The following is a 143,673-nucleotide window of genomic DNA, read 5'->3' as shown; positions in this document are numbered from 1 at the left end:
TCAGAGGAACATGTTGGGCCATCAAGCTGAAATGGAAATTGCCAGGCTTCTGAAAGCCAACCCTAAGCTGCTGAAGATGGGCTATCACTTTGAACTTCCAGGCCCCAGGATGGTTGTTACCAATCTGCTCAGCAGAAATCTTGACAGACAAAGACAAAAAAGGCAGGAGGAGCAAAAACAGCAGAAATTAAAAGAGCAGAGAGAGTTAATAGCTGTGTTAGAAAATGGACTGGGGTTGCCTCCTGGGATTTGGGAAATGCTAGGGGGACCAATGCCTGATTCAAGGATGTATAGCTCAATACAAGCCCCCAAGCCTCCACCTGTCCCTAAAACTATGTCCATGAGCAGGAAAAATGAACATGCAAGAAAGCCAGCCCCAGAAGAACAGAACAGTGAAGAACCTGCCTCCTTCAAAATGGTCAAACTCAAGAGAACTCAGCGCAAGCCCACTATACCAGAATACGTGGAACCAGCTGAAAAAACAAGTCTCAAAGATGTGATCAAGACTCTCAAACCAGTTCCAAAAAAACGACCACCTCCTCTTGTTGAGATAACCCCAAGAGAAAAGCTCTTAAATGACATTCGTCAGAGTAATGTCGCCTATCTTAAACCGGTAAGTGTATATGAAACAGAATGGTAGCAACAGGGAATTTAATGCAAATCAACTGTAATATTCTATTTTAAAGGCTTCCACAATAGCATCTTCAAAAACTGTGGGCATATTCATTTTCAGGCATATAAACATGTTTATTGTATGCAAGCTGGCATTTTTGTGAACAGATTCTGAGCATTAGTCTCGTGTTTCTATATGCACAAATGCAGAATTTTGCACAGGCAAATTAATACAACCACAAATTTTGCAATTATTAATGCCTGGTGAAGATTTGGCTGCTATGCTTTATAGATAGATTCATCATCATTTTAAAATTAAGTACATTTACATTATGGAATTTTGATAAAGGGTTTGTTAGTTGGCTTATGAGCCATTATGAGTTGTTAGATGAAGTCATACTTTAATTCACACCTTACATCTCAATCATGGCCAACCACAGTTGTACTTCAAATGTGGTGAATATTAAGCCCAACTTTCAGTGGGAGCTTTTCCTATATAAGGACGGCATGTTCTTTGAGCAAGGATGGCAAGACCCAAACCATTATTTCCCCCTAGAGTGAGATTTTTCATGCCTAATTTCATCTTATAACTAGACCAATCATAAGCCCCTCTAAATAGTAGTCGGTGAAATGGTACCACTGACGCAAAGTCCTAAAGGGAGATTTCAAACCTTTGTATGCCCACAATCTTAAAGGGTAAAAGAAAAGGATTCAACTCAAAAGATAAGCAAAAAAATTAGAAGAAAATTCGTGTGTGTGTGTGTAAAAATCTGTTTTTTTTAGGGTGCAAATAGTTGCAGGAATGATTTATTAGTAATCCTCCAAACATCATACAATGTAGGTATGATGAGGTTCTGAGCCCCATACTAATACTTACTAGCAATTTTCATCTACAGATCTCAAAGCCCCTTACAAGGGGAGTATCATTATACCCATTTCACAGATGGGGAAAGTGAGGCAGAGGGAGATGAAGTGACTTGCCCAAAGATTACCTAGCAAACCAGTGGCAGGGCTAGGAACTGAACCTACGTCTACTTAGTCCCCTGTTCAGTGCCCTAGCCTTAACATAAGAACGGCCATACTGGGTCAGACCAAAGGTCCATCTAGCAGAGTATCCTATCTTCCGACAGTGGCCAATGCCAGGTTCCCCAGAGGGAATGAATAGAACAGGTAATCATCAAATGATCCATCCCATCACCCATTCCCTACTTCTGGCAAACAAAGGCTAGGGACACTATCTCTCTCCATCCTGGCTAATAACCATTGGTGAACCTATCCTCCATGACTTTATCTAGTTCTTTTTTGAACGTTTCTAGTTCTGTTATATTCTTGGCCTTCACATCATCTTCTGGTAAGGAGTTCCACAGGTTGACTGTGCGTTGTGTGAAAAAATACTTCCTTTTAAACCTGCTGCCTATTAGTTTCATTTGGTGGCCCCTAGTTCTTGTGTTATGAGAAGGAGTAAATAACACTTCATTTACTTTCTCCACACCAGCCATGATTTCATAGACCTCTATCATATCCCCCCTTAGTCGTCTTTTTTCCAAGCTGAAAAGTCCCAATCTTATTAATCTCTCCTCATACAGCAGCCGTTCCATACCCCTAATCATTTTTGTTGCCCTTTTCTGAACTTTTTCCAAGTCCGATATATCTTTTTTGAGATGGGGTGACCACATCTGCACACAGTATTCAAGATGTGGGCGTACCATGGATTTATATAGAGGCAATATGATATTTTCTGTCTTATTATCTATCCCTTTCCTAATGACAGGTTTCAGAGTAGCAGCCGTGTTAGTCTGTATTCTCAAAAAGAAAAGGAGTACTTGTGCCACCTTAGAGATTAACAAATTTATTTGAGCATAAGCTTTCGAAAGTGAGCTGTAGCTCACCAAAGCTTATGCTCAAATAAATTTTAGTCGCTAAGGTGCCACAAGTACTCCTTTTCCTAATGATTCCCAACATTCTGTTTGCTTTTTTGACTGTCACTGCACGCTGAGCAGATGTTTTCAGAGAACTATCCACAGTGATTCCCAGATCTTTCTTGAGTAGTCACAGCTAATTTAGACCCATCATTTTATATGTAGAGTTGGGATTATGTTTTCCAATGTGCATTACTTTGCATTTATCAACATTGAATTTCATCTGCCATTTTGTTGCCCAGGCATCCAATTTTGAGAGATCCTTTTGTAGCTCTTCACAGTCTGCCTGTGACTTAACTATCTTGAGTAGTTTTTTATCATCTGCAAATTTTGCCACCTCACTATTTACCCCTTTTTCCAGGTCATTTATGAATATGTGGATATTCTAAAGTTCTTCTGAATGGTGAAAGCCCCATAAGATCTCATATGAGATTGTGTTCTTGTTTTAGTGGGTAGAAGAGTAAGTTTGTTTGTTTGTTTGTTTTACAGCAACTCTTCCTTACTTTGTCTGAGATTATCATGATGAAAATGCAAGTGGTGACACTGCCAATGCCCCTTAATCTATGTCTGTAGATTCAATAATGTTGAAGGTATATTTAGTGCATATGCCATGACTTTTAATTAATAATTTGCTAGACAGGCAGAAGTGGCTTTTCCTGAGCTGCTTTGGTCTATCTGGTCTAGGACACATTTTTAGAATTGCCCGAGTACAAAATCAAATGGCCTCCAACATGTTGTTTTGGTCTGCAGGGCACATATAATGCTTTCAATAATATATTAATTAAAAATAAAGTTTTTAATAAATAGACAAAACCAAACAAGAAAGACCATGGGTTAAATTCACTTCTGGCATGAGCAAGTGTAACTGGAATGAAATCAATGGAGATATGCCCTTTTACTTCAGTGGTGAATTTGGTTTTGTGTGAAATGTTAACAGTGAGCAAGCATTTAACAAAATAATATATCGGCCCTGGATCCGTGTATATCACCATAGTGACTGGACTCAGTCCTGTTCCCATTTAAGTCAAGGGCAAAATTCTTGGCAACAATATATGGAGCAAAATTATGAAAAGGACTAATTATTTTGGATGCTTCCATTTTTGTGTATCCAACTTGAAATACTTTAAGGAGGCTGATTTTCAGAAAGTGGTGAGCCCTCAATCTCCGAAAACCAGGCCACTTTCAGAAGTCTCAGGTTGGGCAGTCAAAATCACGGCCACTTTGTTTAACATTCTGTCCTTCTAGGAGCTAAAACTGACCCCTGTAGTCCTTATGTAAGCGATCAGGCCCATTAAATTCTGTGAAAATAATCATCCAAATGGAATTGCTTGTGTGATTAAGAAATACTCCCATGAGCAAGAGTGTGGAGGGTCCAGTCTAAAAAGTATATTGCCAAAAGATACCATTCCAATTTCTCAAGTAATTGACACATGCTTCATAACTTTCTCTGAATTTTTTTCAATGTATTAATTGAAAGGCCATATTTTGGTCTCATTTACATTTGTACAAACTCATGATATTCAATGGAATTACATAGGTGTAACCAAGACAAGAATTTGGCCTGAAATGTTAAAGAAGTTGAGAGGTCTTAAAATGACCCTTGCCTGTAAATTCAAAGTTAATGCTGCCCCTATGTCCCTAACTCGCATCACTGGGGTATTTTTATTATTACTACTACTACAGTGGCAAGGATTATTTAAAGACCGATTTAACTGTAAAGAAAGGCAGTCTTCAGGACTTCTGACCTTTTACATTGATGTATAAGTGTTGTATCTTGGATCCTGTCACGCTGTCTAGAATGGCTCACAACTAATTAGAAGTAAAATACCTGCAGTGGACAGCCCACTGGACTTAGATTCAAGGCACATAGGCTCTGTTCTCAACTCTGCCACTGACTCACTGTGTGATCTTGGCACATCACTTAAACCCTCTCCAGAGTCTCTTTCCCCATCTGTCATATGGGGGATAAGAATGCCTTCTCACCTTGTAGAGCACTCTGAGATCTATGGGAAAGTGCTGTATCTAGGCTAAATGGTGTTGTTGATTTAACAAGCAATAACCGTCAGCTCTGTGAATTCTAAGAAAGAACAATGTGCCAAGAATTTAACCATTATAGCCACAGAATTTCCTATTACATTTTCAGTACTTTGATGTTACTGTCCGATTCCAAGCAGCACACTTATTTTTGGAGAGAAGAGGGAAAAAGCCAGATTTTCCAGCTATTAACGTGTCTTCTTATTGGTCTTGTATAGGTGCCAGTGCCAAAAGAGCTAGAGTGAAACACCAGAGTCTCCTGAAGGAAACAACTTGAAATAAAGACTATTCAAGTTTCACTTACAATGGTTTCAAAGGATGCTTTCTTCAGAAGCCAAGGGGTAGATACGAACACGTGGGAACAATGCTTGTAATATGCAGTCTGTTGATACGACGACGAAAAAGGGTGGAATGGAACAAGTCAATGCGAAAAGGATTTCCATCAGCCATCAAGTAACCATGATGCCCTGGTATAATCTCTGTTTTCCAGTTGGATTCTAGTCTCCAGTTTGTCCAGAGGTATTTGCCCAGCAACAGCAATAACTTAACAAGTTTTACAGATTCAGTCAGTGAACTCTATTGCTTATGTGGTACTTTCTGCTGTTAAATTCTCCTGCAACAAATAGTGCCCTGTTGTGACTCTCCTTTTTCACATTGCTGTATGCCACTGCTTTTTTTTTTTAAAAACTAAGAACACATGATTTCTATCTACTTATATTTTCAGTCCAGAATTTTCATTTTTAGACTGAGGAAACATTTCACACACAAAAAGAGCAAAAATGCCCTGTCTAGGAGAGAGCACAGTGTGCATTTCTTCCATGACAAACTGCAGTAGTTCTGAGAACAAAATGGCTGCAAACAGGCAGAGTTCTTAGAAACTTAAAGGGACAGGACACCGGAAAAAAAAGCAAGTCGTAACAGTTTCAAACTTCATACTCCATAGAATGTGTTCTGGCAAGTATTCTGTCTGGTTAGCATTTAAAACATGAAGCCATGAGCTGTTTTGGGAGCTGTGCGATCATTATTCTCCTGGCAGATTCTCTCTGTCCTTGCTGTAACCCTGAACTGTTTCACCACCCCCATGCTTCAAGCCACACATTGCAGTCACCTTCTGAGAATAGAACCGGACTGTTTCAGATGTCCTTCAATACTCCTGATTTAACTGGCCACGGTTGCTGCTACTGAGTATTGTTGGGCCCTTGCCCTCTTCCCTCTGCTTGGGACTCAAACTGCCTGCCAGTTTGAGGAAGGAACTGAATGTCTCGCTTGCATGGCGATGCCAGTGCAGCGCTCTAGATGGAGGTAACTGTACCCGCCCATCCTTGCACAACTTAATGGTTTTAAAATATTCAGATGGGGAAAAATGCTTTAAATGGTCAAAGAGACTAAAGCATGTGAAATCCCCCTGAGTTTCTCTTATCTTTAAGGAATCTCTCTTTTCTGGATGCTTTCCCTTTGCTACCAGGCATGCTGTTGTATACCCCCTACTTCAGTCTGTTTGCACCAGCCTAGCCATTCTTTCTCTCTTGTTGGTTACTCTCTGCTTGATTCCCTATCTGCCAACTCTCCTCTTGCTCCCCACAAAACTTCACTCCATGCAAACAACCTCACCAAGTCCATTAACGACCTACTCTACCTCTCGTAGCTAAGACACAGGACTGGGTCTTGCTCTTTATTCCCTTCTTGGTCTTCCTACTGCTGCTACTCAAGTTCCTCCTCTTCTTGTCTGCATGTCCTTGGCTATTCAATAACCTGATTTCTTTCTGCCATTTTTTTGGTTTCTCCTCATCCTTCCCTTCTTGCTCAATATCACCAAAACTCTACAAAAATCTTCTGCCCTCCAGCTTCCATTTCTATTACACAATCCGTGCTCCCTTCCCAAACCGCTTTTCTCCTTCACAGCTTCATATCCTACTGCTTCCACATAGGGAACAGTTGCCTTCTTCATGCCATCAACCCTCTCCTTTCAAACCCACCCATCCAACTTTGTTCAATTCCCTTCCTCCTACTGTCTGATTCCCTTAAGGCTCTTGGGGGGGGGAAAGGCATATGCAGGTGGGGTGCTCGATTTATTGTCTATAAGGTACTGTATGAATTTACAAAGGGATTTTTTAAACTATGATTCAACATTGCATGTGCAATTGTTGAGAGGAAAACATAGTTTTACTTTATTTCTCATTTATAGCTGTCACATGAAGAGAATGTTCTAATTGGGATGTTTCAGAGTAGCAGCCGTGTTAGTCTGTATTCGCAAAAAGAAAAGGAGTACTTGTGGCACCTTAGAGACTAACAAATTTATTAGAGCATAAGCTTTCGTGAGCTACAGCTCACTTCATCGGATGCATTTCGATGCATCCGATGAAGTGAGCTGTAGCTCACGAAAGCTTATGCTCTAATAAATTTGTTAGTCTCTAAGGTGCCACAAGTACTCCTTTTCTTTTTGCTAATTGGGATGTGCCAGTGTTGTAGTCTCTTTCAATTGAATGACTAGCAGAAAAAGAAGCATGGTCAGGAAGAGGTGGGAAGAGCTAAAGTGGCTTTGAGCCACTCTTATTCAGCCCTGTTCCTAGAGCCCATTCAGGCCTCAGCCTAAGTTGAGCAGCTTTTCAAGGGTCTGTGATGGGAAGCATGTGCCTTCACTGTAACTCCTAGTGCTTAGGTACCATTGGCAGCAGAGAGGGTGTGAGGGATGATAGAGCTGCTGCAGTGCCCCTATGCCATCAGCTGATCCCTACATGAAGGGAATGCTCCCAGGGCCAGTTGAGGTGTTTTGATGGCTGATCATTCTAGTGAATCAGGTTCATCATGTTCATGTAAAATTTTTAGGGTGCTCCTAATGTCTACATTGTATAGTAACAAAGAGGGAAGCAAATGAGCAATAGGAGCTGCTCTGCACTCACACAACATGGAAGGGTGGCTAAGTGTTTGGAAGAATAGGGCAACCCCATCCCTTCCTTTGAGAAGGAAAAGCAAGCAAAAGCCTACCACTGCTTTGTGTAATCACAGGTGGGACCATATGCTAATATGGCATGCAGGCCACACTCAGGCAGGAATTGGCACCATAGATTAAAGATGCAGAAGGGACCTATATGCAGAAGAGACTGGATCATGCTATTCTCAGTGGCATCAACACAACCCTTGCTTGTGAGCGCAAGAGAGTTCAGAGGGGTGTGTGGCCAAAGGAAAGGTAGGTTGAGATTAGGAAAGTGCCACACAAAAATGGTGCCTTCTGAAAAGGCACTAACGCAGGCTGCTAAAACAAGTTGGCTGCTTTTCACCGCCATCAGCTCTTACTGTAAGAGGAATGTGCATCAGGAAAAGGTCCTATCTTTCACCCCCTCAGAAAGTATGCAAAAGCAAACACGTGGAGGCTTAAAGCACTACCCCCATTCAAGCCCTGCTCCACTGGAGGACTGGTTTGTTTCAGAGCAGACCCTCACTTACCACTGAAGTTTATCCACATTGGACTGAGCCTCAGGGTATGCAGATCATCTATTAGTGCCTTGTAGGTGTCTATAGTTAGTGCGGTCATGCCATTAACAGGGTTCAGGCCTGAAGGGTGTTTTGGGGGATGTGGATAACATCACAATCCTTTTCCTTCAGTGAGTTATATACATTACTACATCTGCTACTTGCAGTCTTCTACCTCAACCCTAACAGGATTGCACTACTTTTTCTACTGCTTATACTTCTGCAGACTCCTCACCTTCAATAGGATTGGAAAAAAGGTAACAGCCTACCTCCTACCCTTTTCTGATGGCCACTTATAGTTCCTGCCAAGCATATTTGGGTAGGGCATAGCTTCTTAAACAAAAAACCAATACATGTCCCACTCTTGCCTTCTGTACTTCAAGGGCCCAATGGATTCTGCTAAGGCCAGAAATAGGATCAAACTTCAAGGATAAGGGGTTGCTCTAGGCTGTGTGCCCCACCCCCCACAAAACCCAGTAGCAGATACTAACTGGGATTGTTATTATTGTAAAGGTACAATCTTACCTTGTACAGGAAGGTGTCCCCATTTGCTTCAATTTCCTTTGAAGACAGTTCACCTCTATTGTAGAAGTGTGTGCGTACACACAAATCAGGCTCCCCTGCTCCCCCACCCCGCCTGCTGCATATAGTGTACTGATTTACTCCCACTTGGTTTGGGATTTTGGAGAGGTGGTGTTTTTAACTTGGGAGGTGAAGGCAGAAATCTTCTCCCTTCAAGCCTTATCTAAAGTAGAAATTTAGTTAGGTGGGGCTGGAAACTGAAAATTATTCACAGAAGGTAGCTGTGCTCTATACAAGTACTTTGGAGTTTTTGTGCTATTTAGTATGCTATAAGGTTTTTTTTTTTTTAAAAAAATAAGTCACATCCTAACACTGGAAAATTTGGTTTAACAAAAACCAAAACACCAACTGTACACCACCCAGCTTGGTAAGCATACCATTTCTCAAAGTAGTCCAAAGAGGCAGCTCTCCCTACTCTCCTCCACCCATAAACCCACTCACCTTAAAGGATACAGATATTCTTAGGGCTCTACTGCGATGACTCACTATGGCATGTTCCAAATCCATTCCCTTTTTAAAAAGGAAAGGCAACCCACAGTGCATTGTGTTGTGCTTTTGTTATATATAAAGTAGTGACCATAGTTCAAAAACCAAAAAAGTTTGTCACAAACTGAATCATTATTGTAGAGTAGCATGATCTTGATTAAAGCTCACTTTTCTGCATTATGATTAGTTAAAAAATGAAATAAATGCACTGTTTTATCAATTGTTAAACTTTATTCTTCACAACTAATTTTTAAAATTCTACAATGTAACCATATATTCATGAAGTCATAGGCTAGTATCTCTTCTGTAAGTGTAGCAAGAACTACTCATCGAAAGCTAAGACAATGTACTATAATAAAGGAGCAGGTCATTGCTTCTTACCCTGGAATATACATGTAAAGAAGCTTCTAATAAATACTGATCATTCTGGAACATTTGCATGGAATGAGGTGTTCAGACTCCAAAACAATTAATTTGAAAGAGACCCCAGGTGTGTGTGCGCATGCACACGTGTCTATGTACACATGACCTTTGAAGAGGTTTTTGGGATATCTGCTGTACCTGCCATGTAAATCAAGTCAGTTACAGATAAAGACCTCAAAAAAAATGCAAGACTGATTGTTACACACTGTTAATCTGTATAGGTTTTTCCATGCATATGGTTTAGGTAGCACAGACTGCAGTCAAGCTGAAGTTTACTGAAGCTATTTGTAACAATAGCTCTTGAAAATAATTGCTTCCATGAATTTGGAAATGGTTCTCAGAATACGTAATTTGTTTTATTTACCAGTCTGAAATCTGGTCTTATTTCCCTTGAATAGACCCACAAGTGGAATAAATTAGCAAGATGTATGTTTTAGCCAGTGTCTTCTTTAAACTGGAAGAGTCAGAGCACAATTTGGACAACAAGGTAAGTCCTAAAATCTTAAGGGACAGTTTTAAAACAAAAAAACCAAAAAAGAACTCCAAATAAGATAGTGTCCTAGCTATTCTTACAGTCCACAGGTTTTTTTTTTTTTTTTAAGTATTAAAAGAAAGAAACCAGTTGCAAAAACCCACACCTTGTAAATGTGAAATTGTGGCTCTATTGAAGGCAATTGCAAAAAACTGTCATGAACCTCGAGAGTCAAAGATTTCACAGACATTTAAGGCTCATAACCTTCAGAGACATGTGCCTCTCCTACTGAATTCAGTCAAATTTGCATAGGTGTATTGTAGGCAGAGCTGGACAAGGGGGCTATATAGTTTACATATGTTGCCCATTTAGACTTGGATCTCCTGCTATAAGAAATATTACATTTCATGAACAGACTAGGAGCGTGCAAGGTGACTGGTTAATTTATTCTTTCCCTTTGCCACTTCAGATAAGATGGCTTGACTATAACCCACTTGAAAAAGTAAGTTGACCCTAGAGGTTATTTTTGGGGGGGGGGGGCGGGGGGAAGAAGAAGAGGAGAAGGAAGGAAGTGAAAAAAAAAATTGTATTGGCAAAGCTTTCAGCCAGTCCTGACTGCCAGATTTTTGTCTGGTGACATTTTTAGCCAACTGGTAGTGCACTAAACAGCCCCACCCCTATATCATCCCTCCAATGAAGTGCATTATAAATACTTAGACATGACACTGGCTACCAAGAACAGGTTCAGAAACTGCAATTCATGTTTGTTTCCCCTGCCAGAAAACAAGTGCTTTAAACAGTTAGTGCATATGTATGCAACACCAAGACATTTTTACTATACTATAGAAAGGTGACTCTCCTCCCTAGTCTTAGAGGAGCCATGCATAACTTTGTATACCTGAATCTTGCCATTTTCAATCTATACAATGTGTATCTCAGACAAATTTAAAGCAAGCTTTGACAAAAGTAAATAGCAACTAAATTCCTGCAACAGACAAGAATGCCATATTATGTACAACTTATTCCTTCACTTTAGCAATATAATCAGCCAGTTTGTTGATGTTCTCTTCCTGCTGTTCAAGGGCATCAAGTACTATGCCCATAGGGGTCTTCTTCAAACCTATTCCTTCCATTTTATTCTCCAGTTTGTTCTTTATGCTCCGAAGCCTCAGAGACGCATGGATAAATATCACTAAGAACAGAAATACATGTTTGTTAATTGACATGCCCCTATTGAATACTTAGCTCTTCAGTAGCTCTCAAAGCACTTTGAATGACTTTGTAAATGAGCTGACATCCAAAAGTAGGAAGCTGGAAGTCTAAAACGCATATGTACTGATATGGTCTGCTTAAGCAGTCATGCAAGTACATGTCTACCTCCAGTATAGTTTATTGTTCTTAAAAGGAAAATATTAGATTCCTTTAAGTTTCACTTGCTAGCAGCCTTGAAAGTCAATTGTATAAAATTTGTTTTGGCACAATTTTTAAAACCTCAAATTTCATATACCAAGCGAAGCCAAGGGTTAATGCAGAGTGAATAGAACTTGAGCTTTTAGTTTTAGTCATGGGGGGGGGGGGGGAAGGGAAGGGAGAAAAGCTATACTTACACAGTAGAGGAAATGTTATCCCAAATATGAACACCATGACACCTCCAAAATAGGATATCAAGAAGTAACTAGACAGCAGGATGGCTACCACAAACGCAGTTGGGTACTGCTTCTTGAACTTGCGAAGGATGTCTTTGTTGTGTGATGCCCACACAAAGCCTGTGAACACCAGCACCACTACTGTGCCACCAAGGATCATGTTCAGTGGGCTCAGAAATCTGGGGAGAAAGTTAGGGAAAGTGTTTGACCAACATCTTCATTTTTATAACATATGAGTTACGCATTCAGCTTGAGTGTCTCACTATTGCATGATTAAAAAGATGGAGACAGTTGACAAGGCTTATGCTTCAGTGCCTCAAAACCCTTATCAGCCAGCTTCTGACATTCACGTTGTGCTTTGTTAGCCACAACGTTGTCATGCAGAGACCATAAGCCATTGGTAAGTGATGTGCTGAATTAGTATTGATCTAATGTGTATTTAGACACACTATTCTCCTCCTGCCCTGGTTTTTGGAGGAGTTCAATGCTCATGAAAGCAAGGATCTCACATCTGCCTAAAAGGAGTCCTGAAGGCATCACTGTCAGCACATCTAAACACCACCCACCCATTTCACTCCTGGGCCTTTGCTGAGCAGCAGCAGACAGTCATGCCAGACAGCGTGGTGGCCTAGTACTTGCTGGGACTGGTCTCCATAAAACAAGATCTAACCTAGTCTTCAGGAGGTGATTACCTACTGTACTGCCTTGAGCTTCAGATAAGTTTAATTTACATTCCTCGTCCCCCGCACTATATTATGCGGAATGGTACTTTGACTTCTATTTGTATTCTAAATCTTCAGATATAGTTAAAGTCAAAGAGATGCAGAGATATCACGCGTGTCAAAAATCAGGACGGTGTGTATCCCTAGGTAGGGCAATTACTTTCATCAGCACACTGCAGGTAGCATGTGCATCTCAGGGTCAGAAGGAACTAGGGTCTAGGACAGAGGTCCTGCTGGGAAGTTCTAGAAACAGCCAAGTTCAGCAAGAAAGCCAAGAATGGAAACGGAACATTCAACTTCAGATCGTGTGATAGAGGAGACATACTGGACAGACCTTATGGAATTAACAACATTATTAAATTAAGTTCAATCCTTTGAAGCCCCATTGTAATTAAAATGCATTTGCTTGCATGTTATTGTGAGTCTGTATGCAACTTTGGGTACGTTCATGCACTCTCTCTGGTTACCAGCTCTTTGAAAAGCCCCCCCTGAGAGGTTTGTATATTGTTGTTCCAACTCGATTCTCCAGGACCAAACAGAATTTTTGGATAAATGGCCTGGTTTTAAACTGGCTCAGGGCCTTTTATCTGGTCCTGCAAACAGACAGGACCCCTGGTCCACAGAGAGCCCCAGTCCTTAGGGAAGGATTGGAAGAACTTTGGCCTACTGAGGCCCCATAAGACAGAGTTAGTTCTAAGGTGAGACTTAAGAACTTGTGACCACAAGAGACCCCTCAAGCCAGTGCCCATGTTAGAGACATTTGGTGGGCAGGGGAATTGCTGGTAAACTTATGAGCATGTGTGTAGGTTTTTGTATTGTTTACTATGTTTTCTCCATAATCTTACATCCCAAGAATCAATAGGCTTGCACAGTAAGTGCAATGGTAACATATCCTGAGCAATTACCCCACAACAGTGAGGAGAAAGACAAAGCAGGTATGCTTAGGCAGATTGTCTTTTGCTGGAACATAGTGAAGGCAGTGGGACTGTTTAGCCTGGGAATGCCCTGGTCAGGATGGAGAGAGACATTGGTCTCCACCAAAGAAAGGCAATGGCCAGGGAGCAAGAAGCCCGAGAGTGGATGTCCTTGCTGGGTTATAGAGGAAAAACAGATGCAGTTGTCCTGAATTATGACAACTAGACAACCAAAACCCCAGGATGGGAGTGAGTTTAGGAGTATCTGGAGTAGGGTGGGAACTCTACCTGCTCTCACCACTCTTCAAATAGGTGTAGGCCATTTTTTCTGCCCCTCCCCTAACCATAACTTGCTTAGCCTGCTATTAATTTTTGCTTATGAAGTGCAATCTCTTAGGTCTATTAATGACTAAGAATGACCATACTAGGTCAGACCAATGGACCATCTTGCCCAGTTCTTTAACAATGGCCAGTGCCAGATGCTTCAGAGGGAATGAATAGAATAGGGCAATCATCCAGTGATCCATCCCCCGACATCCAGTCTCAGCTTCTGTCAGTTGGAGGTTATGGGACACCTGGAATATTGGGTTGAATCCCTCCCTGACCATCTTGGCTAATAGATAAGCTTATGGAGGATAGGTCCATCTATGGCTAATTCTTTTTTGAGCCATTTGTACTTTTGGTCTTCACAACATCCCCTGGGAATGACTTCCACAGGTTGACTGTGCATTGTGTGAAGTACTTTGTTTGTTTTAAGCCCACAGTTACAAATAGAACAGTTCTTATGACCAAGATGATCCTGATTTGCCACTGTCAAATGGGGGTCATCCCTACTATAACTCCAGTATTTCAGGCCATAATTCATCTCAGACATAACCAGATGCAACACTAAAACTAAGTGACCTGCCCACACTTACATCAGTAAGCTTGGCTCATCCCATTGGACAACTGCTGTAGCATTTATAGTCTGACCTTAACGTCCAACAAAAATGAAGAGCCATTTTGTACACATCATCTAGTTACACTGGCAGTATTTGTATCCCACAGAATCCTTTGTCAGAGTAATGGAAAGGGGAAAACTAAATTGAGTTGTTTCAAACAACTCATCTCCAGTTTCCTCTGTAGGTCAGCTGTCCCAACAAGGATGGGACAACTGGATTGAAAAATAAAAAAAGCAAGTTAGCTGCCCACCTGCTTCTGTTATTCATGTCTGAGCTCCAGCATGGCACATAGGAATTCTGATAGGGCAGGCCTGGTTGCAACATTTGAGTCATTTGTCTTGCAGTCAACCACAGACTATATTTAGGTTAAAACGGTCTCTTAAGCTTCCAGGCTGGAAAAAGTGACCAGCGTTACTCCAGGCAGAAGTTATTTTAAATCTGTGCTCTGCTGCAGCAGCATTTCTGATCTGACAACACTAGTAATGCTAGTATACGTTTAAGAACCAAAGTGCTTTTGTGTGTGTGTGTGTGTGTGTGTGTGTGTGTGTGTGTGTGTGTTTATTTTATTAAGAAGTCTAAATACACCTCCTTTCCCCCTCCACAAGGTGGATTAACCTTGTTAACTTCTATGAGAAATGACCTAGTCTGTTTAACAGTTTGCCAGTAGCCGGTCACTAGATTTGGGGGCAGGGAGGTAAAGCCTTGTCCCAAGTTAAACATTTGTAGCAAAGTTGATTTGTTCCACTTCAACTTTCAGAGGCTTTTATTTTTCCAGTTTAGGAATTGGGTGTTTGTATAAATATCACTTCTGTCCAAACATTAAATGGAAGAATATTTTTCTCTATATTGACAGGTAGTTCATACCAAAAAACTCTACCAGTTTTTTTAAAGTTGTATTCTAGGGAGTTTGTGCAGTTGAACTTCCTCAGATGCAAAGACAGCTGCAAGTGATCCCAAAAGACAGTTTTCCCAAGGAAAGCGTTAATCTGAAGTACATGCTTTCTGAAGTGGGATGAATTGCAGAGTACAAAGAAGCAGTGAGTGCAAGTATCAAATGAGATCATTCAGAGCCACAAAGGCAGATTAGTAGTAACGGCTGTCCAAAGAACATGAATATTCATGTTGTGAGCCATGTGGTTCAGATTCCCCAACACTGTTGAATTCAATCTTGGATGTCTCTTTTATGCCATTTTCCCTGTAACATAGTTTCTGAAAGCCATCTGCATTACGCAGTACTGTTTCCTGCCCACACAATGCTACAACGGGATTGAGTTCCATGCTCACAATAAATAAATGCCATCAGAGAGGAGTCGTTAAATGCTGGCATATTTCACAAAGGCTGCCTTCTGCTACCTGAGAGTGCAAGTCAGACTTGTGATCACACTTTCTAGATGTCTGCTATATTTAATGCACCCCCTGATTTAATGGAAGATGGAACAAATGATCAGGACAATCCTAGTTTTCCAGGTAGAATATTTTGCTTGTGAACAGTCAGGTTTTCAACTTAGTCCAAAATATCAGAGTAAGTGACAGGAGGGTTCTGTTACAGATGCCAACGGTGTGCAGTGGAGCTGCCTCTCATTAGGTTAAACCTAGGTATTGCATTTTGGAGCATAGGTTTGAGTTCTTTGCAGCGTTTATCAAATACCAGTGATTGGTTAATAGGTCGTCTGAGACTACTTCCCCCCCATCCCAAAGTAGAACAATTAGTTCTGTAGACTGAGGTTCAGAATTGCTTTCCCAAGAGCCTGGTTTTTCTTTTACATCATTGTAAATCTGAAGCATCTCCTCTGATGTCACGGCTATCTTTAAGAAAATCATCAGAATCCGTCTCTGGGATGAGCTACACCAACCCACTGCTTGTCTGTAGAATGGCAGCAGCATGCTAAAGGAGTATCACACCCCAACACTCAGCAGAGCATGGGCTGCACAAGTGAATGATGATAGGCAGTTCATTATTAAGGTAATGAGGGAGAGACTACAGCACCAGGTAGTGCATGCTTTTGTGCTTGTATCTGAGAATAGGAGATATGCTGACCCATATGCAATCTCTTAAAGCCGTGTCCTGGAAGTTCCCCTTCAACAGCACAGTAAGTACTGTTGTGGCCTTGCTTATATCTTATCACAGTCTGACAGTGACTTCCCAGACCTCAAGTTTGAAGCCTAGATTGAAGTCTTTCAAACTTGCAGAGACTAGGTAACTTTCTAAATACAGTTCTCCTTTAAAAGGTTTATTAGGCATCTCAAACACTTTAAAAGGCATCTAATAAGACAGCAGCACTGTGGCAACAAGTTTTAGGTTGCTCAGACAACTTGAAAAACAAAAGCTTGGGAAGAAGGCAACAATTAGTTCTTGTTTTCCACAGAGAAATTAAGGCAGGAACAACAGTGTCAAGAGGAAGTATAAAGAGCCCAGAACCAACAGCATGCCAAGTGGATGCTGCATTGCTTTCTAGGGTGAAGGAGGAGTGAGCCAGAGGTCTGGGTCCAGCAGAGAATGGAACAACTCAGTAGGGAAAAGCCAGCCATTTAGAGATGGAATTTCTCTGTAGTCTCATAATTACAGGAAGTACCCCTCTGCCTTCTTTCTGAAGAAGAGTTTGCTTTCATAGAAGCTACAGTAAGAAATGCAAGAAAAACAGATATGGGAATTGACTTTATTTGAGCTGTCAGGCTGGTAGGCCTGATTGGGTGAAGGGCAAGGAAGGAAGTCTAGCACTATTGCGAGGGAGAGGGGATAGCTACTGAAAAAAAAAACCTAGCCAGCTGGGCTAAGAATTCAAATAGTCCTTTGGTAAGAAGACCCGGCACTAGGTATAAGCAGACTAAACAATTGCTTAGGGCCCCCATTCATTATTAGTATGTGTTGGGGGGCAAAAATATTCCTGCTGATGGCCCCCAGTGGGCTAGCACCAGCATGGTTTGTAAATTAAGGATGGCAGACAGCGCTCCCGTGAGTTTCCTCTTTTACATGAGTCTAGGCAGAGGACAGTTCAAGAGGTGGCCCTCTATCAAGCTTTTAGAGGGGGGATGCTTTAAGAACAGAGCTAGATTGAGCCTGTGCCTTACTTAGCAGCTGTCACACCTGTCAGCTTGTTTTGCTTTACATGCGACCTTACTTCAGGAAAGTCTCTATTAAAAACACTGGCAGAACCTGTGTTTCTTATTGTGTAGCAGAGCTTTTGCTAACTGCCTCATGACTGACTATGCTCACCCTCAACATAATACATTTGTTTAGAGGGAATACATATGAAAAAGATACACACCCTTTCTCTAGAGGCCCAAGAAAGTTATGCCTGTGTTCCCCCCCCCCCACATTCCAGTAAATGAGCAGGCATAATGCTGCTTTACTCACTTATGAGTTATTTCAAGACTGCACAGATCAAATTCTTCCCTCAGTTACATCTATGCAGTCTCACTGAAGCCAGTACAGTTTGCATAGGTTTAATGGATGGCAAAATCTGGTCCTGTACATTTAAGTAATTAGGGTTGCCAGGTGTCTAACCTGAATGCCTGGTCGAAAGGGACCCTGGCAGCTCTGGTCAGCACTGCTGACCGGGTTGTTAAAAGTCCGGTCGGTGGCGCAGCGGGGCTGGCAGGTTCCCTGCCTGCCTGACATCCATGTGGCTTCCAGAAGCAGTGGCATGTATCCCCTCTGGCTCCTAAGGTGTAGATTTCAGAGTAGCAGCCGTGTTAGTCTGTATTCGCAAAAAGAAAAGGAGTACTTGTGGCACCTTAGAGACTAACAAATTTATTAGAGCATAAGCTTTCGTGAGCTACAGCTCACTTCGAGGCAGCCAGGGATCTCCAAGCACTGCCCCCGCCCAAAGTGCCAGCTCTGCTGCTTCTTTGATCAGGAACCACGGATAATGAGAGCTACAGGGGTGGTGCATGTGACCAGGACAGCATGCAGAGCCACCAGGCCATGCCACAGTGTAGGAGCCAGAGAGGGGACACACCGCTGCTTCTAGGAGCTGCTTGTGGTAAGCGCTGCCCAGAACCTGCATCCCTGACCCCAGCCTCACACCCCAACCCCCTGCCCCAGCCCTGAACTCCCTCACCCTCTGAACCCCTCAGTCCCTGCCTTGAGCACCCTCCTGCACCCCAAATCCCCAGCCCCACCCCTGAGTCTGCACCCCCAGCCAGAGCTCTCATCTCTCCCTCCCTGCCCCAGTCTGGAGCCCCCTCCTAAACCCTGAACCCCTCATTTCTAGCCCCACCCTGGAACCCACACCCCCTGCCCAGAGCCTGTACCCCCTCCCTCACCCCAACCCTCTGCTTCAGACTCCCTCATACACTGAACCCTTTGGTTCCCCCAGCCTGGAGCCTCTCCTGCACCCCAAATCCCTGATCCCCAGCTGGAGCCCACACCCCAACACCCTCAGCTAGCCCAGTGAAAATGAGAGAGCAAGGGAGGGTGGGCAGCGAGTGACAGAGGGAGGTGGAGATGGAGTGGGGGGGGGGCAGGGCAGAGGTGTTTAGTTTTGTGCAAGTAGAAAGTTGGCAACCCTATAAGCAAGCATGAGAAGAGAGAAATACATTTCCAACCCTTACAAGTTACCACAGATGTGTTACTCCTGGGTGAACCAAGTCCATTTAGCATTTCAGTAACCACTAGCATCCTGAGATCTCAAAGAGCTTCACAAACATGAAATGCTACTGAAGCACCATCTAGGAATAGAATCCAGACCAGCTTCCAATATCCCTCTGCTAGGGCCATTAGACACCATTCCCTCCGATGCTTCCCAAATTTTGCTTTGTCATAGAGGAGGCTAACCCTATCCAATGCAGATTTATTTTTTAAAGCAACAAATTGGAAGTGTTGCTCACCCTCACTGTTTTTACCATTCCAGTTTTTTTATTTATTAATAGCTCAACTCCAAGCCATTAAAAATAAAGTCAGGTTTCAGAGTAGCAGCCATGTTAGTCTGTAGTCGCAAAAAGAAAAGGAGTACTCGTGGCACCTTAGAGACTAAAATTTATTTGAGCATAAGCTTTCGTGAGCTACAGCTCACTTCATCCAATGCATTCAGTGGAAAATACAGTAGGGAGATTTATATACACAGAGAACAAGAAACAATGGGTGCCACCACACACGCTGCAATGGGAGTGATCACCCAAGGTGAGCCATCACCAGCAGGAGAAAAAACCTTTTGCAGTGATAGTCAAGGTGGACCACCTCCAGCAGCTGACAAGAACACCCAAGGAACAGCTAGGGGGTGGAGGGGGGGAACAAACATGGGGAAATAGTTTCACTCTGCGCAATGACCCATCCACTCCCAGTCTCCATCCAAGCCCAAGTTAATTTTGCCACTTTGGAGTGATCTTCTTACATAGGGAATTATTCCAACTATAAATCAATCAACTAATGTGGGGCAGCAGGAGAGGAGAATAAAGCTGTTTGTCAACTGAAATGACTGTGCAGTAAGCCAACGGAAGAATCAAAGGACTGGAGGGTGGGGATGGTAAAATCACAACATGAGGCTGCAGGTAAGCAGATATTAAGCCATATCAGAACAGAGACCAGGTGGGTGAGGCAATATATTTTCTTGGACCAGCTTCTGTTGGTGAGCAAGACAAGTTTTCAAGCTACACAGAGCTCTTCGTCGGGTCTAGTATTTGGGAAATGAACTAAGATGAAAACAAATATTCTAGCTTCTTGTGCTAAAGTGTGTGCTGTTTGGTCTTGTACTAAGTGTCACAGGTAAATACATTTCCTAAATACATTGAAGAGCTCTACATAGCTGGAAAACTAGTCTCTCTCACACAAACAGAAGCTGGTCCACTAAAAAGATATTACCTTACCCACCTTGTCTAATGTTCTGGGACCCACACAGCTACAACAGAACAGAGACAGCTGTTGACTAACACAGGAGGGACTCTGGGATGCTTAACTCATTTTACACTATCAGATTTTATAACAATTTTTACAGTGGGAAGGCTCTATTAGCTAAAATTTACGTGTTTGATGTGCATGACAAACAAGTTCCAAAATACTGTGCAAGTTTAACTGAATATGCAGTGATTTGACTTTTAGTAAAGCAGCATCAGTAAGGCATAGAAATCTATTAGGTAAGACTCCATTCTCCTGCCAGAGTGGGAGTCCCCCACTAGGATGCAGGGATCGTCTAGGTATACTTGATCCTGCCTCAGTGCACAGGGATGGAATAAATGACCTCTGAGGTCTCTTTCAGTCCTATATTTCTATAACTCTGATCAGAATAAAACACACACTGTACAATCTTCATGATAGGACTGATCTATAGTTGAATGTTTTAGAAGGTCTTTAGATCTTTGGGATTATTTTTTGTCTGTTTGTAAAGCACCTAAAACAATGGGGCCCTGGAGCTCCTGCTGAAATACAAATTAAACAAAGGACAGTTAAGCATCCAATTCCTATTGATTTTGGAGCACTAATGGGATATTTAATATCTTGGAATAGCTACAGGGATTCAGTGGGAGAGATAGTCTTAATATGGAGTTATGTTGCTGTGTAAATCCAGCCTTGAAAAATCAAGTTACTGTCTACACAATGTGTTTTAACACAGAACAGACTGCGATTCATTCCCACTGGCACTTTTATTGTAAACGTAAGCAACTACAATAGCCAAGCAATGTTAGCTTCTAATTTCTGGATTCACAATTTTCTACTTAGTCCTGGGGGGGAGGAGGGGGGCTCATACATGAATGAATTTTTTGTTTTTAAATGCAGTGTTGTTGTAGCCATGTTGGTTGCAGGATTTTTCTTTTAAATGTCACACAGGAAGTGTGCACATAACAGGCCAATTACTTAGTGGCCTTTATACTTTGCCATCTGGGATTACTACACACTGATAGCTTTTATGGAATAAGATTAGTGTTCAGATGGTACAGTATCACATGAATTCTCTACTAAACTAGGGGAAGCTATATAGAGATAATACTGCAGTTTTACACAGTGTGCTCAGCATAAGGGATACAAATAGATACAGCTCCTTATCCCAAGTAGAAGTATCCTGTACTCACTTGATTTTTCAGAGGGGTAGCCGTGTTAGTCTGTATCAGCAAAAACCATGAGATGTCCTTGTGGCACCTTAGAGACTAACAAATTTATCTGGGCATAAGCTTTCATGGGCTATAAGCCACTTTGTTTTTCACTCCATGCATCTGATGCAGTAGGCAGGTATAAATATACAGCACATGAAAAGATGGGAATTGCCTTACCAAGTGGGGGGTCAGTGCTAACTAGGCCAATTCAATCTGGGTGGATGTGGCCCATTCCCAACAGTTGACAAGAAGGGGTGAATATCAGAGGGAAAATTACTTTTTGTAGTGACCCAGCCACTCCCAGTCTTTATTCAGGCCTAATTTGATGGCGTCAAGTTTGCAAATTAATTCCAGTTCTGCAGTTTCTCACTGAAGTCTGTTTTTTTTGTTGAAGAATGACCACTTAAGTCTGTTATTGAGTGTCCAGGGAGATTGAAAAGCTCTTCAACTTGTTTTTGAATGTTAATTCTTGATGTCCGATTTGTGTCCATTTATTCTTTTGCGTAGAGTGTCCGGTTTGGCCAATGTACATGGTAGAGGGGCATTGCTGGCACATGATCACATAGGTAGATGTGCAGGTGAATGAGCCCCTGATGGTGTGGCTGATGTGGTTAGGTCCTATGATGGTGTCCCTTGAATAGATATACGGACAGAGTTGGCAACAAGATTTGTTGCTGGGATTGGTTCCTTGGTTAGTGTTTCTGTTGTGTGGGGTGTAGTTGCTGGTGAATATTTGCTTCAGGTTGGGGGGCTGTCTGTAAGCGAGGACTGGCCTGTCTCCCAGGGTCTGTAAGAGTGAGGGATCATCCTCCAGGACAGGTGGTAGATTCCTGATGATGTGCTGAAGAGGTTTTAGTTGGGGGATACAGGCAATGGCTAGTGGCCTTCTGTTACTTTCTTCGTTGAGCCTATCCTGTAGTAGGTGACTTCTGGGTACCCTTCTGGCTCTGTCAATCTGTTTCTTCACTTCCCCAGGTGGGTACTGTAGTTCTAAGAATGCTTGATAGAGATCCTGTACGTGTTTGTTTCTGTCTGAGGGATTGGAGCAAATGCAGTTGTATCTTAGGGCTTGCTTGGCTTGTATGTCCAAATAAATAGTCTTTAAAGGTGTCACAAGGACTCCTCATTGTTTTCACTTGTGGTTGGATGTCTAATGTTAAATTCCATCTTGTCAGATTCAATTTACAACTATAAAAGAGGGTTTTTATGGTTTTACTATCTTACTAGCAATGCTTAAGACACACAATTCCTAAGTAATTAGGATCACGTTGCCCAACACCACCACAACTGCCAAACTATTACAGTGTGGAAATCAGACAGCCCAGGGTTACAAGACACCCAGCTTGAATGAGATGAGTTAGGCTACTCTAAAACAGAGTTGACCATGGGGCAAATTTAGCCCTGTTGAAAGAAAGAAAGAAAGGATTTGGTACACTGCAATGGCCTTTTTGCAGAATCTTGTCACTGCGGCCTTACACAAGTGTTTTTATAAGTTAAATCTCATCTTCGACAGGGTTTTCTAGAAGATGTAGAGCCATAATGCAGTACTGGATTGCTGCCCAGTGAACAGTTAAGCATGGAGAATTTAGACAAAATGACAGTCTATGATTTATCGGCAGAGCTTTCTTTACTTTCCCCACTCAGCACACTCAGTATTTGAATTGGTGAAATCTGCCACAGTCTGTCCCCCATTAAAAAGGGCAGCTTTATGTAATGCATACCCAGAAGTACGGACGTTTCCCCATTAGGGCTTGATCTTTGCTAAAATAAGCGAGTTTTGTATTCCGTTCAACGGCGGCAGGATCAGCACTCCTAGGATGCAAAGTCTTCACATAGTACGGATCATAACTCAGAAGCAAGAAGAGCTCAGACTCCAGATGTGCCTTATCCTGGTATTTTCACTTCAGGAATTATTTTTGAAAACTAAACATCCATAACATTAACTGTTCTGGATCTGTGCACCATGCATGCTGGGGGGTTTTAGTGGCAGATTCAACACACAGTGCCAGAAAGAGTAATCCCCCCCCTCCCCAGTTACATGTAGATCATCCTCATTCTAGAGGATTGAGGATTTGAGTATTGTACATCTGGTAGGGAAATGATTGAGGAGACCAAACAGGTTCAAGTTGAGGTGGCAACAACAGCTTATAGTGCTTTTGAGATCCTTGGCTGCAAAGTACATTCTGACTAATGTATTATCTGCCTTTCAGAACTGAACATTAGTTAGCAACCTGAGGTAGAGAAGAACTAACACCTGGCCAACACACAAAGTTGTACTGATTTACCTAACGGTGTGATGTTGCACCAGTCTAAACTAAAACTACTTGTCTATTATAGCTATGCAAGAATGTTGACAATAGTTAAGGGTAGACTAAAGTGAAGTAAGCCAGTGCAACTTTGTGTTTAAAGAAGCACCAAGTAGCTTGCTCAAGGTGACAGAGCTGGGAAGACAACCCAGGAGTCTTGCCTACCAGTCCCATGTTCTAATCTCTTGGCCATACAACACCCCTATACTCCCAGTTACCAGCAGCCTTCAAGCTTAGAGCAGGCAGAAGAAAAAGATATTCTATCCCATGGTGCCAGTTCATAGCTAGTATACAAAGTAAAAATATCACCCACTTAAGGAAAGTACTTCACCTCTCAAAGTCTGATCCAAAGTTCATTGATGTCAATTGAAAAAAAAAAAAAAGTATTGCCAGCTTTCAAGGGGCTTCAGATTAGGCCATGTGTGCTAATGGCCTCAAGGAGTCTGACTGGATGTAGGTTCTTTGCTTTAGCAAGTTTTCATTCTGGTTTAATGTTTTAAATGAACGATCTGGCATCTTTACAACATGCTATATAAATGAGATGGTGCCCTGGCTCATAGGCTTAAAGACAGACCTGATTCAGACAACAGATAATCCTCACCACCCCCAATTCACTATTTAAGTGCTCTGGATTCAGATAAGTGTTGCTGTTTTACCTGCCTGGACAGGATAATTGCAAATGGTTTGGTTGGTAGATTAAGCGGTCCCCACCCCCATCATCACTATTTTCTGCATCTGCTTTTAAAACACCCTAACACAAGTTTTACAGCAATACTCTAGAGGGAGCCACACCAGATCCCCATCAGAAAGGGGTAAAATGTTTAGTCTCCAGACTTTCTCCAGGAGCAGAAGGGCTCCATGGTGCAGTTGCGCTCAGAGAGTACACCAATACCCAAATGAGACCCCATGTGCAAAACAATCCTGCCCTTATCATTGGACTTCCAGCACTGACTGCTTCAGGGATTGATCCTGCTCCACCTCAACAGAGCTGGAGCCCTCTCCTGACCTCAGACACAACAGATGCAATACCATGACTGAACAAAATTGGCCCCTGAAGTTTGGGGGGGGGGGGGGGGGGGGGGAGGGAAGAAGAGAAGAGAAGAAAAAACACATACAAAAAGCCTAAACAGCCAACTACACTTTCTAAATTTCAACTTGTCTGATGCTGCCCTATGGCTGGTCACCCTTTAAGCAGAAAGCACATCACTGCAGAGGAAGTGGTTTTATTTTTAAAAGGAAAAGCAGACAGTTATGAAGAGAGAGCTACACAGCAGCCAGTTCCTAAACTCAGTGTTGTTGTTTTTTTTTTTTTTTGAGACTGAGCACATTAAAAAAAAAAAACACACAACTTAACGTAAAACAAAAAATGTAAACGATGTAGGTCTCCAAAACAAGCCTCTCGCTCTCTAGCCAGGTTTCAGAGTAGCAGCCGTGTTAGTCTGTATTCGCAAAAAGAAAAGGAGGACTTGTGGCACCTTAGAGACGAACACATTTATTAGAGCATAAGCTTTCGTGAGCTACAGCTCACTTCATCGGATGCAGCACACCCAGAAAGAGGGAGACTGGGGGGGGGGGCAGAGGGAGGCGCTGTTTTAGGACTCCTACCCCATCCCTGCGCTTTAAAAAGCGAGCCACACCTTCCACTGAATTACACCCTTTTTCTGGCCAGCTATTGCAGGTGACTAGACCCAACTCTTCCGGTTTTCAGTGTGAACCCCCAAGGATGTTTGCTGCCTCCCTTAATACCGCCAAGTTCTTGCCCAGTCCTTGGGGAAGGGATAGCTCAGTGGTTTGAGCATTGGCCTGCTAAACCCAGGGTTGTGAGTTCAATCCTTGAGGGGGCCATTTAGGGATCTGGGGCAAAAATTGGGGATGGGCCCTGCTTTGAGCAGGGGGTTGGACTAGATGATCTCCTGAGGTCCCTTCCAACCCTGATATTCTATGTCGCCTCCGCGGCTCGGGCGGCCGGAGGGACGCGAAGTAAGAGCCTGCTCCGGGAAGCCGCCGAGGCGGTGCCGGGGCGCGGACAACCCGAGCGGCCTCCTCTGCCGACCCTGCCCAGGCTCGAAGCCTCCGGCGCTGCGTGGGTGACACGCTGGCACGGCCGGACCCTACACCCCGCTTCGGGGCCGCGCCTGCTCCACACCGCAGCCCAGGCAAGAGGGGCCGCCATAGCCTCCGGCCCGCCCAAGCCCAGCCCTTTGCAAGTGCAGGAGGCCAAACCCGGAGCTCCGCTCCTAGCAGCGCAGGCGGAAGGGGGGCAGACCCCCGACTCACCCCACGACGGAGAGGACGGCGGCAGCCAGCAGCAGGTAGTTGGTCTGGTAGTAGAGCAGGTTGCTGACCACCCTGTTGTTCCACTTGGACACGTCTCTGAAATCCGGCCGGGCGAAGCGCTCGAGGCCGGGGAAGAAGTCGTCCCAGGCTCTGCGGGGGGCTACCTGCACCTCCATCGCGCTCCCAGCCGGCGGCGGCGGGGGCACCTCCGCTGGGCCGGGTTAAAGAGCTCCCGGCCGCGAATCAGCGCCGCGGGCCGGCTCAGCTGTGCGGGCCGCGGCGCCAATGCGAAGCCGCCGCCGCCGGGCGGGGTTTGTTTCCCCTTCTTCCCGTCTCCGCTTCCTCTCCTCGGCGGCTTGCCGCGGGGCGGGCTGCGGCAATGGGAACGAGACGCGATGCGGCCAGCGCCCCGAGAGCGGCGTTTTAAATGCCGCGTTTTCAGCCCGGGTTCTTCCCCCTCCGGGCCTGTGCCGCCGCCGCCGCCGCTGTTTGTTGCAAAGCTGTCTTTCGAGTTAACCCCAAACGAGCCCTGCCGCTCGAGGGGTGAGATCGTAGCAGCTGGGCGAATCTCGTCACGGGCAGAGCCGCTCAATAATTTAACAAAATGACCTGAATGAGCCTATTGGAGAATTACAGGTTTCAGAGTAGCTGTAGCTCACGAAAGCTTATGCTCTAATAAATTTGTTAGTCTCTAAGGTGCCACAAGTCCTCCTTTTCTTATTGGAGAATTGTTGCAGGTCTTTTGACGGCTCATCAACCCCAGGAGAAATCTACAATCAGGTCAGATGATTAAGAGTCTAGGGCTTATTGTAAAAAGAAAAGCAGGACTCGTGGCACCTTAGAGACTAACAAATTTATTAGAGCATAAGCTTTCGTCAGCTACAGCTCACTTCATCGGCTGCATTTGGTGGAAAAAACCTTATTTTTTATTTATTTTTATATTATTTTATAATTATTATATTTATTTATATTTTTATTTATTTATTTATTTATTTTTAAGGGCTTATTGTGTACATTATTGTACTTACCACATGGGGAGTATAGTATATACTAGTGTGTGTGTGTGTATATATATATATATATATATATATATATAATTTAAATTGACACAAAATTTTTACAAAGGATCAGATACATACATATAAAGCAAATGTGGAATCAAATTAATGTAAGATGTGAAATGCTTATGATTTTTCATAAAATATTTTACACCCCTGCATCTGATGTTTTATAGCACATACAGGCCACTGCCACATGCTTGTTCCCTGTGTTCAATAAACTGTAGCCATCAACATTGAAATTAACATACTATTTTAATGGAAATCACTTCATGAATTCTAAACTAGTCGTAAAAAGAAAAGGAGTACTTGTGGCACTTTAGAGACTAACAAATTTATTTGAGCATAAGCTTTCGTGAGCTACGGCTCACTTCATCGGATGTTGCAGAAGTGTGTTTGAAGTCAATGTGACTCAGGTAATGATGATGGCCAATTCCAGCCATCAGTACATCAGCAAAGGCCGATTCCATCTGGTCTTGTTAGGAGAAATAATAAAGCATGCACTAAGGGCACAACCCACGGTTATTGCAAAATGAGTGCAAAATCCATGTATTAAATCAGAATAGTAGTGTAAGTAGCTACATAAAATGCAGAGCAGCAGTCAATCAATGTAATACCCAGCAAGAAATACAGATTAATCATTTTGAATGGGGAAGGGTATCTTAGAGTTATCTTGTTCTTTTTGAGCTTAATCCCACTTCCATTGACTTTAATGGGAGTTGGATCAGGCCTCACTTTAGCCCTGGTTTCAACAATAATGATGCCTACATTGTGTTCACTAATTCTTATTTTAAATTTATCAATGATCCGTGTGTGCTTCTACCTGGCAGGATGTAGTTGTCAAAGGGGATTGTGCAATGTCGCTCAGATTACTTTCCACATATGGTACATCCGATGAAGTGAGCTGTAGCTCACGAAAGCTTATGCTCAAATAAAGTTGTTAGTCTCTTTGGTGCCACAAGTACTCCTTTTCTTTTCACATATGTTGTGTTTGCAGTCTTTGGACCATATCATTCCCTCTCCTTTTTGCTGTGGGATGAAAGGAATGGAAAACTTCTCTCCATCACCCTAAATTCTAATGGACGGAAGTGAACTGCAAAAACATCCTATCATTCCCCATTCCATTTAACCTCACAGAAACCTCCCTATACCACCTAGGCATCAATATTACAAAAACTAATAGGAGTAAGTAACTTGACGCACATTGGATACAATGGGACTACTCATATATGTTGTTACTCAATCCATTAGTGTTTATGAGATTGTCCATACCAGCCTCTGTTCAGGCAGAAGGCCAATTACAGATAACACTGATAAGATAAAACATACATTTCTTCTTCTTCTTCTTCTTCTTCTCGCCTTAGTCCTATCTATATGGGGTTGGCTATTCAAGTCCTTCTTCATTCCAGCCTGTCTAGAAGCAGTGCTTCATAACTCCACAGCTAATCAAATTATTTTGTATGACATCAATCCATCTAGTTCTTTTCCAACACTTCTCTTACTCTCCTACTTCTAAATGAATACCAAAAAGAAAAGGAGTACTTGTGGCACCTTAGAGACTAACGAATTTATTAGAGCATAAGCTTTCGTGAGCTACAGCTCACTTCATCCGATGAAAAGCTTATGCTCTAATAAATTTGTTAGTCTCTAAGGTTCCACAAGTACTCCTTTTCTTTTTGCGAATCCAGACTAACACGGCTGCTACTCTGAAACCTAAATTAATACCGTTTCCCATATATTCTTCCAGTCTTCTTTTCACATGCCCAAGCCATCCTGGATTCCTCAGCTTTTCTAAAATTGGTACCACCTTCACACTTCTCCTAATAAAAAAAAAAGAAAAAGAAAAAAACTAAAACTAAAATACATAAATAAGATGTGCTGGCCAGATGGCTGTATGATTATTGCTCTGCAATAAATAGGCAAGAGGCCGTTTTGAAATCTGGTCTGTTACTCCATGAGGCTGTAGGAGTTCAAAGTGCAGTGAACACAGATTGTGAATCTCTCAGAGCATCCGATGAAGTGAGCTGTAGCTCACGAAAGCTTATGCTCAAATAAATTTGTTAGTCTCTAAGGTGCCACAAGTCCTCCTTTTCTTTTTGCAAATACAGACTAACACGGCTGCTACTCTGAAACCTCTCAGAGCTTGACAGTGATCCCTCAAGCCTGTATAGAAATGGTACATATGAATTTCAGAGGAAACTCCAGCTTTCATCAGCCTATGCTCTCCGTTGTTGTGACTGTAGGAGTGAGTTATAGACTCTTATACACTGCATTATTGATGTAAGGCTGAGTGATAGGGCCTCCTATGCATTATGGGCATAAATAGTGGCTTTCGGAAATCAGATCAGAGAACTGCCTATGTGTGAAGGGGAATTGTATAGGGCTACACCTTGTATTATGGAGTGAACTCTGCTTATACCTTAGAGACTAACAAATTTATTAGAGCATAAGCTTTCGTGAGCTACAGCTCACTGTAGCTCACGAAAGCTTATGCTCTAATAAATTTGTTAGTCTCTAAGGTGCCACAAGTCCTCCTTTTCTTTTTGCGAATACAGACTAACACGGCTGCTACTCTGAAATCTGCTTATACCCTTCATTTTGGCAAGGAGGGATGTTTTGCGGAGACCTATGCCCTACAGTTTGGCAATAAAGCGAGATGTGCAGTGGGCTTTGGCCCGGGATGCTGGCCCTGTGGTGACCTATAGGGGACTATCCCCTGCACTGTGGCTAGAGGGATGAGTTCTATAGGGGCAGGTTAAGGTTGTGGAGCCCCTTAGAGCAGGGCTACTCAAAGAGGCGGTCCGCGAGCCACCGGCTGCGGGTCTGCGCGCACATTGGGGAACAAAAAACACCTGCGGGTCCCGCCCATGAGATGGCTTGAGAAGCCCGGCCGGGGGGGGGGGGGGGTCCCTTGCCTACGTCATTGCTGGGGAGATTGCTTCTACGCTCGTCCTCTATTGGAACCACGTGTCGTGCGCGCGCCCCCCGCCCACGAAGCACGTCGCCTCGCCGGAGCACGCCGGGTGGGGCGCTCTCTCCTCCCAGCTGCTCTCTATGGCCTTCCCCCCCCCGTCTTGGCGCTCTAGCTGAGCTGCGCCCATAGAGGCGCTGCGCTGCCGTTGGCCGGCTCGGCCCGAAGGGCCGCGGCGGTTTGGCGGCGGGGCATTGTGGGAAGCAGAGGGAAATATGGCGGATGGCGAGGAGCCGTAAGTAGCTCTCGCTCTCTCTCTGTCTGTCTCTGTGTGTGTGTGTGGGGTCCCCCCTCCCCTCGGGGCTCGGTGGGCCCCGGCCTCCCTCCCCCCGGGCTCGGTAGCGCGAGACTGACCCTTCTTTTATTCTCTCTCTTTTAGGGAGAAGAAAAGAAGGAGGATAGAGGAGCTGCTGGCGGATGGGTTAGTGTGGGGCCGGGCGGCGGGGCCTAGTGCGGTGGTGGGGGCCTCGGCGGGGCGGGGCGGGGCGGGTAGGGCCGGGCTGCTGGGGTAGCGTCAGGCCTGCCTGGGAGGGAGGGGGCTAGTGCGGGGGCGGCGGGGCGGGTGGCTAGTGCGAGGCTGGGGAAAGGGGGGCCGGAGGAAGTTGCTGCGGGATGGGTTAGTGCGAGGGCAGGTCGGGTGGAGCTGGCGGGTGGGTTAGTGTGGGGCCTGAGGGGGGAGGGGTGGGGCCGTTACGAGCAGGTGGGTTATTGGGCGGGGTGTCGGGATTTGGATACTGGGGCTTTGGGAGCCTGCTGGGCCTGGTGTAGTGCGCTAGGGTTGAGGGGGCAGCAGGCACAAGTTGGCGTCTGTAGAATGGGGTGGGAGGAAGCTGCTGCGGGATGGGGCACTGCGAGGCAGGCTGGCAGGAGGTGGAGCTATGGGACTGGAGGAAGCTGCTATGGGATGGGTTAGTGGGGGCTCCTGGGTGTTAAAGGGCTTGGGCACTGGATTGGAGAAGAGGAATCTCCTGCGGAGAGGGGGCTGGTGCTTGGGGTGCTGGAAGCTTGGCATGAGTATGGCCTGGCAGTGCTGGGAGAGGCTGGGCAGAGGCCTGAGGTGGTGGCTGTTTTGGCTGCTGAGAGTTAAAGATCCAGGCTACAGAAGAGCTGCCTTTGCTTATTAAAACCCCAGACTCTCTGCACCTCCCCTCACTCCCCAAGAAGTAACATGTGGGAACCCTCAAGCTGTATCCTTCCCTCTGCTTGCAACCCTCTCCCTAAAGATCACAGAACAGATGTAGCTACTTAGCCTAGGAGGTAGGCTCACAGGCATTGCATGTATATGTTTGGGATGGGGTCACAGAGGTTCTTGGGCATATTGGGTGCATGCTGATGACAGGGCTCCTTAGAAGCATGGAGCTTTGGGAACTGGGAGGGAGAAGGAAAGTGTGTGGGACCTGGGACATCATAAGGACTGTGATACAGTGCTAATTAAAATGACATTGAAAATTAAAAATGAGAAATTGAAACAGTTCATTGAAATACATTTTAAGATCCTTAATAAAAATGTAATTACACAGAGAATTGCTAATGCCAGGGTGCTGCAAAAATGAAGACTTTAAAAAGGAATAAATAACACCTCACTTCAAACAATAGATTTGGCAGGTCTCCAAAATGTCTAACTCGAAACTAAATCTTGCTGCCTACAGTTAACTGTAAATTAAGAACAATATAGTCCTCTTCTCTCTCCTCCCCCCAAAGAAAAAAGTACAGTTGGATAATGGATACATTTTAGATTCTGTGTAAAAAAGCAAAAAAATCAGCTATTAATGCCACCAAGCACAGCTCTACACTTATTTCCAGCAGAACTTTTAAATTACAGTACAAAGGATACAGATTCATGTTTGTGGTGCAAATAAAATAAGTTAAAAACATCTATGCGATTTGCATTTCTGCAGTAGCCATACATGCTAAGAACCAATGTACAACAGGAGGATCCATAGATCCAAGAGCCAGCGGAGTGTGAATTGTACTTATGGCAGAAGAAAGTGAAGCAAGTTTCAATTACAAAAGAGATTTTTGTGCTGTAGTACTTATTATTAAGCCCTTCATAAATTAGTAACTGGTGTAACTCCATAGAATTGATAGTTACCCCCCAGGGATGATGTCTAAAAATAGTCAAAATATTGACAGCTTGTGAAATATTCAGACAAATCCAGTTTGAGGGTGGGTTTTTTTAACACCTTATTTACGACAAGTTTTTGTTTCCAAATTATAGAAAGTCTTTTGCAGGGTTATAGCTTATTTTAAAAAAATGCATCAAATAAAATTACAGTGGAGTTAACCCTAGTTGGCATTTTTGTTAATGCCTTTTTAAAATGCATGGAAGGGAAACTGTTAACTCTCCACCCCTGCTAAGTGCTGAGAGCACCTAATATGCCTATCTGACTCACCTAAGCAGTCCGACAAAGGAAAGAAATACAGGAATACTTTGACATTCCTGATATTTCTAAGGAAAAGAGCTGAGAAAAAACTCTTTCAGGCATTCTTTGTACATCAGAAACCAACAACAACAACAAGAGCGCACTCACTTTTTCTTTCCAGGTCACCTTTAGCTGATTATAGGTAATTAGCCAGATTATTTTTAAGGGTATATTTGTCTTTGACTTTGGTGTGTAGTTAACAGTATTACTCTGTAGTTTCAAAAATACTTTCTAGCTGCCACAGTCCTGCCAACATTTACACATGTGCTTAACCAGAACAGGAGTAAACTTAACAGATGTGGACATGTTTTCAGGATTAGACCATAGTTTGGTTTTCTTTTAGCACAACTGATGGAAAACAAGCTGTAGAGGTATGGCATTTTCTTTACTGATTTTTGCAGCTGAATTTACTATGTTCTGTGCAGAATGGCTGTTGATGGTGGGTGTGGGGACACTGGAGACTGGGAAGGTCGCTGGAACCATGTAAAGAAGTTCCTCGAGCGATCTGGACCATTCACACACCCTGATTTCGAGCCAGGCACTCAAGTGAGAAACGTTTATTTTAAATAAAAATGTTTGTAGTGTTGTGTTGAAAACTAATGTGAACACACATTTATTGGTGTACCATCCAGCAATGCAAGATAACTAAAAATGCATGTGTGTGTTTAAAGTGAATCAATTGAATTGTATGATTTTAGAATAAAGGACAGTGTTGTAAATAGACGTCTACATTTTCACACTTCTTTGACAGCTACAAGCTTTCTCAGTAATATATGCATAAATTGTACAGTGCATGTGGGCTATTTCCTGAAGTTTTAACTGGAAAATAGTAACTTTCTACTGGTTTTAAGTAATTTTGGGTGCAGTAAGAAATTATCTCCCAGATAAACAAGGAATTAAGCTAATCATAAGTAGTCATAGTACAGTTGAACCTCAGAGTTGCAAGCACCTCGGGAATGAAGGTTGTTTGTAACTCTGAACAAAACATTCTGGTTCTTTCAAAAGTTTACAGCTGAACATTGATTTAATACAGCTTTGAAACTTTAAAATTCAGAAGAAAAAGGCTGCTTTTAGCCATCTTAATTTAAATGAAACAAGCACAGAAACAGTTTCATTACCTTGTCAAATCTTTTTTTAAAGTTTCCCTTTATTTCTTTAGTAGTTTGTTTAACACAGTAGTGTATTGTATTTGTGGGGTTTTTTGTTGTTGTTGTCGCTGCTGCTGCCTGATTGAGTACCAAATGAGATGTGTGGTTGACTGGTCAGTTCGTAACTCTGGTGTTTGTAATTCCTGAGGTTCTACTGGTATTGGGAAGGGAGGAGATTTTTAATGGGAATGAACAAAATTCAATAATTGAAGGTGGGATAACTATTTGAACTGCTGATATGAGTCCATGTGTCACACTCATATCAATTCTGATATGTATAAGCTAGCCTTGGCAATTACAAAAAATTAAAAAGTAAATAGCAAAATAAGTGAGTACTTTTGATTTATTTTGCTTTTTTCCCCACTAATTTTTGTTCCCTCCTCTCTCTATTGCTCCCCCTTTTTTCTTTATGAACAGTTTCCTAGTTCCTTTTCACCTGATCATTTCTCATTGTTTTTCCTACATTGATTTTTCACTTTATAAAAATTCTTCTCTTACCTCTTTTCTTCCTTTTCATTTTATTCTGGATTGTCAGCCTGTGCTTTTGTCATCCCTATTTTTAATGCACTCTAGCTTTATGTTAAAAAACAAAACAAAAACTTTTCTCGAGGTGTTCTTTTTAAGAGGTTTTCTGTTTTTCATTTATTTTTGTTTTTCTCTCTCCTTTTTTCAGTGCATTTCACAGTTTATTCTTGTTTGTTATCAAGAATATTTGTTTTATTCCTTTTTCTCATTAGTGTTCTGTTCCATCAGTTTCCAGTTCAAGATAAATATCTGGTGGAATAGTCCATAGAGAGCAATTATCCAATACTGCAAGTATTTCACTACCCTTTAGGCCAAAAATATTTTCTGTCTCTGAGTTTACTTTCATTTTGTATTGTGTGGCAGCAAACCTTTTCAGCGGGAGAAAGGAACTGTAATATCTTCAAATTAATTATTTTGTGTCTGACAGAGAAGATGGCGGGCACATTGCTTATTTCACAAGCAAAATAAAATAGGAAAAATGAAGGAAATATTGAAATCAGCAGACATCTTTTACTAAAGTTAGTCAAAGTATAAGAATTGTGTGGACCAAACAACTGTTAAAGTTCAAGATCAAAGAAAAGTGTTTTAGGTGCTTAGAAGTTGTAAGTTAATCATATGTTTTGTGATGCAATAGGGAAATCTTAGTTTTCTCCTATTCAACGTATTAATATCCTTTTTCATTCTTTACAGCCTCTCGACTTTTTGTTAAACACATGTAAAGTTCTAGTTATTGGAGCAGGAGGATTAGGATGTGAACTCCTGAAAAATCTGGTAATTACTTTGATTTTCCTCTTTGTTTCTTGGAATTCTACTCCTTTCCTCAGGAGATTATTCATTCACTTTGACTGTTTTTTTTTTGCTCTGTCATCTTATTCTTGTGTGCAAGTGTTTGCAAGATGGTAGCTTAAGTGTTGTCCTGCCAGTTTCTTTGCTCTGGAAAGTGCTGTAGTTTCAAGTTAATCTCAAATCAAATTCACGGTAGCAAGTGAAATAGTCAGCTGATACAAAACACTGTTTAAGTATGTTAAATAAATATTCATGGTTCAATTTAAAATCTAACTTAATTTTCTTTAGACTTTTGGAGGAACTTAAAATGACAACTGAGCATCATCCAGTGAAACAAGATGAACATGCAGCACACAGATATCCACTGTTAAATTCTCACTAGCTACTGCTGCCTAAGAACACATGCTTTTACTTTAAAAAAAATAGATTTTGATTTCTGTTTAATTAATTAGTGCTTTGAATACAGTATTATTTGAGTTAATACTTGTAATATGGCTTCTTGGTGTTCATTTTTGGATGTCAAATAATAAGTGTTTCATATGTGTGAGAATATTGAATATTATTCCTATAAGAAATGGGAGGACAAGGTTCTTCATCAGATTCTTCAGATTTTACCTATTCTGCTTGATGGTTGCTTATTTTTGAGAGGCCATGTTGCGGCCCATTATCCTTGCTGGTTTATGGGACTGAACTGAAATCTTCTTGGAACCCATAATTATGTCAGGAGGGTTGCTGTCCAGTAACACAAGGCATTTTCTTCCTCTGAGGCAGTGTGCTTGTCTCCATAGCATTTCAATTCTTTTTACTGCAATTCAGACAAGTCTTCTGTGTGATAGTGTTCGGGCACTATCATTAAACTATTGGATCAGCCCCACAATAATTTTGTAGACATTTATTGTGCTGTAGTACTATTTGTCATTACTGAGAATGGGCTGGACTAGCAACAGGATTGGGCAGATCATCAGTGGCAGAGAGATTAAGCCTGCTGAGTTGTGTCAAATAATGAGGTGATTTTGCACTTCTGGTTGTACTTCAGTATTGACTATAAGTTCTTCATGGTTATTGTCAGCTGTGATTTGAGCACAGTTATGGAAAGTCCCAATCTGCATTTATCTTAACTCAGAAATGATTGTTAAAAGTATTTAAAATTGCATTGGAGTTAACTTTCTGCCTGAACATTTCTGAACCACATAGGCGAGGGATAAGTAGATTAAGATGGTACTGCAGAGTTTACTCTTTTGCAAAGTCTGACCTTATTTAAAAAAATTCTGTCCCCTGTGGTTGTGCAGGTACCATTCATACTGTAAATCAGCATATTACCATCTTCCTTGTATTGCAGTAAGATGGGCTAAAACAAAACAACACCAGCTAAGTGTGAATGTCTCCTTCATCTTAAGTGTCCTAAATTCAAAACTTAGTTCCACCATTTCTAATGTATTTAACCCAGTTTTTCCAAATACCAGCTTTTGTAATAAGTATTTTAACCAGAAAATGACTGCACTTAAATTCAAATTTATTACTTACATAAAATGCATGTAATATACATTATAATGTATATGTCTAGTCACTTATCACATAAGCATTACAATACTAATATTTCCGATACTTTCTCATCATACTCTTGCAAAACCAATTTTAAAATGAACTGTCCCTAAAGCGTGAAGTGTTAGGCTATGTCTACACTAAAGACCTTGCAGTGGCACAGTTGTACCGCTGCAGCTGAGCCACTGTAAGGTCTCCCATGTAACTGCTCTATGCCGATGGGAGACCTCTCTTCTGTCAGTATCATTAAACCACCCCCAACAAGTGGTGGTGACTATGTTGGCGCTTCTGTCAGTAAAACTTATGTTGGTCAGGGGGTATGTTTTTCACACCCCAGATTGACAAAAGTGCTAGTGTAGACATAGCCTTAGTACTACAGAATACACCGGCTACATCTGTGACATCTTGCACTTTTTTTTAGTTAGTTTAACATTAGAATGTTTATTGCAGGAAAAAAAGTCAACCGGTTGCATGTTATTTATGTCCATTTGCCAATCTGTGTATGGAGTTGAACACATTTAGAGATTCCTTCAGTTGCTGGCTTTTTATGAACCCTTTAGCACTTGGAATGTTTTATTGAAGAGCTATAAAGATCTCACTTCCTCTTATAAGCTTCACTTTATTTCCACAGGCATTGTCTGGTTTTAGACAAATCCATGTTATTGACATGGATACGATAGATGTTTCTAATCTGAATAGGCAATTTTTGTTTCGGTAAGTAATATTTTCATCATTTAAATATTCTTAGATTTGAAAGCAAAAGGCAAATGTTTAGATTGTGTATCTGTTTAGTCCAGTAGAATGTCATCAACATTGCTTACTAGCTTTTCATATCAAGAGAATGCTCATTCTTAACTAAACCGGGGGGCCTGATTCTGTACTGCCTTGCACCTTTTATAGTGTCTTGCACCTATGCAAAGTGAATCTAAAATTCTTACTGTTCTCATTTGGTAGTGTTTTACAGCCAGGTTGAACTCCGTTTTCACAGGTTTCAATGGCTAAAAAAGATGCAAGACAGTGAGTGGAGATTAGAGTCCCTCATCTCTTAAAAGATGTTGGGTAATATATGCAAGATGATAATTACTGTAAATATTAGCCTCTATAGCAAGCATCTTAATCTTGCCTATTCACAACTTTGAATGCTTTCTTAAATATCTTATTGCAGGCATGGATAAATGTTGAATACTATTTTAAAAAGTATAAAAGTTATTGTTGGGATTTTCTTGACAGCACACTTCCAAATATCCTCTATACATAAAAGTAAATTATTAGAGCATGTCCTGTAGAAAACAGTCTTGAATTGGTTGAGGGAGAGACTAGAGTATCTAGGTAGGAAAGTCTTCCATCTGTAATTTCTATGAGGAAATCTGGTGGCTTTCCAAGATTAAAAAATAAAATAAAATCTAATCAATTGTGGCCATAGCTGGCATGGTAGAAAATATAGAAAACATTAATGCGTATAGTGCCTAGAGACTTGTAGTGAGCTTCTCAAATTAACTGTACAATTTTCTGAACAAAGTTCTAATTGAAATATTGTTAGTTGTAGTCTTGATCAATGTCTACAGCAAATTAAATGTAACAAGTCAAGTTAGCTTTTCTAAATATCTCAGGACCAAGATCTAGCCTCATGTGTTCTGATTGTTCTAGAGAGCCCAGGTAGGTGAGGTAACATCTTCTATTGGTGAGAGAGACAAGCTTTCAAGCTTACACAGATGTCTTCTTCAGGTCTGGGAAATGTACTCGGACTGCCACAGCTAAATACAAGGTGGAACAGATTGTTTTGCATAAGTAGTGAACACTTCAAGGGACCATTCGAGGTGAAGTTGCCCATTAAGACCCCTCCAGTGATGGGGGGGAAATACATTTTATTAGTTCTGTCCTCAGTTGCTCTTGGTGGGAGTTGCACATGACTAATTGAGAGTAGACTTTGACCCCAGACTTCTGGTTTAATACCTTCTTAAATTAAGCATACAAAAAAGAGTTTTCTATTGGGTACAAGTATGGTGCTTTTCTTTTTCAATTAAGCAGAATAAAGCTGTTAACAAGTAATACATAAGTATCAATTAATTCACTGATGCCTAAGATAATGGAATAAGTAATACTATAGAAGAAATTATACATATTAAAGTATTAGCTTCACAAATACCACTTTCCTTCCTAATAAAATAAAATATCCACCAGTTTTTCAAAAATTTTGTATCAGCAGCTGTTATGAAGATCTTTAAATGTGTTTAGTCTCATATCTGAAGGTTATAAGTAAAAAACATTTAACAAATTACAGGAGTACTCCTTAATAGTATCTGTTATTAGATTCTCCTACAGTAATATTTAATCGTGTATAAATCATTTGTAAGACGTGAATTCTCAAAGGTTAATGATTGCTATTAGAATCAGAATTTTAAAAGCATTTTTTTTTTCAGACCCAAAGATGTTGGACGACCTAAAGCAGAGGTTGCAGCAGAATTTCTGAACAACCGAATTCCTAATTGTGCTGTTGTACCGTATCCTTTTAGAGAAGTAATAGCCATTGAAGTTAATTGTGTTTTTAAGATTGCTGTATGTGGTCAGGCTATTTAATTTTTAAATAATCTAACTTCACTTCTTTTCATTTGTTCAAAAAATAACTTACTAATTGGACTGATGGCTTAAGTTCTTGCTCACTGTGGCATTATCTTGCAGAACAGCGGAAGTGTACATGGGCATAGAAGTAATTTTTGGTGTATGTATTGTGTTATTCCTTACAGTATGTAGTAAGAATCTGTGATAAATATAAACGTCTTCATCAACTAGAATGAAATATATCTGAAAAATGTAAAAGGAGCGTGGCCAGCATGGAACCTCCTGGGCCCACCAGTTATTTATAGATAGATAGCCATATGTGTTGTAGTTAAACCTTCTGTGGTTATATCCTTCTGCACTCTGGTCAGGGTGTGTAAAGGGACACACCTCTACCCACCACTCAGTTTCTTCTGATCTTAATAGGCAGCAAGCTGAAACTTGGCAGAATCCATTGTTACTCCCACTGGCCCCCTTTTTGGCAAGCTTAATGTTTTTATTTATTATTATAGTTTTATTTTTTTTTATTTTTATTTTAGTTTTATTATTATTAAGGTAGTTGAGGCTCTGTGTTGCTGTGGACCTTTTTAGACTATGGCTGCTCTTGGCACTGTGACCAGCACTGCACCAGCATTGACTCTTGGACCTAAAGTGATGTCATTTCTGGTGTCCAGCCTGTCTCTTTGTGCCACCTTTTTATTCACCGGTCTGATTTGTCTCGTACAGACTCTTGTCTCCTCCTCTTTTTATCTTCTTCTTTGGTTTTCAACAGGGAATTCTCCCCTGCTCCCCTTTTCCATGTATCCCTAACTGTGATCCTGGATTGATCCTGGGATCAGGGAACTCCTAATTCAACTTCATTGCTGTCTGAGGTCTTCTCCAGATTCCCTTTCTTTCACAGCTCTTCTACGTACTTAAGCTCAGATCATGTTCCTCATCACCTTCAGAGTAATATGAGGGTGAAGAGACTAGACAGCACTCTCCGGAGGGGCTGCTACTGTTGTCTTCATAGCCGATGATTTCATAGTCCAAACTTTAGTCCAAAAATTTCCAGGAATTGTGAGGCTTCTGATCACTACTTTAATATAAATATTAATAGGGTGCTATATAAAATGATACTGATACATCATTGGGTCTTTTGATTTATTGATTTTGTATTTGTTAACCTAGATTTGGTTATAATACTATAAAAGTACTAATTACCATAATATTCCTTTACTGCATATACATTCAGACATTTTAAAAAAATTCAGGATATGGATGAAACTTTCTATCGACGTAAGTAGCATTTGCAAATATACAAATTCTCCACTTGTGCTTTGGGAAAGCACTGTAGTTGTTTGCCATTTTTTGGTTGAGTCAGTTGAGGGGTTCGCTTTTTAATTGTTTCTTTCAAGTGAGCAGAAAATACTATTCACTAAAAGCCAGAACTTTTAAAGTGAAACTTTCTTATAAACTACATAGCACAGTTAACTTAACTTTATTCCTGTTGCGTAAATAAAATATATTGATTATTTAAAGGAAAACGCATTGAAATTTTAAATAACATTTTTTTCTTCTAGAATTTCATATTATTGTATGTGGTCTGGACTCTATAATTGCAAGAAGATGGATAAATGGCATGCTGGTAAAGACTTTATTTTAATCTTTCTAAAGTTAATCATTATCATTTGAGTATAGATAGTGAAATGTAAACAGCTTTGTGCAACATATAGCAGTAGTATGGAACAAATGGTGTTAAAATAAAATTGTGAAACTGGTTAAGATAATAGTAAAGACGTACATTTTCCGTTATTTCATATTTGAGTATATTTTTTTATTTTGATGCAAGATGTTAAATCTCTAACTCCTTGTGGATCATGATGAAATGTATACCATTCTATTACATTTTGTGAAAAACGTCGGCTTACATGTAAACGATGAATGGATTTTAATGCCACTAAAACCAGTTCATCCTTTTTTCTCGAGTGTCTTACATGTCATGAGTTCCAGTTCCTGCTGGACAGCTATGTGCATCTCAAATCCACAAGTATAATTGGCACTAGTTTGGTCCTTTTTTTGCATTCTGAAGGGCCATGGATTAAATGAGCATAGAGACTTAGCTCTCTCTTTTCACACCTAAAACTGGTCCATCTAGGCCAGCGTTGAGATACAGTGACTGGCAGCATGGAGAAGTTTTCCTTGCTTCTGCCTGTGCTAATGTGCTCTGTGAATAAACAGAGTTCTGTCTTTTGGGCTGTCAATCCAATATCTTTAGTGATCATTACGTTTACTTCAAAACAAATAAGTAAAAGCAGGATCTAATTTTAAACTAATATAAATAAGGGAATTCAGGTTAAACTGTTTTTCCATTACTACTGACCACTTTATTCCTTGCTGTTGGTGTTTGTTCATTGCCTCAGTGGGATGAATTAAAGATAGAGATGCCTCTGTTTCTTTGAATTTTCTTGCTCCTGTGAGTTTTTTGTATTGTATTACTTTGGATTTTATTCTTAAATTCTTTAAAAACAAAACAAAAAATTTCTGACACTTTATTTTGGGGACTATGCACTTAATAGTACATGAATGAGACAACTGTGATTTTTTCCAATGGCTTTCTAGTGGTACCAGGTAAAAATAATATATTAAGGGCACATCCTGCTCTTTGTAAACATGAGTAATCACAGAAGTTGTGTACAGCAAGCAGGATTTGGTCCCCAAAAGCTAATTCTTTGTTAGTATGGGGCTTCCTTGAGTTAAGATAATGCCTTTGAGGCAGCAAGGTCTAGTGGACTTGAGCATGGGACTGGGAACCAAGGTTTCCTAAATTTAAGTCCTATCTCTACCACTGATTTGTTGTGTAACATTTTGATAACTCACTTAATCTCTCCAGACCTCAGAACAAATTATGGCACTTGGCATATGCATAACTGTGTGTCTGCAGCCACACCCCTTAGAATTTGGCAAGCTATCCCGTATGAGTCTAATTGCACCATCTTCAGTACATTATATGAGCCTTTAACAGCACCATTTCATTACCTGTGTAAACCTGAGATATCTACAGCTGCACTAGTTTATCAGTCCTCCCAACACAATTCCACAGTGCTCTTGCTCATCCTTCAGTGATCTCTCTAGACAAGGACTCCTTGGCATTTGTGTCCCATTCTCAGTGCATACCATGGCAATCCTACATGAAGTTTTATACCTGTATATAATGCTCTACGTTCACCTGCCATAGGAAAACACTTACCTTGTAATCATTCACTTCTTTGCAATCACTATGTTCTTGTACTAGCTATCTTCTGCATTTGGTTTGGAAATTCCTTCAGCAACAGTTTCCCTATGATTGTGCGGCTTGCTGGTCTGAGCCAAATGTGTTAGGGCTGCTCTCAATATCTGGAGTGATGAGGGGATCCATTCTGAGCAGATTCTCATTCCAGGACACTTTTGTTTATGCCACATGTCATAGCATCTGGTCAAGCTTAGAATAAGGCATAATGCAAAGCAGTACTGGGATAAAATTAAGAACGTGAAAGTGTGGTTCATTTGGATCAAGAACAACACACGAATGTCTATCGAAGGAAGGCAAACCTTTCCCTGTCTATAACATGTTAAAACATAGTCTTGGGCCCAAGGCATTCACTGAGCCTCCCATGTCATTGGACAACGGAGCAGCATCCTGGTGGGGCAGGAGAAGTGAATTGATAAGCAGAAATTGGACTGGCAGGTCATGAACCTGGACTTTATGGATCTGCTGTTGTAGATCTCAGTTAAGTGTTGGAATAGAGGAAGGAGCAGACTCTCCAGGTAAGGTGTAGTGTTTGTTTATAACTTAACTGTATGCTTGAGTTGAGAGAAATGTGGTCCATATGTTAGTGATTCATCGCTGTTTTTGTGTGGATGGATGCTGCGGCCATTAAGGCTGGAAGTCTTCACTCTTTCCACATCCATGGGGAGCAAGTGAGAATAGTATTGAGCCCTTCCTACGAGTGCTGTTTGGTCAAAAGACTGATATTTTTCTTCCCTTTCTCCCCCCAAAATACGATGGCGCATGCTGCCCTTCACAGTCTCCTCGCCCCACCGTCATTCTTGTAGCCAAATCCTGCCTTTGCCAGAACCCTCTTTTTGCTCTTTCTGCTGGTAGAGAGACAAGTTTGTTGAGGCAATATCTTTTATTGGACCAAGTATTTGGTTTAATAAGATATTACCTCACCTACCTTGTCTCTCTAATATCCTGGGACCAACATGGCTACAACAACTCCAACTTATGTTGTCATATTGCATAGAAGTTCCAGTGATCCCATGCTTCCCCTTGAGTACTGTGCCCCGTATAATAGCACTAAAATATAATGAAAAAAATATTAAAGTGAAAGTTTCAAACACCCATTGATGGTATTAAAGCCAAATCCACTTACTCTATCTTGTAGCTAGTAGACATCATGACCTGAGTGGATCAGTCTAATACCTGTCCAATAGGACCAGATTATGTAAATAATGCTGATAGACTGTAGCTAAAACAGTTTTCTCCAATCTCTGGATGTTAGAGTAGTAAAATACTCTGTTGTTCACTCCTGTAGCTCAGCAATGAGATTGTTAGCAAACTGGCCTTCCATGACTCCTCCCTAAACTAGGGTCTCGCCACTGATGATCAACTTGAAAAACTAATTCACGTTTTATTGAGGTAACCTAGGAACTTTGATTTCAGGAAATACAGAACCACAGTGTTCACCAGTGGATTTAACAGTAAATGTGTGTAAGACCCCATGCTAAATTGAATACCCCCTTATTCTCCTCACAAAAGTGGCAAAAGTTACCTCTATTCTTGAAAAAAGGACACTTGCTTCAAATTTTAGTTCTCCCTATTTTAGTGGTGGGCAGCTGCCAGTGAGACAGATTAAGAGAAATTAAATATCCCTGTTAACCCTGTTGTTTTTCATTTCTTTTTCAAAAGTTGCTATTAGAAAGTGGAGGAGACAGCATACGTTAGCAAGAACAAAGGAGTGTAATGTTAAGATCAGCTCAACAACTGTTATAAGAAGAGATCAAGGATTGATAGCTTCTCTGAGTTACAGAGGGAGCCTGATTGCTGGAGCCAAAGAAGAGGAGATGACAGAAGAAGTGAGCTTGACAAATTTAGCTGTTTATTGAGAAGAGCTTAGAGTGTGAAATCTGACAGTGTAGGAGGAGAAGGATCAGAAACTGCAAAACTATATGGAACATGATAAGGAAATAAACTGGCTGGAAATAGAGCAACATTCCATGGCAGATGATGGGGAATAGGGTGAGCCTTTTTTAAAAAAATGAATGCCTGACATTCTCAGCCTGACTGTGTCTACCGCCAGGCTTATTCTAGCAGATACCCCTCTAGCAGTGATGCTTCATGAGTGTTCCTGCTGCCCTGGAATACCTACTCTCAGTTTCTCACTTCCTGGCTTGCCTTCCAACAGGACGGTGGTGACAGCCTAGACCTCAGCAAATTTCCAGCATCACCATCTGTAGTTCTACTACCTGCCCACTTTCTTCTTCCCACCCCTTATTTGTTGTTTTGATCTCTGATTTTGGGCACTGTGCAAACACATGGTGGCTGTCTTTGCCCTTGCACATGTTCAGTTGTTTATAGTTGAATAAAACTTGTTTTAAAATATATATTGTGTGAGATGACTTTGTTTCATGTACAAGTGATTTAGTGGAGTTATATCCCCTCTCAAGCTCACCATCGAAAAGCATTGATTAACTGTTACTAGTGTAAGAAGTAAATTGACTGTGATTATAACTATCATCATTGTCATTCCCATTTGCTTCACTTGCAGAATACTAGCAGAGGGCATCCCTAATATTAGCATGTTGCTTACTGGCAGCTTTGTGATATCCTTAACCAAAGCATCTGGGTCTGGCTGGTGCAATGCCAAATCTGCATCTGCCTGCTCTATCCACTCACTAATGAACATTTCCTGTTTGCTTTCATAAAGGCAAAATAAGTGAGCAGATGACCTATTCGGTAGCAGTGTAATGTCTCTTCCAGAGGTGTCTCCATCTTGCCTTAAGGCTGCAGCCGTTCTGGCTTTGCTGAACCAAGTAGTTGAAGTAACACCTGTCACTATGTAGTAATCAAGGTAAACTTTCATAAGATAGCCACGCTCTCCCCCAGGATCACAATTGGGGCAGACACAATTTTTGTCTATGGCGTAGGGCAAAAAGACTGCATTTTTGTATGTTCCAGAGCAGTCTAGAATTCTTGAAAATTAGCTCAGTCATGTACTTTGTCAGGCCAGCCTAACGCTGAACAGTATGTTTGTATGATCCACCAGGGCTTGTGTTACCGTGAGGTCAGTAGCTTTTTTCACTCAATATCCTCTTATGTTGCTTGAGTGGACACAGAATGGTGCCATCTATAGCTCTAATGCAGTTGGTGGAAAGCTATCTCAGGAAATCTAATTTTGGGGACACTTATTTTGATCACATTCCCCTGTAAAACTTATCTTTTGTGGTACACACCTTCAGCACAAAGGCCCCCTTTTATGGACTTTCCAAATCCCCCATGGGTCTCAGTGAGCAGTGGTTGCCCACAGATGCCAACTTTCACAAGGAAAGTGGATTTCTCTTTGAGTGGATTGGAACTTGTGTGTTGGTATGAGCTCCAGTGAGAGAGAGAGAGAGAGAGAGAGAGACACACACACACACACACACACACACACACACACACACACAGAGTCTCCTTCATTAAAGATGTTCTAGCCACTGTTCCTCATTGCTGGTTTTTTGCACAACCCTGTTTCACAAGTGATTGGACATGTCATGGTCCAAAAATACTTCAGTCAATAAAAGATGGCAGCCACCTGAGCTAGGCATGAATGTGGATGCAATGTCCTGAGAAAGCCAAGGATTCTTGTTCAAATGTCTGAAACTGATTTTTCCAGCAGCAGAATGTAATATAGCATTACGAATACCACTCCAGAAAATGTCCATGTTGTCTGAGAGGATACCGAGATTATATATGTGATCCTTGCATGTATTTCACGGCTTCATTAGGATCCTTGAGTAGATGTTGGACATTGTACTGTTGATGGATGTTTGGCTTGTGGGGAGTTTGAAAATAGGGAGCTGAGCAAAAGCTAGTCAATTGATAAAATTGCATTATGTGGATTTGCAGTGTATTCTAGATATCTGCAAAATAGACTTTTAAGCAGAGTGTGGTTCCTTGTAAACAAAGGTGACAAAACTGGAACTGCTGTAGGTGAAAGCCTGTTTGTGTTCATAGTTGTAGCCCTTTTCTTTATTAAACACCACTTGCTTAAAAAGGCCTGTGATTCTATGGATCTTGACAGTAACGGAGGAAATTAAGTGTGTGAGCAGACTATACCTACTTTATCAAAGCAGATTCAGTTGTGAACACACACTGAACTATCTCAGAAATAAACTACTAGAAATGTTTAGCTGTTATGTTTAACCTTGAAATGGCTCAGTTACCTACCATACATAAGCTTTCTATGTCTGTTTCCTCAACTGTACAATAGGGTGATAAATTATGTACCTACCTCCACATACGTTTTGGGAGGGTGGTCTGGCTGATGTTTGTATTGCGCTTTGTAGATGTAAAGTGCTAAGTATTTAGGCATAATACAGTTTATGGGACTTATAAGGAAGGAATCTTGGTCTGCATATTCCATTGATGTCTGTACAGTATACAGTACATACTATGAAATATTTATATCTAAGCATCAATAACAGGCTAGTTTGTATTTTGGTCAGATATAATGGTGGGTGCTTTTAAAAAAAAAAAAAAAATTCTGCGGGTTTAATAACATTGCTGTTCTACTTGACTGTAGGAACAACATTCCATGAGAAATGAAATTGAGGTTTAAGTCTTATGTATCTAATAACAAATATAAAAGTGGGAGGATGTACAGATTATTATAATTACAGTACTGAATATTTCTTAGCATGTCATGTTGTATTATATCTTTAAGTAATAGATGATTTAGAAGGAGCTTTTTGGATCAGGTATTTTTTATGCAACTTGTACAAACTTGTAATTTTAACAGATGTCATTTTTAAACTATGAAGATGGCATGCTGGATCCAAGTTCCATCATACCTTTGATAGATGGAGGAACAGAAGGTTTTAAAGGAAACGCTCGTGTGATTATTCCTGGAATGACAGCTTGTATTGAATGCACACTTGAACTTTATCCACCTCAGGTAACTAAAAGCATTGATTTCTTTCCCCTGTGTGTTCCTTTTCTGCCACTTATCCCTTCTCCTTCCTCTTCTCTCCCGCACAGAATATATGTTAAATCATTTTATGATCTTTCCTCATCAGATCAATTTTCCCATGTGTACTATTGCATCTATGCCCAGGCTGCCAGAACATTGTATTGAATATGTCAGGATATTGCAGTGGCCCAAGGAACATCCTTTTGGAGGTAATCAGTACACTGCATTTTATTTTATTTTTTAAAATCAATGAACTAATGTGACTTAAATAATCAAAACACTTACAGCAAAGTAAGAGATGTAAAATCATACTTTGATTCAGTAAACAGTTTGTTTTAATTTTGCACTTTATTTTACCAACAACCACTGGCCAAACTTCACTCTTGGATTAAAATCCTATGTGTCAGTTTTCAGCCTGAAGCAAATATTTTACAACTGCATTAGAAAGAAAACAATAGATTGATCATGTTGAATAAACAGTTATTGATCTCTTGTTCATCACATGTTGCTTATTCTCTTTTTTACTAATCCACAAGTGCCATCAGCAGAAAAAAGAACAGACGTGATTGTTAGAAGCCAATAATGAAACTGTCTGTTACTAACGTAAATACACAGATGTATAATTTCAGACTGAATTTGTCATGTGAATGGTTCCATTGAGAAATGCCCCTTTATTATGCTGAATAATTGTTACTGTACTGATTCATGTTATGGTAGCTTATAGTTTTCATTGCTTATTACAGTAATAGTAAATTTAGTCTGTGACAGTGGTTTACTGACTTTGAATGGTTATTTAGATTCTTTGAATTTAATACTATATCACTGTAAAGTGTATCATAATTTTTAAAACTGGCATTTATTTGCCATTCATAATAAACCCTTGAAAGCTTAAATATTTTTGCCAAACTTTTGTTTCCCCTGTGTATACCTATAAATTTGCTGCTGCGTTTGATTGCTTATGTTTGCATGCTTCTTGGGGGGGGGGTGAGTATTGAAACTATCAGGGGGTTTGAAGAGAGATGCAAATCTTGCAATGTCCATGTAATTATTTAATAAAAGAAGTAGTTCTAATATTTGGTCTACTAATCTTAACATTGCCCTTAAAAATATTATATGGTCTCAATTCTTGAGAATATGCAAGGGGTTTTTTCCCTCCAGTAACAAAACGGTACATTTAAAGTTACATTTAAAAATTAATATTGGTGAGTATGAAAATGCACATTTACGGTTAGTTAACATTAACTCTGCCCCCTGGCCACTATCCACAGAATAAACAAAAATCAGACAGTTTTATCTTCGTGTAATGCCCATCATTGAGAAGCAATCTAATGCAACTACCCGATGTTTGTTAATAGACTGATTATCATACCTTTTGTCTTTTAAGCTAAATGGTAGATATTTCTAGCTTAATAATGTTTTAATCCTGTGAGTTTCCTTTAGGGGTTTAAAAAGGCATTGAGTAAATCTCAAATATTAAATTCTCCAGAACTTGTTAGCTTTGGAGGGATGCCCCCTTCCTCTCCCCCGCCCAAGATACTGTCTCCTGGCAATTCCCCTGGAGGGAATTGGCCATATAGAATGGACTGAACTGGAGAGATTTCTCTCCAGGCTAGTAAATGGATTCCTTATCCTCCCCAGACCAGATTCACCTTACCACATAGGTTTTTTCCCCTTTCTGTTCACTCCAGCCCTCCCTGTTCTATTCTTCCCCCACCCCACAATGTAGTTCTCTGCCCATGACACCCCTATGCACCCTGTCATGGCCGTCCATGTCATGACCTTGCAGATTTTATAAATTATGCATCAGGGCTCATAAAATGTATGGAAATTAGTTTTAATAACTAAAATTATTTTGCCAACACCACTTCCAAAACCGTGCTAATTCTCACCAAGCCTAGTGAATTAAAACAAATTTAGAATTTGTAGACAAAAAAAGTAATGTTGATGAAGAGCCATTATGAATTTAGATAAATTTGTCTGTATATCTTTAATTTTCCTGTAGAGAGTGTTCCTTTGGATGGAGATGACCCTGATCATATACAATGGATTTACCAACAGTCTTTAGAAAGAGCATCACAATTCAATATTAAGGGTGTTACATACAGACTTACTCAAGGTAAGAGAGTGCAGTAGTTGGCACTTCGGTGAGTGTGTGTGTGGACAGTAACCTCTTGCAAATGGCAACAATAAATTCCAAGAAAAATACCAAGGTACTTCAATAGCATTTAGATACTACAGTGATGGACGCTATAGGAAAGTGTGTAAAGTGACTTAGTGAATAATGTGCTGCCTCAAAACAACCACAAATTTTGGGTAACATAGCCCTTTATATGGGGAAACTATTTTGGAAAAGGCTTAATGCTGTATGTTTTGTCTTTGCAGGGGTTGTTAAGCGGATCATTCCAGCTGTAGCTTCTACAAATGCAGTCATTGCAGGTACAGTAATGCTGAAAGGAAAAGCTTTGGCTTTCATTAGAAGGTTCCCAGGCATCTGAGTACAAATTTCCCTCACTTTGCCCTTTATTAGGGGTAATGAGCTTTTTCATGAGGCAGCTGTTGAAGACTGGAGGGTAAGAGTGGGTCATGAGGGATTTTCTAGTTAGTTAGTTTTTCCCTTTATTATACCATTTTCTCTACATGACTGCTACGCATGATCTTGCATAATTCTGAGTACTTTGTGACTTGAGAGTAAGCAAACATTTTGGAGGTTGCACCGCCACCTCAAAAATGTAAAGATAAAAAAGTACAGTGCAGATCTCCAAGACGGTCTCAGTTGAGTACTAAGTCCACCTATTAGTGTATAGTACTACCAGCTAAGTCTCTGAGAAACCTTTCAATCTATAGGCATTTTGATTGTGTGTTTGGATATATTTTGAGATTGAGAACAAAGCAACTGGTTTTTTTTTTCCTTTTCCAGCTGTATGCGCCACTGAAGTTTTTAAAATAGCCACAAGGTAATTTGTTTTTAATATAAATATTTTTAACAAACTTATTTGTATAAACATTAACACATTTCTCATTGCAGTGCATACATTCCTCTTAATAACTACTTGGTGTTCAATGATGTAGATGGATTATACACATATACATTTGAAGCTGAAAGAAAGGTTAGTGCTATTACAGAAGAACCTCTTGGGCTGGCTGGGTTGTTTCCTGATTTTTATAGCACCTGTTACAAAAGCAGCTGTTTACTTATTTGCTGAACTTAAAATTCAGTGTCTGTTCCCCACCACTGTAGTATCTAAATATCTCCCAAATATTTAAAAATAGAAGTAACAATATATCTAACTTCTTTCCCATGGAGTAGTAGCCTGATGAGTATACAGGATATTTTTGAGGGGAAGGTTGGCCTAGTAGATAGTGATGTTCTAGATTCATAGAGAGCAGGGTGACTATTCAGCTTTCAAGGGGAGTAAATTAAGGTCAGTTGTTGCTGATCTGGGGGTACCTCAGATATCTGGGATATGGCAAGTGTACTAGACAACCCTGGACACTGTGCTGTAACTATGGGAAGAAATCTTTCCATTGTTTCTCCAGATCCTCAGTGATCAGCAGTGTTACTGTACTGGGGCCAAGCAGTCCAGCAACAACTGCATTAGAAAGAGGAGTATTTGATAGTTGGGGTAGGCCTGGGATCCACCTATCACATCAAATTACCAATAACCATCATAAAATAAATACAAAACACTGATGCCTTATTTAAGACATATTTATATCTGTTGAGCCAAAATTTCTCAGTGAGCGGGGGAAGAAGTTCCACATGCAGGAAGGATTCTCCACCAGCTATCTGTGTTGGCATTGTTGCTGCATCAAGTGTTTAAAGTAGCAATCCCTGTTTAGAAAGGTGAGCCAGGTGACTAAATCCCTAACTCTGGCAATTGTTTTTGCTAATATAGCTGGAGGAAAACAGTAGCTGAGCCTGGAAAGCAGGCTCAAGGAAATATTAACCCTCTGACATCAAGAATCATAATTCACAGAACAAAGTACATAGCCTTAAGGACACCAACAGCAACTGTTGGCATTAAGAGGTTAGGACAACATAGTTAATTCAGTAACATACAGGATTAACCCTAAACTTTAAACCAAACAAAATACTGATTGACTGCACCTTTTTATATATATTGTTGTATGTTAGTGACTAACAACCTGATTCAGAGCCCTTTGAAGTTGATGAAAAGGTTCCCATTGACTTCACAGAATATTGGATTGGGTACTTAATCTTCACAGCAGCATTAATTTTGCTAGATCCATGCGTTTATAAATTTTGCAAATAATTGTAATAACGAAGATCTACATTTTGAATAATTACTGATACTGATATAAGTATATTTGAAAAAGTATATTAGTATAAGCTTGATTACTACACTTTTTTTTTTTTTTTTTTTGTAGGAGAATTGTCCCGCCTGCAGCCAACTCCCTCAAAATATAGAGTTCCCTCCATCAGCTAAACTGCAGGAGGTCTTGGATTATTTGACAAATAATGCTTCGTTGTAAGTGTGCAACTATTCTGATTTCTTTGATTTAGTTTTTAGAAATTTGAAGTTTGCAGCATGTTAAAATTAGATTTTTCAAACTGCATTTTATCCTGAAAGCTATCATATTTTACTTTCATGTTTTTCATACAGGCAAATGAAATCTCCAGCAATCACAGCAACTGTATATGGAGGGAATAAAACACTCTATTTACAGGTGATTAGTACCTGCTTGCTTTTGCTTAGTTAACTCATTTTCATTTGTTTGGCTTGATTTAATTTAAAAAAAAAAAGTTGGTTTATTGATGGATTGATTGATTGATTGATTTTACAGACGGTAGCTTCAATTGAAGAACGAACAAGGCCAAATCTTTCTAAGACACTGAAAGGTATTGCCTAATTGAGTCACACAGAATATCAAGACATACATATAAATCAGAGATATGATTACTGACGAGTTTTAGTGCTATTTTGTTTAATGCCTCTGTATAACAGATTGCATGTTTGCAATAATAGCACTTTAAGCAACAAATCTTTAAAATTATATATAAATTAAATAAAATTAGTATGTGACTAATTTTAGAGAGCTAGGTTTGTATCTAAGTAATTTTAAGATATGTGCAAATATGCAGATTGCTGGATTGTCATAAAATGAATGGATTTGATTGATTTTTTTTTTTTTCTGGGATTATTATTCCCCATTCCTCTCCCTTAATGGTTAAATTGGGATTTTCTTGAAGGAGGAACTGTAGGGATTACCTACCACAGAACAGGATTTTCAATGCAGTTAGCCATGGAAAGAAAAAACAAATTGCAGAAGACGGAGGGAGTAGAGAACTTTTCTCGGTTACCCTCTCCTTACATCCCCTCCACTCTTCCTGTTCTGCTGCTCTTCATTTTATATTCTCTTCTAATTCACAAACACTAATACTATAAACCTATAAGAGGGTAATAACCCACCTCCTCACTCACTAATTCCTGCAGTAGAATATGGTTAACCCCTTTACATACAGTCAGCCTTGTCCTTAAAACTATTTTGGAGATGAGCACCAACTCCTTTAATAGCATTCATTATTTGGGCAGATGTCATTAGAAAAAATATTTGAGTCAGCAAAGGATGCTATGAAACCTGCTTTTTCTTTGTTCTTGACAAATATCTTCTGCTAGTCATCTTTTTGGTTGAATTAACACTGAGGTTATTATAGCTAATGAATTACATATAACTGAATTCTGATTTTTCTTTTGTTTAAGCCTTTGTAGAACTGTAACTCAGTTGCTTTTTTATTAAGCACAGATCTATTGCATACAACCTTCTTTTCTTTTTTCCCCCCTTATTTCAGAGTTGGGGCTCGTGGATGGTCAGGAACTTGCAGTTGCTGATGTAACTACACCACAGACTATGCTGTTCAAGCTTCATTTTACTACTTAATTTAAGCCTCATTAATCTGCACATACAGTGAGAGAATTCTGCACACCATGTAAAACATGTTGTGCTCTATGTGGATGTTCAGAGTAACCTAAAATGTCCCTTTTAAGTACTAGCCTTGCTGGAAGTTAGATTATCCCAGGTGAATCACTCTTATTTTAGAACTGTCCTTAGAAGCCAATATTTGGTGGATGGTATTTGTATAAATACTCCTTAATGTACAGAACTAGATGTACAGTGATGATTTTTTTCGGTTTATGTGTTGATATTGTTAAAATAATGCCAACACTCCTTCCTACACTTGGACATTTTATGGTGGTCAAAGGAGTTGTTCTCTGCTTGCGTTTGAACACCCACATCTACAAAAGAATATCCTTTAAGGAGAACCATGATGATTTTAAATTAAATTTTAGAACCCATATACATTTGCTGAATCTTATATTAAAACCTGTGGGCAGTAGAGTAAAATAAGCATTGTATGTTTCCTCCTTTATTTAATACTCATTTTTATTGACCTGCTAAACGGATATTAAGTATTGCAAAGAGTTAATTCAATTTGTTTACAAAATATGGAAAGACAATGTAATTAAATTAAATGAACATCTGTGCATGAAAACAAAGTATTTTTCATGTTTATATTTGCAGTGGATTAGCGATTACTATGCACAGTAGTTCAGTCAAAAGTTCACTGATGTTCAGGATTGTTGAGTTATGTTTATCATTGATGCTCTCAAGGTATTTATTAATAAAAATATAAAGATAACTTGTTCTGCAGTATGTCAATGGGAATTCAGGACAATATGTGACCGTAAGTAAGAGAGGCAAAAACATAAGATGATGTGGTATCACTTTGTCAATTAAAAGAGCTGTTTCTGTTACTATAACCAGTACAAAAGCTGAGAGAGAGAGAGAGAGAGAGAGAGAGTCATTTGTGCACAAATTAACTCAAATGGATCTGAAATCTGTTGTTTTATTTGATACATACCTCCCTTTCTCTTCTTTAAAACATTTTCTCCCATCCCAGATTTTAGAGATGTATCAGATACATATTTCAGAGTAGCAGCCGTGTTAGTCTGTATTCGCAAAAAGAAAAGGAGTACTTGTGGCACCTTAGAGACTAACAAATTTATTAGAGCATAAGCTTTCGTGAGCTACAGCTCACTTCATCGGATGCATTTTGTTTAGGTTGGATATTAGGGGAAAAAATTTCACTAGGAGGGTGGTGAAGTACTGGAATGGGTTACCTAGGAAGGTGGTGGAATCTCCTTCCTTAGTGGTTTTCAAGGTCAGGCTTGACAAAGCCTTGGCTGTGATGATTTAGTTGGGGATTGGTCCTGCTTTGAGAGCAGGAGTTTGGACTAGGGTCCCTTCCAGCTCTGATATTCTATGTTTCTAAGTAGAAAGAACTTACACACTGAAAACACTGACATGAACATATCTTGCAAAATATGGTTGCATTTAAAACCATTTTAAACATTAAAATTAAAGCTGGCTGAAATATTTTTAAATATGGAACTTAGATGAAAAATTTCATAAATCTTTACGAGTTTTGATAAGTTGTAGTCAAAAGAGGAGAAATATTTTTAGCCATTTGAGTAAATTACTTTGAATAGTATGTCATTCTTAGAACTATAAAGACTAACAAATTTATTTGAGCATAAGCTTTCGTGAGCTACAGATCACTTCATTGGATGCTTATGCTCTAATAAATTTGTTAGTCTCTAAGGTGCCACAAGTACTCCTTTTCTTTTTGCGAATACAGACTAACATGGCTGCTACTCTGAAACCTGTCATTCTTAGAACTGACACTTTCTAAAAATTGACACACCTTTCTAAATAAGAAGTAGGTCCAGTTTCCCTGCTTTTATGATTCTTTATAGTGTATAGACAAAGGCCGATTGCCCTTATTAAAAAATGCCCTTTCTGTACTCCTGATCAAAATAATCGAATGTCCTAAATTTTCCTGGCCCTTTGGAGCTGTATTGCCAATTCCAAGCATTCAAAAATCAGTAGTCAGACTGCAAAAAACATGCTTTTATTTTTTTAATAAAAAAATTAATAAATTGCCTTTTGGCATTTTGTGCCTGTAGCATACACTGGGTTCAGGTATTTAGATTCTCTCCCCCATCCCCTGCAAGCATCTGCAGTAGAAGCTTGCCCTTTTTTTAAAAGTGAAAGTGAGAGTAATCACTCCTGTAGAAATCAGAGTGGTAGCCCTGTTAGTCTATATCAGCAAAAACAAGGAGGACTCCCTGTGGCACCTCAGAGACTAACAACTTTATTTGGGCATAAGCTTTCGTGGGCTAAAACCCACTTCATCAGATGAAGCTTATGTGGGCTAAAACTCACTTCAGCAGTTGCATGCATCTGATGAAGTGGATTTTAGCCCATGAAAGCTTATGCCTCATTAAATTTGTTAGTCTCTCAGATGCCGTAAGTATTCCTCCTTGTTTTTCCTGTAGGAATGAGGCTGGAAGAAATACAGGCAAGGGTGCGATCGCTATCTTGCTATCCTCACTGCTCCCCTCCCCATCCTTGAATCTGCAATTGCCTAGTCATTGCAGGGGGCCGGGTCCTGGAAGATAGGGGGACCAGACAGCCAGTGTGAAAAATCAAAAAGAAAAGGAGTACTTGTGGCACCTTAGAGACTAACAAATTTATTAGAGCATAAGCTTTCGTGAGCTACAGCTCACTTCATCGGATGCATTTGGTGGAAAAAACAGGAGAGATTTACACACACACACACACACACACACACACCCACCCACCCACCCCATGAAACAATGGGTTTATCATACACACTGTAAGGAGAGTGATCACTTAAGATAAGCCATCACCAGCAGCGGGGGGGGGGGAAAGGAGGAAAACCTTTCATGGTGACAAGCAAGGTAGGCTAATTCCAGCAGTTAACAAGAATATCAGAGGAACGGGGGGGTGGGGTGGGAGGGAGAGAGAAATACCATGGGGAAATAGTTTTACTTTGTGTAATGATCATGTAAATCATCCATTCCCAGTCTCTATTCAAGCCTAAGTTAATTATATCCAGTTTGCAAATTGATTCCAATTCCAATTCAGCAGTCTCTCGTTGGAGTCTGTTTTTGAAGCTTTTTTGTTGAAGTATAGCCACTCTTAGGTCTGTGATCGAGTGACCAGAGAGATTGAAGTGTTCTCCAAGTGGTTTTTGAATGTTATAATTCTTGACGTCTGATTTGTGTCCATTCATTCTTTTACGTAGAGACTGTCCAGTTTGGCCAATGTACATGGCAGAGGGGCATTGCTGGCACATGATGGCATATATCACATTGGTAGATGCGCAGGTGAACGAGCCTCTGATAGTGTGGCTGATGTGATTAGGCCCTATGATGGTATCCCCTGAATAGATATGTGGACAGAGTTGGCAACGGGCTTTGTTGCAAGGATAGGTTCCTGGGTTAGTGGTTCTGTTGTGTGGTGTGTGGTTGCTGGTGAGTATTTGCTTCAGATTGGGGGGCTGTCTGTAAGCAAGGACTGGTCTGTCTCCCAAGATCTGTGAGAGTGATGGGTCGTCCTTCAGGATAGGCTGTAGATCCTTGATGATGCGTTGGAGAGGTTTTAGTTGGGGGCTGATGATGAAGATGTCATCAATGTAGCGCAAGTAGAGTAGGGGCATTAGGGGACGAGAGCTGAGGAAGCGTTGTTCTAAGTCAGCCATAAAAATTTGGTGACAATGTATACCTTCAAATCAGCGGCACTGCGATGGGTACCCGCATGGCCCCACAGTATGCCAACATTTTTATGGCTGACTTTGAGCAACGCTTCCTCAGCTCTCGTCCCCTAATGCCCCTACTCTACTTGCGCTACATTGATGACAGCTTCATCATCTGGACCCATGGAAAAGAAGCTCTTGAGGAATTCCACCAGGATTTCAACAATTTCCATCCCACCATCAACCTCAGCCTGGACCAGTCCACACAAGAGATCCACTTCCTGGACACTACGGTGCTAATAAGCGATGGTCACATAAACACCACCCTATATCGGAAACCTACTGACCGCTATTCCTACCTACATGCCTCTAGCTTTCATCCAGATCATACCACTCGATCCATTGTCTACAGCCAAGCGCTACGATATAACCGCATTTGCTCCAACCCCTCAGACAGAGACAAACACCTACAAGATCTCTATCATGCATTCGTACAACTACAATACCCACCTGCTGAAGTGAAGAAACAGATTGACAGAGCCAGAAGAGTACCCAGAAGTCACCTACTACAGGACAGGCCCAACAAAGAAAACAACAGAACGCCACTAGCCATCACCTTCAGCCCCCAACTAAAACCTGTCCAACGCATCATCAAGGATCTACAACCTATCCTGAAGGACGAGCCATCGCTCTCTCAGATCTTGGGAGACAGACCAGTCCTTGCTTACAGACAGCCCCCCAATCTGAAGCAAATACTCACCAGCAACCACACACCACACAACAGAACCACTAACCCAGGAACCTATCCTTGCAACAAAGCCCGTTGCCAACTCTGTCCACATATCTATTCAGGGGATACCATCATAGGGCCTAATCACATCAGCCACACTATCAGAGGCTCGTTCACCTGCGCATCTACCAATGTGATATATGCCATCATGTGCCAGCAATGCCCCTCTGCCATGTACATTGGCCAAACTGGACAGTCTCTACGTAAAAGAATGAATGGACACAAATCAGACGTCAAGAATTATAACATTCAAAAACCACTTGGAGAACACTTCAATCTCTCCGGTTACTTGATTACAGACCTGAGGGTGGCTATCCTTCAACAAAAACGCTTCAAAAACAGACTCCAACGAGAGACTGCTGAATTGGAATTAATTTGCAAACTGGATACAATTAACTTAGGCTTGAATAGAGACTGGGAGTGGATGAGTCATTTCACAAAGTAAAACTATTTCCCCCTGGTATTTCTCCCTCCCACCCCACCCCCCACTGTTCCTCTGATATTCTTGTTAACTGCTGGAATTAGCCTACCTGCTTGTCACCATGAAAGGTTTTCCTCCTTCCCCCCCTGCTGTTGGTGATGGCTTATCTTAAGTGATCACTCTCCTTACAGTGTGTATGATAAACCCATTGTTTCATGTTCTCTGTGTGTGTGTATATAAATCTCTCTGTTTTTTCCACCACGTGCATCCCATGAAGTGAGCTGTAGCTCACGAAAGCTTATGCTCTAATAAATGTGTTAGTCTCGAAGGTGCCACAAGTACTCCTTTCCTTTTTGCGAATACAGACTAACACGGCTGCTACTCTGCAACCTGTGAATATTCAGGATCCCCCGCGAAGGAGAAGGGGAGGAATAATTGCACGTATAAGACAAGGCGCAGAAGGGCGGCAGCTGCGGTCCCTCGCCCTGAGCGGGGCCCAGGGCGGCCCAGAGACTATCAGCAGCGGGAATGTCTCGTGTAAGAGCGAGGCCACGCCCTTGCCGTCCGCCACGGCGCATGCCCAGGCGGCAGGGAGGCGGGCCCCCCGGCCAGGGGAGGGTCCCGAGGCGGAAGTCACTCGAGCTGCCGAGAGTAGGAGTGTTGTGCCGCGGTAACTATGGCGGCGGCAAGACTCGCAGTCACATGACTTCCCCCCCCCCCCCGCCACCCGCAGGCTGAGGCGCCGAGTGGGCCTGCGCTGGGTTTATTGACGAGGTTGCGACGTGGAGGTGCGCCACGTGCGCATGCGCGGGGCCTTCCCTCGGGCTGGGGGTGCCGCCAGCCTTGCGCCCGAGGCTGCTGCGACCCGCGTTCCCCGCCTGGCCGCGGCGTCCCCGGGCTCCGGGACCGAGCCGGGCGGGGGCATGAGCTGGTTCAACGCCTCCCAGCTCTCGAGCTTCGCCAAGCAGGCGCTGTCGCAGGCCCAGAAATCCATCGACAGGGTGCTGGACATCCAGGCCGAGGAGAGCCCCTGGGCCCAGCCCGTCATCCCCGACCCCGGCGACGGTAGGTGTGTGCGAGCGGCCGCGCCCCTCACCGCGGTGTCCGAGCTGCGCCCGGCGGTAGCCCCGCTGTCCCCCCGGTCCTCTGCTGTGCCGCGCCCCTCATCGCGGTGTCCGAGCTGCACCCGGCGGTAGCCCCGCTGTCCCCCCGGTCCTCTGCTGTGCCGCGCCCCTCACCGCGGTGTCCGAGCTGCGCCCGGCGGTAGCCCCGCTGTTCCCTCGGTCCTCTGCTGTGCCGCGCCCCTCACCGCGGTGTCCGAGCTGCGCCCGGCGGTAGCCCCGCTGTTCCCTCGGTCCTCTGCTGTGCCGCGCCCCTCACCGCAGTGTCCGAGCTGCATCCGGTGGTAGCCCCGCTGTCCCCCCGGTCCTCTGCTGTGCCGCGCCCCTCACCGCGGTGTCCGAGCTGCGCCTGGGGGTAGCCCCGCTGTCCCCCTGGTCCCCTGCTGTGCCGCGCCCCTCACCGCGGTGTCCGAGCTGCGCCTGGGGGTAGCCCCTTTGTCCCCCTGGTCCCCTGCTGTGCCGCGCCCCTCACCGCGGTGTCCGAGCTGCACCCGGCGGTAGCCCCGCTGTCCCCTCGGTCCCCCGCTATGCCGCGCCCCTCACCGCGGTGTCCGAGCTGCGCCTGGGGGTAGCCCCTTTGTCCCCCTGGTCCCCTGCTGTGCCGCGCCCCTCATTGGCGTGTCTGATCCTAGCAGGGTACGTAAGGCGTTCTCTCTGAGCGCCCTGGGGTAACCGTGCTGTCCCCAATGCTGTGCTTTGCGGTGCCCATCACGGTGGTGTCTGAACTGGGCAGGCAGTGCTGGGCACCCTGGAGTAACCCCGCTGTCGTCTGGTACCCCGCTTTGCTGTGCTTTTCTCCGCGGTGTCTGAACTGGGCAGGGAGCGCAGGAAGACCTCTCCGAGCGCCCTGGAGTAACCCCATTGTCCCTGGTCCCTGCTTTGCTGCGCCTGTACCCAGGGCGTCAGAACTCGGCAGGCAGTGCAGGGTGCCCTGGGGTAACCCTCCTGTCCCCTGATCCGCGCTGTGCTGTGCCCATCAGTGGGGTGTCTGGACTAGGCAGTCAGTGTGGAGCGCCCTCTCTGAGTGCCCTGGGGTAGCACATTGACCCATGTGCTATCCATGCACTGCTCTGCCCATCATCTTGGTATCTGAACTGGGAAGACACGGGAAGGATGCCTTGTCTGACTGCACTGTGGTGACACACTGGTCCCGATACCCACATGCTGCTGTGCTTATCACCTTGGTATCTGAACTGGGCAGGCAATGTGGGGAACCCTGTCTGAGTGCATTGGGGCAATGCCACAGTTTTCCCCTTGTACCCACACGCTGCTGAGCTCATGGTTGCTTGCAAGGGGCTTGTTGCTGAAGGAGACATAGAAAATGATGTGGTCTCTGCTCTGACTGAGATGCTTACAGTCTAGGCCAGTGGTTTTCAGCCTGTGGTCCGTGGACCCTTGGAGGCCTGCAAACTATGTCTAAGGGGTCTGTCATTACTATAGAACAGTGATTTTCAATCTTAAACTTTGGGTATGTCTACACTACCCGCTGGATCGGCGGGCAGCAATCAATCCAGGGGGTCAATTTATCATGTCTAGTCTAGACGTGATAAATCGATCCCCCAAGTGCTCTCCCCGGACTCCTGTACGCTGCCGCTGCGAGAGGTGCAGGCAGAGTCAACGGGGGAGCGCCAGCAGTCGACTCACCATAGGTAGATCTAAGTACATTGACTTTAGCTACATTATTCACATAGCTGAAGTTCGCAAAAAGAAAAGCAGTACTTGTGGCACCTTAGAGACTAACAAATTTATTAGAGCATAAGCTTTCGTGAGCTACAGCTCACTAGATCGATATCTTCCCTCCCGCCCAGTGTAGACCAGGGTTATGTCTGAGATTTCCAAAAGGGTCTGCATTTCATTCAAAATGTTTCAGGAATGGGGAAAAAAAAAAGTTGAAAACCACTGATCTAGGCAGCAGCACAGAGGCCGGTGCTGTGTGAAGGCCAAGTTCTGGCCACCAGTGTTCGCACACGTAGTGAGTGGTGTTTGAGGACAGAATGTGAGCCTCTGGCAAAACCATCTGCTGTCCTATTTATTATTGTGGAGGTGTTGAGAAGGCTGCCTTGAAAACAAGGTTTTTTCTGCCTCTTTGACAACTTCTTCTGTATTTTTTTTAACACTTTATAATTATATAATCCCAGTGGAGGTATTCAAAGCTCTTTGCAAACAATTACTTAAGCTTCCTAATATGTTTACCGTATTACAGGTGAAGGAAAATGAGGCACAAAGAGGCCTGGCGCTTTCCCCAAAGATGTAAAATGAGGAATTGCTGGAACTGCTATTAGTCTTTTTGTTCCTCTACTCTAATTTAGGACTGACAGTAATACTCACAATTTTGAATAATGTTAATATGCTTATGCCTTCAGGATAAACTTTTAATTCATGTACTCAAGAAACTTGTGAATTCATTGTTGCTCAATGAGTATGACAGGTGTGAAGAGAGAAATGTCTATGGGTATGTCTACACTACCAGTCGGATCGGCAGGCAGTGATCGATCCACCAGGGGTCGATTTATCGCATCTAGTCTAGACGCGATAAATCGACCTCCAAGCGCTCTCCCGTCGACTCCTGTACTCCACTGCTGCGAGAGGCGGAATCAACGGGGGAGCAGCAGCCGTCGACTCACCGCGGTGAAGACACCACGGTAAATCAATCTAAGTACGTTGACTTCGGCTACTTTATTCACGTAGCTGAAGTTGCATAACTTAGATCGATATCTACTCCCTCTCCCAGCCCCCCCATGTAGACCAGAGCTAAGTAATATGATTTCTCCGCCATTCCTTTGTCTAATTCTGATACAGGCATCTCTCCCTCTCCTATCAGTGTTTGAGGGAAGTAGGGAATGACAGCTGTCTGCTGCATCAATCCCTCTCCAAATTCATAGAAATTCAGTGGAGTTTCATGCGGAAGTTAATGCATTTTGTGGCAGAATGAACTACTGCAACTTCCTACCTGCAAATGTCTATTAAAGAAATTAGGTTGTAGAAAGTTTGCCCTAGTCTAAATATGATGAGGTCATGTCTGTTTTTCATATGAGGCACAGCATTAATACAGAACTGGAAAGAAAAATTCATCTTAAGTTATAGTACTGAGTTCCTTTCTAGGCTATACTTTTCAAGATGAAGAAGTCCTGATATGTGACACTATTTTAAAATTAGGGATGCAGGATGAAGAGACTCAGGAAGCTGTAATGATAGCCAATTAATATCCTTAGTATTAAAGTTGTGTATATCTTGAGAATATAGCAGTAAAATGGAAATAACAGTATGTTTATGAGGCAGAGTAAACTTGAATCTTTAACAAAGGACAGTTGGAGAGCATTTTCCAGGCTGATAGTGAAGTATAAACAAAGTTTAATATGTAAGCATTTCTAGTAAAAAGCAGTAGCCACCTGTCAGATGGCTTCAATGTAATATAAGTTAAATAGTGGGGGTTTTGTGTGAACAAAGGTTACATAAAACTCAATCCCTTTTTCTTTTAGTATTATACCAAATCATTTTAAAATGTCAGTTGTATTTAAGTTTTTGTGATAACAATATGAAATTCATAAGGACATCAGTAAAGATAATTCAGGGGTCTAGAGCAAACTCTGTGTGGACCAGATAAAAACACATTTTAGAGATTTTGGCTTATTTTTTAAAAATAAGCATATGTATTGTCAAACTTGGCAGACTTTCAGATGTGCTGAATCACCTGCATTTCACACGAAAGGCAATAATAGTTTTTAGTACTCAGAATTTTTCTCAATGAAGCCATTAGTGTCTTACCCAAACTTTAAATGTTGATGTTACTAAGTATGATGTAGTCAATAATGTAGTGCAACCATTGATATTGAGTGTTATAACTTACATATTTTGTAGTAGTGTACTATTGCATGCCTTAACTAAATATTTGTTGGGACAAATCTCTTTTTACATAAGTCTGAAATAAGTAGTGAGATATCCAGTGGTTTGACTACATGTGGGAAATATCTTGGAAATTATTCTTGAACCCCAAATGTTTTCTGTTCCATATTGTCTTGTCAGTTACTGCATTTATGACACTACTAAAATTTAACAATGAAATTCTTCACATCCTACCCAACATATACTAGACAAAGAACAAAACCATCCAAAGAGAGGTTAATATGAGAGATGAGGCTGGGAGGGATGCAGTGGAAGTCCAAGGCAAACAGTTGCAGTATCCTGTTTGCCGCTGTGGGATAGCACTGAGGAGCAGAGTGAAGCTAACTGGGTTCTTGTTAGTTTTACTGTTGCCCCACAAGACTGGGCATAGCAACAGTAAAAACAAAGGAATGTCTTGGTTTTACCCTGTTTGAGAAGGTTCGGAACAGCCCCCAAGGCACTGGAGTTGTTTGTCAGCTGCCTCAAATAGTTTGTTCCATTAGTTTGTGTTTGGAAGTTTGTCACAACCATAAAGGCTGCAACATTTTAGTCCTAAATTCTTCAAAACCTGAAAGCCGAGACTGTCTGATTTGTTAGAATTGGTTTTCCACTCGCCAATGACAGGTAATCTTTTTTTAAACCCTGATAATTGCAATTCGCTCTTTTCTGCTCTGAGTGAATACTCTAAACTTCAGTGTGTCCAGATCACTGTGACTAGCCTACTCTCACTACAGTAAGCGGGTTATATTCCCTGTCCTCTTCACTAGTTTCCTTTCCTTCTTGGAAATTGTCCTTTATGATTTTCAAAACTCTGTATGGACCTATTCCACACTCTCTTTCTAATACTCATGTCCACCTTTTTCAGCTATTTCTCAGATCTTGGTATAACTATTGTCTGCCTTTCTATCCCCCCATGACGCTCCACAGTTGCTGGGCAGAAGAAAGTCATTTTCATCTGTTTCAGAGTAGCAGCCGTGTTAGTCTGTATTCGCAAAAAGAATACTTTTCATTTTCATCTGTGTTGCTCTACCTTTCTGGAGTTCCTTCTGTATATTGAGTCATTATGGCTCCTTTAAACTTTGACAATTACTTGTAAAAATATGAAGTTGCAATAACAGTAAAAGGTACTATAGCTATCTGTATTTCTTCTTTCATGCTGTATGTTCAACATCATATAACTTTCTTTGTTCATTTTCTGTATTGTTACATCTTACAATGCCAGTACTGCAAAACCGTAACTTTTATATTTTAGATGTTTTTCATATGGCTGGTTTCAGAGTAGCAGCCGTGTTAGTCTGTATTCACAAAAAGAAAAGGAGTACTTGTGGCACCTTAGAGACTAACAAATTTATTAGAGCATAAGCTTTCGTGAGCTACAGCTCACTTCATCGGATGCATTTGGTGGAAAAAACAGAGGAGAGATTTATATACACACACACAGAGAACATGAAACAATGGGTTTATCATACACACTGTAAGGAGAGTGATCACTTAAGATAAGCCATCACCAGCAGCGGGGGGGAGGAGGAAAACCTTTCATGGTGACAAGCAAGGTAGGCTAATTCCAGCAGTTAACAAGAATATCAGAGGAACAGTGGGGGGTGGGGTGGGAGGGAGAGAGAAATACCATGGGGAAATAGTTTTACTTTGTGTAATGACTCATCCATTCCCAGTCTCTATTCAAGCCTAAGTTAATTGTATCCAGTTTGCAAATTAATTCCAATTCAGCAGTCTCTCGTTGGAGTCTGTTTTTGAAGCTTTTTTGTTGAAGGATAGCCACTCTTAGGTCTGTGATCGAGTGACCAGAAAGATTGAAGTGTTCTCCAACTGGTTTTTGAATGTTATAATTCTTGACGTCTGATTTGTGTCCATTCATTCTTTTACGTAGAGACTGTCCAGTTTGGCCAATGTACATGGCAGAGGGGCATTGCTGGCACATGATGGCATATATCACATTGGTAGATGCGCAGGTGAACGAGCCTCTGATAGTGTGGCTGATGTGATTAGGCCCTATGATGGTATCCCCTGAATAGATATGTGGACAGAGTTGGCAACGGGCTTTGTTGCAAGGATAGGTTCCTGGGTTAGTGGTTCTGTTGTGTGGTGTGTGGTTGCTGGTAAGTATTTGCTTCAGATTGGGGGGCTGTCTGTAAGCAAGGACTGGTCTGTCTCCCAAGATCTGTGAGAGTGATGGGTCGTCCTTCAGGATAGGTTGTAGATCCTTGATGATGCGTTGGAGAGGTTTTAGTTGGGGGCTGAAGGTAATGGCTAGATGGCTTTCATCCAGATCATACCACTCGATCCATTGTCTACAGCCAAGCGCTACGATATAACCGCATTTGCTCCAACCCCTCAGACAGAGACAAACACCTACAAGATCTCTATCATGCATTCGTACAACTACAGTACCCACCTGCTGAAGTGAAGAAACAGATTGACAGAGCCAGAAGAGTACCCAGAAGTCACCTACTACAGGACAGGCCCAACAAAGAAAACAACAGAACGCCACTAGCCATCACCTTCAGCCCCCAACTAAAACCTCTCCAACGCAGCATCAAGGATCTACAACCTATCCTGAAGGACGACCCATCACTCTCACAGATCTCTATATAAATCTCTCCTCTGTTTTTTCCACCAAATGCATCCGATGTAGTGAGCTGTAGCTCACGAAAGCTTATGCTCTAATAAATTTGTTAGTCTCTAAGGTGCCACGAGTACTCCTTTTCTTTTTGTTTCATATGGCTGATTTTCTTTACTTCTTGTTTTAGGAACAAATTCCCTTACAAGTGGAGGATGGGATACTTCTACCTGGGGATTAAACTCAAATATAGAACCTCAAAGTCAGTCAATATCATCACCAACAGCAATCACCAAACCAGTTAGGAGGACAGTGGTGGATGAATCTGAGAATTTCTTCAATGCCTTTCTCTCTACAACAGATATTCAGAGTATACAGCAGAGTCCAGTGGTGTCTAAACCTCCAACCAAATCACAGCGACCCAAAGAAGAAGTGAAAAGCACTTTAAAGGAGTCTCTGTGCAACAGTCAGCCAGAAACGCTAGTAGAAACTGAGACCGAAGCAAAAGATTCCTCTGCATCTGTGCTAGTGGACTTGGAAAACCTTGATGTTCCCCAGGAAAAACTAGAAGAAAGTTCTGCACTTGAAGCTGATGCTAAGCATGAAGAGAATACAAACAAAGGCACTGATGATAAGGTGGCAACTCCAGATCTCAAAGTACCTGAAGTTGCTGTTAATGCAAAATCTAATGGAGGAAATGATGGACCAGGAAGTGCTCCTGACAGCCCTGCAGAATCTCTTACTGCAGAGACAAAGGACTTGGGTTTGGAAAGTAAGGAACAGAAAAATGAGGACAGACAAAGCAACACACCTTCACCTCCTATTAGCACTTTCTCCTCAGGGACATCCACAACTAGTGATATTGAAGTTTTGGACCATGAAAGTGTAATAAGTGAGAGCTCGGTAAGTTCAAGACAAGAGGCTACAGAGTCAAAATCCAGTCTTCATCTGATGCAAACTTCCTTTCAGCTCTTATCAACATCTGCCTGTGCTGAGTATAATCGATTAGATGTCTTTCAGAAACTGACTGAGAGTTGCAGCTCCTCTGATGCTTTTGAAAGAATTGACTCATTTAGTGTGCAGTCATTAGACAGCCGAAGTGTAAGTGAAATCAATTCAGATGACGAATTATCAGGCAGAGGTTGTGCTTCAGCATCTCTCACAGTCAGCCCTTTAACAACAAAGACTGAGATGATTGACCCCATGAAAAATAAATCTAAAGAAGAATTGAATGAGACACTCGTACACGCAGAGGAAACTGAAATGGAGGAAAGTGGGAGAAGTGCAACCCCTGTTAACTCTGAGCAACCAGATGTTTTGATTGTTGCTGTACAAACAGATGAAGGACAGACTGTCAAAGAGGAAGTTCTGATGCAGCAGCAAGGTGCTGAAAAGTTCCCTAAAGTGAACTGTGAAAAGGAAGAGCTTTGCAAGGTATCTATAAAATATGTTGCGCAAACATACAACATGCATTCTGTGGGCTAAATTCATCCCAGATATAAGTGAGTGAAGCTGCATTGATCTTGACCCCTAGGCATTGACTTATATCTGGACCAGATAAGTCCATACTGCATCATTCTGTACTAATGGAAAATTTTTGATCCTGCATTGTAAGGCTCCATCTGTTCAGAATCCCAGTGAAATCATTAGAGCTTGCATGGGTGCAAGCATTAGTCTGTGTGGACCTGACTGCAAGACTGGGGCCTTAATGGGTATGTCTACGCTGCAGCTGGGAGAGAACCTCCCAGCCTAGGTAGACACTTATGCTAGTGGGGCTTGAGATAGCATGCTAGAAATAATAGTATAGACATTGTGGCTTGGGTTCTTAAACCCATCTGATCCCTAGGCTTGGGAGTCTGAGTCACAACATCCATACTGCTATTTTCAGTGCATTGTCTTGAGGCCTACTAACAAGAATCTGGCTCAGGTAAGGTATACACTACAGACTTATCTAAGTATAACTACATCACTCAGGGGTGTGAAAAATCCACAGCCCTGAGCGACGTAGTTCTACTGACCTAACCCCTTATGTAGACAGTGCTATATTGATGGGAGAGCTTCTCCCACTAACATAGCTACCACCTCTCGGGGAGGTGGATTAGTTACGCTGATGGGAAAAGCTCTCCTGTTATCATAGTAGCAGCGTCAATAAAGTGCTACAGAACACCAGTGCAGCTGCACCATTGTAGTGCTGTATGCGTAGACAAGCCCTCAATAAGTATTTTTGTCAGGTGTACATATTTCTAGCTGTTTTGCTGTAAATTTGACTGATTATCAGATAAACAGTGAAAGGAGCCCCTTGAAAACGTTATGATGTAAAATTATCAGGAATTATCAGTAACCTTTAGTATTTCAACAGTCAGTCAATTTGCAGATATAGATATGCAAGCTGTGTAAAACTGATTACATATAGAATCAGCTTGAAAATATTTTTAATACACTTTCATAGGCCTATATACATTTGGCTTTGTAATATATAGATTTAGTAGTAACTCGTTTTTTGAAATGGGAAACAACTTTGATTAATCAGAAATCATGCTGAAAACATTTTTTAATTTTACATTTCCTTCTTTATGCCTCTTTCCCCTCCCAGCCTATGTCAATTTTAAATTGTCAGCTCACTGTGGATAATCTGTTCCTGCAGTGCCTAGCACAATTGGGCCCCAGTCTTGATTTGGGCCTGTAAGCATAGCAGTAATATTACTATTAATAATAGCAATGGGGAAAAAGTGTCTGAGTTTATGAAACACCTTTAGTTAATTCACTTTTCAAAGAAAATTAATAAGCATGTTCCTTTTTAATGTCTGTGTAAAATTATACATAATTATGATGTAAATGTTGCAGAAAAGTATACAGTCATGGGCTGTTACATAATTATGTTTAATTAGATAATTTTATAATTATTGAATAGGGAAGACTTTTTGGTTTAGAAACCTGTTATTGTTCATGAAATATGGCAGATTTTCAGTTACATTTGCCCAAATTAGATTGTGGGACATGTTTGGTGCACATACTTTACCTGTTAGAGTTTGACTTGATTTATATTTGTTACACATAGATTGTAGACACCATTTACATTTTGTCATGCCTCTTGTGTGGTAAAGTTCCACAAAACTGTGGAATGAGAAGTATAAAGAAGTGCTTAATCATGCACATTTATTTATTAAAAATCTAGAAAGTATAGAGCCTTGTTTTTCTTGTTTCTTAGCTTCATGCTGATGAATGTCTGAGTTTTTGTTTAGTACTTATGGCCCGTAGTTGTAAAATGAAACTTCTGCTCCCTATTGTGAAAACTTGAAACAGCTGTTACAAATGAAGCATTTTGGAAGCAATTACTCTTGCACTTACATAACATCTTTATCTCTTAGAAACATGAAAAAAAGGATTCAAAATTTAGTTGTCAGATGCCACAATTGTAACCTGTCATCTGCAAGTATATCTGACAAAATAAGCAAATAGGAAAATAGAGGAGACTATTGGTCCTAGCACACTTTACTCAGGCAGAACTACTATTGAATGTAATGGGAAATTTAGCTGAGCCAGGAATTCCCTTTGTTAAAAGTTTAGAAAAGTAAATAGCTTCAAAAGGTCCAGAGTCTGTTTCTGGTATAATTAGATGTGTAAAAGATTACCATGAGGCTTGCCATTCTTCATTGACTTTAAAATAAAAGTTCCTAAAAGTATCAAAAGAATTCCAACCTCAAAACACAGCTAAAGAAAAAAAAAAAAACCCATGCCGTTTCCATCATTTAACTGTTTTTGATCTTCATGTCTAAAATTTTATTCAGATGATTGATTTGTTAACTGAGAAGCTGGAGAAGAGGGAAACACAATTATTAAGTGTTAGTAAAGAGAAGGCAAGCCTGGAAGAAGCTTACGATAACCTGAAAGAGTAAGTATCAAAATAGCAACAGTTCTGAATGTAAGCGTTCTGCTTATAAGTGTTAAATTGTGACTTATTGCAACAAAAATGGGGGCTACTTAGGTGTGTGATACAATAAAACAAATATTTTTCATTTGTATTCAAACAACTGTTTATATGTGAAGTAGTCATGTTTTTTTTGTTTGTTAAATAACTTAATAAACAGTTGTCTTTTACATAGTGTAACTCTTCTTGTACTGCTGCTGTATGTTTACCTATTCATTAGCAGAGTTTGATTAGTGATTAATGTGTTTTAGATGAAATTGAAGTGCCAACCTTATGTTGTACTACTTAACTAAATCGTGAAGATCTTCTAAAGACCTGTGTTTCTGATGAGTGTCAATGTTTTGTGTCTTGCTAGTTAAAGTTTATTATAAGAGCTTGTTGAATGCAGTTCGAAATGTCAGCATAACCATTGGACTATTCTGAAATGTTTTAAATCTAGTGAAATGTTTAGAGTGAAAGAAGAGAGCAGTAGCATTTCATCTCTTAAAGAGGAGTTTACTCTGCGAATAGCAGATGCTGAAAAGAAGGTCCAGCTAGCATGCAAAGAGAGAGATGCAGCTAAAAAGGTAATCAACTTCCTAGCTAAATTAGTATTTATAACTCTGAAAAGTCTCAGTTTTCCTTAGGAGCAAATCATAAAAATGGAGGTTAGGAAAACATGACATTTACACAAGCCACTGTGAAGTAACCTAGATATCAATATAAAGGTTTGGGGTTTTTTGTATGTTGTGTTTTGGCGGGACAGGCTCCACAAGACCTGATAGAGATGTTTTCATGATTTTATAAAAAAGAAAAGGGTTTTGGGATTTAAACATTCACTGCTCAAACACTCAAGCATTTTGCTTAGGGTGGTCTGTTCAAAGTCATTCTGCAAAAAGTAAATTAAACAGCATAATTGAAAAATATTCTTAAAAATTTCAGATTTAAAAAATGCTTTATTATAAAACAGTTGTTTTGTCAATGCCCCTATAAATGTGTGTTGGAGCAGTTTTCTTTTTAGGAGGAAGTAGAATCCCATATCTGATATTCACTTGCATGAATTAAATAGTTCTGGGGTTTTTTTTGCTACATCACAAAGGTTTAAAATAGGATTAATAGACGCATAGATATTAAGGTCAGAAGGGACCATTATGATCATCTCGTCTGACCTCCTGCACAACACAGGCCACAGAATCTCACCCACCTGCTCTTGCAATAAATCTCTCACCTATGTCTGAGCTAATGAAGTCCTCAAATCATAGTTTAAAGACTTCAAGGTGCAGAGAATCCTCCAGCAAGTGACCCAGGTCCCATGCTACAGAGGAAGGCGAAAAACCCCCAGACCTCTTCCAATCTGCCCTGGAGGAAAATTCCTTCCCCACTCCAAATATGGCAATCAGCTAAACCCTGAGCATGTGGGCAAGATTCACCAGCCAGATACCCAGGAAAGAATTCTCTGTAGTAACTCAGATCCCGCCTCATCTAACATCCCATCACAGGCCATTGGGCCTATTTACCATGAATAGGTAAAGATCAGTTAATCATGTTGCCAAAATCATGTTATCCCATCATACCATCTCGTCTATAAACTTAACAAGTTTAATCTTGAAGCCAGATAGGTCTTTTGCCCCCACTGCTTTCCTTGGAAGCCTGTTCCAGAACCTCACTCCTCTGATGGTTAGAAACCTTCGTCTAATTTCAAGTCTAAACTTCCTGATGACCAGTTTATATCCATTTGTTCTTGTGTCCACATTGGTACTGAGCTGAAATAATTCCTCTCCGTCCCAGGTATTTATCCCTCCGATATATATATAGAGAGAGAGAGTAATCCTATCTTCCCCCAGGTAAAGGCAAAAGAAAATTGTGGTTGAAAAGAGAAAATAGGGATATTCATAGATTCCAAGTCCAGAAGAGACAACTGTGATCATCTAGTCTAACCTCCTGCTTAATACAGGCTATAGAACTCCCCAAAAATAATAGGGGTGTCAATGAACTTATAAAATAAACACTTAAGGCTAGTTATCACCTTCTGCATCTTTGAGTTCACACAGTTATTGCCTAGTTCTTGCAGAATAATTTGTTTTCATTCTTTTAACTGCAGGTTTATTCTAAAATACAAAGTCTAAAGCAGTAGTTTTCAATCTGAGGTTCGCTGACCCTGGGAGTGTGCAAACTGTGTCTAAGATTTCCAAAGGGGTCTGCATTTCCATTCGCAATTTTTTAGGGGTTTGCAAATGAAAAAAAGTTGAAAACCACTGGTCTAAAGTCTTTTTAGGAATCTGAGAAACTATGCTATATTTGGGGTCATATCTATTTTTCCAGTGGATAAAAGCTCCATGTAACTTAACGTATGTATTTTTTAAAAAAAGGCTAACATTTATAAATAGTACTAAGAATATTTCCTCCTTTTTAGGAAGTAAAGAACGTTAAAGAAGAATTGGCAACTAGACTAAATTGTAATGAAACAGCTGAACTATTGAAGGAGAAGGATGAACAAATCAAAGGACTAATGCAAGAAGGTAAAGTTGGTAAACGTCTTATAGTAAAGGTATTTTAGAAGTGTCTTAATGCATTTTGTCTTATTTTAGATCTTACATGAAAATGTCATGTTATTTCAAATATCCTCTACATATGGAAAATGTTTAAGCAGTGAGTCTCACTCCTATCCATACTTTTTTAAACATCAAAGTGTGGGTATAGTGAACCCCAAATTTGATGGAAGAACTTGGGAATTTCCATCCCCTGTCTCCACGTTCTGATTTGACAGGGAACTCTGGGTGTAGAAGCTTTGTACGGTTAGATATTGTAAATATTTTGTTCTGTTACAAACAAAATTAGATCAGCAGCATGGGGCACATTCATCTACATTAGGAAAATGAGATTTGTCACAGCAGGTGTCAAATTCTCTATCCTCCAAATCCCCTGGAAAAATGTCTAGTACCTGTTGCTTGAATGCATGTTGGCCTCTGTCAGGTTCACTGTTAGTCTTTCACAGCCCTTGATGGGGTCCAAAGAAGCTATTTTTAGTGATTTAGGGCAAGAGACACAAAAGTTAGGCTGAGAGCTGAATGGAGCTGCTTGTAAAGAGCCATTTTCAATGCTGATGAAATGCCTTCTCTTGAAAAGTTCCTGGCACTCTTGCTGCTGTTGGCGGCATGCGTGTAGCTACTCACCTGTCCCCACCTGCCAGTGTGGATTGATTTAGATTCGTGGTTTAAATCACAAATTTTAATCATGATTTAAATCAGTAAGTATGAAATCTTGATTGAAATAATTGATTTAAATATTGTTTTGCATTTGTACTTTGTAGTTTGTTTCTTAAAGGTTAATTCTCGTTAGTTGGTGTAACTATTAAAACTTGTTGAATTGCAACCAGATGCAGCCTTTACACTAAATCTGGTGAAGCCAGGAGGATCCACTATATCTATACACATTTATTTAAGCGGTTATATAGTTTAACATATGTTTATTCAGATTCTTACTTTTTGCTTTTTTTATTGTTAGAAAATGGTGAATGATGCATTTCTTCTTTACTAGGTGATTTTTTTACTTGGGATTTTTGTCAAGCTGCATTTGAATTGAAATTGGAATTCAATTAAATGAATATAAATAACATTTTAAAACCATTTTTATTGATTAAATGAAATTACCTTAATGTGCTAGGTGCATAAGAAGGAAAAACAAGTTTATCAAAACATGTTTTGAATTTAAAACTGATTTATTGAACAAACAAGTATTAACTGTAGATAGTGAAGTGATAGGAAACATGGGAGTTCCTGCTTACCACATAGAGGATATATTAATGATTGTGAAATACTATTAGGGGTTATGTATTCATTCACATATATAATTGTATGCTGACTTGATGTTAAAAAAACAAACAAACAAAAAAAACCCCAACCCACTAAACTAAAAAATGTGCATTTTATAGAGTAAGGGGACTAAGGCCTGGTCTACACTACAGAGTTAGGTTGATGTAAGGCAACTTAATGTTGATCTAACTCTCTAAGTGTTTACACTAAAATGTTGCTTCTGCTGATATAACTCACCCACTACACCAGCTTAACTCCACTTCCACAAGAGGGGTAGAGTCAGTGTAGATGTAGTTAGTTCAACACATTTTCAGTGTAGATACTGCATTGCTTACGTTGATTGTTGCTGCCTTTCAGAAGCCATCCCACCCTGATAGTGAAGTTGGTGCAATACTCCTGGTGAGGATGCGCACTGCCGACAGAGGGAGTGTAGTATGGACATGAAAAAACAATTTAATAACTGCGGTGGCAGTCAGCATAATTGTGTACTGTAGACTTACCTTAAGAGGGAAGTTTTCAGGCATTGTGACATCACTATACCTGTTCCAATGGGATTGGAGGAATGATGACTATACATTTAAGATGGCCAGAATCCACTGACAATAGAAAACATTATAAGCCTGCCATGTCAATAGCAGTGTAAAAATACTATAGGTTGAAGTGATTGGGGAGAAGAAAATAAGCAGCTTTAGCACTGATTCACTGTTAGCTTAATACTGGAATAATAGATGATTTATGTAGATTCCAGTGTCTTCTATAGTAAATAATGTAGTCCATATGGCAGTTGCATTGATTATCCTTAATATAGCACAGTGTAACATGCAGGTACTATGGCAATAGGTGCCTTAATATTTGAAATTAAGCATTATAGAGAAATCAATGTAAAATCGTATATTTCTTGGTGATACTGTTACTCAGAGAAAACCAATCTTGCACTACATTGGATGATGGAAGGGCATGCTAATACTTAACTTCATACACATTTTTCTTTTAAAGGAGAAAAGCTTTCAAAACAACAGCTACACAATTCCAACATCATTAAGAAGTTAAGAATGAAGGAGAAGGAAAATGAAAATACTAATACAAAACAGAGCAAAAAGATTAAGGAGTTAGAAGAGGAGTTGCAGCATTTAAAACAGGTTAGATATATTTGTAGTCACATTCTGTAAATCACTTTATCCTGATATTGGTTCCTTTAACTCTGACTGTACAAGGTAGTCTTTTTGAGAGGTTTCATAATAGCTTTTGTTCCCTGGTATTTCATTGTGGTTTGGAGATTGCTGTCCCTCTTCTGATTCTCAGTAGTTTGGGGCATATGGTTTCTGGATGCTTTCACTCAGTACATTAACTGTTTTTCATCATTTGTTTCTAATTCTGTAGTTCCTCATTGTTTGCACTCTTTCTCAGTCTTCCTTTGGGGGGTAACTTTATGTAGCTGTAGTTAAGTTTTCTTTATACAGTTCATTATGGGTGTCTTTCTAGAAAACTTTCACTTAAAATAACTATTTTTTTGAAATAGCTGTGAAAGATCAGGACACAAATGTCACTTCATGCTTTCAGAAGCTTAATATCCTCATGGCTGCCATAACAGGTAGCTAGTTTAACCTTCGTGATCAGATATGAAATTCCCAGTTCAGCTTTCCAGATATAGGTTTATGGCACTCCTATGAAGGGCTCTTTTTAGTATGTCATCTGCGTTAAAGACTTTATTGATTCTCATACTTTGGAATGTAGGTATATTAGAGCAGTCAGAGAAGTTTGATGATATTATTGTAGTTCTTCGTCGATGTTGCTGTCAAGTGTTCTTGCAGTGGCTCAATAGCATGAGTACCAACCTCAGGGCTGACAGTCAGGAAGCAGGGCACAAACCCCAAAGTGGCTGAGAGTTGTATATAGCACTTGGGTTTCACCAACCAAGTGTAAACTCCTCAGGCAGTACAACAGCCTAATCATGGAGTCACAGACATTACCTTTGGGTATTCTGATCTATCTTGTCACTTAGTCAAGCTTGCCTTAGTGATAGATGGTCCCTTACACCAAAAATTACAAGAATGTTCAGGTTACTCGGAGTCCCAAAGGACCATGTCAGTTGCACCTCAGATCTCACATCAATTCTCTGATAAACTATCTAAAGATTTATTAACTAGGTTATTTACAACGTTAAAGCAGATTAACCATTTGTGTGTATGTTTGTCTTAAATTTCAAATGGTAATAGAAGCTTCTATAATAAATAAGCTCTGTATGTCATTTATGGCTAAGCCAAGCTAAGCACTGAGGATCTTTTGCTTATGCTTAGTAATCCTTGCCCCTCAGAGTCCAAGCAGCATAAAAGATACAGTTTCTCCTTTTTAGGGCTTTTCATTCCTTTCCCCCTTCTGCTTCAAGTTGCAAATTCAACTGTTGGAAAGAATTAAGATGCACGTCTCTTCTTCATGGGGTGGGAGAAATAATCCACAAAGCCTTTTGTCTTCTGATGTTCCACAATGGTACATCTTGTGTTTGTTTGGCCATCTTTTGTTGGAGACTAAGGCTATGTCTACACTAGGGGCATAGCCTTACTGATGCAACTGTGCCTCTGCAAGATCTCCTGTGTATGCTGGCAAGAGAGCTCTCCCGTTGGCATAATTAAACCACCCCCAATGAGCAGCAGTAGCTATGTCAGTGGGAGAAGCTCTCCTGCCTACATACTGCTGTCTACGCTGGAGATTTTGTGGGTTGAGGGTTGTTCCCCCGCCCCTCCCAACCCTGGAGCACCGATGGGGGAAAAAAATGGTGGGTGCTCAGCACCCACCGGCAGCCCCAGCACCTCTCACCTGCCGCAGATCAACAGTTTAGCAGGAGGTGCTGATGGGGAGGGGGAGGAGAGAGGGCAAGGTGCCCTTGGGGTGGGCAAAGGCGGGAAGAGGTGGGACAGGGGTTGGGACTTATGGGAAGGTGTGGAGTGCGGGCACGGCCTGGGGCGGAGTAGGGGTCAAACCTCCCTCTCTTCCCCCTCCCCGGAAAGGACAAAGTCAGCACCTGTGCCCCTAACCATCAAAAGTTTTACCAACAAAAATGCTAGTGTAGACAAAGCCTAGTTTTTCACACGTGTTATTGCTTCTGTCCTGTCTGGTAATTTACTGTTACAGAGCAAACACGTAAGAATTACTTTATAATGTGGGATATAGGTATTATAAGTGAGATTAATGCAGGCAGCAACTTAAAAGAATTTCATAAAGTCTAAATACAAAACACATTTTTATAGCTGTAATACTTACATTAATAATACTAACGTACCCGGTGAGCCAGACGGGTTCCAACTATGTATTTATCAGTGTTCAACTGAGACCTGGGAGCCTTGGCATGTGCTGGCACCTGGTCTGCCAGTGTCACAGTTGCCACCTAATCAATGGTGGTAGTCATGGGCAGTAGGTGGGGGAGGCTGAGCCTCCCCAAATGGTCAGGCGTGGCCCCACCCACACTCCACCCCTAGGGTCCCAGGCTGAGGCCATGCTGCCCGCTTTCCTGGGCCTGAGGAGGCTGCAGCTGTGCTGCTGTGCGCTCTCCCTCCCAGTGCTCCTGGGCTGGTGGGGCGACTGCAAGCACTAGCCAGTCTGGGGCGGGGGCCGGTGGCTACGGTGTGGGGGGCTCTGGGTTTCGGGGCGCACAGAATAGGCAGGAGGGACGGGGCTGGGGCTAGCCTCCCCCAGTCAGAGGTTCGTGAGCCACCCATGGTAGTAGTCTCCTTATCTCACTAGGCATCCCAGCTGTGATGACTTGGATCACAGAAACCCCCTGGGAGCTGCCACCTGATGTGCCAGGACAACTTCTGCTCCTGCTTTCCTGCCCTGGCAGCTTAGGACTTCAGTGCCCTGCCTGGTTTGAGCCAGACCTGCTAGCCTGCTGCAAACCCAGACCCAGGTCTGAACCACATCCCCTAACAGCTGTAGGCTTAACTGAAAGCAGCTTACAGAAGTGTGCTTGTCTTTAACACTCAGATGCCCAACTCCCAATGGGGTCTAAAACCTAAATAAATCGGTTTTACCCTGTATAAAGTTTATACAGGGTAAACTCATAAATTGTTCGCCCCCTATAACACTGATAGAGATGCACAGTTGTTCCACCCCACCCCCAAGTATTAGTACATACTCTGGGTTAATTAATAAGTAAAAGTTATTTTATTAAATACAGGAAGTAGGATTTAAGTGGTTCCTAGTAGTAACAGACAGAACAAAGTGAATTACCAAGCAAAATAAAATAAAACCTGCAAGTCTATGTATAATAAAACTGAATACAGACAAAACCTCACCAGTTCCAGTAAGTTTACTTTTACAGACTAATCTTCTTCTAGTCTGGGTCCAGCAATCACTCACACCCCTGTAGTTACTGTCGTTTGTTCCAGTTTCTTTCAGGTATCCTTGGGGGTGGAGAGGCTATCTCCTTAGCCAGCTGAAGACCAAATGGATGGGTCTCCCACAGGCTTAAATAGACTTTCTCTTGTGGGTGGAGTCCCCCTCCTCTCTCCTTTGCAAAGTCCAGCTCCAGGATGGAGTTCTGGAGTCACCTGGGCAAGTCACATGTCCATGCATGACTCTCAGTTTCTTACCAGGTAGAAGCCATGGGTCACATGCCACCTTGAACATCCTCAAGTAAACTTCTTATGTGGATTGGAGCTGTAGCTCACAAAAGCTTATGCTCAAATAAATTTGTTAGTCTCTAAGGTGCCACAAGTACTCCTTTTCTTATTGTACTTTCAGTGCTTCTTGATTTGCACATTCCTTTCTCAAGAAGCTGAACAAATGCTTTACAAAGGTTACTTAAAAATCAAGTCAGTAAACAGCCAATATTCATAACTTTGAATACAAAAATGACGCATGCATACAAATAGGATTAATAGATTCATTAGATCATAACCTTTACAGAGAGATGTTACATGGCATATCTATCTATCTATCTCCATAAAGCCTTATGGGGGGCACCGTCACATCAGCATCATACTCCTCTCCCTTTTTTCTTCAACTTCAGTTAAAGCTCTATTCCAGGAATCATACATTCTAGGCTTTCAGTCATCAGAAGTAATTTAAAGACTATTCGGTGGTCTTAGTAGTCTTATTCGGGCTCTTGATATTTCACTCACTAAAACTTACGTTAGTGCTCAGCAAGGCTTTCTGTTGGCCCTGAACTTGATTGCTACCAGTTGTCTATGCCCGTGCGTAGAAGTAAATGTCACTCTAGAGGCCTATGTCTTTAGTGACTCACAGGTATGCTGTCACCATTCTAGTGCAAAATGTTGTAGTCTTAATTGGAGCTGGCGTTTCAGGTTTTAATGGAATTTAACTCAGGAAGACTTTATAAAATGCTCCATCTTAAATTTGGAAAAGTTTTTTCAGTTATTTTGGTAGACTGTTAAAAAAAAAATTTTTCACTCTAATAGGTGCTTGATGGCAAGGAGGAGGTTGAAAAGCAGCATCGAGAGAACATTAAACAACTGAACAGTGTGGTAGAGCGACAAGAGAAGGATCTCAGCAGACTTCAGGTTGACATGGAGGAGCTTGAAGAACGGAACCGAAGTGTTCAAGCAGCACTTGACAGCGCATACAAGTAAGCGGATACTTGCATGCAAAAATCAAGAAATTTACACTTAGAAACTCCTGTGTGTGGTGCCTGAGAAATGTTTATAATATGTAGTAAAAATTACCTGGTAAGTCACCTTGACGTGGTATAAACTGTGAAGATCACTGTAGTTTTTCTGCTTAATTTGAATTTTATGATATAAAATTCCGGTGCCTTGAATTCTTGGTTTGTAGGGAACTTGCTGATCTTCACAAAGCTAATGCTACAAAGGATAGTGAAGCACAAGAAGCAGCATTAAGTCATGAAATGAAAGCTAAGGAAGAACTTGGATTAGCTCTGGAGAAGGCCCAAGACGAGGCCCGCCAGCAGCAAGAGGCTTTAGCAATTCAGGTGAGTTTAAGCCTGGGGATTAAAGCTTTCTCCTCTAATTTGAGAGTGTACTTTGGGCTCGTGAATGATGTGCTCTACTCAAGGGAACCAGGCTTTGTGCAAGTTGGATGTCAGAATTCTCCTCCATTCTTCCAAAAAACATCTTTTGCCAAAACAGCTTGAAAAAATACGTAACAAATCTAGCACGACTGTTTTGTAACCTAGTAAATAGAAAATAGTATGAACACCAGATAAGTCATAAATTCAATTAACAATGAGCAAAACATAGGAGGAGAAATGTCATAAACCTAAATGCACTAAACCACTTGTCCAAAGTCGTAATCTTTATTTTAAATGTGTTTATCTTGTCTAAATTCATGATTATAATTTTGGTGGTAAGCCATAGTTCATGCTTGTGCCTTTCTCATTATGATGTTAAGTGTTACTTCCTTGAACTGGACACTATGTAACTAGTCAGTGGGTGGGTAAACTAGTGAAACTATTATGCACATGCTGTGTGTGGGTATGCATAGCTGACCTGCAAAACTCATAAACTGGAGCCCCATGTACAATATTCACTGATGCAAATACACGTGGCTGTAGCAATGACAAGTGGAAACTGAAATTCTTCATTCAGAATTAATGAAATATAGTAATTCTCAACTTTCTGCTGATACAGGTGGCAGACTTGAGACTGGCACTTCAACGAGCCGAGCAGCAAGCAGCAAGAAAGGAGGACTATTTGCGCCAAGAAATCTGTGAATTACAACAGGTGCAGTAACAATTGTTTCATTGATATTTCTAGCTGCTCCATGTTCGTTTGGTTCAAAATAAAAAATGCAAGGATTATATTGAGATAGACAAGGTGGATGAGGTAATATCTTTTATTGGACCAACTTCGGGTGGCGGTGCTGACCCATTGGGGACCCTAAGCAGGAATGTTCCCTCCCTCCCCACCCACCCACCCCCAGCTCATAATTAAAAAGCAAAAAGAAGGGCCCCTTGAGCTGCTCGGGGCCCTAAGCAATTGCTTAATCTGCTTATGTTTAGTGCCACTCTGTTTGTTGGTGAGAGAGACAAGCTTTCGAGACACACAGTGCACTTCTTCAGGTCTGGGAAAGGAACTCCCAGTGTCGCAGCTCAATGCAAGGTGGAACACATTGTTTAGCATACGTAGTTAGCACATATTGTAAGGGACCATTCAAGGTAGAGTGGCCCCTTACCACCTCTGTTGTCATAGGACAAAAAGAGGATTAGTGGGTTACAGATTGTTGTAACAAGCCATAAATACAGTGTCTTTTCTGAACCCCCACTTCTGGCCTTCAAACAACTCTCCAAGCTCATCATCAGAAACAAGTGCCTGACAGACCAAAATACAGCCACTCAAAGTGGCACCAGACCCTGCCAGACCAACAGATGGAAAACCTTCAGACATATCTCCATTACTACAATGATCAATACCTCCCACAATACATGTTTAAGGTCCATGGATTCTACACATGCCTATCACATGTGGTATACCTCATTCAGTGCACTAAATGCCCAAATAATAAGTATGTGGGTGAAACCAGACAATCACTGTGCGCTCAAACTCGCAAAGGAAAATGATACAAGACAAAAACACCCTATCACTGGTGGGATGGACACTTTTTTCACAAAACGATTGCTCTCTATCTGACCTATCAGTTCTCATCCTCTAAGGAAACCTGCACAACACTTTAAAAAAACGAGCCTAGGAGTTTAAATTCATTACTCTGCTAGACACTAAATGTGAACCAAGACACTGGATATAGGGTTTATTAAAACAATCTGTAACCCACTAACCCCCCTCTTTTTGTCCTATGACTGCAGAAGTGTTAACGAGCCACTCTACCTTGAATGGTCCCTTACTATATGTGCTAACTACATATGCTAAACAAACCATTCCAGCTTACATTTTGTTGTGACTGTGGGAGTGACTTTCCGGGACCTGAAGAAGGGCTCTGTGTGGCTCAAAAGCTTGTCTCTCACCAACTGAAATTGGTCCAATAAAATATATTAATCTCCCCAACTTGTGGCTTTAACATCCCGGGACCAATACAGCTACAACTACACTACATACCTAGGATTATGTTAAGTCATTTGTTTAGGGGAGGGACTTCTAAAAGTCCAGAATACAAAATGCTAAAATAACTTTAAAGTTCATAGGTCACAAGATAGTTGTTTGGGTAGATACCTTTTTGGCCATGTCTAGTGCAGAAGAACATTAAGAACAAATGTTAGGAAAAACCTTTGGTGGTTCTTTGATTTTCAACCAATATATTTCTTTGAAAATCCTTATGCCAGCTTTTTAAGCATGACGGAGCTTTTTCGTATGAAGCAAAATTTAGCTATTAAGATTGTGATTATGCTGTAAAACTTGCAGCAAATGGACACTTAAATCCCTTACTTACTTTCTTCCCTGGAAGAGTGGATTACTTTTTCATCCTTTTCTTTTAAGAATAGCCCAGAAATTAGTCTAAATGTGGCCTCTTCCTGGGGCCTGTGGAGACAGTATTGTCAAAAGAATGTTAGAACCAGGAGGGAAATAATTTGATAGCAGATCCTGTTGAGGTGTGAAGGTGTGAGGTGTGAAGTAGTTAGTAAAGAGTCAAAACTTGAATTTTTGGTAGGGACTAATTGGAGGAGAGAGATCCCCCAGAATGGATTGCTCTTCTTCTCAAGTAATGGCATTTTTAAAATTGAAACCATAATATGCTGTCAGCTAAGAATTAAGGCCTGCTAGATGAGGCTTGTCTTCTGCTTAATGCTGGAAACTCCAATTATATACTAACACAACACTACCATCAGAAAAAGGGTCCTTTGGCAATTAAATCTTCTTCTACTGTTTGACTTTAAACACCAGACTTGTTTCCTAATGTCTAAAAAGTCACTACCGCTCTTGATGATGTATTTTTCTCCTCTAACCTTACTTTATTTTAAAAAAAAAAAAGTGCAGTTTAAATAGTAGTTATTGTAGAACATATAAGGATTGTAGTTACATTTTTAGCTGAATTTTGTGGTAAAACTTAAACTGGTCATGCCATGTTAAGGTTTAATGGCATTTAACTAATTCATAATTCAGAGACTCCAAGAAGCAGAGAATCGGAACCAAGAACTGAGTCACAGTGTTACATCTGCCACCAGGCCACTTCTTCGGCAGATTGAAAATCTCCAAGCAACACTGGGAGCACAAACCTCTTCATGGGAAAAATTAGAAAAGAACCTTTCTGATAGACTTGGTAAGTCTAGCTTGTATGTAGATTTTAATGTATTGTGTGATGTAATTAATGTAATCTGTTGGGGAGACGCTTGATGGCAGTAATGTAGTGAGAAGCACATAGACTTATGTCTAAAGTATGGGAGATCTGGGTTCAAATGTGTATCAGTAATATAGGATGATACATAGGTGTGTTGTAAGGGTGCTGTGAGGCGTGATTTACTGAATTTGTAAAAGACTTGAGATGATATGGTAGTAGTGATTTATATAAGTGAAGAGCACTGTATGTGTATATATAGAATTTTAAAAAGGGAGTGGGCATAGGAGAGGGGCAGGAGTGAAATTGGACCAACATCTTGAATTGTCAGATGTGGTTTTTGGATTCCATGACCTGGGCTCAGCTAGTATAATTTACTGTGTGACTATCCAAGGCTGTGAAACAAATATATTTCAGCTGTGTTGAGGGTTGTAATGAAAAACTATTGCCCCTTGGATGAACAAAATGACAATGGAATAAAATGTCCAAAGCCACAGGTAGGGTATGTAAATGTTTCCTTTAATTATGTATTCTTCAAAACTTAAATCCTCATTGCCCAGCAATCCTCTCTACCTGCAATTGTATATTCTTGTTTGGTGGCACGCATACTGCCACCAAACAGTTCTCAAACACTGCTGTATCTACTAGTCCACAATGACAGGTTTCAGAGTAGCAGCCGTGTTAGTCTGTATTCGCAAAAAGAAAAGGAGTACCCGTGGCACCTTAGAGACTAACAAATTTATTAGAGCATAAGCTTTCGTGAGCTACAGCTCACTTCATCGGATGCATTTGGTGGAAAAAGCAGAGGAGAGATTTACTCACACACACACACACACCCACCCACCCACCCCATGAAACAATGGGTTTATCATACACACTGTAAGGAGAGTGATCACTTAAGATAAGCCATCACCAGCAGCAGGGGGGGGAAAGGAGGAAAACCTTTCATGGTGACAAGCAAGGTAGGCTAATTCCAGCAGTTAACAAGAATATCAGAGGAACAGTGGAGGGGTGGGGGGTGGGAGGGAGAAATGCCATGGGGAAATAGTTTTACTTTGTGTAATGACTCATCCATTCCCAGTCTCTATTCAAGCCTAAGTTAATTGTATCCAGTTTGCAAATTAATTCCAATTCAGCAGTCTCTCGTTGGAGTCTGTTTTTGAAGCTTTTTTGTTGAAGGATAGCCACTCTTAGGTCTGTGATCGAGTGACCAGAGAGATTGAAGTGTTCTCCAACTGGTTTTTGAATGTTATAATTCTTGACGTCTGATTTGTGTCCATTCATTCTTTTACGTAGAGACTGTCCAGTTTGGCCAATGTACATGGCAGAGGGGCATTGCTGGCACATGATGGCATATATCACATTGGTAGATGCGCAGGTGAACGAGCCTCTGATAGTGTGGCTGATGTGATTAGGCCCTATGATGGTATCCCCTGAATAGATATGTGGACAGAGTTGGCAACGGGCTTTGTTGCAAGGATAGGTTCCTGGGTTAGGGGTTCTGTTGTGTAGTGTGTGGTTGCTGGTGAGTATTTGCTTCAGATTGGGGGGCTGTCTGTAAGCAAGGACTGGTCTGTCTCCCAAGATCTGTGAGAGTGATGGGTCGTCCTTCAGGATAGGTTGTAGATCCACAATTGTAGTCCACAATGAGGCCTTTACTCTGCTATTACATGCTTCTGATAGCTAATGCCAAGATGTAATGGCTTACCATGTTTTGAATGCTGTTGAAAAGACTACATTTCTCTTGAAGCCTGGAAATAGTACAAAAATAAACCTTTATAATGTTTGAAAAATATCTCAATTGCATCTAAACATTTGGCAAATATGCCAAACATTTCAGTTAGACACTTAAATAATTGGCTTAAGTTATGGATGACTGACTATTTTGGCATAAAAGCCAGCTAAGTTGTTTTTGTTTTTTTATAATGGATTGTGTATTTACTCTTTCTTGGGAATTAGGTGAATCTCAAGCCCTCCTGGCAGCAGCAGCTGAGAGAGAACGTGCTGCTACAGAAGAACTTCTTTCCAATAAAATCCAAGTGTCTTCCACTGAATCACAGAATAGCCTCTTGAGGCAGGAAAACAGTCGCCTTCAGGCTCAGCTAGAATCAGAGAAAGCCAGACTCAAGAAACTGGAAAATGAAAACAATAGGTGAATTGGGTTAAGTTCTTGACTCATACACATTTCTTTAGATTCATATGGAAATGAAAGGAATATACTATCAGGTTTTTGTATTTGAATAGGAAGACTTGCCCTTTTGTATTAATTTGATAACTACCATATAAAATACTGACTGTGTTGCTGGCCAAGTTTTATGAAGACAGACAAATACAGAGATCCTTTTCTTTATTTGATATCTACTTCTTTCAGGTCACTTCAGCTATTTTGGGCTATCCATGTACCCTTAAGGTTCCTAGTGGCACTTCTTATGCATTGAGCCTTAAATCTCTCACCTCACCCAGGACCAGTCACTCTCACCTACTTTATTTGCTTTTGACAAGAATATTAAATAATGATCATGGGTGGCAGGAACCGTAGGCTTGGGGAGGCTATGCCATCCCAAACAGCCAGATGTGGCTCTGCCCCCAACCCTGCCCCCTCCTGCTTCCCGCTGCTTTGCATGCGTCACTCCAGTCCCCTAGCCAGTACTGGCCATGGCTGGGCTGGGGCTCTGCCTATGCCTACGCATGCCACCCACCCTCCCAGTGCTCTGGGGCTGGAGCCGGTGGCTGCAGTGGGGGAAGAGGCGGGGCCTCGGGTCAAAGGGGTGGGGTTGAGGGCTAGCCTCCCCCAGCCTGTGGTTCATGTGCTACCCATGATGATGATCTCTTTGGCCCTACTCTTACAAGCTGTTTTGTGCAGTTGCAGTCAGTGAGCCTCCATGCAGGCACAAGGGTCCATCTGCACAGAGCAGCTTGCAGGAATGGGACATTAGAAAGCATCCAACATCTTCTCCAAAAAGAAATTAAATCAAATAGTTATTGAGTGCTAAGAAGTTGAACTGTGGCAACGACTATATTCTTAAACAAATTCCTGCTTTTAATAGTAGAAAAACAAGAAAACATGTCCCTTGAAGACTAATGCTTTTTGGTGGCTCCATGCCACCACCTTCTGAACTTCTGCCCTGATGCATTTCCACCAACATCCAATACAGGCTTCTTACCTCTGCCTCAGCACAGAAACTATTGTAGAAGCAAACCTGAAATCAGTAGCAAAAACATTAACTATGAATTACCCTTATGAAATTTTTCCTCGACTGTCTCCGACAAACTGTGTTTGTTTCCCTTTTAACCCCCTGGGCTGCTCCTGGGGGGAGGTGTGCTTTCCTGCATCAGGATTCCAGTTCATATCAGGAAATTCCCTTTTCAGCATCCTGGTGATACATTGGGAGGATCAAAATACTTCGTTGATTTTTCAGTAGACTTCATCCTATTTAGTCAACTACAGTTTCTTCCCAGGCAATCTACCAGTCCTAAGAAATTCTGACACCTGGGATAGTTTTGCCTCCTGGTTTCTGAGTTTAATTGTGTTAATTTGAGGAATCATATGTCTATCTCTGTAGTATGCTTACACTATTTTTGTATGAGAAATAGGTAAAGATAAGTTATTGAAAGTTGCTTTAAGGTTAATGTAAGTATTATTGGTTCATGCAATGGTAGACCAAGTATCCAGAATATTAAAGCAGCATGCATGCAACAAACGAAGCGTAAGAGGATATTGCATGGAAATATAATAAGTGGTTAAACAGTCTTAAGATTAGCAAACATTCTAGTAGCCACATGCTGCTTACAAATCAGTGTGAGGGTATTTTTCTAACATCATAGAGAAATAGTTTTAGTTCTCCATTTGGTAATACAGATCAATTCTGTTCCTGATGCAGTTAAATATTAAGCTTAAATGTAGATATATATTTGTATAGGAAACAAATATTGTGCATTATGTTTTTGTCAGTTTCAGGAAATTATTTTTCTTTGTGGGAACCTAAAATGGAAACATGAAGAGAAGATTGTCTGTCTTTAATGAAATTACATTACCTTTCCCTTTTTTCAATATAGATATGAGGTTGAATTAGAAAACCTGAAAGAGGAGTATGTGAAAACTCTTGACGAAGCAAAGAAAGAAAAGGTATTGGTTAATTCAATATTGCATTGCTTCATCATAAAATTCTGAGTTTGCAAGGATTAAAAATCCACATTTCCTTCTTCTAGACGCTGTTAGCTACTCAGTTGGAAATGGAGAAAATGAAAGTTGAACAAGAAAAAAAGAGAGTAATTTTTGTACAAGAAACAGCAAAGGAAAAGGTATTTAAATTTCTTTAACATTAATTCATGTGTTTCAAAAATCTTATTGGGTCACAGGATGACCGAGCAAGTCTCGAATGCTAAAATGTCATATAAACAACAAACAAGGATTAAGAGGATCTAGCATGGTAATGGCATGGTAATGAAACTAAGTATTTGGGACTTCTCCACATCTTTTTTTTTCCCCTGTGAATTCAATGCTTGTATGAAAGGCACTGTATTGACCGTCCTGAATAATTCCTCTACTTAGCCACAGAATAAATGAAACAGGGATAGTAGCAGCATAGGTTGATCCACACTGTTGCACCAGTGTGCCTTTGTCCTTACCTTGAGGGGCATGACAGTGTCTGGGCCCACTGAAAAACTGTTGCCTCTGCTGAGACTACCAGCAAGGTGCTGGTTAATTCCAGTTGTGATGTGTCTGTGTGATATGAATACTGGTCTGTAGGCCCCGACTCACTTTGTTTAGCATAGGTGTACCAAATGCCCAACAGTTGGCAACAGCTTTCAATCACTACCGGTCAGCAGATAATATTCTAACACCACTCTGTCCTCAATGTTAATCTCCTAGTTGCTGCAGTTCTGAAATCAAAGTCCTGTTCAAAGTTATTTACTTCATCCTTCTGAAGTCAGCATGTATTCAGTTGCTGACGGCAGAGGACGTCAGCCTATTTAGAAAAACTCGTCAGTAACAGAGTTTAGCCTCAGAGATCCTGAATTTGGGCATTGTAACACTTTTTAAAAAATCTCTTCACTGTCCTTCGTCCAGGGAAGAACCTACCTTTTGTTTAGAGTGTAATTTCTTTGAGGCACATAAGCTCAGCAAAACACTTAATTGTCTCTAGGGATCATGTACTTTTGTGGTCTTAGGCCAGCATTCTGCAGTGTGGCTACCGAAAGACCACTTCCTTTGCAGTAGGTAGTAACGTCTGTTTCTGCATAGCCAGGAAAGCCTAAGATAGTGGTGGGAAACCTGCAGCCCTTCAGGGTAATCTGCTGGCGGGCTGCGAGACAGTTTGTTTACATTGACCATCCGCAAGCACGGCTGCCCGCAGCTCCCAGTGGCCGCGGTTCACCGTTCCCAGCTAATGTGAGCTGTGCGGTGATCAATGTAAACAAGTGTCTCGTGGGCCGCCAGTGGATTACCCTGTTGGGCTGCAGGTTGCCCACCACTGACCAAAGGAATTGAACTTGGGTTAGATGTACTAGTGACACTTTAAATCCACTTCACTGTTTAAACTTCAATTAATATACAGAAAAAATGAATTTGTGCTCTGCATTTGGGAGTGAAGAGAGACCCCATTATATGCAAAAAGGTCTGTTTATTGTCGTCTTCCTCAACAATCTTTGTTCCTTGTATTCACTTTCTTTTAACTAGCTGTTGTATTTTTCAAAGGAGCGCAAGTCATTTACCTTAACAATGGAAACTGTTTCGAGTACTCCAACACTGTCACGCTCAAGCTCTATAAGTGGAGTTGATATGGCAGGGCTTCAGGCATCCTTTCTCTCTCAGGTAATGTATCATTTATCTATTGATGTTTTTTGATAAACCATTTTGCTACCTTGTGTGTGTTTACAATGAATTATGTTGGAGTCTTCAAATAGTTTTATTGGCATGTTAATTTTATCTAGCTAATAACTGCTTTGAAAAAAAAATGATTTCAGCTATTTTGATTTCTTAAACATACCTACAAAATGTCTAGGTTTGCATAGCATTTGAAGGAGGGTGCCTGAGAGCACATTTAAAAAAATATAGTAGAATAATGTGGAGAATATAAACTTGAAGTGCTATTCATGTAATTCATTCCAAGGTGCTTTATAAAATAAGTGGACACTATATCTGAAGTTGACTCGACTGTTAATCCAGTGATTCTAGTTTAGTGCACCACTCAATCGCGACACACTGCCACTGTCTTGATGCAATCTGTGCAAAGGCTGTTGCTTCTGATGACTTTATCTATGAGAATATAGAGATCTAGGCTAGCCAAATGACAGTGGTAAGGGTGACATGACAGCAAGCAAACTTGACATGACAGCAAGCAGCTTTGTTTAGCTATTCAAAATGAGCTTTTGTTTGGAAGGAATATATATGAAGCATTGAAACTTTTGACTCTAATGATGACGGTCTTCATTTGCTGTTTGTATTGAATCAGTAGGCTCTTGTTTCTAGTGCTAAAGTCTTCAAACGTAAAATAATCTCAATGTCCAATCTTACGGTTGGTTCACTTTTTTTATTTGTAGGATGACCCTCACGATCATTCATTTGGGTCAATGTCTACAAGTGGGAGCAATCTTTATGATGCTGTAAGGATGGGAGCAGGTTCGAGTATAATTGAAAACCTGCAGTCGCAGTTAAAACTGAAGGAAGGAGAGATTTCTCACCTACAGGTACTGTGAGAATCGCTTTAAGTTTATTGTGTGTGTCATAAGTAGAAAGATGAACGTGATTTTACTTTACTGGTTTTTTTTTTCAAAGTTTATTTTACTGATAGCTGTATAGGGTCTGGATGTGCAAACAATGGTTTTGTCTTGCACTGATGTAGGGACATTCCTCCCCACCCATCCCCCAGGCAGTTCTGTCAAAGTCATAATGGGCCATCACAAGAGACGTAAGCATGCATTACCTAGTTTTTTGGATGAAGTGGATCAAGTAGACTCCACTTGGCTATCTCAACATTGATCAGGGTTCCAGGGAAAGGTGAAGAAAAAGTTGAGTTTGTGTTGAATGCTGTTTCATAGGGCACTTAATTGAAGATGCTTTAAAAGCAGTATATCAACATTCCTTCCCCTGTCCATCTCTGTATTACCTGATTTGATTGCCTCTAGTTTCTACTGATCTGGGAGTGAAAGTCCCCAAGACTTAACATAGTTTAAGCGTAAGGAATACTAATGTGAATTTATGTGACATGGAAAATAAAGAAACCATTTAAATGTGTGTCATTGTAAACCTGTCTTAAACTTGAATAATGTGTTTTTTCATGTTTAAGGTGTATGTACTCAGTTTAGCAAATTAACCTTGAGCTTCAATTTTTATGTATGAAAGAGTTCTTTAAATTGTCACCTTACCCCACAGCAAATACTGTCTTACCTATACTATATTATTTTCTTACTTTATAAATCCGACATCCGCTTGGTACTGTCTATATCAGTGATTCATAGATACCAAGGTCAGAAGGGACCACTCTGATCATCTAGTCCGACCTCCTGCACAGCGCAGGCCACAGAATTTCACCCACCACTCCTATGAAAAACCTCACCCATGTCTGAGCTATTGAAGTCCTCAAATCATGGTTCAAAACTTCAAGGAGCAGAGAAGCCTCCCTCCAGTCAACCATGCCCCATGCTACAGAGGAAGGCAAAAAAAAAACCTCCAGGGCCTCTCCAATCTGCCCTGGAGGAAAACTCCCTCCCGACCCCAAACATGGCAATCAGCCAAACCCTGAGCACATGGGCAAGATTCACCAGCCAGATACCCAGGAAAGAATTTTCTATAGTAAATCAGATCCGATCCATCTAATATCCCATCTCAGGGGATTTGGCCTATTTACCCTGAATATTTAAAGATCAATTACTTACCAAAATCCCATTATCCCATCATACCATCTCCTCCATAAACTTATCGAGTAGAATCTTAAAACCAGATAGATCTTTTGCCCCCACTGCTTCCCTTGGAAGGTTATTCCAAAACTTCACTCCTCTGATGGTTAAAAACCTTTGTCTGATTTCAAGTCTAAACTTCCTGGTGGCCAGTTTATACCCATTTGTTCTTGTGTCCACATTGGTGCTGAGCTTAAATAATTCCTCTCTCTCTCCTATATTTATCGCTCTGATATATTTATAGAGAGCAATCATATCTCCCCTCAACCTTCTTTTAGTTAGGCTAAACAAGCCAAGCTCCTTAAGTCTCCTTTCATAAGACCAGTTTTCCATTCCTCGGATCATCCTAGTAGCCCTTCTCTGTACCTGCTCCAGTTTGAATTCATCCTTTTTAAACATGGGAGACCAGAACTGCACACAGTATTCTAGGTGAGGTCTCACCAGTGCCTTGTATAACGGTACTAAAACCTCCTTATCCCTACTGGAAATGCCTCTCCTGATGCATCCCAAAACCGCATTAGCTTTTTTCACAGCCATATCACATTGGCAGCTCATAGTCATCCTATGATCAACCAATACTCCAAGGTCCTTCTCCTCTTCCGTTACTTCTAATTGATGCGTCCCCAACTTATAACTAAAATTCTTGTTATTAATCCCTAAATGCATAACCTTACACTTCTCACTATTAAATTTCATCCTATTACTATTACTCCAGTTTACAAGGTCATCCAGATCCTCCTGTATAATATCCCGATCCTTCTCCGAATTGGCAATACCTCCCAGCTTTATATCATCTGCAAACTTTATTAGCACACTCCCACTTCTTGTGCCAAGGTCAGTAACAAAAAGATTAAATAAGATTGGTCCCAAAACCGATCCCTGAGGAACTCCACTGGTAACCTCCCTCCAACCTGACAGTTCGCCTTTCAGTAGGACCCGTTGCAGTCTCCCCTTTAACCAATTCCTTATCCACCTTCTGATGTTCATATTGATCCCCATCTTCTCCAATTTAACTAATAATTCCCCATGTGGCACGGTATCAAATGCCTTACTGAAATCTAGGTAAATTAGATCCACTGCATTTCCTTTATCTAAAAAATCTGTTACTTTTTCAAAAAAGGAGATTAGGTTGGTTTGGCACGATCTACCTTTTGTAAAACCATGTTGTATTTTGTCCCATTTACCATTGACTTCAATGTCCTTAACTAATTTCTCCTTCAAAATTTTTTCCAGGACCTTGCATACTACAGATGTCAAACTAACTGGCCCGTAGTTACCTGGATCACTTTTTTTTCCTTTCTTAAAAATAGGAACTATATTAGCAATTCTCCAATCATTCGGTACTATTCCTGAGTTTACAGATTCATTAAAAATTCTTGCTAATGGGCTTGCAATTTCAGGTGCCAATTCCTTTAATATTCTTGGATGAAGATTATCTGGGCCCCCCGATTTAGTCCCATTAAGCTGTTTCAGTTTCGCTTCTACCTCTGATATGGTAATATCTACCTCTATATCCTCCTTCCCATTTGTCATGCTACCATTATCCCCAAGATCCTCTTTAGCCTTATTAAAGACTGAGGCAAAGTATTTATTTAGATATTGGGCCATGCCTAGATTATCTTTAACCTCCGCTCCATCCTCAGTGTTAAGCGGCCCCACTTCTTCCTTCTTAGTTTTCTTCTTATTTATATGGCTATAGAACCTTTTACTATTGGTTTTAATTCCCTTTGCAAGGTCCAACTCTACTCGACTTTTAGCCTTTCTGACTTTATCCCTACATCTTCTGACCTCAATTAGGTAGCTTTCCTTGCTGATCCCTCCCATCTTCCACTCCCTGTATGCTTTCTGCTTCTTCATAATCACCTCTCTAAGATGTTTGCTCATCCAGCTTGGTCTACAACTCCTTCCTATGAATTTTTTCCCCTTTCTTGGGATACAGGCTTCCGATAGCTTCTGCAGATACTCGGATTGAGACTTGCAAGCTGCAAGTGGATCTTTAATGTGTCTCCTGTGGCTCTTTGCAGTACTGTCTCTCTTTTGGGTAATGTTGATAGCTATTTTGGTTCCTGAACCACTGAGGTTTGAGTATCACAGGTCTGTGTAATAAATTGACTTCCAAGATCAATCATTCTAATTTTTTTTTTTAATGAAAAACATAGTTAGTAATTTAGTAGGTCACTCCCAGCACAAAGCTCTAACTGTTCAATGCCTGTTACCTTAGCTGGAAATTGGAAATCTTGAAAGAACTCGATCAATAATGGCAGAAGAGCTGGTTAAATTAACAAATCAAAACGATGAATTTGAAGAAAAGGTGAAGGAGATACCAAAACTACGTGCACAGCTAAGGGTAGGTGGCTTTCATTTATATAAATCAGGTGAGAGATTGAGGAAAACTCTTTTTACTAAGTTAATCATTCATAAATAAATATATAACTCTGTAGGTGCCCATAGTGATACTTAATACAAAATCTCTTTTCCTTAAAGTTGAAAATGTGGTAAGAATCACAAAGTATATCGAATTATTAAAAGTTAGGCCATGGAAAAATAACTCTAAGGAATACAATTTTAGACTTGAAAATGAAGTGCTCTTTTTACAGTAAAACTGAAATTGGTTTGTAACTTCATAGGATGCAGCTTAGAGACGGATGGATTTTGTCAGCAGGTTTTGCTGTATTGCATGGCAATTATCAGTTACTTTCCAAATTGATTTCCAATTGTTATGCTAGTAAACATACAGTTCAGTGAGTGTGCATACCTATAAAAGAATCGAGTTAGGAATTGTGATATGCAGAGAGAGCCATAATTTCATAATTATGCCCACTGTCAGGAATACTAAAATACGTCGTCATCAGTGTAATTGCATGTGTAAACGACGACTTCATAGCTATATAGTCACTTGCACACACAGTTGTCATAATTGTACACATAATTGTGTACTGAAATTAGGCATGCATATTTTTGTGCTCAGAGCATTCCGAACATCTGGCCTGGATCTCATAATTTTTGAGTAAATTGGAAGTCTTGAGAGCCAGCATATGGAATACTCTAATTCTTATGAGTTTAGCAAAACATAACCTATCACAGAAAAGGTTTATGATCCTGTCTGATCATGATACTCATGGAATTAATAAAATAAATATTGCAGATTTTTAATCCATTCTTATTACTTAACTTCTTGGGTCCTTTTTTGTTGTTGTTCTGTTTAAAGAGAATTAACACATGCAAATCTTTTGAATTGCAGTTATCTCATTCTGGAAAATTACTCATTCTTTTTTATACGTGCAGCATATTAAATTTTCAAACCAGAAAGTTTTTGACACTAAACTTCTTCCTACAACAAAATCTGGTGATGGTTTGCTGAATGTTCTCTCCTTGACTCATCTTAAGTTATGAACATTAACAACTGCACAATTTTCAGACTGCTTTGTACTACGCAAAAATGAAGGAAGAGTGCTTCTGAAACTGTTTTAGGCTTTCATGTGTACAAGCGCTTGTAAAATCTGTGATGTGAGAGAGATTTAAAATTGAATATTATAATTTAAAGTGACCTGAGTCATGAAGTAGATGCCTTTTCATTAGATGATAATTTGTGGACCTTTCCAGATTATTTTACTTGCATATAGAAACTACAGCTGCCCACCTGCTGAATGGAATGCTGTGAGCAGCCAACCTCTGTGTTTAAGCCTTCAGTTACATTTCAAGATCTTAGTGGTCTTCTATAAAACCCTTAGTGGTCTGGGGCCTGTTGTCTGATATACCAGGGAAGACTTGCAAAAAGTGCCTATTTTCTATAGAGACTTGGGCATTAAAGCCAGAGTCATTTATGAAAATTTTACTCCCTCACCTCTTTGCATTTAAAAATCCTACCTTTGGAATTTGCTTCCTTTCATGGTTCCCAAGAGCACACATTTAGCAATATTCAGGACACAATGCAATATGTGTTTATATGGGTTAGCATTAGTTTAACTTTTCAGCTTTTTTAATACTTAAAGCATGATAGGCAATGTGTTAGACAAATAATGAAAACAAATATATGGCACTTCTTTTAAATTGGGGAAACAGCCAAATAACCAGAAGACCATGTTGTTCTAGGATTTGGATCAAAGATACAATACTATTCTTCAGATGTATGGAGAGAAAGCAGAAGAGGCCGAAGAACTTCGACTGGATCTTGAAGATGTGAAAAATATGTACAAGACTCAAATAGATGAACTTTTAAAACAAAGACACAACTAATTCCTGCTGAAACTGTAACTTTCCAAAAATGACATTAAACTGTAAAGAGTGGTGTTTATGTAAATGCAGAATTCAAATGCCTTGTAAAAAATGTACTATAAAAATGGGATTATATTGTAGAGTTCTTATGTGGGGAAAAAATCATTACAGTGTCTAATACTATTGGCGGTTAAATTATTTGTGCATTATTTAAAATGTGTTTAAATAAAACCATCCCTCTCTATTTAAGGTTAACCAAAAGGTGGACCATTATGTACAGACAGTAGCACAGAGATTATTTGACTAATGTAATGTTACCTAATCATACAGCACTGGAAGGTGTAAGGATAATGTAGCATGAGGCTTTATTAGACCAGCCCCTGATAATTTGCAGATTACTGTTTTACACCCTTTCATGAGTGTACAGATCAGAGTTTGTGTTGGAGGAATTTTTAATGTCCTGAACATTTTTTTTATAATTTTATAGTACAAATAGTTGTGTTTTTAACATGACTATAAATAGCAATGACTTGCTGTGTGAAACTAAAGGAGGTAGATATTTTAGGCTTAGCTTTTTTTTTTTTTTTTTAAGTGAAAATTTCTGATTTTTACTTCGGGGATCTTGAACATGCGAGAGTAACAATTTCATGTTTGTAGACAAAATTTTATCTTCATATAATGTCTTTTATCTTCACTCCCCAAAGCAAGGAGATTGACTCAAGACTGCTACGCTTGTTCTTAAACCTACTGCTCCATCTTGAATACTCTTTGTGCTGCATTCCTGAAGCATAATGGGGCCATTTAGAGACAGTTTTGCCTGTAACTCTAAATGGAACTAATGTCAACTGCAATAAGCAAGACAATTCTTTTGGTTCTTGTAATTTTGGGTGCTGCTTTTTAACAGTACTATTTAAAAAAACAAATGTATATAAAATTCTCTTGACACAAAATAATTGCTGCTGTTCTTCTGTAGCCGTTCTTGATCGGTCTGTCTTTATACATTTTTAAAAGTGGATTCTGATGTAGTATAATTTTTAAGATCTCCCATTTCCCATTTAGGAAAGGCATTGGCTAGGAATCAGATAACAACCACATAGCTTAGTGTATAAAGAGCTACATTTGGGGTCATGTGTCAGAGGGAACTTCTGAATCAGACCCTTGGGAGTGCTGAGAATTAGCTTGCCTTCTTCCTCTTTGCATTCCAGACAGCAAATAGTTCATTACATCTCAGATTTGTAGCAACGATGGATACTTACAGTGTGAACTATGCTGCATATGAAATTAGCTGCTTATCATACCACTGCCTACAATCTGAGATTTCTCTCTCTTCCTGTTAAGTTACAAATGCATATTAAGTGTCGGAGAATAGTCCCTAATGTGTTATAGCTTGGCATTAGTTGGACTTAATGGGACATTGAACCTTGACTGAAGCTTGGTCTACACTAGAAATTTATATTGGTTATAACTACGTCGCTTAGGTGTGTGGAAAATCCACACCTCTGAGTGACGCAGTTATACCAACCTAATTCCTTGTGTGGACAGCACTATGTCAATGGGTGGGCTTGGGAGCCCTGAGGAATCAGCCTCTTCTAGAGAGATACTTCTGTAGTAGGGCTTTCCTTCTCAGGGTCTGCCTGTATTAGGTATTTCTGCACTGATGTAGCTACACATGTATAAAACGGCGTTTGCACTGGTCCAATTTACACTTTCAAACGAATAACATCTCTAGATTGGAGATCTGCACTACAGGAAAAAATCTCCAATGTTAGCACCAAGGTTTAGAATGAAATATTTAGAGGATTCTAATAAAGCAATAGAGAATTGTAAGGATGCTAAAAGTTATAAAGGCCTGCATCTGTTATAGTAATGTTTAAACAATTTAAAATAGCTGTTTTGGTAAAATAAAGGAACTCTTATTCTTGTAGGTAGGGAATCCTTATAGTTTCTTTTTCATCCTGGAAACTAATATAGTTCTAACACTAAAAGACAAACTACAATTTTGCTTTCTTAAAATTACATTCAATTGCTGGTAAATACAAAATACAGACTAAAAATGTTGGCTTATTTTGTAGAGGGTGAATCATCTACAGGTTGGTTAAATCAGTTTAAATTCTGATGTGTAAATATTTAAAAATTAAGCCATTTGTAATGGAACCAATGTTCTAGTAGAGTTAAACTTAGTTTAGGGCACCAATTAAGAATTTTTTTCGTATAGTAGTTTCCCATTACAAATGAGACAACACTCATCCAGTAAAAAGAATGAACAGGTGTCTAAAAAATGAAGATAAACTAATAGTGATTAATTCTTAGTAGACAAGTCAAGGACTACTCCCAAGAGAGAAATGCATCGAGCTTGGCATTTTTATTTGACATATGATTGCAGGTGCTTTTCTCAGAGACTGTTCTATGCTTAAAATATGAGGGGGTAATTTTCAGTCAAAAGAACTGATATAGCAACTGCTCTATTCACTAATAACTGCAACTATTTTTCAGATGTTCTTTTCAGTATTGAAGAGCTTGAATAAATGGGAAAAAGTAGTGTACATTCTACACACTGTTTCTTCATTGGTTTTAGATATACAATGGTATGTCACGTACTTCAGGCCCAGAATTAAAGTTTTACAAAACTTGACAGAGATTTTATAAATACTTTGAATTCAGTTGAATTTATAAATACTTTGAAAAGATGGCTTTTTGCTTGCATTCAGCCATTCTCCTGCAGTGAAACCATTCACTCTACTAGTGCAATAAATTCAGAAAATGAAACCATCTAATGTACTTTAATCATCAAAGCCTTGTGAAACATAAAAAGTAAATAACATACATGGTGAAAAGTAAAATTTTCACCACTACAGTTTAAAAGGTTTGTTTTAATCATCTTGGGTGTAATATTGTTAGTTTCTTTAAAACATTTTAATATGCCAGTGTCCCTTAGATGCAATGGTGTTCTTGAGATTGTCTAAGAGAAATTTTTTGGGGGAAAAATGGATTATAAAAAGATTTTTAGAAAGGTCTAACTTCTGTTCAAATAAATAGATCAAAATATTACCCAAAGAATAACTATTTTGTCTGAATCTGTTAGTCTCCAGTAATAAGCACTATATGAGTGTGAAGAAACATTACCATTTCAAGACTTGCTCAAAGTACATTTTTCAAATGGGGCCTGTTCTATAGCCCACTGAAGGCAATGGAAAGACTCCTATTGGCTTCGGATTAGCTCCATGGTTGTCTAATAGGGAGAAATGAATATTCAGTCCAACACTCATTTACTTTAATGAGCATTGCATTGCATCCTTAATGAACAACCGGAGTAGATTTCCAAATGCCATCTACCTGTATGTGTGTAAAAATTTTTATTTTCACTACAGAAAAGTGAATTTGTCCTGTTATGAGACTGTTTTTGTTATGGTTATGTAAAGGGCTACAACTATCTTGAATATAAGACAGAAAATGGGTTAATATACTATGAAAATTGAACATTTGAATTCTGATTGTAAAATAATGTAAATAACCTGTATAAAAAAGGGGCTGGGTAAAATAAAAATGGAAGCTAATAGTGTGTTCCTACTTTTCTGTAATGAAGACTGAAAACTAATTGATGGTAGGTGATTCTTTGCAAAGTCAACATGGCAGCCTGCAAAGAAAATATCTTAGCTAATTTAAATAAGCAGTCCTCAAAAAAATGAACATTGAATTGAATCAGGTTTTCTGAACACTTGCAATTTTTGTTTGTGCCACAATATCTAGGCACAATAGGATGGCTTACCAAATGTAATTCTGAATTTTAAAGCTGTTATAGGATTAAGATAAAGCAGGATTTGGACTAACTTCCCTTTAGGCTGTAAATGTAAAATATCTATCAAATAACCCATTAAAATTAATGGGACTTAAATTTGTGTTTAAGTGCTTTGCTGAATAGAGATGTGAAGACAGATGGTCCAGTGGTTAGGGCGCTAGCCTTTGACTTGGAGGAGCTGGGTTCAGTTCCCTGCTGTGCCACAGATTTCCTGAACAAATCACTTAATGGTTTTGCCTTGGTACCTCATCTGTAAAATGGGGATAATAGCACTTTTCTACCTCACAGGGGTCTTGCAATAATATATTAAAAAGATGTGAGGTGCTCAGCTCCTCTGGGAATTTTGTTTCCTCTAAGCTTATAGACACTTTTTAATTTTAAGAAAAATGGAAATGTACTAACATCAATAAATTGAACTGTGCACCAACATTGGGTGGACCAGTATTAAATAATGTTACTGTAGGTGACAGTCCTAGAAAGTTAACCCTAGTCCTTTAGTTCCAAAGGTCCCTTTTCTCGCATTTTCCATTCCAAACTGAAGCACAGGAGCAGAGAGATCCAAAGACTGGCCAATGGCATTTTCAAGCAATAAAATAGCCAGTGATGTCATTCTCTCATCATCAATCAAAGATATGTTTTAATTAGCCTGAGCTTCAAAAAGCTGTGCTCACCACTTGCTACTGTGAATGGCAGTGTGAGCAGAATCCCCAAAGCTATCCACACATTAGGAAAAGTGTCCTTCAGCTCTGCATCGTGAATGAATGGGAAAACTTGAAGTGGAGAGTGCTTCCCATGTTGCAAATGTAACGGATGTTGTCCAATTCAACACGGAGGTCTTTATCATTGATGTCCGAACATTCCTCATGCGTCAGCCTCCAGTGAAGATTCACACAATTGTTCAAGAATGTTTTCCTGTCTGCTGGCAGCTTACTAAGATCCTACAAAAAACCCTTGGTCTTTTTGTGGTGCTTTATTTGTCCAAACCTTTCTTTGATGGACACTTGATCAGTGTCAACAAGCAAGCAAAAAACCTCCCTCTTGAATTTTTTTTTCTAAGCTTCCCATCACTTTATCTCTGCCTTCGTAACCCACCGGTCTCCTCTTCTGTTGAATACGAGTTTCCTTGAAGACAGGCTCAACTCCTAAAGTTTTCTGGCATTTCTTTGGTAGCAACATTCTATTTTCCCTTTTGTCGCTAACAACAAAAACAGCACCTTAAACCTGGTGACCCCCTACGCCTGGCACCGTAGGCAGTTGCTTGCCCCAATATCCGGCCCTACCCTGCAGTAATTAGAATGGCTTTTGAAAATAAAAAGGTTGCATTTTGGCCACGGAGATGCTGTGCATATTGAAGTTAATGGGAGTTTGCCCTTTGACCAAAGCAGAAGCCGTATCTAAGTAGGGAAATAAGTTCAAGACTGAAGGAAATAAAACAATGGTGTTTTAAATGGCTATATTTCCTGTTGGGCCATGATAGGAAAGGCCCTTTTCCGGTACATCCTGAAAAAACCATCCTTATCCTAAGCACGCCGCGAGGATAGCTCTGTTATAGTACTTCATTTATGTTCTGCTTTGTACATGGGTAAAGGGAAGAAATTGGAAGGTCTGAAATATAAACGCGTTTTTAAAAGCATTTAACATTTATATTGCAGTAGCATCTAGCTGTCAAAGAGGTCAGGGCCCTGGTGGACTAGATGCTATGCAAACATGGTAAATAACAGTCCCTACGGCAAAGAGCTGAAAAAGAAGACACAATGGATAGATGAGACAAATGAGAAGGTGCACAGTTATATGACATTTGTCAAAAATAACAAAGTAAACCTTAATCATGGGTGCAGATACCTGGGGAGGAGCTCCAGCTCCCTTCAAAATTTAGTGAGTGCATTAATAAATACGACACAGAGTCTGGAACAGAAGCTTATTTATCTCACTTAATTTAAAGGTACACAAATTTAGTCATGATACACAAGTATTCATTAAAGTGCTTTTCAATAACTATTATTTTTAACTGTAATTGTCCCGCCCCCCCCCCCAAAATAAAAAAATAAAGTTGCTTAAAGCTCCTGTTCTCCAATCCATTAGGCTGATCGTTATGGGCTTTGAACATGACAACTGAAAACAAGCTCCAAGAGCTGATAAAGTGTACAGAAAAAGCCTGCTTTATGTACTGACCTTTGTATTGGTACAGCTATGTTGGTTAGGGTTGTGGATTTATACCGTAGGTTACACCTGTACAATAACTAATGACAGGTTTCAGAGTAGCAGCTGTGTTCGTCTGTATTCGCAAAAAGAAAAGGAGGACTTGTGGCACCTTAGAGACTAACAAATGTATTTGAGCATAAGCTTTCGTGAGCTACAGCTCACTTCATCGGATGCATTTGGTGGAAAATACAGAGGGGAGAACTAATTTGTTAGTCTCTAAGGTGCCACAAGTACAACAACTAATGTGGCTGCAGTTAAAGCGATATTAAGGCACCTTATTCAAATATTCAGTTTATTCCCTTTCTCAGAAGTTTTAGTAGGCATCCTGCAGTCTCGAGAGACCATGGGTATAGGTCCTGAGAGGTAAAGAATTTACTCAATTGATTTTATTGATTTTATTAGATGCGAACGAGAGGGACAGTCTCTACCACATCTGTCACACTTAGAGGTGATGTTTCAACCCTTTGGGTTCTGCCTTCTGCAAGCTCTTTTCTCCTCTGTTAAGCTGGACTGCTTCCTCTTCTAACTCCCCAGACCTTTTTTAAAGTCTTGTTTCCAAAGGGTGCTGTTGTGAATATGATGTATAACTCCATTTACACAGCGGTGTGCGTTAGTGGTTTAATTCTGTAGTACAGTATGTATCAGGGGTTCTCAAACGGGGCGGGGGTTGGGACTCCTCAGGGTTGTCATATGGGGGGGTCGTGAGCTGTCAGCCTCCACCCCAAACCCCGCTTTGCCTCCAGCGTTCATAATGTTCAATATATTAAGTGTGTTTAATTTATAAGGGGGGGCGTCGCACTCCTATGTGAAAGGGGTCACCGGTACAAAAGTTTGAGAACCACGGGTAGTCATACTATACAAAGAAAAGGAGGACTTGTGGCACCTTAGAGACGAACAAATGTATTAGAGCGTAAGCTTTCGTGAGCTACAGCTCGCTTCCTCGGATGCATTTGATGAAGCGAGCTGTAGCTCACGAAAGCTTATGCTCTAATAAATGTGTTCGTCTCTAAGGTGCCACAAGTCCTCCTTTTCTTTTTGCGGATACAGACTAACACGGCTGCTACTCTGAAGCCTATAGTATGACAGGTGTCAGAGTAGCAGCCGTGTTAGTCTGTATTCGCAAAAAGAAAAGGAGGACTTGTGGCACCTTAGAGACGAACACATTTGGTGTGTGGTACCATTTACGGTTTGGACATGGTCCCTATTGCTCACCGCAGCCAGGGGGTGTCCACTGCTCCCTCCAAGCTGGGCGCGTGCACACGGGTCCGAAAGCCCGCGCGCGCGTGCACGGCGAAACCCCGCGGGCGCACAACAATTTGCACAGAAGCACAATTTGCACAGAAGCAATTTTTTTGCGTGCACGGCCTGTCAAAAACTAGAGGGAACATTGAGGGGGGCGGGGGGGGGTCTCTCCCAGGACACCCCGGCAGCAGCATGAGCCAGTTAAATGGCCATTTCCTTCAAAAGCATAAGCCCTGCCTGAGAGACCCTGCTCCGGGGACCGGCGGCCCAGGGCCCGGGTCACGCGCGCCGCAGGGTGCAGGATTCGGAGTGAGGCCGATTTGCTGGGCAGGACCCGGGAGCGGGCGCCCGGAACGTGCGGCAGGTGAGGCCGCGTCGGGCTTGGCCTCAATCCACCGGGGATACGGTGCCGGGTTCCGGGCGGTCAGAGGCCCCGGGGAGGGGCGGCTCCCCCAGCCTCAGGCCCGTCCGGCCTCCTCGCCGCCCCGCCCCGCCCCGCCCCGGGGCTGGTTTCCGGCCAGCGAAGCCCGCCGGGCGGGGCTGCTCCCTCCGCTCCCCGTGCGGCGCCGGCGGCGGCAGGGAGCCCAGGCGGAGCGGCCGGGCTGGGCGGCGGCGCCATCCAGCTCCAGGTGGGAGAGCCGGGGTTTGGGGGCGTCCCCCCCCCCCCCGGCGGCTGCTCGTTCCTCCCCCCTCCTCCCTCCCGTGGGGAGGAGGGGCTGCTGCAGCTGGGGGGCTGCTCGGTGTCTCCCCCCCCCCCGCTGCTGTGGGGGGAGCGGGCTGCTCGTTGTACCCTGGTGCCTGTCTCGGGGGGCCCAGGGTGGCTGGTTTGGGGGCGGGTGGGTGCTGCTCTCCCACCCTCGCTCCTCCCCGGGTGCTGGCACAAGCTCGGGTCCTTTCCCTCCCCGCCCCTTACTGCAAGTGTGTGTGTGTGTGTGTGTGTGTGTAAGCGGAACTGGCTCGACTTGGGGGTCTGGCGCTTGGCATCTCCCGCTCAGAGTTTGGGGAGGATGTCCTTGAAATTGTATGTTTGTAGGGGCTGTGTTATCTACCATCCCCGTCTACACTAAGGACCCCTTTTTCTCTGTTATCCAATGGGTCTCTGTAGAGCATTACCCCGCCCCCGTCACTGGCTCCGACTTAAAACCTGGAGCCCCTTCAGAGGCAAAGCTGGAGAATCCTCTTCCCTTCTCCCTGTGCCACACCGGCATGGTCCTGCCCTGGTGTCAAAGAAAGGGCTATAAGTGGCCTTCCAGGTCATCCAGCGCTAGTGGGAGGAGGGTTTAAAGCAATTGGAGGCTGTAAACCTTGCCTCAGCTAAAGCAGCAACTAGCGTGACGGGCTCCTTGAATTTCCTCTGCCTCTGGGTTTGTGGAGCTTGAGAGGAAATACCATTTTTGCATACACTAGCTTCCCGTTACTTTACTGGACGTCAAATTTGTCCTAACGGCAGTCGGGTTCTATGAATGTCTAAGGCACTTGGCACCTTGCAAAACTGCCCATCAGTGCCTTAGCTCAGGACATATAATCTGTACTCGGTGAAAGGCTCCTTGAATTTATATTGCCTAGGCATTTATCTGCCTGAATAGACTCACTGAGTTTGCAAGGAGCCCTGCTAACCACATTTCCCACCTCTGATATCTTGAACTTAGCAACGGGTAACTTCAAAGTTCTATTCCTTGTGTCTTGTCTGGTTACAGAGCCCCAAACCCCTCTGTGCTGAAAGACCAGCCTCGTTTTTAAGAGCAGCATTTAATTTTGCCTCACAGTTAACTAATGTGCTTGTTACAGAATGTAACTGTTCGACTGCAAGCAGTTGCAATCCATGCAATTTTGTCATTCATTCGTGAGCATGAGTTACCGTGGTACCAAATGATGATTGCAGGAGCAAATTCCAGGCTCAGAATTGAATGTCCCTAAAAAATTGGGTTGTCTTGATCCATTGGAGACTTGTAACTGTAGAAAAGGGAGCTGTGGTTAGAGAGTTCATCTCAGATGTACAGACCAGGGACCTGATTTGTGTTTGAAGATCTCTGAGGAGGAAAAAGGTGCTCCTCCTAACACTGACTCATTTGGTTTGGGTTGGTCTTCTGAAGACCCTTAGATAACCATGTTAATAAATTCTGTAGGAAAGGGGAAGGTTGCCTAACTGAAAGCTTGTCAGCATAGGAGTACGACTCAGAGAGGCTGGGGACGGCAATGTTTAAAGCTATAGATTGGGGTCTGTGCACAGCTTTAACAGCTACAAGTGTATGATTTAAAAAGTATTAACAATTCTGCTTATTGAGTATTCTCAAGGTTTGTGATTTTTGTATGTGAGATTTTCTATGCAAAATGTATTTAATTCTTCCCTGTATTCAGAAAATCTAGAGCAGTTCTCCTTGAATGGATAGATAAGGCTGACAGCAATATTCCTATGATGCAAATAGCTTTAGCGGTTTACAGATACATTTATTTTAAGACCAGAAGGGAACATTATATCATCTAGTCTGACCTTCTGTATAGCACTGGGTTTCCTCCAGTTACTCCTGTATTGAGCCTAATACACTTTAATGGTCAAATAAGTTATCTTCTAGAAATGCATCCACTCTTGATTTGAAGACTGGATATACGTGTATTACATTGTTACAATATACTCCTTGAAAAAAACAAATGTGTAGTGTTAATAAAACATAATCATGGTGATGCATTCAGAAACTTAGATGCCATATTGAGGTTGTATATATTGCCATTCAACTAGCTGATGCATTCCCACTTTGTGCAAGGAAACAATTTGTACTTTCCAACGTCCTTATTTTTTAAAAGTTTATTATTATAATCTTAAAAAATGTAGGCCGTTTGGTAAAACAAGTTCTTCCTACAGTCCAGATACAATCTAGTCTATATATAGTTTCCTGATTTGAACACTCAGGATTCCTTGGGACTTGGTGAAAGGCAACACACCCATTTCACATTGAATTTGAGTTGGCAATGCTTAATAAGCCTTCATGACTAATGATTCATTTTTCAGACAATCCAGAGACTATACAAATTAATATCAGTGCAAGTTTGCCCTGCCTAGGAAAAAGCTGCATGGTCCAAGACAAAATACTTAGTGTATTAATTTGACAGAATATTGACCAATAGATATGTTATATTACTGTTTCTCCTCCTTAACTGCAGGACTAGTTGGCTGCCATGCTAATGTTGCTTGCGTTTGGAGTGCTGCTTCAAGAAATCCTGGCTAATGCCCAAGATGAAAATCTTACTGAAATCAAAAACATTCCAGAAGTGCCATTATATAGCTACAAAAGTATCAATGTACCAGAGGAGCATATTCCATACTTTCTGCACAACAATCGGCATATTACTACAGTCTGTAAGCAGGACTCTCATTGCCCATATAAAGTAGGTATTTCTATGTTTACTCAAATGTAATTTTGGGGTTGCTTATTCTTAGAAACATAGAAGTTAAAGATGGTAATAAGTTGGTCTACTTGCCAATAGGTTGGTCATCTCTGGGGTTAGAACTGCTCTTCGTTAAAACTACTAAGCAGTGCTCTTTCCTGACTTCCATGCTGTCACAAGAATGGGGGGAAAAAAGAATAGGATTTTATATATAAAGAGGTTTTTTGTTAATTACTGTGATGGTCTGTACCCCTGTATTCACCCCTTGCACACTATTCTTATAATCTTTGTACAAGTATGTCTTGTGAGGTATCATTTGAAAACTCATAACTCACTGGTCAATATTGTCCTGATAAAATGTGTGTGGCAACATTGTATGTAAAGTTATAGGATTCCACTGTATAGTGTTACTAAGACATATTCCAAGTCTGGGAAGCAGCCAAACCAGTTTCTCAGAGATAAAAAGACAAGCTGACACCTCAGCCAGATGTTAGCAAGGTCAAATGAGCCTCGCCTGCTTAAATGGCTATCCTTTGTTAAGAAAAGGGACATAGGCGGTATTAAAAAGAAACACCTTGGGGTTCCCATCCTCACAGACTTTGTGTCTCCTGAACCTCTGCTGGAGATCTTTCTCAAAGAAGGGAAAGAAATATGTGAAGGGAGGGCAGATGCCCCAAATTCTTCCTCCCTTTCTCTCTGCCTGTGGAATCCATGATACCTGAAGATCAAAGGAAACAGTTTGGACTGGGGTGAGGGATCCTGTCTGAAAGAACTTCTTTCTCACCACATGTTTTGGTAGTCCTCCTGGCTGAGAGACCCGACTCCGAATTCATTCTAGTTAGGTATTAGTTGCGTTTTACTTTTATTTTCCTTGTAACTAATTCTGACTTTTATGGCTCGTTACTTATGTTCACTTAAAATCTATCCTTTTGTAGTTAATAAACTTGTTTTTATCTAAACCAGTGTGTGAATTGAAGTGTTTGGGGAAACTCCATTTGGGATAACAGGATTTGTGCATATCATTTTCTGTTAACAAGATGATGGACTGTATATGAGCTTGTGTTACCCAGGAGAGAGCTGGGCAGTACAAGATGTACATTTCTGGGGAAAGTCTGGGACTCAAGAGTTTGCTGGTGTCACTTGGTAGTGTAATTCAAGAGTGGCTGGCTGCAGCGCTTGGACAGTATAACTGGGAGTAACTTACAGGCCGGAGGCTACGTGAGAGACCAGGAGTGGTAGCTCTCACAGTGGTGCAGTATAAAAGGCACCTTAGCTTAGAGAGCAGAGGTGACACAGCTGTTTATCAGTCCAGATTGTACCCTAGGTATGTCACAGTGGCACGGCAAGCAGGGTGTGTGCATAGCTCGTTATGTCAAATGAGGTTTACACATTAAACATTGGTATAGCAATTTTAAATGAGTCTCAGGTATGGCTGGGAACAGTCAAAGAAAGTTAGTTTGTTGTTTTCTGTTTGCTTATTTCGGGTAATTGAAATAAAAACAGTAAAGCATAAAAATGAGCATCACTGAAACAACTGTGAAGCTACAGTTAGCCAGATTGGAGGCAGAAGAAAGGGAGCAAGAACGCGAATACCAGAAATGGCAGGCAGAAATGAGACTGAAAGAACTAGCTTCTGCACTGGAAGCTGCCCACAGACGAGCCTTGGAACTGAGACTACAAGAAACTGAAGCTCATAAAAGAGCCATGGAGCTGAAAGACAGAGGCCAAAGAAAAAGGAGAAGGAGAGGAAAAATAATTGGGACCTGATAGAAAAACATGAAAAGATCCCAGGGTTGCCAACATCTCTCTCCACTCAAGGAACCCTTAGCTTGGACAAGTCGTGTCCTGCAGTTGTGTCCTGTGAGACTGCATTGAGGAATACGTCCTCGCTTTTCAAAAGCTATGTGAGGCTCATATATTCCTGAGGACGAGAGAGTCTCCACACTGATTACAAAACTTTAAATGTAAAGCTTTAAATGTATTTAATGAAATGCCAATTCAGGAAGCTTTTGAAATATTTTGAATTTAAGAAAGCTGTTTTACAAACTTTTCAGATTGCTCCAGAAATGTATAGTTTGAAATTTAGAAATCTTAAAAAGAGTGATTTCAGAGTAGCAGCCGTGTTAGTCTGTATCCGCAAAAAGAAAAGGAGTACTTGTTGCACCTTAGAGACTAACAAATTTATTTGAACATAAACTTTCGTAAGCTCCAGCTCACAAAAGCTTATGCTCAGATAAATTTGGTAGTCACTTAGGTGTCACAAGTCCTCCTTTTCTTTTTAAAAAGAGTGCTGGCATGAGTCATAGTGAATATGCTTATAAGATGTATGACTTAGTGACAAAATTGGTGAAAGGGAACGGAGCTGAGGATTATGACTAACTGCTTGATCTCTTTGCTCGGGAACATTCCTTGAGTATATGAACGAAAGATGTAAGGAGCAGAATGTGGGATAAATCTGTATTAGAAATGGCCACTCTGGCTGATGCCTCTCGAGCAGGCCCACATGTCCAATGAGCACGAGCCGCAGAAGAAGGGGCACAAACCCAATCAATCCCTTTTTGCCCTGGGAAAAAGGAGGGTGGTTGAGAGCCTAATCGTTCCCCTCCTAGAAATCCCCATAAAAAACAATTACTATGTAGCCAAAAGAGAAACAGGCTTGTTGACACTGAACAGCACATTCAGACACGTGAAAGAAGCTCTGTATACTAAATACAGTTATTGGAAATTTTCTAGACTTCCTATCAGGCTGGTATAGTCTGACACCAGATTTGTCAGGTGTATTGAAATTTTAAGTACTAAGGCTCTAATCTTACAAGCACTATATACGTGTCCAACTTCGTGAATATAGTCCTATTGAAGTCCATGGGAATAATACTTGTGTATAAAAGTGTTTGTGTGTGTGTGTGTGTGTGTGTGTGTGTGTGTGTGTGTGTGTGTGTAAGACTGGGGCCCAAGATATAAAAGGGTAATCTAAGCAGTTCCTTGGGATAATGTGGTGTGAGAAAACGTGAAATTGAAAGCTTTGTATGGAAGACTAATTTCAGAGAGACAGGATATTAGCTAACCATTATTTGGAAGTCAGCTAAAATTTGCTGAAATATAATCTAATAAGCCAACAGTTCACCATGGGGAACTCCTGTGTTACAGAAATACTTGAAGAATCTAAAATCCTGCTGGGGCTATGAGAGATCCTGCAAGCCAGAATACAGGTTTGGTTACCCGGTGTGTGATTATGTTGAAACGGGATGGTAAGTTTCATTTTAAATGTATAGAAGTGCAGTGTGTCCCTAATATATGACGTATTTTTTGGCTATTGAGTTAACTTAGTTGTTTCAAAGCATAGTGCAGTGTTCTCTGCCTAAAGGAGGATATTGTCATTAGTCTAGTCTCTTCATGGAGACCTGTATAAGATTGAACTTTTTCAGGAAAAAAGGTGTTCTTTGAAGTACTTCATGTCATGATATTTATGCAGACTGGCTAGTTCAGGGGTTGGCAACCTTTGGCACATGGTCCATCACGGTAATCCGCTGGCGGGCCACAAGATATTTTGTTTACGTTGACTGTTCGCAGACATGCCCCCACCTCCCGCAGCTCCCAGTGGCCAAGGTTCGCCATTCCTGGCCAATGGGAGCTGCGTAAACAAAACGTCTCACGGCCTAACAGTGGATTACCATGATGGGCTGCATGCCAAATGTTGCTGACCCCTGGGCTAGTTTGTTATAATACAGCCTTAAATTCAAGTACCTGTTTCATAGCTTAAAAAAAAAAAAGCGAACTTGATGTTTTTGCCTGTATCCAGTTGATATGTTTCCTGTTTTGAAACTGAGTGGAGATGAAAACAATACACTGGCTGGCTCTTCTGTTCAGGTTTATGTATTAATAACTTCAGCTTTCTCTCCTCATGAGATGGCTGTCAGATTCCTTCTGTGGTTAGGGGAATGATATTTTCAGTTATGGACCATGTTCTCCACCCAGTTTCTATGATGCACAGTCTAAGGACAAAACTTGAAGTTTTGGTTTCTGTTGAAATTTGGCCTGAGGACGTTGTTTGTCCTCATAGCCCCGCTGCTGGATCCATACAGTGGGGATCGTTTTGCAGGATCTGTGCCATCATAACTAACATTCTTTCCATTTACTTTGTGTCCTTTTTGTGTGTATCTCTCATTTTTACTGTCCTATTTTTGTTCTGTCTAGTCTGAGATTGTCTATTGTAGGAATTAAAAACATAAAATAACTTTCCATTAACCACAAATTGCATTGCTTCAACTCTCCATTGCATTGGTTACAAGAGGCATAAATATTGCTTTTTGTAGCTCTGCTTTCATAAATAGATAGACTTAAAGGCCCTGTTGTGATCACCATAACGCAGGCCGTAGAAATCCCCCCAAATAATTCCTTGAGCATTTCTTTTAGAAAAACATCATTCTTGATTTAAAGATTGTCAGTGATGGAGAATCCACCATGACCCTAGGTAAGTTGTTCCAATGGCTAATTACTGTCCCCTTATTTCCAGTCTAATTTGCCTGGCTACTTTTGAGATCTCACAGAAGATGAGGATAAATAAAACTAATTTCTCAGGCATCCTCCTGCCCTTTGAAATAAAGGGCCACTTCAAAAAGCTAAAATGTATTAAATGAAGATTCTTGAATTTTTTTCATGCATCAGGGCTAATGACATTGAGACAGCTCAGCAGATATTCTGGAAACAAGCTGACTTTGGTTATGTTAAAGAAAGGCTGGATGAAATGAAAACCCACTGCAAGCCTATAGCAAAGGTAGGTGTTCTGATATACTTATAAGATAAACAATGCAGTTTTTAAACATAATGCCACTACATAAACCCATGGTACACCCACACCTGAATACTGTGTGCAATTCTGGTCGCCCCATCTCAGAAAGATCTTTTAGAATTGGAAAAAGGACAGAGAAGGGCAATAAAAATGATTCGGGGGATGGAACAGCCTCCGTATGATGAGAGATTGAAAAAGACTGGTCTGTTCAGCTTGAAAAAGAGGGGACTAAGGCAGGGATAAGATAAAGGTCTATAAAGTCATGAATGGGGTGGGGGGAAGCGTTTGTTTGCCCCTTCACAGAACACAAGAACCAGAAGTCACCTGATGAAATTAATAGGTAGCACATTTAAAACAAACAAACAAACAAACAAAAAAAGAAGTAATTCTTCACACAATGCACAGTCAACCTGTGGAACTCGTTGCCAGGGGATGTTGTGAAGGCCAAAAATATAACTGGGTTCAAAAAAGAATTAGATAAGTTAATGGAGGATAGATCCCTTAATGGCTTTTAGTCAAGAGGGTCAAGGATATTTCCATGCTGTGGGTGTTCCTAAGTCTCTAACTACCAGAAGTTGGGACTGGAGGATAGTGATGGATCACTTGTAATTGCCCTGTTCGGTTATTCTCTCTGAATCATCTGGCACCAGCCACTGTCGGAAGACAGGATACTGGGCTAGATGAACTACTGGTCTGGCCCACTGTGGCCATTCTTATGCTCTTAGTATTATTTTATTTTAATCAATCCCTACTTGTTGTTTTTTGCACAGGGTGATTCATCTCTGGCCTGCTCACAGTACCTCCAGCATTGTAGAGCGACAAACTTGTACATTGATTTAAGAACCATAAAGCGAAACCATGACAGGTCTCTGAGTCGCTTATGTTCCAGCAATACCAGGAAACCCCAGAGAAAATACACTTCAAAATGCATATTTCACAAATCTCCCTCTCTTCAATTATCTAATGCATACATCATCATGGTATCTGGGTTTCAAAACCTATAGAACCAAAGAGTAATTGTGCTAGGTTCTTCCCGCATTTACACTGGTGCAAACCAAAAAGAAAAGGAGTACTTGTGGCACCTTAGAGACTAACAAATTTATTAGAGCATAAGATGAAGTGAGCTGTAGCTCACGAAAGCTTATGCTCTAATAAATTTGTTAGTCTCTAAGGTGCCACAAGTACTCCTTTTCTTTTTGCGAATACAGACTAACATGGCTGCTACTCTGAAACCTGTGATGGTGCAAACCAGACAGCTTACTGGGGAGACTTGGGACCTGATCCTGCAGAGACTAAAGTATGTGCTTTATATGTGGTGAGTAGTCCCCACTGAAGTCAGTGGGATGACTTGTAAAATAGTGCAAGTCTTTGCAGGATCTGGACATTGAATATCAATCACATGGGTAGATTTCAGGAAGGGGAGTTTTGACGTGTTGCATTTACCATGTATGTCAGCACCATTCTCATTGATATTCTCAAGGAAAGAATCTGAAGGACCACCCACATCTGATTTTTTTTTTTTTTTTCCTTAGGAGCAATTTGGTTTTGGGGAATATGTAGATCTCCTTTTTTAAGTAACAAACTTGACCATTGGCAAAAGCAATGTAACCAATGAAGCATGTCTAGAGGGCACATCATTTTAAAGGGATGCAGTTAACTTGAAATCAAAACAAATTTTAAAAAAATGAGTTCAAGATAGTTTGTTGCTACACCTGCCCTGAGCCCATATCCATATTTCTTGGGTTCACAATCACATTTTCCTATTTAAAGATATATTTATCTATCTTGCCTCTATTGTTGTTATATAAAGTGCTTGGTCAAACTTATTAGTAAGGCTACATTTATAAATAGTTTTTAAAGGGTTAATTTGAGTAATATTGGTTTTAATCAACAGATCACTAGATTGCTTTTAACAGTTCCTTAGAGCACCTACTGGCATGCTTATAACAAGATTACACATGCTGCTCATGTCTGTAAAATGCTTTTATCACCTGCTAGTCATTTCTTGGTAAACTGTTTGTGTTACTGTAATTACACAAACAGGTAAAACTAATGTCCATCTCCTGTACTGAGCTCCATGTGGGTGCAGCGATCCACCCACATGGCACTCACTACAGAATTGAGGGCTAACTGATTGCACAGGAGGAAACTCTGAAACTGAATAGGCAGTGTCATTACATGCATAAATTAAAGACATTAAAAAAATTTGGCAGGTTTCAGAGTAGCAGCCATGTTAGTCTTTATCCGCAAAAAGAAAAGGAGTACATGCATCCGATGAAGTGAGCTGTAGCTCACGAAAGCTTATGCTCAAATAAATTTTAGTCTCTAAGGTGCCACAAGTACTCCTTTTCTTTTTTTAAAAATTGGGAATCTTTTCTGTTAATCTTAGGTGTTACTTGTTATAATAGAAAACATTTCCCCTCTGAATACATGACTCTTATTAAAAAAACAAAAACAAAAAATAAAACAAACAAACAAAAAAGTTACTGATGTCCCTTTAACTAGCGCACATGTTTAAATCTTATTAAAAGATTTAATGTTAGTAGTTGAAAAATATCCCTACTGATGATCCAAGTACAGCTGGTTTTGAATGCTATTTTGATACCATGCAATCTGAATTCTTGTAATATTATGAAATGTATTAATTGGCTTAAGGATATTCTGCGCTGGAGGAATCACCAGGTGGTGTTTTTGTTTTTTTTCTGTAGTCTGTGCTAACACTTCTGGGTAAATTTCAACCCTCTTGTACTATATGAAAATAGATGATAATTTATATTAAGTGATTTTTGTGGGTGACTCTAATGCTCAGAAAGTGAAACGAAGGCCCCAGTTCAGCAAGGTGCTTAAGTACGTGCTTAACGTTAAGCACGTGAGTAGCCTTATTTAAGTCAGTGGGGCTACTTGTGCTGAAACTTAAGCACATGTTTAAGTACTTTGCTGAATTGACCTAGCACCTAACTGCATTGTCCTGAGCCGGCTGCTGTGCGGGTGTACCCATGTAGAACTGCAGCGTACCTCAATGCTGATCTCTCTTGGGCTGGGCTCCTCTTGAACGGCTGCGCTGGGGCCAGGTACTTTATGTTGATATGTTTTTATTCCTTTGCTTCAGATTCAAGGAAGACTTTCTCCAGAAAGGAGACATCGGTGGTCATTGTAACTTTGACAGTCAAGCATTCATGGCTGAAGGTCAGCGCAAGAGTCCTCTGCAGTCTTGGTATGATTTGGAATTGTCGCTGTTTCCAAGTTAAGAGTTGGTTTTTACTCTTCTTTCTCTGCCTGCCTTTCTTTGGCATCAACAGTTCTCAGTGAGGCATTTAGTGCTAATGCATTTCATACTGAGAAATGCTGACTCTTGGAAATAAGAAGTGAATACAAATTGAATCCCACACTCGCGTAGGCATAGCCAAACTTGATGTGATCATACATTGGCTGCTTCTGTTTTCAACACTGATGTGGGCAAAAGACTAGAAATGTCTCGCAGCGTTAAGTTTGAGTAACTATTGATCCAGTAGTTAGTTGGAGAAAAGGATATTGTCTCGTCTTGACCCAAAACAGCACTGTCATTTTGTTTGAGATCCGCTTGAAACCGTCTCTGAAACAAACCAAAAATGTGAAAAAGTAATAATGGACTGAGCACAGTGCTGGGAGTCAGAAACCTGGCTTCTGATCTTTGCCTTGCTTTAGCCTAGCTGTGTGTCTGAGTACTGTCACTTAGCCTGTCGGCACCTCCGCTGTCCCATCTGTAGAACGAGGCAGTAATGATCATTCTTTGTGTACAGTGGTTTGAGATTTACAGATGAAAAGCACCATTATTTAGGTCAGCCAAGGACTTAAGTTTTGAGCATAGTTGCTTTGTTGAATTGAGGCCTACTTAATGTCTGTGCTTTACACTCCTGTACCTGCAAAAGGGACTTTGTGCTTGATATTATGGGCTGGGTGCAACAATCTACAAGGCTCAGGGACAGTTGCAGGGAAGTGTTTTGTGAGGACATGCCATCCTAGAGTGAGGTAGTGTGGCATACCTGGCTCTGTTGCCACTTGAAGTGCTGCTGTCACATAGGGTTTGTCTGCACTGCAATTAAAAAGCTGTGGCTGGCATATGCCAGCTGACTCAGGCTCATGGGGCTTGGGCTCTGTTGCTTTGGGACCCTCCCACCTTAATTGCATTGTAGACATACCCATAGTAGGGCAGGAGACATCAAGTAGGATCTAAGGATTCCTTTTCCCTCCTTGTCTGCTTCCATTTGTTCTTTCTCTGACCTCACTAGTTCCTTTGGGTTCCTCTCTCTGGCCATGTTTAACCTCATTGTCCCCACTGTGATCAATAATCTAGGTGCCATCTGAACCTCTGATCCATTTTCAAAAGATGGCTGTCAATATGCAGACTGAAAAGGAGTACTTGTGGCACCTTAGAGACTAACAAATGTATTAGAGCACAAGCTTTCGTGAGCTACAGCTCACTTCATCGGATGCACGAAAGCTTATGCTCTAATACATTTGTTAGTCTCTAAGGTGCCACAAGTACTCCTTTTCTTTTTGCGAATACAGACTAACACGGCTGCTACTCTGAAACCTGTCAATATGCAGACTGTTGGTTACCAGCAAAATGAATTCTCCTAATTGTCTTCGGACGTAACTAGCCTTGCACCTGCAGGCGTTAATCTCGCCAAAGCATTGAGGTCTGTAGTGAAATGCCTTTTAAATGCAGATCAACAAGCTGGACAGAAATGTATTCAAATTAACTGCACCCTGGAAATATGGATGGAAGGAAAGACACTTTTCACAGTTCTCTGCTGGGTTGATTTGTAGATCAAAGATGCTGCTTGCTCCTAAGATCAAAGGCAGAATTTTTAACCTTTTGAAGTTAATGACCTAAAACCCTTCAGTTACAATTAAAAATTATTTTTAATTGTCAAACCTTATCAAACTTTGGCAGCATTATTAGATGAAATTTACATGGTGAACTGTCAGTAAACTCTGAATGTGTAATAGGTACTTGTATTCAGGCACATTATCTTAAAAGCATACTACATATCATTGAATAATTTCAGGTTTGCCGAACTTCAGACATATACTCCACTAAGCTTCAGACCCATAGAAGATGGCAAATGTGACATTATTATTGAAAAGCCAACTTACTTCATGAAATTAGATGCAGGTAACAGATATTATTTTTCTTCATCATAAGTGTGATAGTGTAGTGTCTATTTACATTACATTTTTAGGGTGTGTATGTGTATGAAATTCACTCTAAACATGTATGTGGTGTTTATAGATCTTTGAACTAGAGTAAGATTATAAGACTTTGTTTTCACCCCCTTTCATAGTTCAACCAAATCTGTGAGATTGTGGCAAGTTTTGTACTATTAATAGACGCTTAAAAAAACAACAAAACACCCAGAAAAGTTTCACAACACTTCCATTATACTTTGGCTCATGATGACTGTTTTCATATCTCACTTGCACATTATGGGAATAAACATAATTTATTACTGGCTATATGACTTCAGTAATTGCAGCTTCTGCATACATAGGTATGTAACAGTTATAGGGTGGTGGGTTGAAGTCATGTACTTCAAGAAAAGACCCCAAGCAAATTAACTTTTTATGTAGGTTTGTCACTTTTTAAAAGTGTAAAAAATAGCTTTTAAAGAAATATTTTAAGGCTTTGAGCTCTGTGAAAATCAGCTGCAAAGTATGTAATATCTTATCTACTTCAATCTGGGAAAGCCCTAGTGATTGCTGTCCTGCACCATATCAAACTTCATGAGAGGCTTGAAGTATCTTAAGAAGGTCTTTCCATCATGAATATTTTAGCATTTCTGAAATTTATTCATCTTAGCTTTAATGCTCTTCATTTTAGAGATTTAACATTAATAGGGGAGAATACTTAGTCCGGTATTTAGACAAATGGATTAGGCTTTTATTTTTAAATAGGAGTGGGTAAAAACACTGCGCTCCAGAGTCTGTTTGAAGCATGCTTTTGAAGCGGGCTTTGGAGCAGGTGCTAAATGAATAACATCACGAGAGTAGTGTCTTATCCCACAGCCCAAGGTGAGTTTACTGTACTTTAAAAAAAAAAAAAAAGCCTGAAAACATTTTGTTGAAGTCCTAATATTAGTATTTGCAATGTGCAGCTTAACATCGCAGTGCCGTTAATGTGGTAGGTGGTTTTAGTATACAATAGAAAATCACAATAGCAAGTGTAACTTCAATGAAGTTTAATTTGTGGTTTAATTTCATACTGCTTTTGGCTGCCCTGCCTATTCCTTGGATTTTTCTTAAAATATATGGTTACTTCATAGTTTTCTCATGTGATTCCATCCCTACTGAAGCTCTGCATCTCTATGGCATATAATAAGTTCTCAGTCACATAAAGAATAAAACTAATTTAAAATCCAGACCTTTCTATACACAAGAACAGGTAGTGTATTTAGTAATTTGCCTCTGAATAATAAACATGAATTTTTACAAAAATGGGAATGAATAATGTAGTATCCTGCTTTATTAGTAAAGAGCTTTTATTTTTCCTGCCAGGTGTTAATATGTACCATCACTTCTGTGACTTTGTCAATCTTTATATCACTCAGCATATTAACAATTCATTCAGCACAGATGCCAACATTGTCATGTGGGACACCGTAAGTAGGACTTTCTTTTAAAATATTTGTAGCAGTTATATCACACAGTGTATTGTGTGCTGCTTGAACAGCATCCCATGCTTATCTTCTAGCAAAGCAGCAGTTCTGCTCTAGAATGAGCCTTTGCTTATTTATTATACAAATTTGTGCATTGTAATCAAATCACTTGGTGAGACCTGCTAAATGACACATGTGAGTCTTTGCATCTTTAAAATATGGAGTCCTAGGGCCTGAAAATCCTACCTGTCCTTCAGAGACTTCTTGCCTGGCAGGGTGAATTCAACTGCGTGACACACTCCCTACCTGACTGCAGGAAGGAGTATCAGGCCCAGCTCTGCAGGACTGTTTTGTTGAAAAACACCTCATGTGAGCATGGTGGAATTTTGACCCACCTCTTGTTCATACCAGTAAAACTGAGACGAAGGGCTTGTCTTCACTGCAACGGCTAGCTCAAGTTACTCCACTGGAGCTAGCCTCGCTACTGCAAGAGCAACCACACTGCGAAACAGCACTCCAGCTAGGGAGGGCCGAATTAACCCATCACTGGGCCCTGAGTGTACACACTTCTGGTCCTGTCTGCTGGCCAACTCAGTGATCTATTAACCAAGCCACATACAACTCCTGCATAGATGTTGCTTAATTAAGATCCTGTCTTGAAATACTGTCCTTAGTGCTTACCATATAGAATGCTACACGGCTACAGCACTGAGAGAATGGTAATCCTAATCATGCTGGAATTTTAGTAAGTACTTTCTCAGTGTTGCCACTGTATTCCAGCTGTATTGCCATTGTTCAGTTTCTCATTGTATATAACAAAATCTTTCTAATTATCTCTCGCTTTCACAGTCTGACGTTATTTCTTCATATAGAATTTCAAAGTAGAATTTCCCTTAAGAACTTTGGGTTAGATTTAGTCTTATGGAATTTGTAGGTATCAGACAGGGAAATACAGCTGCTTGTATTGTTTTCCCCACAAAAGAAATGTGCAACCTGTATTTAAAAAAACCCCAAGCAAACACCCTAAATGTTGCTATTTAATGGCTAGCTCATGAACAGTCTCTTTGCAGTCAGTTCTCTTGATTGCCTTCAAATGTGCTACTATGACACTAAAAATAAATTAGTCCCATCTAACCACACTACTTCTAATTGAAAATTTTCAGTGGCCCTTGCTGAATTGAAACTGACAATTTGTCTGTTAAGCATGGGGAAATGAGTTTATTAACCACTACTGAGTGATGTAGGACAAGTTTTGTTTTGTTTTTTTTTTTTAATCACTTGGTTGAAAAATTAACAATAACATTGCAGTCCAGAAATTCCACCTCTCTAGAACATTCTCAAACCGATGCAGGATTTTATTTTTAACAACTATTTTCTGCATTCTCTGTATGTTCTAACTCATCTGAATGTTAACCTTCCTAGAACTGCCAAATCTCAGCAGGGTATATCTCCTTGCTCTTCAACATGAATCCTCCTGGACAAATCAGACAAAAATAACCTGTTTCTAGGTTCTCTAATATATTGGAAGCCAATACATGTAAAATATAAGCATCAGTCTTCCTTCACATGTAGCATCTGTAAGTTTAATAGGGACATGAACACATATAATTTGTGGTCTTCCTAAGAGATCAAATATATCAAAGCCTCATGATGATTTCCTTTTAAAAACAGCAGAGATACTTTTACTATTGTTCCTATATTACTAGGGTCTTAACATTGTATTACTTCTTACAAATGAAAAACAAAATAAATGCAATTTTTAATGTACTGGAACAGATCACTTTTGTTGACACAGATTTTATTACCTCTTGCCACCAGATGATGGCACCAAGAAACTTCTTGATTTCCTGAGAGGTGTCTGTGGTTACTAAAAGACAGACTCCAGCTTATTACTGATTCCCTTTTTTTCTTAACATAATTAGATATGCATGCACTTTTTGGCTACTGTAGAATTGCTGTACTGTCCTTATTCAACAGAAATGCCCTTAGATGTAGGTGAAGCACAGCAGAAAATGAACAGGAAATGCATCAGGAATCTAATCGGGCATTTATCTGCAGACACCCCACCTTCAGCCACATAAAAAAGTGACGTTTATAAATTCCCCTGCAATCAGTTCTTTTATGGAGAATAGGCAGCGATAGGAGTAGAGCTTTCAGCTTTGAAGATCAGTGCTTTGCTACTGATCTGGAAGAGCAGTTTTTATAACACAAGCTGCTGGAGAATAATATCGAACCTGAAATTCATTAAAACTTCATTGCAGCAATGGGGGGGAAAAGCAAAGCTGCAACTTAATGAAATATGCCATCCTTTAGATTCTGTTACACTTCACTGGCTGCCTGCTCTGTCTTGCCATCTTTTTTAGTCTCTCTTTTAAAAAATTGGTTTTATTAAAAATTATTTTCACTTCACATTAAAGACTGACGGACAAAACAGCTGCAACATCCAAAGGAAGTGTATGTGCTGCAAAAAGCAATCTGCTTCCAGTTTCCTGAGTACATATCTAACTGTAGTCCAAAAGAAAGCACTGATGCCTTTTTGTTCCATACATATTAGTGATCTATTAATATCTGTGGAGAGAAGGTGCGTGGGGGTGGGGATGGGGTGGGCAGAAGTGTGGTGATTCTGTGGCAGGGTCACCTTCAGGGATTGAACCCAGAACCTTTAGATCTGACAGCATGAGCCACTACTGCTTGAGCTCAAGGACAGGGTCTGTTAGGATTACAAAGTTAGGCTAACACAGTGATTTATGTTGACCTATTTGTGCATGTGTCTACACTCAGATTTGTCTGCATAAGTGCCCCATTATGGCAACGCAGTAAAACGACCTCCCTGAAGACCTAGTACTCTACGTTACAAAGTTAGGTTGATGCAAGTTCTACTCCACAGTATGCTGTAAAAATTTCTCAAAAGGCATTGCGGTGGTGCATGGCACACTGGGATACCTACCTGTGGTGTACCATGCTTTGTAAGGACTTCTGGTGAGTGTGTGCAGCATCAACACAAGCAGCTAAGTCTGCATGAGCGATATACTAACTTCGGTGACCGTACACTGACTTGACTTACATCAAACAAAGCTTATAGAGTAGATGTGACCTAATTGGCTTGAAGGCAGTAGCAGGCTTCCATCTTCATATGGTCCAGCCACTGGAAGCATTCTTACCCATTGTGTTATGAGATACTGCAACAAGTTGTTACTTGTCGGTAGTGCCGAATTTCATCACAAATTTGCCTGTTATTTCATCCAGCAAATAGAAGTATTTCTATCAAAGGCACACTGGCTGAATCAAGTAGCTGCTTTGTGTCACTCAAGTGGGTAGGTATGTGCAGAGGGTGTTTCTAGAACCAGGAGCCTGTCCCAGAATCAGGTGGATCTGGAGCAGGCTTACAATAACTCTTTATTTCAAATGTCTGCTCTGCACATGCACTCACAAATCTCAGCAGCCCCACTTTACGTAACATCTTCCCCTCTGCCCTGCCACCCCACACCCACTGTTAGTTCTTTTGTCTTTGGGGAGAAGAGGGAGTGCTGGACTCCTCCCTTGCTGGCTAGTCTCTCCACCTCTTCAGGTTTGTCTAGACTAGAATTTATGCCTGTTTTAACCTGAGTTGATTCATTGCCAGTTAATCTGAGTTAGCTAATACAATTGACAGTTTTAGACATTGCAAATGTCTGTGGTTTACTCCAGGCTGTCCTGGTTACTGTGGTGATGGGGCCAATATAAGAACCTGAACTAAAATATGGAATCCACAGATTGTTACATGAGTGTTTGTTCATTGTGTGTGTTTTCTCTTTTCTCCTAGAGCTCGTACGGCTATGGGGATTTATTCAGTGAGACCTGGAAGGCATTTACTGACTATCACATAATACACTTGAAAACATACGACTCTAAAAGGGTATGGAATTGTATATTAAGCTATAGTGCCATGATGGAGTTTCCCAGCCAAACCAAAAGCCAATATTTCAGCCTGGTTACAAAGCATAGCTAGACTCAAGGTTTCCCTACAAATAAAGACCAGGGTTGTAACCCACTTCCCTGAAGTGGTGGCAGCTCTTGTGTAGACAGAGCCATACTTCCATGGTTCTGTAAGAGGAGATTGGGGTTTTTGCTTCAACAGCACATGTAGGCCTGTTTCTGACATTGGAATACATTATGGAGATTTTATGCCAACCCTGCTACAACATGCTAGTGAGATACTGTGTTGCAAGCTATTCTGCTGTAGATTCACACCCTGGCTTGCCACGCACTAACTTGCCATATAGACAAGCCCTAAGGGATTTTTTTGTGGTATTGTTCGTTCCAAATCTTGTAGTTTTCATTGGGTTATGTTTCTCATCTGTGTCTTAATATAGCTTTTGTTTGATATTCATGACCTATTATGATATTCCTTCCCTGCCCCCTTCAAACCCGCCTCCAAGATATGAAGACTCTGGGATATAGTCTACCCTTGATTTTTGTTCTCAAAAATCTAGCTGCCTTCCGTGGGAATTCATCTTATCCTCTCTCAAATTCCTCCTTTTAAACCTGCCTCTTCCAAATGCCTCTAGATTGCTGCATCTGCTTAGGTAGATGGACACCTGTGATTATTGATCCATGAAACTGCAAATATTCCCTTGTTCACCATCCTACCTACTCCTTTTTGTCTTTTTCCACCTGTTGCATCTTGTCAAAACACTAGACTGAGTTCTCTGGAACAGCAACTGTCTTTGGGGATGTTTATACTGCAGTCACAAGGTGTGACTGCAGCTCAAGTAGACACAACCGAGTTAGCTTTAATCTAGTTTGTTTAGGTCCCGGAGCAGGGAAACTGCAGCAGCGTGCTCTTCATCCCAGGCTAGCCCTGCGAGTGTAATTACCTGGGGTTCCAGGTTGCTCCAGACTTGAGATATCTAGATTACAGCTAGCTCAGGTATGTCTACTCAAGCTGCAGTTCCACCTTGTGATTGCATTATAGACATACCCTTTGTTCTGTTAGTTTGCAAAGTGCCTAATATAATGGCATTATGATTCTTGATTGGTGACTCTAGTTGCTGCCCCAATATAAACAGTATCTGCAGTGAGCAAGCATGAGGTGTGCCCCTTTAACTGTGTATTAGAGTACAACCATAACTTTAATGATCTTCCATTTCAGGTATGCTTTAAAGAAGCAGTGTTTTCATTATTGCCTCGAATGCGATATGGCTTATTTTACAATACACCACTGGTGAGTCCTTTTTATCCTGTCAATGTGAAAACTAGATATCTATGTTCGTATCAGCATAGAACTTCAGCAAACAAATGCTGGAAAAAACCTAGCTGAGTTATCACAAGTATATCAATTGTAATATAAACTGTAAGTGAAGCATCTGATTATAATATAAATTGCCTCTCTGATTTCAGATCTCTGGCTGTCATGGTACGGGATTATTTAGAGCATTTTCCCAGCATGTGTTACACAGATTAAATATCACACAAGAAGGACCCAAGGTATGACTGATACAATCTTGGTATGAAGCTTGCATTTCTTTTCTTTAAGCAATCATAGTTCTTACCCCAGTAAGAAGTAGTAGCTGTGAGTGTCCAGCAGAAAATAGTGGCAAATATTACTATTTTTTTGGTCCCTCGTACTGAGGTTTTGGGTCCATCTTTTGTTTCAAAAAGTTCTTTTAGCAAATATCTACACGTATTTGTAAAAGGCTGCTCCAAGTCCTGTTCCCACTGGAGAAGACCTTAGCACACCTCTTCCCCATTTCAGCCCTTCTGTCCCCAAGGACCTGCATTATGACAAATGTTCTTCCAGGCCAGGAGAGCTGGATGCGTAGCTTCTTCTGGAGTGGCTATCAAGCGCTGCCCTTGAACACCTGAGAGAACACCGCAAAGCCATGCATGCAAAGCATGCACTTCCCTTCTACAAAAACTCAGGTGCTGCCACTGCAGAGCCACAGATGACCTCCCTGATGACCTGGGAGCAGAGAAAGGAGCAATCAAATCTGGCCCTCTGATCCCTGCATGGTACCATCAGGCTGGCCCTAGGCTTATCAGTTTTAAAACACTTGTTATTTGTTCAGACCATTACAGTGACTGCGTTGATGGATACAGCAGCTTTTGATTTTCTGAAGTATTTGCCGGAGAGTAGCCTACATGTTATCACTAAGGAATACACTTTGAAAGCACAAGCATTTAGCTGTGCATCTCCCACTGATATTAATGGGACTCATGCAGCTAAATCTCTGGTCTCCACTTGGAAAATTTACCCCAAGGGTCCAACTGATTGATTTTAAAAGGGAAGGGAAGGGGAATTGCTACACAGGCAAAATAACTTTTTTCTGCAAGTCTTGTGCATGAATCATCCTCTGTTTCTTTCTTGCTACAGATGCCTATAATGGCCAATACAGAGATTCTTTTGTACTCCATGAAAGTATATACGTTTTTAAACCATTCCATTGTTGTTAGGGTCAAGAATTTTGCAAAATACATTAAATGTTTATGCTAATTTTGGAGGGTGTTATGTTATGCTACATCGGTATAACTATGTCGCTCGGGGTGTGAAAAATCCACACCCCAGAGCGACGTAGTTACACCTTTCTAACCCCCTGTGTAGACAGTGCTATGTTGACAGGAGATCTTCTCCCATTGATATAGCTACCCCCTCTCGGGGAGGTGGATGAACTACACTGACAGGAGAAGCTCTCCCATTGGCATAGTAACGCCTTCACTAAAGCACTATAGCAGCGCAGCTGCACTGGTGTAGGGCTGTCTGTGAAGACGAGCCCTTTGTCTTCAGCTAGCCACGTTTTCTCTGGGGTATGGAGACACTCCTGTATATGACACTTTATCTTCTCCAGGCCTGTGTAGAAATTTTTAATACTCAAGTAATTGTTTCCTTTTAAAAATTTCATGGCAGTTTTACCGAGTATTTTTGGTCCGTCAGGCCCTGCAGATGGGTATATAGCATTGCAGTATCTCTCGTCTCTTTTTAGGATGGAAAAATTCGCGTCACAATACTTGCACGCAGTACCGACTACCGGAAAATATTGAACCAGAATGAGGTTGGATTATTTTACTGTCTTTTAAAAAAAAAAAAAAAAAAAAAAAAAAAAGTGTAATTTTTACCAATCTTATGTATTGTGCTTGATGCGTTACGGTTTTCATATAAAACCAATACATTATCTAATGGTAAATCTTGAACAGGTTCAGTGGTAACACTACATTAATCTGACAGACATTCTAGCCAGTATCCATTCCTATATCTCTGGCTGTGAGCCTCGTAGCCTTTGTGGATTTCCTTATGGAGATTGGTAGAGGACAGCAAGTAGTGCTGCCAGATCAGAAGTGCCTGCCTTTAAAATTTAAAAAAATAAAAATGCCCACAGTCATAGAAATGTAGGGCTGGAAGGGACCTTGAGATGTCATCAAGTCCAGCCCTCCCCCTGCACAGAGGCAGGACCAAGTAAGCCTCGATCATCCCAGACAGGTTGTTGACAGTTCTTAAATCCCTCTGGTGATGGGGATTCCACAAACTCCCTTGGAAGCCTGTTCCAGAGCTTAACTACCCTTATAGTTAGAAATGTTTTCCGACTATCTAACCTAAATCTCCCTCACTGTAGATTAAGCCTATTATTTCTTGTCCTACCTTTAGTGGACGTGGAGAACAATTGATCACAGTCATCTTTATAACAGCCCTTAACCTATTGGAAGACTGTTATCAGGTGCCTCCTCAATCTTTTCGCAAGAAAAAACATGCCCCTTCTTCCCCCCCCCCCTTTTTTTTTAAACCTTTCCTCATAGGTCAGGTTTTCTAAACCTTTGATCATTTTTGTTGCTCTCCTCTGAACTCTATCCAGTTTGTCCACATCATTCCTAAGATGCGATGCCCAGAATTGGATGCAGTGCTCCAGTTGAGGCCTTGCCAGTGCCAAACAAAGTGTGACAGTTACCTTCCATGTCTTACGTATAACACCCAGAATATCAGCCCTTTTTGAAACTGCATCACGCTGTTGACTAGTTCAATTGGTGATCTTCGATAATGCCCACATCCTTTTCAGTAGTGCTACCACCTAGCCAATTATTCCCCATTTTGCAGTTGTGCATTTGATTTTTCCTTCTAAGTGAAAGGCTTTTTTTTATTTAATCTTATTAAATTCAGACCAATTCTCCAATTTGTCAGTCATTTTGAATTCTAATCCTGTCTTCCAAAGCGCTTGCAACCCCTCTCATATTGGGGTCATCTGCAAATTTTATAAGCATACTCTCCACTCCATTATTCAAGTCATTAACAAAAATATTGAATAGTCCTGGACCCAGAACTGACCCCTGTGGAATCCCAATAGATATGCTCTTCCAGTTTGACAAAAAACCATTGATAACTACTCTCTGAAAATTAAGAAAAGGAGTACTTGTGGCACCTTAGGTCATACATCTTAAAAACATATTCACTATGACTCATGCCAGCACTCTTTTTAAAAAGAAAAGGAGGACTTGTGGCACCTTAGCGACTACCAAATTTATTTGAGCATAAGCTTTCGTGAGCTACAGCTCACTTCATCAGATGCATTCAGTGGAAAATACAGTGGGGAGATTTATATTCACAGAGAACATGAAACAATGGGTGTTACCATACATACTGTAAGGAGAGTGATCAGGTAAGGTGAGCTATTACCAGCAGGAGAGTGGGGCGGTGGGGGGGGGGGAAACGGGGAACCTTTTGTAGTGATAATTAAGGGGGGGCCATTTTCAGCCGTTGACAAGAACATCTGAGGAACAGCGGGGGAAGGAATAAACAAGGGGAAATAGTTTTACTTTGTGTAATGACCCATCCACTCCCAGTCTTTATTCAAGCCTAAATTAATTGTATCCAGTTTGCAAATTAATTCCAATTCAGCAGTCTCTCACTGGAGTCTGTTTCTGAAGTTTTTTTTGTTGCAGAATTGCCACTCTTAGGTCTGTAATCGAGTGACCAGAGAGATTAAAGTGTTCTCCGACTGTCTTTCAAGCAGCTTTGCACCCACCTTATAGTAAATTTATCTAGACTTCATCCCTAGTTTGGTTTGACAATGTTATGTGGGACTGTGTCAAAGCCTTACTAAAATCAAGATAAAAGAAAAGGAGTACTTGTGGCACCTTAGGAATAGAACTCAGATCTCCAGATTCCTAGTCCCATGCCCTATCCACTGGACTGCATTGCTTCCCCTGTGCTGCCCTGCCCTATGCAGTGTGCTTTCTTGTAATGGACATGCCCCAGGAAGAGAGAGGTTAGCATCTTTTCTTGACAATACTATTATAGGGGGAAAAAAACACTCATGACCCCTCTCATTCTTCCATCATCCTGTTTTTTTCAAAAGCAGTAATAATAATGTCCATTAAAGCCCAGAATTGCATCTGTTCTAACCAATGACAAAATACGTCTACTAAGTAGCTTGTAAAGCTAGTAGTTTTGTCCTGTGTAACCCATTGACCTTATGTTCACATTTCCTGTAATAAGTGTGTGAGCTGTACTTGGTTATAAGTACAGAAAACCTTTGTGACTTTCTCCTGTAGAGACTGAGTAGCTACTAGGCATTGTGGCAGATGAAGTTTAGAAGGCATCTTTGGTTTCAGGCCTTGAACTAACAAGAGCTGCTGTTACTGTCTGTTGGCTGGCAGGGTAGATTTTAATTGCAGTGCATGACATTAGGTACCTAAAGCCCTGATTCAGCAAGGTACTAAAGCAAGTGCCTAGCTTTAAGCATGTGAGATGTCCTATTGAGTTCAGTGAGTCTTAATACCTTGTTGCATTGGGGCCTTAATCCCTGTATTAGACAGAGAGGGCTAAATTCTCATGTTAGTTCCTAGCACAAACTGGAATTATATTGATGGTAAATAGTCACTCCAGTGTAAAACTGGATTAAGCAAAGACAAGTTGAATCTCACTGGATTTATACTGCCATGATTGAGCCCAGAATCTGGCTCTGAGAACTAAGAGCTAGATTTTCAAAGGTACTTAGGTGCCTAAGCCTGCAGAGAGGCCCTTGGTGGTGTTTTCCAAAACTCCTAATTAAGTCAGGAGTCAAATTTTCATTGATTTAATTTAATTTCCCATTGAGTTAGGCATCTGTCCTGCCTAGGGGCTTCTGGAAATCCCAACAGGTGCCTATCTGCATCTTTTAGGTGCCTCAATACCTTTGAAAATCTGTCCCTAAAAGTCCTGTCTTGACCCTGTTCATGACAATGACAAAATAACCACTGGCTTCAGTGGTACCAAATCAGGTCTGAAGGGCTCACATAGAAGATAATTGAATCAGATCTTCTGCAGCTTCAGAGATTTAAATATAGTTTATTTAATCTTGCTGCAAGAAGTAAGATGCCTAATTGCGGGTAGGACTATATGAAGGAATCTCTGTGCTGCTACCTGGGATGACGAGATTGAGGGGGAAAAAATACTTTATATAGCAGTGGGAGTATGTGCTGTCATGTCCAATAGAATTCCTTGTGGGGGTTTGGAGAAGGTAGAAAGCTGCTGGGGAAAAGAAGTAAAACAAGTACTGCATTAAATTTTCCTCTTTCCTTCCTAGCTTGTGAATGCTTTGAAAACAGTATCAGCGTTTGAGGTCAAAGCAGTAGATTACAAGTACAAGTACGTATATTGGTTGAAAATCTTTATAGTGTCTGTGTTATTGGCTGCGCTTGATTATAATCCAGTAACAAATGGGGGAACTGAGGTCTAGCCCTCACCCATCCTCCTACCGAAAAATTCCTACCTATGTTTAGCTGCTTTTAGAAAATGCAAGAACTGTCAATATAAAGAGTAATTCTGTTACTGAGGAATTAGTGTGAACTAGTTAAACTCTCTCCACCCCCTTTCACAATGTGCTATTAAAAAATGTGTGTCGAAGTTTGACAGGCCCCAGACTGAACCTACTGTTAAGAATAATAAATGTTGAAATCTCCCCAAATCATTATGCGCCCACCATGCATCTGGGTTTGCTGCTTATCACTGCTAGCTGCACATCTCGGAACCGGTGACGCATGAGGCCAAAGGTCAGTTACCTCCACTCCCCTTCAATAGGTTATTTTGTAACTTCCTTTATCATTTTTGTTTTTGTAACAGTTACGGTGCCTGACCTGTGTGTCATGGTGCCTAGAGATTGCAGCCCCATTTGCTAGGCACTGTAGGCACACATAGTAAGAAACAGTCCTTGCACCAGAGAGCTGAGAGTGTAGACAGACAAAACAGACCTCAGGGATAAAGTGACTTGCCCAAGATCCCTCAGCAGGTTGTTGACAGACCCAGGAGGTGAGCCCATTCCTTGACTCCCAGTCTAATCCCCTGCATGCTAGACCTGTGAGTTGAAGCTCAATATCAGGAGGGAGTCGTGCACACACAGTCACGTCACGTCGTCCCCCCCCCCCCCCACACACACACACAGAGGCTGCCAAAGGGCCCAGGGCTCTGGCCGTTGCTGCAGCAGCTGCGACCAGAGCCCCAGGCCCTTTAAATTGCCGCTGGAGCTCCAGGTGGCACAGGCCAGGCAATGTGGAAGGGCTGGCTGGGATCCGGCTCCCGTACCGGTAAGTTTTTTCAATTTTACTTTCACCCCTGGGTCTAGCCAGTAAAGTAAGTGTTTGTTTGAATGTAACAAACAAATTTCAAAGAATCATTATTGGAGCATAATTAAATGTCATAACCTATCTGAAAAAGCTGTAAGTCTATAACAGTCTTACTAGAATGAAGTTATGAAATCTCCGATCTTTGTAATTCCATGCTGAATTGGTTCTGGGCTGAATAGTTGCAGTTTAGAAGAATTTTTTTAAAATAGATCAGTGCTTGGAGTGTTCCTTTTTTCAGAATTATCCATAAGTTATTTTTGCATTATCTGCATGTAGCTCATTCATGCTAAGATGGATGAGCATGCTGGAGACCCACACACATTATGTTGCCTGCAGGGAACTTGAATTTTCAGAGCAATTGAAAATCACGCATAACTCTGATATATTCATTGGAATGCATGGAGCTGGACTTACCCATTTACTCTTTCTGCCAGACTGGGCTGTTGTGTTTGAACTGTAAGTCAAACTGTTTTTCCTTTTTTAAGCCTATAACTTCAGATGTTCTTTATGTTCACTCCCTTGTTCGTATTTTTAGCATTTATAGTAACAGCTATAGGGTTGCCTGTGTGCTTCCATTATAAAGGCCCTACTTCAGTTGCTCATAAATTTTCATCTTTTGAGCTGAAACATTTTAGGCCTAGTCTCTTGCTAAGTCTTTTTGCAGCAAGAGCAAGGTATGTATGTGTGATCTGTTATATGAAGTTCTCACCACCTTAGCCTGTGACTTCAACAGAACTCATGGCTAAGCAGAGAGCAAACTACTTGGTCATTGGATGGGAAAACTCCAAAGAAAGGAGGGGGTATTGGTTGAATTCTTCCCTATGAGTCAATGTGGCAGCAGTACGGTGGAGTATGGGGGGAATGGTGGTGGCCAGGTGAGTCAGTTAGATGAGATGGGAAATGGAAGTCCTAACCCTTAAAGATTCCATGACTACATTTAAAGACTCCATGACAGGAGTGCCAGCATCCCGGCTAAATTCCAGCTCCGTTATTTGCATTCTGTCCTACCTTCATTTCTCTTAAATATATTTTTGGCTGAAAAGTATTGTTATTAGACACCCTTGCTTTTAAAAACAATGGCCAAACATACTGCATTTTATTAAGAACATTTATTTCCCCCCTGGGCAATCCTGTTTTAAAATCAGTGGAGTCACCAAGGTTATAAGTCACAGTAGAATTTGGCCCATTGCCCACGATCTTTCGGTTTTATACACTGACAACGAACGTGCACACTGTAAACTTTATCCATCTTGATAGACTGCAGGGCAGTCGTTGTGGGTAAATATCTGCTTTAAAATGACAGTGATGCTGCATGTCCCCAGATACAACTGTGAGGATGAACGCTGCTACCTAGATTTAGCAAGGCTGCGAGGCATCTGTTACATTACCTGGCAAAAAAAGAACAAAGTGTTCCCTCAAGATCAGGTAACTTTTAGTCATGGGGGGTAGGACATCATTTTTTCTCATTTTTAATTGTTTAAAGGTAGATTTGTTTTTACTCCTCTCGATTCTTGTACATGAAATATGATTTCTGTGCTTTAGCCCAAATTAACTTCCCTGCTCTGATTAAGGAGTCATTTTATATTAATAGCTGGGGGAGGAAGAGAAATGAAATTAATTGGCCATTAATTCAAGTTGTCAATAACACCGCTGTTATACAGTTACTTACTTGCACTGTTGCTTTTGGGGAGATCCGAGGATTGGAGATTATAAATTAAAATGGTGATCACTCAGTTTTCTATTTGGTTTTTCAAATGAAAGAAGTGCCTTATTTGCTTGTATAAACCTGTTTCATTTTTCCAGGGACACCACCCAACACTGGGAGAACACCCAAAGTTTACTAACTACTCATTTGATGTGGAAGAATTTATGTACCTTGTGCTTTTGGCTGCCGATCATGTATCACAACATTCCAAGTGGCCATTTAGGGTAAAACATGATGAATTCTAGGTCAAATTTGAGGTTTAAAACATTCTTTTAAGCAACACTTCATTAAAATGTGTTAAAATAGATACAAATCCATGCTGGTACAAAACTTACAAACAAAATCCCCTATCAAAAACACTCCTATAGCTTTTTACTGTATTTTCATATTCTCTCTTCAGTTCTACATTTTATTCTAGAGTTTTTTGTTGGTGACTTCTATTTATCAAGATTATTTTTGCACTAGTTGTTTGCATTGCTAATTCTCATTACTTGACTTTTTTGTATAAAGATTTGTCCATCCATTTCATGTTATATTTGTCTCATGTATAAATTGTCCTCTTGTAGCAAGCTGTGCACAATTGGAGAGAGGTGGGGTGGGTTGTGTGTGTTGCGGAAGGATTAGTACAGAACTATTTCTCAAGTTGATCATGGTATGAATGACATATGTATTAAAGTGTAATAGGGGAAACAGTTCTCCCATCCCTGTTCCAGTCTTTGGTCTTGAAGCTTCTATGCTGCAGTACTATACGTGTTGCAAATAAAATATCTGGGTAGGAATTGACTTCCTATCTTTAGATTTTAAGCTATTCCGTTGTAAAGCACCTGTTATCCATACAAAGCAGTTGCTATTTGATACAGTGTATACCCTAAAGGTCATATTTTTAACTCAGAGGCATTTTCCAGCTACAGATAAAAACCTTTCATTTTTATGATAAAAACCTAAATCTTCTAAAGTTAGCAATAGTTTGTATTAATCCTGTGGCTCTCCCCACTTCTCCAAAAAAATTAGGTTACAATTATAAAAAACACCAGTTCTGACGACAGTCCCTGTTTGGGTTAGGTCAAGTCTTATGTAAGAAATCTTTCTTAATCATATATTAATTGAGGTAGTTCAGATAATTCCAGGTATTTCTAATTTTTTCACAAAAGCAGCTCTTCTGTGGCAGAAAACTTGACAGACACAGTATTACATATACTCTTTGAGGAGGTTTAAAGGAATTGACTGTTTTGTCTGGCAAAAATGATAGGATGATGTAGGCCTCTCAACTAAATTGAGATATAACTAAATCATGAAAGGAACGTTGTTGTTCTAGGCAATAAGAGCCTGATTCACAGTGGGACTTGCTTCAGTGGGATCAGGCCCTGTGGATGGGCATTTCAAAAGTGCTCTGTATTGGTCTAACTCAGCTCCCATTAAAGTCAGTCGGAGCTTTACCATTGACTTCAGCGAAGGCAGAGTTAGGCCCTTGCTGAGTGTGTCTGAAAAATTCCACTCTAGGGGAAATCCTGACCCTGTTGAGTTCATTGGGAATTAAGGTGACCAGACAGCAAGTGTGAAAAATTGGGACAGGAGATGGGGGCGTAATCGGGACTGTCGCTATAAAATAGGGACATCTGGTCACCCTCGTGGGAACCCTCTGATTGACTTCAGTAATGCAAGGATGACGTGTAAAAGATTTGTATAAATACCTGAAAATTGAGTTCAAGAAGACGAAGGAAAGAGTTCCATGTTATGTATACTGTGGATTTTTGAGAATGAATTCCATACCATTCTTGCATTATAATGGTACAGTATCTCAGTTGCCTGAGGCGGAAGATATATGTATGCAAAAGCAAGAACGTGTTACGTTAAGTGTAAACACTTGAGTGGTATAATTTTAGATATTATTGACTTCCATTCTGTAACAATCATAGGCAATTTCACAGAGTGTAGGCATATTTACTGTCCTGCCTACAATGGTAAAGATAAATTACTGTAAGTATAGCTTGCCTGTAGATCTCTCCTGACCTTAAACAGTGTATAGGAAAGCTAGAGATCTAAACCAGAATGCATAAAGATATTTGGTTCAGTTCTTAGAGCAGGATATTAGGGAACTGACATGTAAAGCTGTTTCACTTTTTAAAGGAACTGTATAAGCAAAATTGCACTTCTTGACATGAAAAAAATACCTTTTAAAATACAAATATCTGAGAGAGAGTTCTTGCATTTGTGTGTTTTACCTCTTTTTTTTTTAAAAAAAAAGAAAAATGTATAAAAGAAATATAAGCTAGTAAATGTGTACTGAAAATTTAAAATATTGTAAGACTAAGGAAAACATTAACTATGGAATGTGCACAGATGTATTTGATAAAGCGAGAATTTTATATAAAAATCATAATGCATTGCAAAAAGAATCGCTGTTTTGCCTGGGGTTGAGGAGGAGGTGTTTCATGCATCTAGCTGTCTGTATAGTGCCTTTTCTTACTGTGACAAAGGCCAGGTGACTTGCTGAGTTCCGCCACGATTGGCAATTTTCAATATCTGGTTGTGTCGACACTTAAGTGTTGAAGGGTTGATTGATTGTATACTAATGTGGTTCTGGATGAATTAATAAATTGTTGGTTGTTGAGAATAAGCAAGTGTCCTGATTTGAGAAACATTGTTCAAGTTAAAATTGACCTGAAAAGAACCCAGCTTTAAAATGAGTAAGCTAATGTCCTGGACTTGATTTAAAAAAAAAAAAAGGGGGGGGGTAATTCTATTTGATTTCATTCTATATTGACTACAGCACTTACCTAGTTGGCAAACCTAGTTTGTTAGATTTCAGCTTTCAAATCTAACTGGACCTTGGAAATTCATAAAAATTGACCCCCTTTCATATTTACATAATTATGCCTAGTTTATTCCTGGATTGTGCATGTGCTTGGATTGACAGGTCCAAGGTCTGACCTTTGATGATTGTCAGAGGACATCAGGGTATCCTGCATAAAGCTGTGATCCTGCAAAGGCTTTAGCATATGCTTAACTTTATGCATTGCAAGTAGTGCCTGTGAAGTCAATGGGAATACTCTCAGGGTACAGCTACTCAGAAGCTGGAAGGTGTCATTCTAGCTTGGGTGACATGCACCCATAGGTACCCACTTCCCAGTGGGTGCTCGACACCCTCCCACCCTGCCCCTGAACCACCCTCACCCCACCCTGATTCCACCCCCTTCCCCCGCCTCTTCTCTGCCTCCTCCCCTGAGCACGCCATGTCCCCGTTTCTCCCCCTCCCTCCCAGAAAGTCCTAAGTGCCACCAAACAACTGTTAGGCAGTGGGGGGAGGGAGGGGCAGGAAGCGCTGGGTGGAGTGGGGACACGGCACACTGTGGGAAGGGAGGGGAAGGAGGCGAGGAGGGGGGAGCTTGGCTGTTGGTTGGTGCAGAGCACCCACTAATTTTTCCCCATGGGTGCTTCAGCCCCAGAGCACCCATGGAGTCAGCACCTATGCATGCACCCATTACTTCTACTCAAGCAAGCCCTGAAAAGACAGGGCCATAAAACCCAAGGAAGGGCAAGGTCTGAAGGAGGAAGGAGTGATAAAGAGTTTGAAGGCTGGGGAAAGATCAAAGAGAATGAGAACAGTGAAGACACCAAGCCTTAGGTGGATGTTTGAGGCCTTGATGAGCATGTTGCTCCATGGATCCAGGAGTGGGAGGAAAAGGGAAGATGATATAGACATAAATTGCACATGCAACACACATGCAAGGAGCTAGTGTGTCAAGCGTAAAAGGGTGTATGGGTGGATTTCTGAGGATGGGAGAAATTAGAAAATGTTTGTGCACAGAGGAAGTAGAGTCAGAAGAGGAGGACAGGGTAATGCAACAGAGATCAATCACCAAATGGGGAATGAGGTGGAGGGATTGGAATTGGACAGTAGGTGGCAGACTTCAAAATTGGTGGTAGAATAAAGAACGGGAGAGTGCATGGACGATGGTCATAATGGACCTTGTTGCCCTTCTCCCTAAAAAGGCTGCCTAAATTTTTCAAATGTTTTGTAGAAAGTCTTTTTCTTTTTCTTTTTTTTAATGAAAATATACACACTTGTTTAAATTACAATGAAACACCAAAATGAAATAGGTATTGATTTTTCCTTTTCCCACTCCTTGTTCCTTTTCTCCTCTTTCAGTGGCAATATGGGGGCAGAGTCCGTCTGTGGAGGGAGAAGACGGGAAGAGGAGCACAAATGAGACACTCCCCCCCCCCCCCCCAAAAAAATGAAAACTGGATTTTTTTAAAATGAAATGTTCATGAAAAAAAAAATACTTTTTTTTTCAAAACTTGTGGTATGAAAATTATTTTTATTTTTTTTCCCCAGCTCTATCTTTGGTCAGTAGAATTAATAAAAACTATTTGAGAGAAAAATTATTTAATGGGTTATGAGGGTAGTGTGAAAAGTCACCTGTTTTTGAAGTTGGTATGTGTTCTGCCATCATAATATTCCATGAACTTTTGAGTTCAACTTTATATTGCTGTAGAGTATCAGTGATCCAGTTTTAATATTCTGTGATCTAGTTTTCCATTCGTAGATTCCATCCTTTTATTACGTTTGTGTTCAAACTCTTCTAATTTTTGAAACAAAGCATTACTCAAAATACTGAAAGTTGTAACATTTTTGCTTTAACCAAGTAGGTGGGTTTTTCAGAGGTCTGCAGTAATCCTGCTGACCTGCACTCATTATAAATCTATTTTACTTTTGTCCTTGTGCGAACTTTTGATTTCCTTATAGTTTGAAAGGAGAGTGCTTGCTTCAGAATGCACTAAAGACTACAGCACTAGATGGCACTAGAACACTTTCAAATGTCTCATATGATTGTGGCTCTTTAAATGGAATCTCATTATAAATGCAAAGAATCGGCTCAGAAGCAAGAACAATAAAGCTACTCCTAGAGATGATGATTTTGTTTTTCCCTCTTCCTATTTGTAGAGACAAATTGTCTGAAAAAATAATCTGGACAGTCTTCAGATTTAAGTGTGGTGTTTCTCAGATGCTGTAACATCTGAATTTTTTTTCATTTCTTGATGCCTTTATGAAAAAACTTAGCTGGGCTTAGAAAACCAATTTTCAATGAACTTTCTAGCACTCCTTTATTTTCTTGTGAAAGGGCATTTAGTACAAAATCATCACTTTTTAGCACTTAACACATTTCCCGTTCTGCTTGGAGGCCTAATTTCCGTTTATGCCACAGCATTACCTAGGTTGCATGATCCATTATGTATCATCAACTACATAATTATCTCTACCACTTAGTTCGGTAGGGGTTTTGCTTGATGAATGTGCACTTGGTGTGGTTGCGTTTAGAAATGAGAGCTGACTTTCACTCACAAATCAGAGTGAAAAGACTGCAGGATGGAACTCTTGCCCGCATGGTGGTTTTATTATGAGGCAGCAGTAACTGAGTGGATTCATATTTTGAAGAAAGATACTTGGATGGATTTGTGCTCTTTTTCAGAGAAGCTTGGGTATGGGGAACCTGCAGTAGGAAGGAAAAGGATTAAAGTAAAATTAACAAATGCACCTTGACCCTGTAGGGTGTTGATTACCTCTTGGAAGGTGCAGAATGTTCACAACTCCCACTTATTATTTATAAAAGTCATTGGCAGCTGAGATATCTCAGCACTTGGTATGACCATGCTCAGAACTTTCTTTAGCTGAACAAAATAAAAGTAATGAAAGACAAGGGGGTCATTATTTGAATCAAAGGCAAGATGGGCCAAAACAAAAGGTAGGCATCTTTCATAATAAAGTGTAAGTATTGTTAGGAGGTAGATGTTATGGCCAAAATGTTCACAGTTAGGGTGACTTCAGGCACCTGCACTGAGATTTCCAAAAACAGCCGAAGGGAGTGAGGCGTTTAAATCGGAATGAAATTCAAAACCTCTTCCCTTGTCAGTAACACAAATGCTACACCTTTGGGTTATATGCAGAAAGCATGAAGGGATCACCGATATGCAGAAATAGCAGTCTGCACTTAGAGTACAGTGTTAACAAAAAAAAAAAAAAATCCAGCACATTTTGCATAGTATTCATGAAAAAATTTGGGATATATGAGTCAGTCCCTTTTCATCCAATGAAGACAGTAACTTTAACATTGTCCTTTCTTGGTGGCTGTAGTCTAACAGGTATTTGGATGCAACACACTCACTGGAAGGGGATTTATTGCCAGCCCTCCCGCTGCCTACTTAGTAGCAATAGGGGGCAGGCAGAGTTCATTTGGGGAGCTACCTAGCTGGTCATTGATTTGGGTTGTTTGGATGCTGAATGCCGTGGGCCAGAGTTCTTTTGCTAAGTTGTGCTTGCTCTTTGATTATCATAGCTCTGAGCTTTTGGGGGGCAGGTAAAGTACACTGGTTTCAGAGTAGCAGCCGTGTTAGTCTGTATTCGCAAAAAGAAAAGGAGTCATGTGTAAAGTACACTGTTTGCTAATTTATAGCGGGCATGGAGACCAAACATTGGCTTGTCAGCAGCAAGGGAAGGTCGTTCCTAGGGCACAGTGGCAGTTGTATATTTTGTGCATAGGGTATGCTCCTCAAGACACTCTGGGAGTTATTGTTTTTTCCTGGTGAATACAGGAGTTAGGCCTGAAAGGGGCAGAACTTGGCATGAAATGGTGAGGCTACCTTGAGCAGATTCTCACCAGGTGTATATCATGATATTTCCACTTTATATCCATGGAACTGCACCTATCTTCATCAAGTGAGGACTAGCCTTGATTATTAATCCATTTGTATTTGGGTTTGATGAACATTCATTTGCAGCTTTGGTGGAGACCTTAGGTGGGGGTTCCTGTTTTGATAAGTTTTGGGGCCTAACGATAATTGGAGGATGGATTTTAATTGTCTGTAATGTTGAAACTTACTAATAAAGATGCAGCCTCCTTCTCCTGCACTGTGCTGCCCACTGATTCATTTCGTGGGGCTTATCCGTGAACAGAGAACTACCATTTGTTATGTGATAAAGGAGCAAGGTGTGTGCATGACAATGATTGTCATTGGACATCATTCATTATTCCATCAAGAATGTAGAATGTTAGTCAATAAAAAGCCATGTTTATTGAGTTGACTGTTCCGAATTGTTGGGTTTTTTTTTTGACCACTTACCATGCCAAGGCCCCGATAATATAATGAAATATGCCTTTTACCTCTCATTTCATCTTTGTCAAACTGACCGTACATTCTCAGCTTGTCATAATTGAAAGTACTTGAGCAGCATAAGAAAAATAACAATCAATCATGCCTTACTGCAGAGGGATCTGTGGAAGAGTCTGAGACAGAGTCAGGACAGATGTTGCTAAATGAAGGTGTTCAAGACCAGATGAAAACGTGTTGAAGAACATTGGTGAAAGGGTGGATCCCAAGCTCGCTCAGAGCTGGGGAAAGTGTCTAGTGATTTCTCCTCCTTTGCCACCTTTACATGAAGAGTTGTATTCAGCCTTTCTTATCATTTATTTATCGTGATGTTAAGTTACTCTAAAGTATTTCATCTTCCCTTTCTGCCCTCTTAGATATACATCCTTTGATGCATCATAATTCATTATTTAAGAAGCATGGATTCTACTTGACTTCTTAAAGCTATTTTCCAACCTGTAGTTTAATGTTGTTGTTGGTAATTTGTATAATTATGTCAACAGCATTTCAACAGGTGACAAGTGTTGATGGTTAATAAATCCCTCTTTCCTGAATTCCTCAACCCAGTTCCCATCCCCCACACACATCACCTGACGGTAATGAGGCATTAGTGTAGGCTTTTGAGAACTTTTTAAAAAACATGGAGGAAGGGCAGTGGGCCTTGCATGAGGTACTGAAATATGATCAGCAGAGCACCTAAATATGTGCTTAACTTTATGGAGGAGTGCAAGTGCTTTGTTGAATAGGGATTGACTTAAGCACATGCTGAATCAGAGCCCAAAAAAATCAGAGCTCTACAAAAAAAAAAAAAGATGGAATGGGTTAGTGGTAAATGCACAAGAGTGGGAATCAGGAGACCTGAGTTCTATATTACTGGCTCTGTTGGAGACTTTCTTGGTCAAAATCAAACCCTGCACCTTTTGGTCAAATTAAACCTTTCTGTGCCTTTGTTTCTCAATCTGTGAAATGGGGAAGTCTTACCACACAGGAGTGGTTTGAAGCAAAATGCATTCATGTTTATAAAGTGCAGTGGAATCCTCTGATGGAAGGCATTGTCGAGTACAGAGTAATCTCTGTTGATGTTGTTAATTACTAATTTGGGTAATAGCTGTCAACAGAAAAAATTGCAGCTGAAAAATGCATCAGCACATCTTGAGGACTGAGAGCAGTGCTATAATGTGAATTGTGGTGAGTAATCTATTTGTTCATTGGGTATAGTGCTTGAATGAATGCCAAATGCAGGCATTTGGTTTGTGTTTTTTTCTTGAAGGTTTACATGAAAACTCTGTGGGAAGTGTGCGCAACAGGTTATCGTATCTTCAAAGCGGATCTTAATTGTTCACCCTATGTCTTTTTCCTGACAAGAGAGAACTGCAGAATTAATCCAATACAGAATATTAAACATTTCATTAAAATACTGCTAAGTAAACCAAGAGTAACACAGATGCTCCAAATCTCCTTCCAGTGCCCTTGGTTACAATATTGCCTTTGATATTATTCAGCATTTTTAACATTCAATCCTGTGGGGGAAAAAAATTGGGAACACTAGACCTTTTAATTCATGCTTCAAAGAAAACATTTCTGAATGTTATGTAATAAATCAGTCATTACTTACTAAGTAACCTTAAAGCTTTCTTTTTGAAATCAAGAATACAGAGGAGAAATAGGGATTTTAAAAAATTGACAGCTTTCTGGGCACTTGCTGTAAAGCCTGTTTTATTGATCAGATTTCAAACAGTATTTGATATTAGTGCCATGCAGTGACATCAAATCATAATGTTGTTCTCTCCTTAGAAACAACCGTAGAAAATTATAGAATCCCCGTATGTCCCAGAAGCTTGATCTTTCTACAGAAGGGACTTATGGTAGTTATTTGAGTATTTCTCAAATTCCACTGACTCAGCTGTCCACAAGCCAACATCTTTTCCTTAGTTTTTTCTGTAATGTAAACATTAGATAGTGAATTTCTTTTTTTAGGGCTTTTGTGGGTAGCCCCATTTTGATAGACCAACATTTACTTGTTCAGGATCTCTTTCTCTCTCGATTATCTAGCAACACATCTACACTGTTTGCATAACCAATATTCTTCACCTTCTCAAATTAGTTAGGTTTTTTCAGTACAAAAATCCGTGTTGAAATGTCATAGAGCCATGAAGTTTAAGGCCAGAAGGATCCACTAAATCATATAGTCTGGGACCTGTATATCACAGGCCATCAATATCACCCAGTGCACTAAACCCAACAACCAAAATGAGACCAGAGTAGTCTCCTATGGGCTGTAATACGCTATTATGTGCCACAGGCTGAGAAGTTGAGGTATCAAGGTGTACCAGTGTCTGTGTCCCCCCTCAATGGAAGGGAAATTATTACAGGAGATATATCCAGATAATCCTGGCAAGCAACCCAGACCCACAGGCTTCAGAGGAAGGCAAAAAATCCTTAAAGTCGCTGCCAATCCGACCTGCCAAGATTTTGGGATTTCTGTAGGCTGGATACATCCATGGATTTAGCAGCCTGTACCATAAACTCTTGCTTGCACTGGAAAATTGATCCTTTGCTGGAAATGCTTTTCAGCAACACTTCCCCCTAAGTCACTTCCAGTTTTGGCTTAAGCATAAGGCCTTTTCTGTATTAGAAACTGTAGAAATTGTGTTAATTAGCCTAACGCCATTGAAACCTGTATTAGGACTGGTGGGATTTTTTTCTAGAATTTTCCACTATATACGAGGCTTCAAACTAAAGCACACACATCCATTTTAATAGTTTCACAGAAATGTACTGGAGGCTTGCCTTAAGCCTCCGTTTTGAAATGGTGTTAAAATTAATTTTGTCTGCTCTGCAGTTCACATTTAAAATGTGTTTGATCATTTTCAGCAATCATTATTGTAGATGAGGTTTAAGCAGCCAGGTGTGAGACCCTCAACACCATCCTCTATGGTATTGAACTACATCTCTTCACACTCTGAGATACAAGAGTACTGCTTTGATTCTCAAGCCTCTTGTGCGTTACAAATTTCCAACTGGGAAACAGAACCTAAATCTACAAGCTGCTATTCAGCGTGGTATTTCCAGTCTATTAAAATGGCATTTCTAGTGGCTGCATCTCAGCCAGATTGGTTTCAGAACTCGAAACACTGTCAACTTTTGTCTACTCAGAGAAGGCAGGGAAACAAAGTGAGTACCCCAAGTTACCAGAAGAAAAATCCAGGCAGAAGAAAAGCATTAAAATTATATGCTATTAGCTTGAGGTAGGTGGGGTTTTTTTTTCCCCAGGACTAATTCTATTTCACATACCATCTGTGGTGCAGGGGAAAGAAAGCCTATAAGGGTATTATTGTTCACTGGATATGAAACAGCATACTCAAGTCAGATATAGCACATGGTCTCTAAGCCCTCCAGAGTATATTCATTCAGATCAAATTCTGCAATTTGGGTGTCTCTTCACAGCTTCATAAAATGTGATAAACAAGCTTTGGAGTAATTCAGATCATTCCCTTGCATTTTTCAACAGTGAAAGTTGTCTTCCTGTTCATCAAGCTCGGTTGGGTTTCTTTGGAGTTCTTCTGTTTTCTCAAGTCTTTGTCACTTACTATTCACCTCCCTTTTCCAGCTCACTAATGAATGTATTAATCATTAGTGCAAATAATTTTGGCCTCTTCCCTCTTAACCCTTTTTCAATGTTGAAAACGGGCCATTTATGCCTCACTCTTTGTTTCTGTCTCTTAATCAGTTTCTGATCCACAACAGTACTTTGTCTTTCATACCATGGCTGCTTAGTTGTATCAATGGCTGCTTGTGAGGGACTTTGTTCGAGACTTTTTGAAAGTCCACATAATTTATATCTACCACTTCTCCTTAACCACTATTTGGGGATACACTCAAAGAATTCCAGAGTGGAAGCCACAATTTTCCTTTTACAGAGCCTAATGCTGAATCTGAGTTTTAATTTACTCAATTTTGCCCTTAAGGATTTCTTAATTAGCTTCCTTTTTTCTTTTTTTTAATTCCCCCTTTCAAAAATTGTCACCATACTCATTTTTAGCCCCATCCCTCCCCCAAAGACATTGAATTTTATATTTTTGTCACCATACCTGACTGCCACTAATACTTTAATTGCCCAACTGTAGTTATGACTTGAACTGTCTCCCATCATTCTCTCCACGGAGAAAGGGCTGGTTGGGATACTTCAGTTCAGGACTGAATTCCAATGTTTGGGACTCTGAAGCCTGATGGCAACTCGCTAAAGGCTGGGACCACCCTGACCTGGATGTGGGTAGTGAGTTTTTCTGTGCATTGGAGTTTAGTAAAGTTCTAGCTATTCACTGAAACCACAGTCAGTTGTGGGGAGAATTTATTCCCCAACCTCTCCATGGCAGCACAAATGACAGAAAGGCTGAAGATGTAATGACACTTGTAGTAGTATAAATTATTTACCGAACAATAGATAGAAGAATGCCATCTACTGCAGTGTGCTTAACAAATCTATAGCAAATACTTCTATAGTCATGCAAGATCATTTTAAATGCAATTTCTCCACCCAAGCATTTCTTGAAATATTTCTCAAGAATATTTTGTTTGCCGGGAAACCAATTCCTATTGTGCTCTAAACATGCTGCTGGATATGACTGTTTATATGTATTGTCGCTTTGAAGGAGGCTTGTGTAATTGTTGCTTTTTTAATAAGACTGGTATATATTTTGTCTTAGAGACCTTCATTCTTTTGGGGACCCGTGTATTAAGCCTCCATGTTTTCTGGCATGTGCTGTTTATAGAAGTTCATCAGTTAGTAATAAAAAGGCACGAGGAAGAGAAAATATTTGGTGTTAATTTGTAATGGATACAATGCAAGCTCTCCCCACTTTGCTGACATTCTACTGTATCAGTTAGTGAGGTTAGACTAAGGGGATTATAAAGGAATTCCTACCATTGATTTTCCTGGATTAATCTTCTTTATGCAAGGGTCAAAAAGGATAGGGATTAATAAAGCAATTAGGAATCAGATACAACATGCCATTCTGTTTGCCTACTGTTGCTTAGGAAGGTGGTAACTTAACTGTGTTTATAGAATCCATTAAAGTAGGGGAGGGGGAATAAATCTAGACTGAAAAGGAAGGCCATTAACCATTTTAAATTGAACATAGTCACTAGCACAAAAACCCCCACAGATGACTCTGTGGACTTCAGCACTTTTGCTGACTGTTAAGGGCTCGGTCCTACTCCCACTGAAGTCAATGCAAAGACACCTCAGGATCTCAGATCCACCTGTTGATAAAAAAAAATAATCTCAAAATTAAACGTTGACAGACTTTTTAATGTGTCTCCCCCAAAATGCAGATCGGCTGAGTATGTACATCTCTCCAGTGAGAGTTTTACTTTTTTATATGGAGCATGAGGTGTGGCCCCTCAGTTCTAATTTTCCTTTGGGTGTGCCACAAAAAAAGGGGTTGGCAGTACTTCACTAGCAGAAAGATTGTTGCCCTGGGTGATGCTGAGCAGTCATGCCTATGAGGAAAGACTTGGAAGGTTTGCTATGAAAAAAGGGTGTACAAATATTTGTCCTGGGAAATATTTTATTTAATATGTATTTGTATCACAGTATTGAGTAGAAGCTCCCATCAGCGTCTGGGACACCTCTTTGTGCTGGGCACTGTGCATTCACATAATGAAAAGATGGCCCTTGCCCCAAAGAGCTTACACCCTAAAGCGCTATTCTGCAAAGACTTTTGCACGTGTTTTTAACTTTACGTGCTCCTTGTGGTTCAGTTGACTTCAGTGGGATTACATCTTTTCCGTCAGATTAATCACATACGGAGTTTGCTGTATTGCCCTGTTGGAGCTGTTAAAGTTCAGGGCAACTGTATCATTATTCCCCGTTCTCTAGTCCAACAAGGGCACCCAGTGTAGGCTCCTGGCTCTTCAGCCTTCCCTGTCTTGCCTCTCTCTCTCCTGGCCAGGGTAGTGTCAGGCTGCACAGCTCCCTGCCTACACTGTGAATTCCCCAGCAAAGTCAGACTCCCGAAGCTGGCCTGCATTACTTTTTTCCTCAGAGATGGTAAACAGTGCAATTGCCACAGTTAAGTTACCACCTTCCTAAGCAAGCACATTTATTCTTAAGATTAAAGCATTACAGAGAAACAATAAGAACAATAAAAGAATCTAGAGGCCTGCTAATGAGTTTACCAGCTAGTCCCACCCCCCATGCCAGCAAGGCCTCTGGTTGGTGACCTTCAAACCTCACACAAGGGTTTCTCCTTTAGTCACGAATTGAGCCTTTGCTTGGAACTAGCACAAAGAGTGGGCCAAGTCCTTCCAACCCTTCCCAGGAAGAACTGCTGCCCCCCTCCTCCCCCTTGGACTGAAGGTGCTGTCCATATATGTGATCAGAAGTGGGCCCTGAGTCAATTTAAACTCAGGCTACTTATTCAAAAGCCCTTTTCTTTGTATACTGGTCACTAGAGAATCCAGTTTGAACCAGTAGATGCAAGTCTCTCCTGGGGGTGACACCTCTCTAGAGGTGTTACAATCTGAGTGAATTTGCCTAATCACCCCCCACCATTCTTAGTGCCTGGAAGGCTGTGGTCCCCCTTCCCATGGAATTACAAACAATCCCTGACCCACAAAGAAGCATAAATATTTGCACTTTTAATACAATGAGCTTGTAAAATACTTAAACTTAATTCAGTAAGATTTAATTTAATTTACTACAGTTAGTCCAGGGCATTGTGAGAAATTATTATATCTGTCGCTGGGGCCTAACTCAATCGC

At 40.8% G+C, this 143,673-nt stretch overlaps 5 protein-coding genes and 1 long non-coding RNA gene across 23 annotated transcripts in view; 4 read left to right on the top strand and 2 right to left on the bottom strand.

Annotated features, from left to right (window-relative positions):
- The window catches only part of LMOD3 (leiomodin 3), a 10,453-nt gene extending 3,706 nt beyond the window's left edge, over positions 1–6,747 (top strand). The window contains exons 2-3 of the mRNA XM_038410484.2: positions 1–613; positions 4,784–6,747. The exon at positions 1–613 is cut by the window's left edge and continues 773 nt beyond it. Of these exons, the coding sequence (XP_038266412.1) occupies positions 1–613; positions 4,784–4,810 (640 nt within the window). The 3' untranslated portion in view covers positions 4,811–6,747. The remainder of the gene's footprint in view (positions 614–4,783) is intronic.
- A 3,782-nt stretch (positions 6,748–10,529) lies between these two features.
- ARL6IP5 (ADP ribosylation factor like GTPase 6 interacting protein 5) lies at positions 10,530–26,446 on the bottom strand. The gene is made up of 3 exons (XM_038411608.2): positions 25,832–26,446; positions 11,607–11,824; positions 10,530–11,191 (listed from the first exon to the last, which is right to left on the bottom strand). Exons 1-3 carry the CDS (start codon positions 26,005–26,007, stop codon positions 11,019–11,021), a joined length of 567 nt encoding a protein of 188 aa, XP_038267536.1. The 5' UTR covers positions 26,008–26,446; the 3' UTR covers positions 10,530–11,018.
- A 145-nt stretch (positions 26,447–26,591) lies between these two features.
- Positions 26,592–53,693, top strand: UBA3 (ubiquitin like modifier activating enzyme 3). 6 transcript variants are annotated; one of them, XM_038408499.2, is made up of 18 exons: positions 29,895–30,095; positions 30,240–30,281; positions 32,709–32,829; positions 34,647–34,727; positions 36,916–36,998; positions 38,705–38,785; positions 40,075–40,118; positions 40,403–40,467; positions 46,862–47,017; positions 47,139–47,241; positions 49,035–49,148; positions 49,415–49,468; positions 49,950–49,986; positions 50,058–50,139; positions 51,422–51,522; positions 51,658–51,721; positions 51,839–51,893; positions 52,845–53,693. In XM_038408499.2, exons 1-18 carry the CDS (start codon positions 30,076–30,078, stop codon positions 52,931–52,933), a joined length of 1,392 nt encoding a protein of 463 aa, XP_038264427.1. In that variant the 5' UTR covers positions 29,895–30,075; the 3' UTR covers positions 52,934–53,693. The 6 variants fall into 6 exon arrangements, with proteins under 6 accessions (XP_043375367.1, XP_038264427.1, XP_043375368.1 ...); XM_043519432.1 differs by lacking the exons at positions 29,895–30,095; positions 30,240–30,281 and adding an exon at positions 26,592–26,611; XM_043519433.1 differs by lacking the exon at positions 34,647–34,727 and having other exon boundaries at positions 29,944–30,095.
- LOC122461144 lies at positions 27,868–29,296 on the bottom strand. The gene is made up of 3 exons (XR_006282904.1): positions 29,023–29,296; positions 28,603–28,888; positions 27,868–28,401 (listed from the first exon to the last, which is right to left on the bottom strand). It is a non-coding gene; the product is annotated as an uncharacterized LOC122461144 (long non-coding RNA).
- A 4,933-nt stretch (positions 53,694–58,626) lies between the features above and the next one.
- Positions 58,627–95,361, top strand: TMF1 (TATA element modulatory factor 1). Of its 2 annotated transcripts, none has more exons than XM_038408497.2 (17): positions 58,627–58,891; positions 65,598–66,841; positions 69,196–69,299; positions 69,775–69,901; positions 71,728–71,833; positions 74,123–74,265; positions 78,541–78,707; positions 78,914–79,070; positions 79,729–79,821; positions 82,153–82,309; positions 84,284–84,476; positions 86,381–86,450; positions 86,534–86,626; positions 88,023–88,139; positions 88,868–89,014; positions 92,445–92,570; positions 94,316–95,361. In XM_038408497.2, exons 1-17 carry the CDS (start codon positions 58,630–58,632, stop codon positions 94,457–94,459), a joined length of 3,450 nt encoding a protein of 1,149 aa, XP_038264425.1. In that variant the 5' UTR covers positions 58,627–58,629; the 3' UTR covers positions 94,460–95,361. The 2 variants fall into 2 exon arrangements, with proteins under 2 accessions (XP_038264425.1, XP_043375366.1); XM_043519431.1 differs by having other exon boundaries at positions 58,631–58,891; positions 88,005–88,139.
- Positions 95,362–101,875: 6,514 nt separating this feature from the next.
- Positions 101,876–135,267, top strand: EOGT (EGF domain specific O-linked N-acetylglucosamine transferase). 12 transcript variants are annotated; one of them, XM_043518526.1, is made up of 17 exons: positions 101,935–102,042; positions 104,838–105,062; positions 108,210–108,310; positions 109,728–109,836; positions 110,622–110,716; positions 112,961–113,065; positions 114,903–115,009; positions 116,389–116,492; positions 120,292–120,384; positions 121,621–121,692; positions 121,869–121,955; positions 123,449–123,517; positions 127,019–127,080; positions 128,391–128,510; positions 129,377–129,479; positions 129,858–129,983; positions 133,910–135,267. In XM_043518526.1, the coding sequence occupies exons 2-17, from the start codon at positions 104,853–104,855 to the stop codon at positions 134,021–134,023; spliced, it is 1,677 nt and encodes a 558-aa protein (XP_043374461.1). In that variant the 5' UTR covers positions 101,935–102,042; positions 104,838–104,852; the 3' UTR covers positions 134,024–135,267. The 12 variants fall into 12 exon arrangements, 11 of the variants coding, with proteins under 11 accessions (XP_043374462.1, XP_043374461.1, XP_043374463.1 ...); XM_043518525.1 differs by lacking the exon at positions 101,935–102,042 and adding an exon at positions 102,130–102,307; XM_043518527.1 differs by lacking the exon at positions 133,910–135,267 and having other exon boundaries at positions 101,876–102,042; positions 129,858–131,992.
- The last annotated feature ends 8,406 nt before the right edge of the window (positions 135,268–143,673 follow it).

The sequence above is a fragment of the Dermochelys coriacea genome, chromosome 7 (assembly GCF_009764565.3).
Source record: "Dermochelys coriacea isolate rDerCor1 chromosome 7, rDerCor1.pri.v4, whole genome shotgun sequence".
NCBI lineage: Eukaryota > Metazoa > Chordata > Testudines > Dermochelyidae > Dermochelys > Dermochelys coriacea.
This window is presented reverse-complemented; position numbering and strand designations above follow the sequence as displayed.

Coding starts and splice junctions, on each gene's coding strand:
- ARL6IP5 (XM_038411608.2), bottom strand. CDS start 26,007: ATGGAGGTGCAGGTAGCCCCCCGCAGAGCCTGGGACGACTTCTTCCCC. Junction 11,825..25,831: donor GCCGTCCTCTCCGTCGTGGG/GTGAGTCGGGGG, acceptor CTTTCTCCCCAG/ATTTCTGAGCCCACTGAACA. Junction 11,192..11,606: donor GATAACATTTCCTCTACTGT/GTAAGTATAGCT, acceptor TTCTGTTCTTAG/TGATATTTATCCATGCGTCT.
- UBA3 (XM_038408499.2), top strand. CDS start 30,076: ATGGCGGATGGCGAGGAGCC. Junction 38,786..40,074: donor CCTAATTGTGCTGTTGTACC/GTATCCTTTTAG, acceptor ATATACATTCAG/ACATTTTAAAAAAATTCAGG. Junction 40,119..40,402: donor GGATGAAACTTTCTATCGAC/GTAAGTAGCATT, acceptor TTTTTCTTCTAG/AATTTCATATTATTGTATGT.
- TMF1 (XM_038408497.2), top strand. CDS start 58,630: ATGCGCGGGGCCTTCCCTCGGGCTGGGGGTGCCGCCAGCCTTGCGCCC. Junction 74,266..78,540: donor AGTTGCAGCATTTAAAACAG/GTTAGATATATT, acceptor TCACTCTAATAG/GTGCTTGATGGCAAGGAGGA. Junction 79,071..79,728: donor AAGAGGCTTTAGCAATTCAG/GTGAGTTTAAGC, acceptor CTGCTGATACAG/GTGGCAGACTTGAGACTGGC.
- EOGT (XM_043518526.1), top strand. CDS start 104,853: ATGCTAATGTTGCTTGCGTTTGGAGTGCTGCTTCAAGAAATCCTGGCT. Junction 105,063..108,209: donor ACTCTCATTGCCCATATAAA/GTAGGTATTTCT, acceptor CCTGTGTTACAG/AAATACTTGAAGAATCTAAA. Junction 123,518..127,018: donor AAATATTGAACCAGAATGAG/GTTGGATTATTT, acceptor TTTCCTTCCTAG/CTTGTGAATGCTTTGAAAAC.